General features: G+C 40.4%; 2 protein-coding genes across 2 annotated transcripts; one reads left to right on the top strand and one right to left on the bottom strand.

The window, feature by feature from the left end:
• Positions 1-25,559: 25,559 nt before the first annotated feature.
• LOC115361988 (band 4.1-like protein 1) lies at positions 25,560-48,164 on the top strand. Its single transcript, XM_030055734.1, has 25 exons — positions 25,560-25,631; positions 25,983-26,132; positions 30,318-30,422; positions 31,554-31,596; positions 31,726-31,801; positions 34,216-34,434; positions 34,595-34,682; positions 34,798-34,950; positions 36,091-36,188; positions 36,475-36,650; positions 36,890-37,152; positions 37,849-37,887; positions 39,048-39,077; positions 40,271-40,426; positions 40,917-41,028; positions 41,110-41,768; positions 41,826-42,149; positions 43,383-43,433; positions 43,709-44,110; positions 44,962-45,183; positions 45,291-45,350; positions 45,625-45,714; positions 45,886-45,966; positions 46,959-47,075; positions 47,188-48,164. The coding sequence occupies exons 1-25, from the start codon at positions 25,560-25,562 to the stop codon at positions 47,191-47,193; spliced, it is 3,792 nt and encodes a 1,263-aa protein (XP_029911594.1). The 3' UTR covers positions 47,194-48,164.
• A 3,200-nt stretch (positions 48,165-51,364) lies between these two features.
• cntn3a.1 (contactin 3a, tandem duplicate 1) lies at positions 51,365-130,580 on the bottom strand. The gene is made up of 23 exons (XM_030055735.1): positions 130,093-130,580; positions 120,664-120,807; positions 111,904-112,036; positions 108,539-108,714; positions 98,623-98,718; positions 87,749-87,952; positions 86,889-86,991; positions 86,451-86,635; positions 82,590-82,729; positions 75,896-76,025; positions 74,687-74,837; positions 67,295-67,422; positions 63,759-63,934; positions 60,422-60,539; positions 58,943-59,101; positions 58,593-58,742; positions 58,413-58,483; positions 57,282-57,516; positions 56,365-56,480; positions 55,836-56,022; positions 55,282-55,394; positions 54,242-54,410; positions 51,365-52,858 (listed from the first exon to the last, which is right to left on the bottom strand). Exons 2-23 carry the CDS (start codon positions 120,716-120,718, stop codon positions 52,767-52,769), a joined length of 3,087 nt encoding a protein of 1,028 aa, XP_029911595.1. The 5' UTR covers positions 120,719-120,807; positions 130,093-130,580; the 3' UTR covers positions 51,365-52,766.
• Positions 130,581-144,179: the final 13,599 nt, after the last annotated feature.

Genomic DNA, 144,179 nt, shown 5'->3' with positions numbered 1-144,179 from the left:
GAGGCTCCCGTGCTAGTATCGTTATTGGCCACATGTTCAAGTTCACATTAATTTGTGTCTATAGCATCTCAAAATAACCCGATACCTAAAATTAACTACTCAACAATCAGAGAAAACAGAAACACACACCTGCTACACAACAGCACAAACATAGACAGTGTGCCAGTTTGTGCAACCTTGTCAAAAAATGCTACTGTAGCAACAAAAAATGTCATATCCCCTGAATGCTTTATGCTGTTGTAACCAAATTTGGTGTACATGTGTAGATATGATGCATGAGTGACTGTGCCAAATTTGGTGCAAATTGGTTAATGAGTGGCTCTGTGGCTGCATCATTAATTTAAATAGCCCTAATTGACAATATTAACTTGTATGCTTCTTCAGTCTGTTTTCTAAACCCTATTCTCTTCTCTGCATCAGGTAAGAAGTATACATCTAAGTGCTCTCAAAAGCTATTTGGCTGATGGTTGCCATATTTTTGGAGATACCGTTAAACCATTGTACAATGAAGAAGCATACAAAATTTTAAATAAATAGGAATTATCCCCAGCCTAAAACCTGCTCCTAACTGAACATGATTCCAGCGACTGAAGGGCGGGAGGGCATGTAAAAATAAATATCAGCCTGCAGTTTCAGTGAAGATGTCCAAACTTGCAGCAAGTGTCAGCAAGAGAAGCGAGTGCCACTGATTTGGGTTAAAAAAAAAGAAAAAGAAAAAAAAAAAAGGTCACTTTGCCTTTATTTGAGCAACGTACTGCAGGTGAACCAGGCCTGTAAAGTTCTGCTGTTGACTGGAAACTGCACTGAATTTTATGAAATTTAGAATGACAAATAAAGCTTCTTCTTCTGAATGTCTGCGTTGTTCAAACTGGGGACAGCAGAGACAGACAAAGAGAGGCTTATCTTAGAAGCAGAGTGCAAAATAACTCCCACTCTGCAAGATGACCACTTTTGTCATCACTGACACTTTCCAGGGCAATATTGTTGTGTTATTGCTTGCTTGCTTCTAGTGCAGGACAGGCGATAGACTATCTACAGCAGGCGTCACTAAGTATCACACTCCAGTCCAGGTCCTCACCCCGTAATGGTTCTGCCTGCACTGCGAAATAGTTTGCAAACTTTTCATGGTGTTGTGCTTTGTTGTGGCTACTGTATCTCTGTGTCTTGTCCAACCCTGTGCGTTATTTAACCATCTCAGCCAATTAAAGTGATTGCACAGCAGGAAGCTCTTGTATTCAGTGCAAGAGAGAAACAGGAGAAAAAGAAAATGCCAAAGATGTGTTAAAGACAAATTTGTATTTGTTGAAAATAATCACATTGTTATTCATCCAGTAAAACTGCTTGTGTTTTTGTTATGTCTCATGTTACCTCAGTTTTGCAACAGGCACTTTGTGTTACTGGAAGATTATTGATAAATGCTCAGGATAAAGAGCCAGTCTTGTTCAGATGTCCAAATCCCAGGTCTTTATCCAATGTTCTGATCATATGATATGGTTGGCTATTTACTATAAGTACCACCTTCCAACTTGCAAATAGCATTCATGCCACCATCCAACTAATAAGTACAAAAAAGAGTCTTATTTCTCTCAAAGCCTCAGTGTGTCCAACTTGGTGGTCAGTGGTGTGGAAGCATCTGGAAAATGCGAAATATCATGTCAGTTGCACCCGTACCACAAAGGTAAATCTCAAATGAATGCTGCTTTTATTATGGCTGGTTTTTAGCTTTTTGTCTGTTTCCTTTTGATACAGACTTGAGGAAGTCAATTTTACAGCTAGTTGAGACTCTAATGAGACGCTGATGTTTGAAATGTAAGTGTATTTTGTGGGGTTTCTTTTTTGTGCATGACAGCCTGGCACAGGTGTGACCTAAGAAGGCGAGGCCAGCTAACTTATGCTCTTGACCCACATGGTATTTTAGAATAACTCGACCAATAAGATTGTCTCTACCCCCTGAGAAGCTCGAGCTTCAGGAGGCATTTATGAAACTAAAAATTCCATCTACATTGTTTCGCAGGAGCTCTTGCTTACAACTTATTTGAGAAGCAATCATGATTGTTATGTAACACACTAACAGTGTCGGAGACAAGAATTTTGTTTTTGCCTCTCTGTTTGTCTGGGCTTGTGAATAGCAGCAGAATATTAGTTAAGGGTACACTCGGGCATTTTAATTTTTCCTTGTTTGGGGTAAGTAGTTCAGTGAGGTCTGGGCCTCAAAGCCACAATTCACTCACTTCATTCTCCCCTGAAAGTAGGTATGCAGTAACCAGACGAGGTTAAGTGTAGGTGTACAGTTTGACGTGGTTACATTTAGGCATAGACTGGGGAGGTTAGACAACCATTTGGTGTGGTTAAGGTTAGAGTAACAATGAAGGCGTGTTCATGAAGTGGGAATTCCCTGGATTTTTGAGGCCATCAGTCTGCCACTAGGCCTTTCTGCCATCGTGCTGTCCTTTGTTTATGACCGATTGTACTGAATTGGTGCAACTCGTAGTCTCTGATACACTAATTAGATAGTAAGAACGTAAATACACACAACATCATTGTGTTTAGATATGTTGAGACATGTGTATGGGGCCATTTTGAGGGAAATCGAATATGAGTTTCAAAAAATGTCTAACCTCCAGTTGTATGTGGAATTGCCCAATGCAGTGTCTCATAAAAGGTACTATTGAAGGTTAAAAGACTGAGCTAAGACGAGGTAGGGCAAAGAAAGGAGCAAAAAAAAACCCTATTTTTGTTGAACATTTAAAAACAGTTGCATATAATACACAGAATCACATCATGCCACAACAAGTGAAAGCCAGTTAGCAAAAAAAAAAAAGAAAAAAAGTGACTGTGACAAAATATTGCTTGACATTTATGATCTATCATCCGTAGTGTCTTCCAAGAGAGTACTTGTCATTTGAAAAATGGACCTCATAGATAACACAGAAACTGAAGTTAACTGACAAATTAGGACATTCTGCTTAGACAAATTCTTCTTATAATATGAAACGTCTTTTCTGGGCTGTGCTGCTTGCATCTGCATTCACTTTCATCCCAAACGATTAAATCAGATTCCCCACACATTTCAGCCGTGAAATTGTGGTTCATCAAAGTTTGACAAGCAGCTCACTGGTCATATTTCATTCATCACATTAATGTACAATGCCAAAAAAATGTCAAACCTCTGCTTTTTATCAGACTTGCTCTTATTGCCTCAACATGCTGGGCCAAAACGTACTACCTTAAAGCGCTGATGAGTCCCAGGGTTACACCAAGCAGTTGAATTTCCTCAGTTTCCATCTAGATTACAGCACACTTCATATTCTCAGTAGGCTTGCGAACACAGAAGCCCAGCTCTCTTCCAGTCCACACTATGCTCAATATGCAGACACATCTAGCTTTTGGTCAGCACTGTGTCATCATGTTCAGCCTGAGCAGAACACTCTGTCTCCTTACCACATCTCCATAACCACAGAGGCTTCATTTACTTTCTTTGAATTCAACACCTGATTCATTAAGATTTCATATAGACACAGTTTTCACTTTATTTTCAGTGGTTGCATTGTGGCATATCCTGATGAATTTAGCACACTCAATCCGACATTACTGCCACGTCTGGAGTAAGTCCACAGATGAATTCATCTTCCATAATGGTGAGCACCAACACAAGACATCAGCAATAACTGAGTTTATTAATTGTCAATATTTTTAAAACCTCTTTTTGCTGTTTCTGGTAGCACCACTGGCATGCTGGCAATGCCAGTGACCTTTTCTGCAATCCACACAAATAAACTGAAGTTCTCTAGAAGTGGATGTGAGAGGTGGGAGGTGGACTACATAGCTAATCTGATGACAATAAACTAACAAAGTGCTGCATTGCCTTGCTAGAAGAATGGGAAAATGCACTCGATTACCAGTTGTTGCCTCAAACTAGTGTACATCTTACGCCAACACTGATTACTTTGTGTAATATCTTTAGATTTAGTGTGGATGTTTTTATTCAATATCATGGTTTGGAACAGGTTTGAAAAGCAAAAAAAAAAGAAAAAAAAAATCAAAAAACCACAAGCATTAATCTATTATTTAAGCAGCTGACTTTGATTTTACTGTCTGGACATGTTTCTTGTGGACATTAGGATTACTTAGTCATTTTCACCGCATTCTGTCAAACTGTGGTCTTCACTGGTGATTCTTAGGTAACTATAAAAGGCGTGTTTACAGTAAAAAGCTTTTAGTTGAGTTTAAAGTTGTATTAGACTATGCTGAACACGGATTTAGTCTGGGTAACCTTCTTTGTGTCTTTGTATGAATGCCATTTCATGCCGGTGGCAGTTTATCATGTGCAGCTACTGTTTTTTCGTTGTAATCCTTGCTTTATACTGGGTAACAAAAGTTCTCAGTCATTCTGGATGTGTTTTTGCTCACACTGAAATGAAAGTACCTATTACAGTAAATCGAACCCAGTCAGCCCAAGAGGTCATCAGAAATACTTGCTACCCTCATCCTATCAGCACAGTTTGGAGTTTGGATGGAACCCATGAAAATCCGCATCTTTCACTTTCATAAGCCACAAGCGCTAGAGAGGCACAAGTGGTGACATTTCAAAAAGCACTTTACCACATGCATCTCTGGAGGATGAGAAAAATTAGACATCCAGATGTTATATGCATCTGAATGTAAAGCAATGGCACGTAGCCAATAATTCTCTCTGCGGGTTTGGCTTGGATAAACTTTGGTGAAGCCTTGATGGAGATAAGATGGCAACATTCAGGATCAGTAGAGAGGTCAACGCTGCTGATGAAGACATAATGTGCTGTTCCACAATACTGAGGCTTTCAGTGCGGTCATGAAGAGCAGCACAGAATGCGGGAGAGGACATGCCTATGGGCCAAAATCTCATAGACACACATGGGAGTGGAGCAGGGAGGGTCTATTTCACTAAAATTTTTAAACTGCTAATTGGATCATTGTTTCTGGTTTGAATTTAGGAGCACATTTTTTAAAACGACATGCCAAATGCCAAATTAAAGTGAAAATGCTTATTCGATTTCAGCAGCGTTTTATTGGAATGCTTGAAGGGCATTCTCAGATTTTTTGAACATTGCCTCTTACGGACAAAGTAGAGAAAACTATGGATAAGAGTGGACGTTGCAATTTTTCTGCATACCAGCACATAGCCATTTTGTATAAGCCAAGTGACATAACAGAAATACTAATACCAATAGTGGCTGGGCAGTTTTTAAAAAAAATCTTGTATGGAAACACTTTTTCTTTCATTCTTGCAATGCAATGGAAACTTTCTTGCTACACATAAACAGTTTTGGTCAGGCCCTATTTGATACTGCAAAGTTCAATTTCATATTGCAATTCATTTTATACCTGTAGTTCTTTGGATTACAGATTTGCCTTGGGGAGAGGTTAGAAATTCAAGTATATTGCATTTTATCCCGTGAAAGCATTTATATATGCCCCAGTGCCAATTACTGTTAAAAAGCAGATTTTCAAAACCGTCTCCCAGGCAGTAATGGACCCTGGACCGCTGGACCCTGCAAGCATTTCTGAGGAAATGGCCTTTTAAACATTGTTATTATGCATTATTATAGCTCTCAGTGAAGACAGACAGAAAAAGATGGGGGAGAGGACATACAACAAGCGGCAAAGGTTTCACGCCAATATTGAATAGTGCCTTTACAGCTGAACCACACGACACGGCTATCCACAAGTTGCCCTTATTTGAGAATGTTGCCCCTTCCTCCCTCAGAATGTCTGCATATTTGTTTACACAGGTGCAGTATGGATAATGAGACAGTCTTACAGATAGATGTCTAGAGACCCCACTCCACACGCACGCATGCACGCACGCACGCACGCACGCACGCACGCACGCACGCACGCACGCACGCACGCACGCACGCACGCGCACACACACACACAGCGAGAGAGACTCACTGCATCTCACTTATTCCCCCATCCGACACAGGCATTAGCATTATCTAGATGCCACCTTGTCCACACAACCCAGTGATGACCTTTTTTATGACAGTCCCAATTTATGTCGGTTTTGATAATAGTTACCTTCAGCTTAGCAACATCAGCTTCTTTCCATTTCCTCAGAGTATAAAATACAATGTTCAACCCAAACCAGATGTGCAAGATCATCACTCTGCACTGCTTACAACATTGGTCTTTTGACATTACAGCTCAAGTTCAAGTCTACAATATCCCATCAGGGTATATTTGGTGGCAGTCAGAAGTAATAATGTCACACGAACAAAAACATTAAGCTACATCACATAAAAAAACACAATGGGTCACAACCATGGCTGTATAAGAGATCACCACAAATATATAGGACTAGTCATGTGTGAAAATTCAGCTTATCACTCTGCAGGTCAAGATCAGCTTTATGGTCATGTGTTTTACAAATACATGGAATTGCTCGGTTCAAGGCCTAAGACCTCAGCACCCCCCTGCAGGTTCTGATCAGGACACTTCAGGATGTCAAGAGCCTCTCTCAGCCCATGCCTGTTAGGCTCTTAAATGGGAATAACAATGTGTCTTTGGTTACCCCAGGGGTGTCAAACTCGTGCCATGGAGGGCCGAGACGCTGCAGGGTTTCATTCCAACCGAAAACTCCACCAGGTGATTTCACTGATTAGTCCCTCCTCTCTGCTTGGAGGTGGGGTGATCAGTGAAATCACCTGGTGGAGTTTTCGGTTGGAATGAAAACCTGCAGCCTCTCGGCCCTCCATGGCACGAGTTTGACACCCCTGGGTTACCCTGTCATCTCCTCCTGTGACCTTCACCCTGTTGTGCTGACCTTTGACCCCTCCTTTATCTGTAACTGTCACGTTCTCTGTGGTCCCTGACCTTCCTGTTAATGTGTCTCCTCGGATTTCTGTTGTTGCTTTACTGACCTGTCGACAAAGATGAAACATTTCCAGGCAAGGTGTTGTCTTCTGGGTTTCATGTATAGGGTATACGCAGGCATACAGGGAGTAATCCGTGTTCTGGTTTCACCATAAGTGTTTTCCCATCTGTAGAAATTCATCACTGAAAGGTGTAGTGACAGACAAGTCAAAAGGCAAGACTGACCTTCAGTATACATTTCACCTCTGTGTGAACTTTCTCATGGTGAGAAACTCAGCCAAAGAATAGCACTGCGGTGGTGTGGGGAAATCTGTAGCAAAACATAACAAAGGGTTTTTAGGGCTCATACGTCCAGAACAGCTGTTTGTGCCTGCTGGTCTGCAATCAACAGCCATTGCTTTAAAAAGTGAAAAGTGGTCAGTTGCTATGCAAATACTTTGTACTTACACAAAGCTTTTTATATAAAAAGAAATGTGATATCAAATACAGTGGCATTTACAAAATATGTAAAATTGCATAAGAAAAACACAGGATAGGTCAACAGGGTAAGGCACTAAAATCACATGGCACAAACATGAGCAAACAATTCAAGTGGCAGCCAAAGAGAAAAACTGCAAAACAAAAATGCATCCAACTTTAAAATTTCAAGTTACGCCTGTTCCTGGCTTCAAAAACGCCAAAGCGGTGGTGTCACATTTTCTCCCAGAATGGAGCGAGCATAAATAATTTGTGATGGATCGGAACAAATTATTTCATCTATAATTATATTCCTTGTGTGAGAAACATTTTGTTCTGTGTCAGCCTCTAGGGAGTATGACAACACAACTGTGTAAATGGTATGTAGGCAAAGTACAGTTAAAAGATTTATGACGCTGCTCAATCTCAGTGCATACAGATAATAACTGCACAATTTACAATGCTTTATTTATGTAAGATAGTACTTGGAGCTGGCTGTGCTTTTTATATATAAAAAATACACTGAACGCTGCTAGTTGTGTCTCATATTGCACTGAAGCTGCAAGTTATATCATGTAATTACATTTAAATGGAGTTACAAAGCAAATGACTTTCAGGGGACTGACTGTGCAGCAAAACCTCATGAGAGAAGGGTTTCTATGCTTAAAAACAAATATTGTTTTACTCTTAAGTGTCAAAAGAAGACAAGTTGTGCACTGTCTTCAGGGTAGGGATGAGAATGATGATGGTATACGACTGCCACCATGTGGAGAAATATTTTCACGACTTGGTGATGTTACCTGAGCGTTGGCTTGTTCACAGGGAGAGGATGTCGTAACAGGAAGTCATATTTATTTATTTTTTGGCTTTATGTGGGTGTGAGGTCACTCGCGTCTTCAATAAAGTCTCCATTTATCAAGGGGGACGCTGTGAAACTCAAAGATCCATTACCACACAACTTAACAGAGCCTTTGGAATTAGTTTACAGTCAGCAAGCTATCATCCCTATATTACAATCGTCATTCTGCTGCTCAGTTTTGCATATTCTGTAAGCAACTGAAGGAGACCAACTCAAGCATGACAGGAATTGATTAGCCTGTATGCATATTTGCATTTGTACAGAACACTTGTGCATAAAAGCCAAAGAGGGTGTTCAGTACACACAGTTCCTCTGAGTCACCAATGCAATACATCACCCACTTAGTTTTTCTACCATTCAACACTATGCTTGCTATGCAGAGCACAGTATGACACATTTTTCTAAATGATGTACTGTATAGTGAGGATGTACTCTGTAAATCATTTGAATGTAAAATGGTCAACAACTTTAATCTCCGTCGAATATGACTAAATGAAAGAAGAAGATCTCTTTTTAACATAAAGGGAACATTTCCTGTGAAATAAGCCAACTGACCTCAAGTGCTCCGATATGTCTCCATTCAACTGTATATATTTGCCTTTACAGTCAAAGAAAGATGAATAAAATAAGTCTCACGATCCATCAGCTTGTTACCAGGCTTAAAAGACATTAATCCACATATTGGTTCTCTCTGAGGCCCAGTAAATTCATTTGTCAACAATTATCAATAACATTAGCCATTAGTTTTATGCAAGGCGAAGAGCATTGATTTGCCATTAATGATGCCAAATGCCTATACGCATCAGAACTGAATATGAACTTCCACTATCTGACAGGTGTACAAATTAGGTGTGAGAGGGCATTTGGCAGAGACAGGCTGCGGTATTGGTCTTTATTGCATTGCGGAGAGGTCTGGGATCAGGTTTAAATCACTGGTGGCAAAGTGATTAGGTAGTCCGGCAGCTCAGCACACTGGAAAATTGTGTGTTGCTGGCTTGACTGCTTATTACTGGGTCCTCTGTTCTCTTCAGGGAAGTGTAACTCTTGAATTGGAACTTTGAGTGGCTAATGCAACCTTGGATCCTACTATGCAATACAGAGAAAAAAAAAAAAAAAAAAAAAAAAAAAAACATTGAAAGGGTGATCAACTTATTTGTGGGGTTCATTAAATTTCCCCTCCTATTACATTTAGAGACAGTGAATGTTTGGAACTCAAATTCTACCTTTACAGTTTATAATTAGATCCCTAATTATAGAACAAGCGGGCTTTTATAGCCTAAATATAGCTGCTTCTGAACTCTGAGCATCAATAGAGCCTCATTTTTGATTCAGTCACGATGCTAAACGTGTGGCAGGGTATGTTGGGAGAGATGACCCCAAAATCAGTTTGGCAAGCGCTGTGCAGGAGATGCTGTGTGTCATAAGCGGAGCTGTCCTCGCATCACGCACGACGTTAGGAGTTCCCTTGCACCGTGAAAACGCCCCTCTACTCTCCTCCGCGCCCTTCCCGACTGCAAGCCTTCCCTGCCGGTTGTGCTTGTCTGCTATATACCCAGCCTATAGGGCTTCATCTCCCGTGGCAGAGGAAAGACGCTGCGGGGCGGTGGCGGCGTCCGTCTTCCGTTGCCTGTAATCTCAATGGTCAGAAACCGGACTGAAGCCTGACACCCGGACGTGACAGGACAGGTAGAGCTGCAATTTGTTCTGCATTTTTCCCCCTGCTAGAGCGCTGGTGACAGCGGCACAGGTGCATGCTGCATTTACTGCTTGTTACATCGCGCTTGAATAAAATAGGTATGACATTGGAGGAGACACATTTCCTCCGGATGGGAAGCATCTTAACGCCGGTGTCAAGCCTTTCACAAAACCGTGCTCTGACATGCTCCGTTAAGACGCCGCTTTGTGCCTCAAGTGTCATGGACGGATGGAGAGGGTGTTGCCATAGCTTTAATCCGACCAATATGGTTGGTATGCCGCTTTAATAAACTGCACAGAATGAGGGCATCTCTTTTTTTTCCAGGCAGATCAAGGCCCAGTAGGCTGATACAGAGAGCAGGTGCACCTTTATCATTATCTTACATAATCAAATTGGGGCTTTCAGTGTACATGCACAAACCAACTCAAATTGTGTCGACCCATTCCTGGACAAGAAAGCCTGTGTAAAGATTGTAATTTCCCTGTGTGGAGCTAAAGGCTAACAGCTGATGCTCAAGATAATGAGCTAATTGAGGACGGAGTGTATTGTCGCGGGTGTGGCAGAGGGGGCAGGCGTGGGCGCGTCGGGAGGGCTCCCCAATGTGTGAATTGTGAGGGCTGCTGTGTGAAGTGAGCTGCTAAAATGGGAATTTGACTGAAATTGACTTTGATGCTTTTATGCAGGACAAAAGGTGTCTTTTTTTCTCTCTTTAAAAAAAATTACATTTTTACAGTAAAGTATGAACTTTGTCATTCATTGGTTACCTTTTGCCATTTGAGAATCCTGACCTAATTGTTTACTGGAGTTGTAATGCCATACCAACTTTTTCTTCAGCTTAATGCTGTAGAATTTGATTTAATTAATTTGACTTAATTCAAAATGATTAGGATCGAAGTATAGAAACCTTTAAACACCTCATGAGATTACATTTTCTGTGATATAGTCTTTTAATGCATAACTCAAAAATGAAATAAACAAATAAATTTATAAAAAGAAAAATGCATACTATACATGGTAGGATGCAGTCTGGCAATAATAATCTAAGAGTCAGTTTCAGAGGAATATTTCTTCACTTGGACTTCACTTTCAAAATGCAACGTGTTTCTTCTGTGCCATTTGATCTTGCCCAACAGTTTATTCCTAATATTGCTTTTTGTGTTCACTTTCAAGAGATTTTTTTTTTTTTCTTTTTTTTTTTTTTTAGGAAAAAAGGGTTAGTTGGTGTTAGTGTGGTGTGGAAACTATTAATTAGGATGATTGATAGATGATATTTTAACATTTTTGATGATTGTCAGTTTGTCTTGAAGCAGATAATAATCCATGTTATGATGTGGTAGCAGATGGATGTGCAGGTCTAACCTATAAGCGACACAAGTCTGACTCAGTTTTTAGTTTTCAGCATTAATGGAAGACATATTTTGATGCTATACAAACAATTTGTTGAGGTAGAGTAAAATAATGCAACTAATACAGTTTTGGCAAGGTATGAGGTAAAGCAGATTGCCACAAAAAAAAGATAAGAAAATGCTGTGGCTATAAGAGTGCAGAGTATTTTAAGTACCCCATTCACATCACATTTACAAAATCTACATAATTACGCCATTCAGCAACTTTTATTTCAACACCTCCAGACAAGCGAGACTATAAAAGTCACCATTAGCAGCATTACATCCTGCTCACCGGCCTCTGTCTCGCACTCACAGACCAGCACACTTCTTGTCCTCTGGCTCCTTCGCAGCCACACCATGTCAGCATCCTAGTAGCAGCAGCTGCCTTGTGTTTGTATGTGTGACTGAAACAATACTTACACACACACACACACACACAGACACAGACACACACACACACACACACACACACATATTTTTTTCTCTCTCACAAACATGCAAATATGCACACGCACACGCACATGAATCCAAGGTGCAGGGTTTCCTTGTGATTTCCTTACACCCTTGTTACCCACAGTTCTGGTCTGCTTTGTGTCGGGTTCGAGCCTGGATGTAGGGGGCTGTTGCTCCAGTTTCAGCCTCCCTGCTGTGCCTTGTAATGATGCAACTCTAAACAGTCTGGTGCTCCTCTGTTACGCCCCGATACTTGCTATCATTAAAGGGCAAAGCCTCTTTGTGTGGCCACATCTCATGCTAAACACCTACAAGTGAAATTATTCAATACCTGTTTTCTAGGCTGTTGTCAAGGTGGTTCAAGGTTTCAAGCGTTGGATATATAGTAATGGAATGACATGCTGCATTTCCCACAAAGCAATTTCCCCTTATCTGTGACACGTACGATGTAACAGACATTGAAGCAACTCTTCCGTTGAAACAGGGAGAGCCTGGCAGAATTACATGGTGGATGTTGACATGGTGTTCCAAGTGCCAGCTCCATTACTTTCCAGTGGATATGTAACCTGTGCAGTCTGTCACTTGCATACATGCCAGTGGAGTAAAGGTTAGGTCACATGTTATACAACTACAGGATGCACCAGATGTGTTGGTGAAAGTGTGTGTGTGTGTGCATGTGAATTTTGCGTGCAAGCTTCTGTGAGGGAACACGCTTCGGCACAATGTCTCCTTTGAGCCCTATTTTAAGTTATCCTGTGATCGATTTGTAATAGTTGGTTGTACCTGGGCCTGTTGTCTGCTCACCGCCAAATTGGATTCTCCACCAGATAAACTCACATCGCTTAGAAGTGAGAGGAGCTTTCAAAGACGTATTAAAGATAATGGCATGTAATAACCTGTCACTTTTGTATTATCATCGCATAATGTGTTGCAGCGAGTGTACAGTGTCCAACTCAGCAAAGCGCTCCATTTTCTGGCAAGCCCTCCTCAAAGATCACATAAAAGTATAGGACTGATAAAGCGTTTTGCCACAGGTACATACCACTGACACTGCTAAATGTCCAACCATAAATCACATCTTGAAAAGGGCAAGCCCGACAATAATATGGGATTGATGACTTTTATGTTCGTTACGTTCATAACACTTACAGTATCTGGAACCTGCACATATTTTTAAAATGCAGTTCAAAACTGTAAAATTTTTACTCACATTTGATTTTGTACAAACAGACAAGGAGAAATAATGATATGAGAGTGAGATGAGCAGTGTTGTGCAAGTACTTCTCTTAAAAGTAACTGAATTACACCACCGATTACAGCATGAAAAGGTTAGTTATAAGGGAAAGTAACTTTTGAAAAAGTTATAAGGGAAAGTAACTTTTGCATTACTTTTAAATGTCTGTCTCAGTTCTCTTATTCATGCTCAAATAGCTACTTTATTTTGGTGTATGTCTTTGACTACTTACCTGGCCATCAGTCTGTTTAGTTCTGCCAGGCTTACAGACTGTGCAGACAAATTCCTGGGGTTAAAATCAAACCTCGGCTGTTTGGATGGAGTGGCTTCACCTTGGTCAGAAGAGCCAACACTGGAGTCTTTTGTGATTAGCTCTGTAGTGGAGTGTTGTTTTACCAGGAGCTTCAGAGGATTAGAATAACTATTCTTTGATGTGGATATAATTCTCTCAGCTGCACATTGACTACAACTCATCACTGTATTTTTGTCCTTGATCTTGGAGAGGGAAAAATAATGTACATATTTTCAGCACAGAAAGCTCCCATTGCCTGAACTGTTGGCTATTGTGTGCAGCCTAATGCTGATTGATTGATTCACTCATGCATTTGCTGCCATAATGTCAAGTGATGTTAGATCAAAACTGGAAAAACCAGGGAAGATGCTGTGTTTGTCTGCTGTCACGACAAAAGTAGCGAGTAATGAGCCCATTTAAATGTCAGTAATTGTAAAAGTATTACTTAATTTGAAGAAGTCATTAGACACATTTCTGCTTACTGCCAAAAGTAGTGTAATTACAGCAATGCCTTACTTCCAGCACCTATTATGATGGATGCATGTTTCCTATCTATAAGCCCTATATTGTATCAAGATTCTTACCGTTTAGTCCTGTAACATTTCCTGTGTTGGTGCTTTCATGCCTATATCGCAATCTCTTTGAGTGTGGTTTAAATCTGTCATTAGAAAACGTGAGATGCTGTCAGACCCTCCCGTGAGACTGCTGAAAGTGTCACGCAGCACACCACCATTTTTAGTCTAACACTTGAACATAATGTGTTGAATTTTTCATTTATTTTGAATAGTCCAGCCAACCTCTGAGAGTATGTAGTCATCTCTTCCAACTGATTCTTCCTAATTTTTACAATAATGTTACACTTGCCCAAAGAAACATAACATAGATCTAGATCTCAGTGACTTTTTTTTAAGCATATATGCTTGATGCAAAGCAGAGAAAGTGACATCACTTTTTTAAATGTTGGCATCTCTTCCACCCACTGCTATTGTGTCCGCTATGTTACTGTTCTCTCATATGTTTTTTTTGTTTTGTTTTTGTTTTTGTTAAATATTCTTTGTTTTGTGTTTTGTTGTGCTTGACAGATGATGTTAGACTGGGGTTCCCATGGTAACTGCATCTTAAAAAGGCACGCCTGATGTCTTTGTGTTAACTCTCGTTAGTGGCGACACCTCTCTCCTCAGACAAAAAAAAAAAAAAAAAAAAGAGAGAGAAGTGTGCTGCAGGCACTGTGTGGCATCTGTCATTTTCTTATCATTGTGGCTGAGGTTAAAACTATACTTTTTGTCCGTGTGTTTCTGCAGGTTGTGGTCTGCAATTATTTAGTTTTACAAAAGAAAAAAATGGTGCTTAGAGAGAGGGGCACGGGAACAATGGCTATGTGGAGGCAAAGAAAATGACAAGGTACTAAGGTGCAGAGGGAGAAAATGCTGCATAGGCAGGGTGCTGCTGGGAAGGAGAGCGATTACTTGTCATCAAGTTAATGAAGTGTGACTGTCATCATTGTGATAAGGTCTGATGCAATCTGGGAGTTGTAGGATTATGATTCTCTCATAAATTGTACTTTGCTTAAACCTCCAGACTGATAATTAAAAATAAATAAATAATGAGTTACCGGTACACTTAAAAGCATAAATGATGCTTAGGAGATTGCTTTATTTTTTAATGTTCACTTTATTCTATTCTTTATAACGTCCTCACAGAGCATTAAACCAGTGTGGTACCAGGCACTCACCATATGTCCCTCCACAGCTGCAGTTACGCTGCTCACTAAGCTGTTTAAACAGTTACACACTACAGAATGGTGTATATATACAGTATGTCAAGTGATGTAAAAATGTTATTATATAAAAAACAAATGTCACCCAGAAAAATTCCTGTGCTTTGTGATTGCAGTGGTTTTTGTTTTCTCATACAAAGCTCGTCCTCCGAATGGTGGGTGTTGCAATTGTGTCCTTGGTGCTTAAAAGGCTTTCGACTATCCGTATCATAATTCATTGCTTTGTTACACATCCTAACTTGACCTGTTGCCACAACTGGGTCATTATTGATGAGGATATTTGTCTCATAAATCATTCTGACAGCTCATTCGCAGAGATTCCACCCCTTGGATTTGTTTTAATCAACAGTGATTAGCTTTACATTGACCTTACCCTAATAATTTTGATATGCACATTTGCCACCTTTGACTCCCAGTGATAATGAAGCAGAATGAATAAGTATGCAATCACATAACGTGTCTTTTCACATCAGCGCAAAAAAGGGAAACTGTGGAGCGAAATGTCATCAAGGACTTCATGTATTCCAGTGTACCATGCAGGTTTACCTAGCACTCTAATTTCCTCCACTATAATGCCGAGCCCTCCCATGAGAGTGCTTATACAGTATGTCAGCTCATGTAGTCCTGCACAAGCCCCTTTGGGCTCACTTTCTTTTGCTGGAGGGGGGATGAACTTACAGCCTCATTGGCCAAGAAGTCATATAATTTATGTTGTGGTGACATGAGTTGAAGCAGACTTAACAGTCGTGCTCCGTGGTCTGCGTCCAGGACTGCTGAATGCTGAAGGTTTGCAGAATGTGTATATGTGGGTTTCCTTCAACAAGGACATCTCGCTATTTCCTCCTCCCCAGCCCCCACTGTCCTGCCATGTTTACCAGAGCCAACCTCTGCGCCGCATGGATTGATGGACTGGCTGTAAACTCCATTAGAATGAAAGTGCTGATTAATACAGCTGTGGTATGGATGGAGCTGCATGATAAAAAGGCAGGGCACATTGAGGAAGGTTCACTGATTGGCTACTCTGGGAAGAAGCTATGCATGTGAATTAAATGCAGTAATTCAGCACATATGATACACTTTATGTGAAAGTGGGGCACAGTCTGCCTTATAACATCCAGCTGTAAGGTAGATAAAGTGAGCTGAATCCATTGTGCTAGTCGTAGCAGCAGTCAAAGATTTTAACATACTGTGTTTAAAGTGTTGGATAAAAAGTGTTAGTAGTTATAATGTTGGAGGCAGGGCTGTTGCCAGACAAAAATGTTTAGTAAGGTCCATAAAAATCAAACCCTCAGTGGGGGGGTCTCCTCAAAAAAGCAAATTCTTGCAATTTAATAGTGAATTTGCATAATTTATGCACATCTGAAACCGCAAAAATTACTTGGTGTACTGCAACTCCAATGATCACAGCACTCTATTTGCTGTATTAAAATTAGATCTGGAGATTTGCCAGGACATCCACCTCCTGAAGAGCTACTGGATGCAGAGTATTTTTGAGCCCTTTTCATTGCAACTGTGGTGAAATTTGAAGACCCAACGGTTTATAAATGAACATAAAGAAGAAAGAAAGAAGCTTATCATAACTCACTGTACCAACTTATCACTCCAGTTACTTGCAGCTGGTTTGTAAAAACCTGAACTCTGAAACATTTGGCTAAATGCTGTACTTGAAATTAATGTCAAATTTGCTTGGTAACTCTCTGTAGGCCCAGAGCTTAAGATCAAAACCCTTTCTGCATTTCTGAGACTGTACTGGCAGAAGATTTGGCCTGATTTTTGGAGCAAAATTGCAGCAACAAGTGACAGACACACCAGCCACTGATCTACAATATTATAGATTAGTGTCACAACACTGGGGGGAATATCCCATTTCCATTCTGCCTCATAGAAAGACCACAAATAATATACAGCCATGTTTTCTATTAAGTCATGTTTGATATCATATTTAGCTATGGTAGCTTGTCATACCTGTAACGTTTAAATAGCCTAGTAGGAGGCTAAAGGTTGAAATATGCTGGTCAACACTGTGTTGGTTTCCCAGCAGACTGAGTGACATTATGCACATTGCTCAGGTCTGGACCTCTGTGTTTTTATACTTGTCTACAGGCTATACAGTTGGTTGGGGGTGTCACTAAAGTAGAGACCTGCAGAGAGTATCAGTTTAATATCTCTCAACATATGTCTCAGATGTAACTGTGCTTTGTTTCTTTCAAAGTACTAAGGGCTATGGTTATTCTTTTCACAGAGAGCTTGTGTTATCAGACACTGATGTCTTACTGAGGCAGATTAAAAGTCCTTCTGCACTCACCCACTGTGAAATGATAAACACTGAGATTGTGGTGTCTGGTTGTCAAAGGCACCACAGAGATAGATTAACCTGCAAAAAGTGCCAGAAAGCCATTAGGGTGCCCACTCTGTCCAGTGTGCTCACTGGAAGAGAAAAAGAGACCCTAACATCAAGGATAGTTTTACACTTGGGCAAACAAGAAGCAACAAGACACTGCTATCACTTATGCATAGTGTCCACAATTCCAATCGATTGAAATCACGTCTCAAAGCATCCTGACAACAGAGAGAGAGCTTGCCGGCGAGCAAGCTCTCTCTGTGAGTTAAAATATCATTTTAAATCTCAGCATTTCAATCTCTTTTAAGTGGAAACACTTAACAGTAATGTCTATATTAATGTTAATGATATGATTTGTTAATGAATGTTAATAATAATGCATTAGCTACTGTTGAACTAACACTTAACTAAGTCACTGATCAATTATTAATGTTTTCTTAGCTATTACACTTAGGTACTTAGTGTTGCTGCATCATGACACAGTACTCCATAGAAAGGCATTAATTGTAGAATAGAATAATCCACTTGTGCATTGTAAATAGCCTACACACATTCCTGATTTCTAAGCTTGGTCACAACTTAAAGAATAGTGAAAACCTTTCTGTTTGAACAAAATGAAATAAACAGATTCACAAAATCATGAATAATTGGACTAATTAACCGTTCAGGGCATGCTTTGTGAATGTGTTAGTAAACAGATTAGTCACAAAAATGGTCTGACAAAGGGAGACTTTTGTAATAATGATAATGTATTTGTAGCATTAACAATAACATTAGTCAATATCCCTGTGAACATTAATCAGTCTCCTCATGCCTTAGTTAAAGGTTCAGCATCAGTACATGCACCAGCATTAGTGAGGACAACCTTATCATTAATTGTCACTGTTCTGAAATGCCAAATGCTCAAATGCCAAGACCTCACAATAAGCACATTGTCTGCAGTGTGTCTCTGTGCTGCACAATGTTGGCTTCTACCTCTGCTACAGCTGCTGCTACTAAAACGTTTTGTTGCAAAGGGATCCACGGATAGTAAAACTAAGAATGTCTACAGGGCAAGAAATAAAATACCAGCCACAAATAAAGCAGGCAGAGTATAAAGGTGTGTCTGTAAAATGTGTTTAAATATATCATTTAAACATTTTACATATTTTTCCATTGTAAGCTTACAGGCAGGACCTTCAAATCCCTGATGTTCACCAATAGCCAGAAACACGGAATAGCGTGGGCCTTTTCAAAGGATAGTAACTTGAAATCTAACCATTCAACAAAACCAGATTTTGTTGAGTTTTTACACGGTCACATATTCCCATATTTGTCACCCAGTTTCCCACCAGGGATTAGTGAAGTTTTTCTGATTCTGAGTCTGATATATGCATGAATTCAGGAAATGTATAATTTCTTTACTAGGACATTTCAAAGATGGTATGGAGACACGCAGCTGGGTGTGACAATGGATTGCAAATGAGCTGACCGATAATAAAATGTGGTATAGGAGCTATAATTTGTGAGGAATGAAAACTATAACATATGTTTGTGATGATGATGAAAATTTTCTGCAAAAACAGAAAAGTGTTTTTCAAAGAGGTCTGATAACAGCAGCAGTTTTTCCTTTTTAGGCTTTCAGACAGAACGGTATGGTCTCCAATTGAAGCAGTCTAAAATGCTTCAGTTGGATCTAAAAGGATTAAAAGAGAGATATTATGGACATCAACAGTGTGGGGGAAATTGTTCTGTTGTGGAGTGCTGTAAAATCTGCCACAAATTTGATTCTTACTAGATTAAGGAAAGGTCAGAACAAGGATTTCCTATGAGACGTCATTTTGTCTAAAATCACAAGAAAAACAGATTCAAAACATCTCACCACAGTATAATTTTCTGAGCTGTTACAAATGCTCTTGATTGTCTTGAATGTATATGCATAGAACTTGTAGGTAAGGGGCAAGATTTTGGCTGGTTTCTGGTTTCTGTTTCCATTATAGTCCCAGTAGCTGCTATTTGTAGTGTGAGTGGTTGTATGCAGGCTAACAGTCTGTGTGGGGAGCGAAAGAGGTGGAAAGCTTTGGCCGAAATGTCATCTGGATCTAGGACACCGACAAAAATTATCGCGTTGTGTGGAGAAATGTTCGACTTGTGTAATGAAGGAAACGGAACCGGAAATCGAAACATAACGGAAGCGAGCAGCCAGCAGCTACCCCAGAAAAAACGAAAAACTGGCCCTCAGCCCCATCGTCAGACGATTTGGGTTCCCAAATTGCTCTCACACAGCTTACCAGACCTTTTTGTTTGTAACACTTGATGCTGTTAGCACATGCATATTCGTCAAACACAGTGTGTTTGACGAACAGAATCTACAAGCTGTCTTCCCTGTGTTTTCCCCGCTCTACTGTGGCATGTTTTTGAGATGCTGTATTTGATGGATTCCTCCTGCCCACCTGTCGGCCTGATGAAGGATAGGCCTGTAGGCAACTGAGGCCTGCCTGAACATGCATCAGTTTTGGGGCCAGTAAATTGACAGAGACTGTGTTTGGAGGATGGCATGAAGACAAATTGGCACAGTCGGGCCATGTTGAATGGTGCCTTATATCAAATCATTCTGCCCAACATGATCCCTCATAATTTCTGTTATAATCTAGCGATTTATCTAAACTGCCCTGCCGAAGCCGATGAGCATTTTGCACCATCACGTTTGGATTCTGCCTCCTTTTGTTGGAGAGGATTTAGTTTTCTGTAGTTTGGGTTTGACTTCATTCCACTTCACTGAGCACGGTTCCAAAGTCTTGCTGTTGATCTGAGCGTACATCTGGCCAGCCATATCTCTTGAGGCTCAGACGCTCGGTAATGATTATATCTGGTCCGACTTTGAAACAAAGAGCGGAGTCGAGGTCATCTCCAGAGATAGACTGACATGGCGAGGCTGATACAGTCATGAGTGTGTGTGACTGCAGAGCACCCACTGATAGACATGTCTGGGTGCTTGCGTATGTGCAGATGCATGCCTGTGGGGGTGCGTGTGTCATGTGTAGCTTTGTGCTTCGCTTATCAGCTCTGTCTTAAAAGATTTTCAATAACTGTGACTGTGATCAGCTAAACACGGACTTATCTTATTGATGTGCACAGTGTTTTGTCACACACTTCAATAGGCATTGCTTCCATGGAAACAAAGTACATCCATTTGCTTTGAAGATACCATCTATTCTTATGACACTTGGAGATACTGTACAACATGGAAGTTTGACTTATCGGTTTTACTTTTTACCGGAAAAGCCAGTAAATATTGTGCAGTATGCAAGGATGTACTGCACAATAAAACATTTTTGAAACTCAAAAAGCCAGGACATTGTCGTAGGATAAGACAAGTTTCCAATGCTCTCCTACTTTAACACATTGTTGAATGTCTGTTTCTGTATCTGGCAGTCAGCCACTCACAATTTAGGAGGTGTGAATGAGTCACAGTCTGCTTCCTCTCTGAATGAATAGTGTCTGCTGGTCAATTTTGGAGAACAAAGCAAATGTAAAAATGTGTGCAGTGTAAGTGGTAAAATCACCCTGCTCCTGTTGTTGGCAGGGTCAAAGTGCTTAGCTGACCAATGCACATGTGAGACACCTCCCAGCTGCTTAACATACCCTAACGGGAATCCCATTGAATCAGCATCATGCACTTAGCAGTGTGAGTAAACAATGAAATGTGGCCGCAAAGCTTCGCCCGCTTTCCTATCAATATCACATTGACTTTCATTTCAGGTGTCTGATGCAGTTAGAGTCATTGTTACTTTAGGATCGATGTGACCTTTACGTTTTGTTTAATTTTAGGTGCTAATATTAGTCATCAAGCTGGAAACACATTCATAAAACACAACTACAAATACATTGTCATACTCACACACACACACTTTGATCTAGCTGACTGAGTCAACATTCATAAACTCACTGACATAAAATGCTAAAAAGCTTCAAATTAAGAGACAGCAGTGTAAATGCAGTGTAGTGTCAAGCAGTCCGGGATCATTTCGGTCATCAATGATTCAAGCAGATATTGGAATTGCCACACAGTAACAGTGTCAGTGTGATGTCTGAATATAATGAGATACATCTCACTGCTGCAGATGACCATCCTACGTATGAACAACTATCCTCTTCACAAACCAAGAATATACATGCATTGTGAGCTATCCAATTTATTGCAGTTTCTTATCCAATTAAGGCTTATTTTTGCTTGAGCTGAAATCTTCATCTTGTGTTGCAAAATACGGATATGTTAAGCATAGGAAACAGTACTTGGGTAAACGGTACAGCACTTTGTTTTTGCAATGCAATGCAATGATATAGACATGTGTTTTGCTAAATTAAATCTGAAAGTGTGCTGAGTTGTTCCACAGGCCTCTGAAATTTTAATAAAACGCATTTGTTTTCTTACATTAGTAAACAATTTATGTCATGTAGTTCTCTCCTTGAAGGCTTTCCGCAGCGTCACCTGCACCCATTCTGTCATGCCGCTCAGACATTTTTCTTAAAGCAGACTCTTTGAAGTCAGCGTAAGGGTCACAGAAATTTTTGTGAAGAAAGACTTTTAATGTGAGCCCCTTTGAAGACAAAGGCTGCTGAAATTTTTAGATAAAAAATTTTTTCAACGTATACAACTGCAGCACCTAAGACATTTCTCTCTCCCGTCATCTCCCTCACACAGATGATTAAGTGTGCGGTGACCAGAACAGATGCGAAGCTGGAGTGATTGAATCGCAGAGCGACCCAAATGAAAGAATTGATTGGCCTCGCGGTCCTGACGTGTGTGAAATGAGCGCCTAAAGTCTCTGACACTGATATCCACGCTGGTATTAGGATTCTCCCCAAGTTTGCTTGTGATCCACTGATGCATGTTCAGACAGATGCTGCCTGGGGTTGACATTCACACTGAGGAGGGATATTACTGTGGTCGGATCTGATTGGCTGTTATGAGTGACTGTTCATTGGGCATGATACCTATCAGCAGGATGAGATAGGATTATAGATGGATGACAGAGGAAGAGAATGGATTTGGAATTTGAAGCGTCTCCTCCGTACTGTGTTTTTCAATATTGGACATTGACGCTTAATTAAATTGTGTCTCATTCCAACACAAACACTAGAGCTCGTGTACCTCCACTTTGCCTTTGAGATTTCCCTGGAGATAGCCGATGGATGTTAGTGAGATGTTATTGACGCACACACACACACACACACACACACACACACACACACACACACACACACACACACACACACACACACACACACAAAGACAAGCAGACACTCTGATCAGTATGCAAACGTCATGTGGTGGTACAGTTTTGTCTGACAGTAGCACTACGTTTTCCTAGGATGTATATGCATGCATGTAAATTAGCTGCTTCCCTTGTCAGAATTTGACATTTTCTCATTGCATAAACATGAGTCAAATTAGGGAAATGTAGGATTTAGACGTAGGGCTCAGGATGAGTTGGCAAATTAATAAATGTCACTTTCTATTGTCTACTATAACCTGAAGAAAAGATTGGTCAGTGTGGAAAGAGAGTACCTTTTAAAAGCCACTCTATTATTATTCATTGATGATAAAAACAACCTTCACCCCCTTTAAAGTTTCAAGGGGCTCTGCAAGGCTGCTGTGTGTGTGTGTGACATCTGCAGCCTTCCCCGAGCCAGTCTGTATTCCTCTTTGATCCTGCTTGATTATGCTGAGCGAGGTTCACCTATCATAAAAGTCGAGACGTGCTGTGTCCCAGCCTCCTGAGCTGGAAATACAGAGATGAACTCAGACAGCTGGTTGAGGAGGAAAATGCTAATTTGGGCTCCGTCTTCGATGACTACTAAAGTAGCCATCACAGGTTTACAAATACATCGCCTGCGATTATTAGACCAAATTAAGATACTGCTTTGCTCCTCCGTAACGACAGCTTTCCCCGAAAGCGTTTTACTTTTTATCTGAGCTTTCCAAGTCTCCTCTTCGCTAATCCCCTCCTTTTATTAGCTTCATCACATATTTTATGGCATTTCATGTTTCATTTTAGGTTAATGGTTTATTAACTGGAAAAGTTCACAAAGCAAATATTTAGAGTCAGTGACAAAATTAACCACTTTTGTGTCTAAGCAATTTCAGACGTGCGGATTTACAGGGATTTTTTAATGAAGTAGTGGGAGCTAGTTCTTAAAAAATATCACACCTTCCTTTGGCTGATGTTTTTTGAAGTCACAATGAAATGGCATTTTGAAACCATCTTGCTCACTTAATTCACACATTTTCTGTTCAAACAGCTTGTCGGGACAGGGCTTAACAATGTAAACCAATGTGTTATCAGTTGGGGAGAGAAAGCTGGTTTTATTTGACAGGAGGTATGTGATTTCTCATAAATGTGATATCTTTACAGGTTGAAAATTGTGCTCACACCCACTAGTTCCTCATGATGTTACGATTGAAGATGCACTGATTTCCAAGAAGAAGGAGTAGGTGGATTTTTATATGAAAAATACATACATACATATGACAGAAAAGCAAATTTGAATTCTGAAACTGCAAATTCTTTTGAAACTAGTGAATATTCTGGCATGGCAAAGTAGCTAAAGCTCATTGTATTTCGTCGTGACTTTAAACAAGAGATTGTGATGGTATGCAGTCGTATCTTGCACACAGCTTTCCCCAGACACTGCCAAATGGTATACAGCAGCATCCAGGTATCTGTCAGTTATTATAGCATATTTTTGCCAAACTAGGCACTCGATGTGCCTCATTAATACTCATCAGATTTAGCAAAACACCAAGCTGGGAAACACCACTTGAATCAAACACCATCCAATATGTTGATTTGCAACATTAAGTTGCGGTGCATTGGTTACCAGTCTTAATGGTTGTATCTTTTACAGTGACCAGTCATTTATTTCTGGTCCAGTAAAAAAAAGTATTGGGACATTAGGGATTAACCACAATGCACCATTACCATTCCATTATGAACTCTATCTCGAAAAAGGGTTATGTTAACAATTTGGGACAGCCTGAGGACTGGAAGAAAAATCCCCAAGTTATCTCAGGAAATACAACAGCTGACACATACAGAATCTTCAGCCTGTGACCTTATGTTCCCTTTTCATAACACAGCTACAGAATGACTTCAGCCTTTATCTTGGACTAAGGGAATTCATTTCTCTTAGCTGTAACGCCTAATCTGAATATCAGCTATTCTACTATAAGTGCCCGGGAGACGAAGAACTGTGCACGAGTCCAAGTAGGATTGCAGTGGTCACCTTCAAATGACAAGCCTCATTTATCTTCTCTCACGCTCCTGTTTGTGGTTTGTGTGTGTGTACATATATATATATATACACACACACACACACAAACACATATATATGTATTGTTGTATGTTCTCTCTTCCCTCCAGCGCCCCTCTTTTCTCCTTTTTCCCTGCTCCTTCATGTGTCGCTCTCCTCCTAACCTCTGTCTTATAGTCTGTGGCACTCTGTCCTTCCTCCTGTCTCATCCTGAGATTGTTGTCACGTTCGCTCTCCTCTTCTTGCCCTTTCTTTCTTCATCTTCGTTCCCCCTCTCGCTCTCTCTCTCCCTCTCTTTTTCTCTGTCTCTTTCGTTCTCTCTATCTCTGTGTCTGCTGTCTTGCAGTGCTGCAGGCTTCTCTGGCTGATGTAATTTATGCTATCTCCTTTGCTAGTGTGAGAGGAGAGCGTCCTGAAGCCAGCACTCTTCATGCAGAGTGCTCCTCGGGGAGGCTGTGAGCCAGGACTGACTGACTGAGCTAGTCTCTTTCTCTAGTCTCTGTCTCTCTCTCTCTCTCTGTCAATTTCTGTTTCGCTTCATCCCCCTATGCACAAAGCCCTGGCCGCACAGTGAAAAAACACTAAATATGCACCGAGATATTGGGGTAATTGAAGGCACCACATAATTGCTGTCAGCTCCAAAGGTAATTGGAGGTAGTGTCACAGGTATTCGTTCAGCGGTCAGCCGTTATGCCAAAATGTCAGGCTTGCATTCAGGTCATATTCATTCCACTTAGTGTAAGGGAACTTGTGTGACTCTGAAGTGTACGCGAAAGGAGAATCTGTTAGAAGTTCATTGGCAGATTGGATTTTTAGCTGTGGTAAACATTTCATGGTGAGTCTTGGAACAGAAGATGATTTGATGTTGACTGAATATGTTTATGTATGGTTGCAGGATTGTGAGCCATTTCTATGACAACAGAGAAGGCTTTGGCTGGGGAAATGAAGAGCGCAATGGAGGGTGACGCCAGGAGAACCAATCAGGTGGGAGTGCTGCGGAACTCACAGCAGCTGTAGATCATTTTACTCTGGCCTTTCAATCACTCAGGGGCCTTCTGGCTCTCTGTTTGATATGCAAGGCAGCTAGCCCCTCTGCCTATGCCAGCAACTTAACATCTTAACATCTCAGAGCAGCTCACACCACATTGTGCATTTGATGACTGCTTCAAATGATCAAAGATGTTCTCTCTGGCTTTAATTCACTTCCCAAGACAATTATGCATGCCACTTGGACTCAGATTTAAAGCATTTTCATTAAAAACAAAGGAATGGCGATACTGCTGGTGATGTAACTTCTGAAGCTGACTCACTTAGAAGAAGGAGTATATCTCACAGGTTCCAGAGGACCATGGAGAAATGGATGATAGCTCAGAGAAGACCCCCAGCAAGGCCTCCAAATCTCCCCAGAAAAGCAGCAAAAGGCCCAAGACTGTCCCTGTCAAAGTCACTCTACTTGACGGCTCAGACTATGAGACTGCAGTTGAGGTATGATTTTTAATTGTCATTGCTTGGCTGTACAAAGAAGATGAAAAAAATCCTCATCAGTCCATACAATAAAACTTTACCAGACTAATAGGGTTAAAGAGACAATTAGCTTCTAATATGCATTCAATTAATGTCACAAGCTGCACAATGTTCGCATTACAAAGAGTTATCCTTGGGGATTTTTTTCCTCATTAGAAATACTGTGGATAAAATGGCAAGTGTGGATAAAAGAACTAGGGAAAAAAAAAGAAGTCAAAGGATATTTTTTGCAGCGCTATCAAAACAGTGCTTGGCTGGAAATGTACACATCCTTGAAATTCATATCTCGCTCTGCAGGGTGACAAGAGAGAAAGCATTTTAAGAAGCTCATGTACATCTGCCCCCCGTTTGAACAGAGCCCTTGACTCAGCACAGCACACCACAGTATACTCCTCAGTGGGATTTAGCTTGCCTCGCGCTGTGGTGGTAACACACACTACTGACTCAGGGAATGCAGCTCTGTTGCTATTTTCTCTGAGAGTGGGAGTGACAGGGGGTAGCGAGGATGAGACAAGCTCGGCATTGTGGGGGATGGAAGGCACAAATGAGCATTCCTGTGTTTCCGTGCAGCCTGCGCCTTTAACCTTTGTGTTTGTAAACAGAGCGGCATGGCTTGATGAATTCAGACCGCCGCTGGGTTTATTTTACTCTGGCCCACCTGCTCCACATGATCACTTATGACAGAAAATTGACGGGCATGAGGGAGATTCTGGGCGGGGCTTCCAGGGCTTCCATGAATCACATTAAAGCCAGAACTGTAAACCCCTCGGTTTCTGCCTGTGATGGAGTGTGATGTGTGACTGGAATGATCGTGTTGGCTGCTCGGCCTCATTCAAGACAAACGTATTCCCTTTATGGCGACCTGTCAGCCACGTGACCTCACAGATATTAGTTACAACAGTCAGGGAGCAAAGAAATATGTTGGCCGTCCTGACTGAGGTACCCTCTCCACCCCCTAAAACACACACACACACACACACACACACACACACACACACAGCTTCCCCCGTCAATCCAGCATTCTATCATGCTTTCTGTCTTTTTCTTACTGGTGTGCACATGTGCACGTGTTCTCATGCACGTACTCACACACTTCTTCACACCACCTAGGCAGTGGCATCGGAGATATTGGGCTTTGACAGGAAATCCATACAGTTGACAGATGAGCGCTCTTATGTTCGACCGGGGAGAAAATAGAATGGAGGAGGGAAAGACGAGGAGGAAGAGATAGAGCAGGTGGGGGGATGGAAAGAGAGGAAGAGCCAGTCAGGTACTAACTGGGTAGTTAGGTACCATGAGGAGGGAGTACTGGAGCGCTTGCCTGTGTCTGTATGCAGATGTGTACAGTGGAAAAGGAAGGACATGCTGATGAATTTGGTTGATCCCCAGGTGTCGCTACAGTAATTACAGCCATGATGTCCAACGGGCAACTGAGCCGTGATGATATAAACCCAGAGAAGCAGTCCACACTTCACTCCTATTGATCTTTGGCACACAACATTATAGATATTGATTTGGCACAGTGCATTTACATTGTCCAATCCTTAACCTCAAGCTATACTGTTGATGCAAGAACTCCCACATGTGCTTATTCGCCTGCTTTCACCCCCATGTCTATCAACACAAACACACAAATATAGGGAAACTACCTATTATTAATTTCCAAAACATATTAAATGAAAACATCTGACTTTTCACATAATATCCGGAGACCACTGTGCCCACATTTTAACTAATTAAACTTTGGCTGAACTAAAGTTTTTCTGTGCGGTCCCACTCCATCAAATCCTTCTATTAATTTTCACGGTTCATTCATTTTTGCTGGTTAACCACATGGCCATCTGAGTTTCACAAATCATGGGGCTGGCACTGTTTTCTTTGGGTCTGCTTTTCTCAATTCATTATATTCTGTGCCGCTGATATTTCAGTGCTCAGCTGTTATTCCTAGCCAGCCAAAATATTTAAGATGTGCGTCACTCGTGCAAACAGTGGTAGCAACTGTATTGTCCCCATTCTTGCATTTCTCCTTCATCTATTCCACAATATCTCTATAGATAGTTCTGTTTTCTATAGGGTGGCACTACTTTAGTAGCTTATATTGTCATGCCAAACAAAACATTCTTGCAACTTTCTATTGCTGACTTCTCCAAACACTTCGTCTCGGAGAGAGAGACAAGCGTGCAGTAAAAAGTAGGACGATGTACAATAGCTACAGCTGTACATAAACACGGGCTAATAGCATTCAGGCTGCACACTCAAATTGCCTCCTCAGAGAAAACTACCAGTCCCATGAAATGTGAAATTCATAGGTTGATGTGGTTAACAAGTTAAATCAAAATGAATGATTCATTGGGCTGAGACTAGGCTCTGTTTGCCCTCAAGTAGATTAAAGGATGATAAAATCAGCATTTATTTGTAGATTTTGTATTCTTACTTTGGATGGTTATTCATTAATATCACAATGTAATAACTTTTGCCTGCGGCCCCCTTTGGCTTGCGCACATCGAGATATCTAGGGAGGTCAGAGTACACGTCAGCTCCGGACCAGTATATCAGGATTTTAGGGAATTCAGCAGGATGGATGGATGGATTTTCTCTGGACAACAGAAAACAAATCTGAGATATCTTATCATCCAATTGCCCCTGGTCTCTTAAATATTTGATATCACTGGAAACTTGGGAGTCTTTACTTCACTTAAGATTGAGTGCTGTAGCTATGAACAAACCCAGGCTATCTAAATTTCATTGCAGTGCAAGACCTACTCCTGCACAAAGTAAGTTTAATACATCTTTCTCTAGTACTCGATTCCACAGCACTATCCCTCCATTTATGTTTCTTAAAGTAGAGAAGTTCCAATAGGTTTGCTAGCTTATTGGCTAGCTATTAACCCATCCATTCACATACTGTCTCTCTTCATCTTGTTTGCATGGGTGAGGCGATCAGCAAAATGGATTTCTAGGATTACGGCAAATGGCTGCTAACACAATCAGCCCATAGAACTAGTGGCAGAAATGTGATTGGAGCCAATTGGAGCGACGACGAAATCTCATCAGCTGCTCCTGAATTGGTTGCCATGCTTGGGGGATCACCTGAAATGTGTGTTGCAATTTCATTTTGTTGGAAAATCGAATATATGCTCCCCCCAAAAAATCTCAGGCTACAGCCTCTGCCTGTTAATCAACACTGCACTCTGTCTTCTTTGCCCATAGCAGCTTCATAACATTACAGCGCAATCTAGATTGCAGTTTATTTAATCAAGAGACAGGTTATGTTTAATGACTAATTAATTAACCTCTCATAGATGCGTGGTATGGCATCTATATTACTTGCTCGCTTCTCTGACAAGAGCTGAACAAAGCTGCATGGCCCTGTAGTAACGAGAGATGCAGAAAGTGGGAGAGGGCACACGCACACACAGAAGGGACCTATTACTTCTGTTTCCATGGTAACAGCTGCTTGGTTGCTTTGTCGCCATAGGAGCCAGGTTTCCCTGGGAGATGAATATGGCGTGTGTGTGTATGTGTGTATGTGTTTGCGCGTGTGCGTGTGCGTGGGTGTGCATGTGTGTGTGGAAACAGCATTTGCCAAGGCCGCCTGTGCAACCCACAGAGCCCTTGTTTTCAGCCCTGAAGGGCTAGATAGAAAATAGGTGTGGTCTTGTGAAACACCAGGGACGTGAAATGCAATTCCTCCCCTCATATAAGCATAGTCTATATTCTATGTACTGTAGCTAGTCTCATGCAGCAGGGGTGAGGACATAATGAATACTGAAATTGCCTTTCAGCTCACAAAGGCTGAGCTTTTATGCTGGCATTTTTCTATGCTTTCACCTTATAAAATCTGAATGAAGAGTAAATAAAGAATAAAATAAAAGTAACAGTGGATTAAATTATCAAACAAACACCCAATTCTAGACTAAATGCAATATTTTACACTACACTGTGGCATCAGCGGGGTCCCATTACAAATTCTCATGATATATCTTTATGACCTTCTGCTGTCTCTCTGTTGCACCGTTCGCTGTTTCACTGTTTCACTGTTTCTCTGTTGCACTGGTACACCTGCACCGTGTCACCTGTCTACATGCTGTGTGTGCATGTGTGTGCGTGGGAGCTTTCACATGTTTGTGTGTGTGTATGTGACAGAAATTTGCCAAGGGCCAGACCCTGCTGGACATGGTGTGTGGCCATCTGAACCTGCTGGAGAGGGACTACTTTGGCCTCACTTTCCAGGATGCGGATAACACCAAGGTCAGTGACGCAGTCTGGATTTTTATTACCTGTCTATGTTTATGTTCTTTCATAAATGTTCATTACAAAAATTCTTAAAGTTGTAATAATGTCACCTAGCCTGCACTTAATTTATTGATCAGTTTTATTTCTATTGTAGTGCAGTAATTGCAATATGTGTAACTGCTGAAATTGCAGTGTAAAAGATTATCCTGCTGTATTTTATTGCTGTGGGGTGAAAACCATGCATATCCTAAATGTCAGCTGTTCAGTAACTCTAACTCTTTTTGACACTATCCAATTTTGAGAGGATTTCATCAGCGCAAGAGGTGAGAGAACTTCCTCCACCCATGGAATACGTGACGTGTAATCCTCATATTGAAGTAAAACAGGACAGTGACCAAAATTGGTGTCACAAGGTTTTCAAATGAAAATAAATGACAAGTGTCTTGTAATTGCTATTCACAATCCAAGTCCTGAAGAGGAACTGCTGCTTTTGATATGTAACTCTTTTCCACATCCCACTTCAGGGAACAACTTTTGTATAGTCCAAGGCCAAATACTGATGATATATTTAGCAGAAATGTGAGAAGAAAGAAATCCCTTTACACACATCTTTGAATAACTTATCTTGGTTGTACTTTATCACGGATTTTCAAGCTAACGGCAAAATATAGTTGTCGTGAGAGACTTGGCGAGCCTGATTGTCCTTTTTACGTGTGATAACGCAATAAGGCCCTGATTGCCCCTTTACCTGTGATTGGCGGTGGGGTCCACTTGCAGAATGAGAGTGGCACAGATAGCCTTTAACCTTCAAAATGTGGTTTGAAGCAGTTGGCCTTTTAAAATGGCGTACAGGGTCTACAGCATGCCACGAAGGCCTCTCTCAGAAAACTCCAGTGACATTAAGCCAAGCGAGCTGGATTCAACTGCCATTTATCCCCCAAATATTAAGCCACTCAGCGTTTATGGAACCCTCCTTCCCTTTCCCTGAAGTGCGAATATATTTGGCTTTCAGCTAAAGAAATAGATGTGGAAAAGAAGAGCACAGCAAGGGAGCCATAGTGCAGAAAAGGTCTCGTAGAAAAGGGACTATAGATGATTTTGCTGAGGTGGATTTTCTCAAGAGGATTTTTGTCTTCTGTTTATCAGAATTGGTTGGATCCTTCAAAAGAGATTAAGAAGCAAATTCGGGGTAAGTGCAGTAGCCACATACTCACACATACACACACTGTCCAACAAACCGGGCACTTTTTATTTTAATGAACAGGGACTCCCTCACAAAAAGAGCATTAAGTGTTTGTTGTCGGTGATTTGTCCACAGTTGGATCCTGGAGCTTTGGGTTTTCTGTGAAGTTCTATCCCCCAGATCCCTCCATCCTTATTGAAGACATCACAAGGTAGGTCTGGATCCAACAACAGACTTTTTCACTTAGCATTCAGAGAAAGATGATGGACCTCTTTCCATCCCTATTACATTTGTACAAAGTGTCTGTGACTACACTATAAGTTTACTAATGAAAAAAGCTTATGCCTGCCTACATAGAGACACACCCAAAACCACTGATTTAACCTGATGAAGGTCTGAGGACCAACAGTGTCCAACAACAGAACAACAGACAACAGTGTGTGGGAGCTTTCTGTTTCCGCTACATTATAAGTTTGTCTGTATTACGCCCATAATGATTACAAGACTGCTGAAATGCATACAATATATGCTGAATATATACCCTATATACATAATGTTTTAAGGTTTGTTTGTACTGATATAAGCACAGTGATGTCCAAATCAAGCTCCAAGATCAGGTCCAGTTGAATTTGAGTCAAAAGGGTGACCCCCAAAGACAAAGTCAGCACTGAGGCTGGTGTAAATTTAATCTTATCCAAGCCCAAGCCCAAAGCAAGCAGTAACTTGAACATAATTTTACTGCATATAATGATGTGTTATAACTGTATTACAAAAAACCACAGCACTACCAGGATCCCTCTTGCCTTCAATGGAATTAACCCACTCAACCCATTCAACTAAGATTCGAAAAGTACAGTTCAGTGTTTTGTTTTGTTTTGTGTGTTTGTTTTAATTCCAGTCATAAAACCCAAATATAAAAACTAGATAATGTGTTTAAATATTTAAGGCACTTTTTAATGAGCAGTCTTGACTGTGTTACTGATACATAGGCACCAGACTCCCGGTGATAATCTAAACTAAGGCTCTGCAAGACAAGACAATACAGAGAGAAACATATCTTTATCTTTATCTCCAGCCGTACTCCTGCAGCTTTGGAGCCATCCTGTCAGAGACAAGATGCCTCAGGTCCTTTTGAATCTGTTTTAGTTTTCGCTTTCTCCTTGGCATTCTTAACCACAGGGTAGCTCAATACTAAACCCACTCTCAAATTAAGTGGAAAAGCAATTCACACCAAACCTCAAAGTCCTATAGGCTTTTTTTGCAGATTACTCTAATTACTCATTTCCTTTAAGACAGTGTGCTATATTGCCTCCCTCTCCAAGGTCCCACACTGTAGCAGGATGCCAAGTTACAGCTCAGACTGCGTGAGCCCCTCTGACATCTGAACATTGGAAAGGGGCTGTGGCTAAAACTGAAAGCCCACTGTGCATTCAGAAAGTATTCAGACCCCCTTCACTTTTTTCAGCTTGAGAGGATTTGCAAAGAAGAATGGCAGAAAATCCCCCAATCCAGGTGTGCAAAGCTTGTTGCGTCATACCCAAAAAGACTCAAAGCTGTAATTGCTGCTTAAGGTGCTTCATCTAAGTACTGAGTAAAGGGTCTGAATACTTATGTAAATGTGATATTTCATTTTTTTCTTTCTAATAGATTTACAAACATTTCTACAATTCTGTTTTCACTTTGTCCTTATGGGGTACTGAGTGTAGATTAATGAGAGAGAAAAATGAATTTAAATGATTGTAGCATCAGGCTGCAAAAGTGAAAAAAATGAAGGGGGTCTGAAAACTTTCTGAATGCACTGTACATAGGTGGAATGGATGGAAGTTTTAACAACTAACCTAAAGGGTTCTGTGAAAATTAAAACAACAGGAACAGTGCAGATTACATCAAAATGCCAGCAAGATATTAGCCTAACTTACTGGTCCTTTGCAAAGTATTTGGTGGCAGCCCTAGCCTGCTGTCCCAGCCTCACTTTGGGAAAGCCGGCCCTGCAGGACACCTTGAATGGGAGACTGTAGAGCACTGCATCTGTTTTTTTTTCCACCGGTATTTTTTTTCTCTCCAATGTAAGGACACTTCATGGTGTTTTCTCACTTGGAGGGGCATCTAAGAGGGCACCTTATGATGGGCACCTAGCCAACCTCACATTTATCCCATTGTAAGGGCACCTGTCCTCTTGCACCACATTACATTCTTTCCACTGGAGTTTCATCCATTAAGAAACTACCCGCATTTTGTCACATGTAGGGACTCCCTTTACAGCACTGAATCACATTTTATCGACTGGAGGGGCACTTCTCCATTAGAGGAGCACCTAATTCATTATAATTTATTATTATCATTATTTATTGCATTAAAGGGCACCCTAGGGGGCATTCAATCTATTTTTCCCTTGTGAAGGGCAGACAATGGGGCACTTCCTCTCTGTTTGGGTGCTCTAGAGGGCTCTTCAGCAATGCTTTTTCAAATATGGGGGCATGGGGGCTGGTAAGTGGACCAAGTGCATGTCCAAAACATTGAAAAAGTGGTCTCAAGGCTGCAGTCGATGCCCAGAGTAGACTCATGTACCTCTGTCTTGGCTACCACATTAATATCTGTTTGCTTCCATCCCCTGTGTTTCTCCAGGTACTACCTGTGCCTCCAACTGAGGGATGACATTCTGTCAGGCCGTCTGCCCTGCTCCTTCGTCACTCACGCCCTGCTGGGCTCCTACACTGTCCAGGCTGAGCTGGGGGACTACGAGGCTGAAGAGCACGGCCCCGACTATGTCAGTGACTTCCGCTTTGCTCCCAATCAGACACGAGAGCTAGAGGAAAGGGTGATGGAGTTACACCGCACCTACAGGTTAGGGGAGCTAATATTTCAAATGATGTATGACTTTTATGGTTTTACTGATTAAATTGCGTATCAAGATCATAATCATAATGGTAAACATAAGCTTTGTTGGTTTGTGTGATGAATCTTAAGGTGATGAATGAGATCACGTGTGACATTTGTACCACAGGGGAATGAGTCCTGCAGAGGCAGAGGTGAATTTTCTGGAAAATGCCAAGAAGCTCTCAATGTACGGTGTGGACCTACATCATGCCAAGGTATAAAGATGCCACCAAGGCCAAGAGTGCTCCCAAACCTTTCATCTGTTAACACAGTGCTGTTCGAAGTACATGTTTTTAAGTGCTTTTGATGCTCTTTGCCTGTGCCCACCAGGATTCAGAGGGCATTGACATCATGCTGGGTGTGAGTGCCAATGGACTGCTTATCTACCGAGACCGTCTAAGGATTAACCGGTTTGCCTGGCCCAAAATCCTCAAGATTTCCTACAAGAGGAGTAACTTCTATATCAAGATCCGTCCAGGAGAGGTAAATACACACTATCATTGTCTTGTCTTTTGCATCTTGCTTGACTTAGTAGCACTTCACTGCACAATTATTGCAAGCACAGCCCCAGCACAACAACTCGCAGCAGTCATTCCTGCAAAGCTGAGACAAGTTGGATAAAGCATGATATGGTGAGGAGCCAACTTCACATTTCTATTTCATGGTTTCAGAGTTGTTGAAATTACATCATTGTCTCTTTGACTCATTCCAAGAAGCATAAATAGTCATTTCATGGTTCAATGAAAGTGTTACTTCTGAGATCCTTCTGTAGTAAACAATGTGATATCTGACAAGGAGTGTGTTTTCAAACACTATTTATAGGGGTTTGAGATACCATTCTTAAAGATAAGGCTGATAGTTCATGTTTTGTGCTTCTGAAAAAGATTGTCTTCTGCTTTGCTGACTTCAAAGCATGTTTGGCCAGTTGAGGATTTGCTTTCATCAAGGATTTTGCTTGTGAGTGTTAGTGTTGCATTATGGTTCCTCTGGTTTTAAGCTCCTAAAAAGATTATAAATTGCTGTTTTTCCTTCATTCTCTGGCCTTCAGGGTGTCTTCAGTGTGTTTTGTACTCACTGTTAAACTGACATTGACATCTTCATAGTGAACAGTGCAGAAACTCTGCGCCTACAGTTTGTTCCACAGATCTATTCTCTTAAGCCTGCTGTCACTTCTAATTTGCATAGAGTGTCACCACTGTGTTTTATTCTAACATGTCCCCAGACAATTTTTTTTTTATCTGAAACAAAAGTTACTTTTAACTCATGAATGGAATATGCCTTTCTTTTAAAGTTGCCTGACTCGCTAGTTTGATAACAACCTATTGATTAGAGAGGGTCTTCTTCTATTCAGGCCATTGAACTTCTGATGGACTGAGTGCATGGATTGCTCATTTGTGGAACAGTCAGAGATGGAAAATCTACCTGACATGGCAGTGGAGAACATGAGAATATATTTCTGCAAGTAAACAGAAAAACAAAATTGATTTTTCCATTGCTGCAGAGTAAACACAATTCACCCCACCACCGTCGCTCCATCTTTCTCTCGACTCTCCCTTCACTCTTCTTTTCTTTCTCCCTCCGCCCCACTCCCACCGCCTTCACTCATTTCCTTCACTCCTCAAGTATGAACAGTTTGAGAGCACCATAGGTTTCAAGCTGCCCAACCATCGGGCGTCTAAGCGTCTGTGGAAGGTCTGCATTGAGCACCACACTTTTTTCAGGTATGACATAGCACTCACAGACACACAGACAGGCTGTTTTTTTTGCACTGCGAGACACTGCATGCACTGTAACACTTCAGCACAGTAGAGATGCCCTTCAAATGACACTCATTATACAATGGCCTCATGAGTGGAATCTATAATAACTCTCCGAGTACAAAATCTTCATCGGGATGTATCCCTACCTACACAGTCTAATGAAATGTACTTCACTATAGTAGGGAGTTGTAGAATATCTAACTATGAATAGTTGTGGTAATTTTACACCAGCTGAACCTTCCTCTAGGTTGGTTTCCCCTGAGCCGCCTCCCAAGGGCTTTCTGGTGATTGGCTCCAAGTTCCGCTACAGTGGGCGGACCCAAGCCCAGACCAGACAGGCCAGCGCTCTGATTGACAGGCCTGCCCCACAGTTTGACCGCTCCGTAAGCAAGCGGTACCTGCTGCCTCGAAGCATGGATGGAGGTGAGAACACTGCTGACTCCACTCTTTTCAGGTTACAGGATGATACCTCAGCAGCACCAAATAACATTCACAGTTCATAGGTTCGCTCATTTTTTCCTGTTTACGTTGCATCATTGGTATGTTTATGTGTGTCTTACTTGAGATATGTGGTCCCGTTAAATGCATCAATCCTCTTCATCTAAAAATTTGATTTTGCAATCAAGGTGGTTGACTATTTCCCTCCCCTCCTTCTTCGACAGCTTCAGCCCTAGGCGACAGCATGGACCAGCTGTCCCAGAGAAGCTCCAGCGAGCGCACTCAGTTCACGTCCAGAGACGACCTGGACCAAGAGGGCAGCCTGGATCTAGACCACGATCAGTACCACTATCAGGACCAGGACCAGGACCAGGACCAGTACCTAGACCAGGAGCTGGACCAGCATCTAGGGCAGTACCAAAATCAAGATCAGGAGCAGACTCGAAGGGCCCCTGTCTCCACATCTGGCAAGACATTGGAGCTTAAGGTACAAGGCGAGAGGATACAACACTGTCACAACTACCACATAAACTGTGAACTTGCTTTCATCTCATCTCTCACCTTTTCTTGTTACTGGAGTTTATGGTTGAAAAGCCAAAAGCCTGGAAGCTGTACTCTACTGTGCACATAGTATGCATACATTATTTGCTATTATTCATGGAGGTGCTCATGAAATATATTAAGCCATAGCCCCATCAATAATCTCCATAATCATCTGATTCCCTTGTGCTAAATACAATATATGAATGAAATGTTGCAGTCACAGTGTGAAAATGATTTCATCTTTTGAGGTGAGCCGAGGGGCTATATGGAAAAAGCAACTGTACACAGCACTTGCAGTGTGCTGAGTCTAAAAAATCCCATATGAACTTTTGACTAACACATCTAATCCCTTTCTCCTGCATTCTTTTTTATTTTAGAATGTAATCCCTATCCCCATTCTGTCTTCCCTTGGCCTGATTTCTTCCCGTCTCTGCTCCCCTCTCCATTCTCTTCTCCGTTTTTTCAATCTCCTCCTAAAATCTAACTTGACCTCTTTCTTTGAGCTTATTTTTTTTACCCAGTGTCCTCTTCTATTCTAACAGTACTTCTCTATTCTCCCCTGCTGTAATGTTAACACGCCTTGCTAACTGCTCTCTTTTTTTCTGTCCCGCTCTCTCTACCACCCCCTCCTTGCTTGCAGGGTGAGGAGGCAGGCTCGCCAGTAGACTCAAAGCCAGAGGTATTTTGGCCATGGACACTAGTGTCTGTCTGTGTGGTTGTGGTTGCAGTTGGTCATGCATCATACTGTGTGTTTGTTCAGCATGGCCTGCCCCCTTTTTGATTGTTTATTATGCCCCTGCAGGGAATGTTATTTTGAATTGTGTATATCACATTTTTCAAGATTCCATTGTGTATAATCCATGGGAATCGTGTGGATCACTGTTGAGATAAACAGACATAGCACATTCGATAAACATATATTCAGGCTGTTTAGTATTTGGTCAGGCAGTTTTTTTTTTTTCAGAGTTAGCCCACCGAGAATCAATTTAGTTAGAAACTGTGTTACATTTACATTTTAAGCATTTAGCTGATGCTCTTATCCAAAGCAGCAGGACAAGCGCTCTTCAGTTGTGAGCACATGTTCAGTGGTGTCTGTCTATTACAGCAACCCTGTGTACACTGAAATTAGAGGGATTAAATGCTATTAATGGGATAAAGTGATGGTGCAGAAGTACTGTGGACAATTTAGTGAAATCAGCTGTTCTCTAGTTGATAGATCTCCTGGCATTTGGAATATCTAAAAGGCTAATTGGATGATTGTAATGTCATACTGGCATCAAATTAGCTCTGCATCGTTGTTTATGTCTTCTAAATATCCACAAATTTGTTTTAGACTAGGTGTTATCTATTTATATGGTATTGCTGTTGCTGTATGTTTGGCTGTGTATGTAATACTGGACCCAGTGGGAAGTAATGACCGTGCCTTTGTGGCAATCCATTAAAGACACTGAGAGATCTGGTCATTCATAATTCCGTAATACCTCCACACTAAATGTTTGGAGAAAGAAGTATGGGAAACAAATCTCTTTCTCCAAACATTTATGTTCATCAGTCTGCCGATGCCTTCATTGATTGTCAGATGTCTGACACTGGAATGGACTCTCCCTTGTGTTCTTGGCAGAACATTAAAAGGCTAGACTGCCCAATGTCTCGAGGGTGTGAAATGTTTCTGCTTGTCTGTCCGTATGGCTGCCTGCCTTTTTGACTCACCTGCAGCACTTTACCCCTTTGTCTCTGCACACATCTGTTTCCCACCCCAACGCTCAATCTCCTGCATTGCTTACTGCGCCCACTTCATCTCAATTGTCCCACCTTGGGCTCTCCCATCTGTTGGACAAGGATCTGGCCATCCCTCGGCCCAAACAGGAGGTACTGCTTGTCCTCTCTCTTTGCCGTGTGCTGTATGTCACCCTTACTAGGTGTGCTGTGCGGTCCTATCTATCATTGTGCCTGTGACTTATTGTTAGAAAAACAGCGATAGAGTTGGTACTTACTCAAGTCCATTCAGTCATTCAGTTCTTTTTACCCACAGCTCACACTGTTCTGTTCACCATCCTCTTCAAAGTATTGTGCACGTTCCTCTCATATTTTATTTGAACATTACGACCATCTGAATTTGAGGTTTTGATCAGTTAAAAGAATACAAATCCAAGAAGCCTTGTGGTTCATCTTTCAAAGGCTATAACGTGCTCACCAGGGCACAGGGCAAACTAGGGGTGTTGCGATATACTGGTTTTGACGATAACCGTGATATCATGTTAATAATATGCATATGATAATATTGTGTAAATAACCCAGCACCTGTTAAATTATTTCCACTTTTTTCAATTCTTGCTTTGTCCCCCTCCCCAAATGCCACACACACGTACACACACACACACACACACACACACACACGAGTGCACAACCTGATGTGGTTACAGACTCACTCAAAATACAAGTGAAGGCTCACTTGCATTTTGAGTATAATTCGTTTGCCAAAAAAGAGACAAAATGCACAAAAACAAAGTTAAAGATGAATTTGACTGATTTTTATTATTGTTAGGCTATTTTTGTTAAATTGTCTATAGATATGGTGACAATATTGTTATTGCTTTTGGCCCCAATGCTCGTGTTGTGAAAATCTGATATCATGACAGCCCTAGTACAGACCTTAAAACGCTAAGCTTTATTTTAGAACACAGGTATTTTATTAAAACAGTGAACTAACATCAAAGTGCTTAGAGAAAATGTCAAGATCTCGATAAGATTTCATCACTGGCTTCAATCGTTAACTTATCTTACCTCTATAGACTAGGGTCTTTGTCAACTGTAAAGATTGACTGATGCAAACATTCATGCAACATGGTTTCAGTGGATATAAAGAGGTCTACATCTGTAATTGGACATTTGTACCTGGACATTTGTTGTGACATTCCTGCACCACATCCTTTCCAGAGTTTAACATGGAATTTCAATTCCATTCCATGTTTAGTTTAATTCTGAAAATGCCTGAAAAAAAAAAAAAAAATTGGATTTTAACCTATTGTAATTTGTCGATGTGACCTCCTCTGTGTGAGCAGCAGTTCTTGGATAAACCAGAGGATGTTCTACAAAAGCACCAAGCCAGCATCAATGAGCTGAAGAGAGCTCTAAGGCAGCCCAACAGCAAACTGGCCCAGAGGGAGAAACGTCTTTCCTCAGCTACACCTCCTGGAGGAACCCCAGAGAGGAAACCGGTAAGACTGAGCCCCTATTCCCTACCTACACTGTAGAGCTAATGGTGCCTATTTGCTTTTACTCTTGTCTTATTTAATCATCATTTTTAATTTATTTCTTTTTTTATTATTATTATTTTACTTTTCTTTTTTTTTTTTTTTTTTTTTTTTTTATAAATGCATTGGAATGGAAAATGCCTCCTCTCAGTCTTTGCTGTTTTCCTATTTTTTTTTCCCCAGTCTTCCCATTTTCTGTAAAAACTGTGACTCCTTTAGCCAAAAAAAGGGAGAACAATTCTTGAATATTAAAAAAGTCTGGTATGCAAACACATGTCACAGCTTTGTGTAATCATAGGTCCCCAAAATATTGCTTTCACTTTTTCAGTCTCTGTGATTTAAATTTGAAATGAGCATTTCTTCATGTGGTGGTAAGAGTGATATCAGTGATATCAGATGGAAGAGTAGTGTATCTAGCTAGGCTAATGAAACTGTCTACTCTATGTCAACATAGGCAACTGGTGATGCCAAATTGATTGACAAGCAAGATGTTAATGAAGGCACAGTGGATACTTACTCTAAAGTGGAAAAGAATAAGACTCCCCCATATAAACAGCACCTTGGAGGTGATCCTTCTATGGTTAGAGACATGTTTGTGGTTCCACCTTGGAATGATACACAGCCTATGGATAGTGATATTGGACAAGAAGCAAATATGAACAATAGGGATTCTTTGAGAAGTAGGACAGGAGGAACCATACCCCCAAAGCAGGAAATAGAACTGACAACAACTAATGTATTGGACATGAACCCGAGGGATAAAGCTGTAGCCAGTAATGGACATCCACATGGAGCTGTATTCACAAGAAATGCTATTCAAGAGAATGGATATGGCTCTCCACCTGCAAATAAGCCTTATGTCAAACAAAGGACTGAAATGAAAAATAGTGAGCTGTGGCATTCTCAGTATCAGCATAACTTTCATCAAGAGAGAGCAAAGAACTTTGAGGCTCCAGTGGCACTGGATTCTTTCCCAGAGGGCAATGGGAGCAGAACTGAAACTGAAACGAGGCATTGTGAAGCTTGGAAAACAAAAGAACCAAACCCTGTGAGAGCCAAAGATTGCAGCAAAACTGGGAACTCGCACTCAGAAGTCACCAGAATAGTTCCTCTCAAGCCACAGAGATCAAAGAAGTCTTTGAATAAAGGGAACAAAGGTGTTGTACATCCTCAAACAGAAAACCAGGTCGATGAAGGCATCATTGGCGCAATTGGGGATACACAGATGACGAAATCACTAGAGGGACCCAGTGAAACTGAAAAGAGAGTGGATGATATGGCTATAATGCAGTCTGCCACAGACAGTGTCAAGCAACATTCGACAGCCAACAAGTATCATACTGAAGCTACAATGTCATGTCAGCAGCAAGCTCAGTTGCATCAACAGCTTAAGAATGAGTTGTTAGCCCAACAGGAGCTCAGGGATCTGAGGGATATCACCGGACTAAGTCAGTGGACAAGTGAGGGCTTGCTACATGAAGACCATCTTCAAAACTATCCAGAATTTAAAGAGAATCTCTTATCTAGCACCAAGTTATCGGGCAACCAGACAGCTCCCCCTCAAACTCTTCCTCTGAAAACACAGTGGTCCAGAGAGACGGGGATTTGCAACATGCAGAGCAACATGGACACCAGCTACATCCACTACAGGAACTCCAGCCAAGAAACAGCCAAGAGGAAGCAAGCGGTAAACCACCTGCCCCCTAACCTTTTTGTCAATCATCGGAAAGTAAAGCATTGCATGAGCTTCAGGCGATACCGTGCAAACCTTGTTTTTACCATCCAAAAAAGTTACACACATGTACACACAGAACTCATGTGGCTGTGTATAAGAAGGTAAAAGCTCACGATCCTTCGCATCGCATCATTGACCGACTTAATTCACGCCCATGGTCAAGGGGGCTCATTGCTCTCTCGTGTTCCCCTTCGCAAAGCTTAACATCTGCTTGGCCATTTCAGAACCCTACAGGCCTTTTTAAGCAAGGTTTCCATTGCTTAAGCTCCAGGCGTTCCTCTTACTCCACCTCTACTTGTCACGTTAACATCTGGTCTCTCCTTCCAACATCATCCTCTTTTCTCCCAGACTAAAGGTGGTTGCTGTTGCAAGGAGTTCAAGACCCTCCCACCATCTTTTTTGAAGCTTTTTTTTTTTTTTTTTTTTTTTTTTTTTTGTAAATGTAAATGTTTTTGTAAATGGCTGAGAAGGGCATTTGTATCAAATGTTCAGCCTTGGCACCTCTGTAGCAATAGCAGTCAATGGAAAGTCGATTAGGTGTAATTACTGGCTGCAGAGTTGCCAAGATTTTTCAGGGCTTAGGTATCTATATGCTGTATTTGTCAATATGAATACCTGTTTCCTGAAAAATAATTATCTAATCAAACCTTTCAGTGCATGGCATTACCATTGCACTTGCAGTCATTTTTAATGATGTCAGCCTGGGGAGTACAGCTTATGTGCATGCAAGTAGCAGTAGCCTCAAGCTATTGAGTCTGTGGGATTCATAAATGTATGTTTATTTTACAAGTTTGTCATAAGCCCAGTAGTCGACTGATGTTTTTTTTTTTTTTTTTTTCATTTTATAGATAAGAAGAATGCAACACAGTCTGATAATCATATAAAAATCAGTGAGATTAAAACCTTTCTGAAGAGAAGATAGCAAATGAGGTTCCAGTCAATATGAAAATGAAATCTTTTTATCAGCCATGTTTTGTGCTCCACACAGTGCACCCCAACACATTTGTAATAGAGTAACAGTGAATACTACTAAATTCTCTTTTTCTCTATTCAGTGTTACTAATATATTCAACAACAACATAGCTATGCTCAGGTATTATTGTTCGTGGCTGTGGTGCAGTTCTATCAACTGTAACAGGCTTTCATCGTTCATTATTTTTGCCCGCTGTTTGTTTTCTTCTTTAGGAGACACCTCCTACACCTGCCATTCACGAGGAGCCTCTCAATGAAGCCTCAGTGAGTCAGCTCTCAGTCTTTTTTCCTAGTCTTTTTTCCCTTTCCCCTGTTAATTGCTCCCCTTTTTCAGCTACTTCTTTAGAAATGAGTAAACATACCTCTTTCACTTAAACCACCTGCAGGTTTTTTCCTCACAGTTCTCTCATTGGTTTTATTTCTGTTTTTGTGGATTATTTTTGATTTGTAAAACTTGTTTGAATGTATGATTTCACTAATCTGGTTTCACTGAGTGTTTTAATGTAAAAGCATTAATTCGTCTGCCACATCTTCCACAGAGGGAACCATGGGAGAGACGTCTGGGCTCTGTATCGGAGGATGACCAGGACCATGAGACCCTGTACTTGAAGGAAACCCATCTGGGAATTGAGCGCAAATGCTCCAGCATCACAGTCAGCTCTACATCCAGCCTGGAGGCTGAAGTAGACTTCACCGTTCTCATGGACCTCCACACAGGCATGGAGGAGTTCTCCAGGGGCATGACGGAGCTGGGCGAGAGAGATCTATCGCCAGATGGGGGTCTTTGCCTGGGTATCGACCTGCTCCAGCAGCAGGGCCCCTCTGAGCCACCTCCTCCCTTGATGTCAGCTCCTGTTTCCCGAGGGGCTAGCAGCAGCCCACCCGCTAAACACATCCAAGCTGAAGAGGTTCGGCCGGAGGTCAAACGCCACGATGTGCAGGTAGTCTGAAGTTATCTAAAATTCTGAGGGTATACTGTTCACACTAAGCATGTTTGGTGTGGCTTATTTGAATTCTGGAGCATTTATTCCTGTATACTGGGTTTGTTTGAGGAGGCAGAACAATACCATTTGATCTTTACTGCGCACAAAATAACTGCACTGAGACTGCAGGTCTCAGTCCTCTTCCAAACAAGCTGCATTGCGGTTCATTAGAAGTGTGAATGCAATTTGAAGCAAATACAGGAAGCAACCCCATTGGTATTCTGATTTTAAGGAGCTGCTAATACACCGTTAAACTATTTCTTTCTGTCTTCTTAACTGGTGTGGAGACCAGAGAAGGTAAATTATAGCACAGCGTGCAGACAGGTATGCTTAGCTGAAATCAACCTCCACCTTCACCCGACTCTCCCAATCCACTGATACTCTAACCCTGCGGGATACCAGGTTACCAAAACAAGGTCCTGGTGAGTCCATGTGACCTTCAGTTACAAGCTCTGGTTTGCTTGTGGCAGAGCAGTGTGAAACTAAACAAACCAAATGAAAAAAAAACTGCAACAAAGTAAGCCTTCCCACTGTGGTTCAGAAACCACAAACTACATTTTGTTTTGTTCAAAAAACAGAACAAACTGTAGGTGTGATCACACCCTAAGTGTTTCTCACAGTCTTTCATGTGTCTGTTCAGTGTCTGTTGTTAGTTTTTATGTCGAAGTTCATCCCTTGAGTTATCCTTTTTTTCTTGTGCATTTAGAGCTTGTGTGAATGTTTGTAAAGGACTAGTGTTGCGAGAGTAACAGTGCTTTAAACTATTCTAGCTTGTTAATGCTAAATCTTGGCTTTTTCTTCATCTCAAGCCTGTTGTACCCAAAAAACCAAAGAGGTCTGTGCCAGTGTCGTCATCAGTGGACCGAGACCACTTACACAGAGACGGCAGTCGTGTCACCACCATCACAGCACTGAGCCGAGAGGCCAGTGATGTGATGGTCACACCAACAGTGAGGAAAACAGATGTCAGGACTGAGACACAACCCAACGGTTCAGAGGTCACCACCACCATTGTGGAGTTCACAGATCAGGTGAAGCATTTTAGTACTGTCGATGAAAAGACTTTACTCCCCTGTTGTGGGCTTGTGTGGCTGCTGTTCTGAGTAAGACGCGTCACAAATTCATGTTTCTGTTTCAGGATCACGGTATCGGCGGCTTAAGCCAGGTTTCTTATTCTACTAGAGAGAGTGTATCCCCTGTGAGTACATTCTGGCTGACCTTTCCAATTTTAACTCAACCTGCAGCATGCTCACTCTACTGTAGCTCCCCAGGGTTTAAACCTACTTCTCCTGCAAAGTGAGTGAGTCTGTGAACCAAAGACCTGCATTTTTGAATGTGTGCCTGACAGGAGGTCCTAGAAAATCTGAAAGGAGAAAAGACAATTATTGTTGTTTTATGACCTGTAATGGTTTGTATTTTTCTGTGTGTCTGTGTTTATTTGCTTAATACTATAAGTTGTTCTACTCTGCCAGGTGCATATGAGCAGTCTGGGAAGAGAGGCTTCAGGGTCGCCCATCCTTGTCACTGAAAATGTTACATCGGCAACCACTCATGTCACCAAGGTAGTGAAGCCTATATAAAACTTGAAAAATGTAACATCTTATGTATAGAAATACCATATTTTTGTTTTTGCGACAAGGGTATTTGCTGTGTCTGAATGCTCCAGTCGTGGCAGACAAGCTTGCCGTCTGCTGCTGGAACTTATTAAAAGGAAACGCTGCTGTGTGTTGCAGACGGTGAAAGGAGGTTATTCAGAGACCAGGATTGAGAAGAGGATCATAATTACAGGAGATGATGATGTGGACCAGGAACAGGTGAGTTCAGATGGGGAACTGGCTAGAATGCAGAAATGTCACATCATCCATGCTGTGAGTTTTGGACAGCCTATACTGATATCCACACCTTTTAACTGAACCTACTTATTGCCAGTTTTTTGTGTTAATATGTAATATGAACATTTTCATACTGCAACAACATTGAGTCTTTGAACCAGAATTACAGTTTCGATGATGGACAGAAGTGTCTGAAATGGCATTTAGGCCCATCATGAGAAACTACAACTCTCCTCTGAAACCTATACTTATTACATTTACATTTCTTTAGTGTTGCCAGCTCTTTTAAACACGGCGACTGAGTGACATCTCTTAAGTGTTACCAGCTCCACATATTCAATGGTGGGGGAAATCTAGCATCCATTACTGCTTTCAAATCAAAATCAGAATCAAATTTATTTGCCAAGTGCATTGCATGCATTAGAAATTTGTTTGGTGAGTTTGGCGAGTCAACCCACTGAAACACTCACAATTATACCTCTAAAAGCAAGGCTAGATAGAACTAAATAGATCAAAGACAAATGGAAAAAAATAAGGCAGAAATTGGCAATATTAATAAGTTGTGACTAGTGCGAGACTGCATGGTTAATTCGAAACTGATTTTTAATGGTATAATTGCTCAATTAAAAACATCAATGCACAATTAAATGAATGAATAAAATGTCCCAATAATATGCAGGTCCCTTGCCAGTTTTGTAGTCTTTTTTATGTAACTGCGGTCAGAGGGAAACCTCCATAATATTGGCAGGGGATGACACGCCTGTCCAATATTGAATTTTAAATAAATAGCCAGTATTAACCTCATATGTGGGAAAACGTATGTCTTGCTGAGCTCAGATGCAGAATCTAGACTCATAGAACATCCATAGAGGTCAATGGAAATTTATAGAAAAGTTGTAGAAACTGCTTCCTCTAGTATTTGTCTCTGTGCTCCATATTGTATGATAAGCAAAGCATTCATCCTTCCCTTGCAGGCACTGGCTATTGCAATACAGGAAGCCAAGCAGCAGCATCCAGACATGCAGGTCACCAAGGCAGTTGTTGTCAGGGAAACAGAATCTTCCACTGAGGATCCATATGGAACATCTGAGGTACAGGTGCCATCCTGACTTCAAACGGTAATATCTGGCCAAGATTTAGCCCGACCGCCCCCCTTTGAATTTCAAGGGTTTAAGGTTGCCTTTCTCTTCTTTTTATCTGCAGTCCTGATTTCCTGAGTCAAGAGTGCCCCCCTTAGGACGAGACGTGTCAGTGCCCAACCTGAATTGCCGCCCACCACCCCAACAGACAGACTACTGCCAGTGGTGCTCTAATGGAGACTGATGTATACCCACATGCACGCACGCACGCATACACACACACACACACACACACACACACACACACACACACATTCACTTGTAATCCTTCCCAACTGTCCACCGCTGTAACAGGACTCCTTCAAAACCACCCTTTTACTTACCAACATTTATCACTTTATATTTTTATTGACACATCACTCCATCAATGAGCTCACTGAATACTCACTAGAATGAAAATGATAGACATGCTGCAATGGAAAATATTACAGTAAAGTAAACAACATTTCATGAGCCTTGATTTGTCAACAGCATGGCACCAGATTTCCAAACATCTGGAACAATTAAAGAGATAATCCGACTAAATTCCCTGCAAACCTCTCAGGGTCTCTACATTCAAACCATTTGCTTCAGCGCAATTATTCTGCAAAGGTCAAAGGAAAGTAATGGAAAAGGGTTTTTTTTAGATCTTCTGTGCACTTGTCACTCACTGTAGAATACTCCAATGCCACGTGCGTGCTCATCCCATGTTGCCAGTATCGATTGATGAGGAAAAAAAACAAACAAACAAAAAAACAACAAAAAACAAAACAAAACTGGGGATGAAGGAACATCTTTCCCATGTCTTGTTGCACTGGAGAAAATGGACGATGCCCTCCTCCACCACAAAGAACTGTTCAGGCTCCTGCTGTGTGCTGGAAAGAATTTAACCTAATGTGTGTGCTTATGTACATACCAACTTTGTAAAGAAGTGACAGTATTCATTACATTGTACCTCCAGTAATGTTAAAAGCATGCGGTGAAGCAGGGTTTAGTAAGGGCAGAACGAAACCTACCCTTAGTTTTCATATTTGCATATCAGGCCAAATCTATACACATGCTTTGCCCCACTCCTGAAACAGATTGATGAAAACGTTATTGGGTATGACACACAAACTACAGGAAATTTGAAAAAGCATAATGCTGTGCCAGTGAGCTCTGTGTTCTGCTCTGTTGTGGCACTGACTTAAGTGTGCATTATGGAGCAGAGTCAAGATGGAGAAGCAGAGTCATTCTGATTGCCATCTTTCCCTCCGTCTGAGTGAACTTAATCCAGTTATTTAACATAATGTGATGGGTGAATAGTGATAATCCTTTGAGGTCGTGTGAGATGATTACAGCTGACGCATCATGATGGACTTTGTTTGGACTTTTTGAATTGCCATAAAGATTTCTAAATATGGCGTGTGATCACCAAGAACGACTGGTGCACTCGGTGTGCGTGTTATATTTATTCAAATGGTGACAGTGTAGACTCTGAGCATGTTGCTGTGACAGAATGAAATTAATTTACCTCCTTTTCCCAACCTTTTGATATGCTTTCACATTCAGCTGCATATAATACCACTTTGGTCATTTTGTTTAGTAAGTACATAGAGCTGGCTCGCAGCCGAATGTGCTGCTGCCACTGTAACACTAGTATTTGAGATAATGTTTGCATGACAATGACTTGCATTATTAGATTAAATTGAGCAATATGAATATTAAGTCATAAAAATGATGGATCATGATATCAGAATTTCCAGACCTATGTGGTAGATCTCATGGGGAAAAAAAAAAACAAAAAAAAAAAAAAACAAAGTAAGGGCCAAATTATTCATACTCTAAACTCAAAACTAAGCTCTGACTTGCGTATAGGAAATTAATCTTCCTGACAGGAAATTAAAACTTTTAGCACAGAGTATTCATCATAAAAAGTGGGAAATGTTAAGCACACGGTATATTCAGTTTTGTTAATCCCTAACTGTAAGAGCAGCATAGCGGCTTCAATCTCTTCCTTCATTTACAGGCTTTTATCTGTTTCATCTTACACTGAGGCATCTGTGCTGCTCATAACATCTTTTCTAGCTTGCTGTAGTAGCAAAAATTTCAATTTAGACTTGAAAGATCATAGGTAAGGCTCTCATGGTGTCTGCATCTGGCTGTGACTACTGATATTCATTCAGTGATGTTTATTATACATTGAATTCTATGACAACTTTAAACTCTGGGCAAAAAAAAAGGATGTTCATTTTACAAGATGTCCTGCACTGCTGAAATGCTGAAAAGGCATTATTAATAAGAGCCCTTTCAATACTCTTTCAGACAAAGTATTAAAAATTATACCTAGGAGCAGAATCTTTTACTTTGTTCAGTTTTGGTGTGTTTTGGTACATGGGTGTTAGAGGGATGCCATAGACCTTGTAGTGTGCCAATGTAAGGTAGCAGTCAAGCTGTACAAACTCTGATTTTGTATGAACTACTTACAGTAACTTTATATGAAGAAGACACTTTTCATGACTTAAGTGCCAGAAAGTCAACTACATAAACATGACATGGTTTTCCCTTTAATTCAGGGTGTCCTGACATAACATTGCTTGCCAAATTTCTCCTTAAGGAAACAACATATTTTATATAACAATCAATGCACTTGCCAGTTAAGATAAAAGGAAATATGGTTGAAAAATGTGGCTATCATGTCAGGTTTATGAAAGTATTACTTTGACTTTCAGACACATGACCCAGCGTTTACTGGGTCAAAACATAACTGTGTGGTGTAACTCCTGCTGTGTTTAATATTTTGGTTCAAGATCCTTTTACAGTGATGGTTAAATCATGGATGTAGGTGTCAAAGTGGAGGGTGGAAAACAGATTCACAGCCATCCATACCTTGTTCTGTATATTTGGTGCCATTTGGTGCATTGTGAAGATGTAAAGCAGTCAATGGCAATGGACTGGATGTACACTAGGGGGCACCAGTTACCTAAAAGGAGAGAGCTTTGCTACAGGTTTCAACATCAAGCATACCCAACCAAATCCTTATCATCATCCATCACTAAGGGGCAAAATTCTCCAAATCATCCCTGGATCAACATGTAAGGGCAAACTTACCTCCCTTTACCCAGAAAGAGCCTACTCTTGGACGTCTGACAAGTAATCAACCAGGCTGTGATTAATCACAGAGACTTGGCTGTGGCGAAGACACCCAGTGCCAAAGCCTGATTGGATGACCTCTGGCTGACCCTTAAAACGTAGCCCACTCCTTTCTGTACAGAGCCCTTGCAGTTACATCTCTTTTGCTCTGCGCTGCTCTCCATTGCTTGGTGCTGTGTCTTTGCTGTACATTGTACTTGCATTCCTTCTAAATGAATAAACAACAGAGAAAAGAACAAAGTGAGAGGAGGATCCCTCTGTTTTATGTCTCCAACATATCTTTGCTTGTCGGCATATTATGAAGTGCTATCCACTGTATATTATACAGTACATAGCACTATTTGTCTTCTGGTGTATTTAGTGCTGTATCTTTTAAATCATGATAAAAAAAAAAAAAAAATACACACATACTCACACATTGACATGCAGTGTAGTATGAGGTGTTAGGTTTTTACATACTGAAAATCAATAATTTACCGTTCCAAGTGTAGTTGTTATGCATCTGATTTTAGGCTTAAGGACAGAGATTGAATATAAACACATGATGAGGAAGAGTTATAATTATATATAATTACTTGCTTGTGCTAATGTGAATATTTGAATATTCACCTGATATTCACCTAATTTGGGTTTATGACAAGGGTATTCACCTAATATTGCTGTTAACTTATTTTAGCGGCAGTCAGGGTTAGGATGCACCGATTGTGCAGATCAGTCTTACGTCAGGATAATATTGTGTAGCTGTACAGGTTCTTTCTGAGAATTAAGCATTGAGCAGAGTTAAAAAAAAAAACAAAAAAAAACAAAAAAAAAAAAAACTTGAAATTGTGGTATGTGACTGACCATACTCTTTCCGCTGCATGCACAAACATCTCTACAATGGTGCACAATTTCACATAACCTTTTGTATCGTGTAAGTTTGGTATCAAAGAAAGTAATTCACATTTTTAAATCCACTAACTCCTCTTTGGATTGTCGAAATGATTGAGTTTTGATAAACCTGTATGGAAATGTCACGTCTGAAAGACCTTAAGTGTGGGCTACATTACATGGCGTAATGAGAAAAGAGCACTTTAATTTCAAATACATGGACTATTGGTCCTCTCTTAATGTCAAAGAAGATAATGAGGAAAATGACATTATGTTTATTAAAAGCAGGTTGATCCATTCAGACATCCTAAGCAACGTAGGTACACTGACCATTCTCATGCCAAACAACAGATGACAGTAAAATGCCACCCCTACTTTGTATTTAAGCTATGTTAGAAAAGTCAATAATCACTGCCACTTGTACTGTATTACAATGCTGATCATGAAAGACAGGAAAAAGGCATGTCGTTTTTGAGCCGAAAAGGCCCAATAATATAACCCTTGAAGGACCAAAAATGAAAAATGATCCAAACATACTGTACGGTCTATTATTGTTAAATTATAGGAGGATGAGCCATAATATGATGTGGACAAATGAAGGAGGAAAATAAATAAAATATCACTTGAATAATAACATGGACAATAATCAAAGACTTAAGGCTCATTTGGGACCTGAGGATTTCATACATACAGTGTACAACAATGCGGCTCACACTGCTCAGCGTGCCTTTGTTATGCACTTATAATGGAAGGATGAGGGAAGAAGGTGAGACATCGATTAATCAACACAACTCTGCTGCTCACAATGGAAGCCAGTTTGGATGCGTACACTCTGTAGTTTCTTGTAATGGGTGGAAGAGAACCTTGTTGGCTCAAAACCTTTGGTTCGAGTCAATTTCATGACAAATTGAGGTTTCTATGTGATGCGGTGTCACATAAAAGCAAGAATAAAATCCAGGCAAAGGTACAAAGGTCCCAAAGTACTGTTTGTCGTAAAGCAATGAGGCTTGTGAGAGTTCCCTGTTTTCAGCAGAGATTACTAACAAAGTTGGTTTTACTTCTTAGTCACTGTGGTAAGCTTCCCAAAGACATTCCAAGGACTGGAAAGGAATGACTTAATGCCATTGCTTTATGTGTGCACATCGTGAATCAAGCTCAAATATAACTTTGCTCACATATACGCATATATGAGCTACATAAGTGCCTCATATCTTATCCAAAATTTGCCACAGTTACAATTCCGTCATCCAAGAAATATCCAAAGGTACATATCCGTTCACACAATTCACATGAACCCCCCTTGGAAACATATACACATCCTATTGTGCGCCTTGTATCACCTTGGCTGAAAGGTGCAAACCTTACAAGAATATCCACGGGCAGGAAGGAGGAGAAGAAAAGAAAGGCTGCAGACGAGCCACGAGGTCCTTCCAGCTCCATAAAAGCAGTCTCTGAAAGAGACAGTTCCTTTCAATAACTCCTTTAGAAAGGTGAGGGAAAAGAAAAGATCTTCTCCACAAAGAGATCTTTGTCAAAAGAAGAGGAAAGAGAATGTGGGCTTGGGGAGCAGGTGGAGAGATGGCTGTCAGCCTCTTTTTTCCTTTGTCCTGCAGTTTCTCCTTTTAGTAAGCAGCTGTAGAGGCCAGTTCTCCGAGATGTTTGTCATAGTACTGTCCTGGCTGTGAGTATAAGGGCTGCAAGGTTGACCAAGGGAAAGGTTGAGAGTTCTGGGGCTGCTCCCACAGCTAAGGAACCTGAAAAAATACATTGAGAAAAGAAATCAAAATCTAACCTAACCTTTTGTTGCATTAATATCTGCTGCTGTACTTTGACAGCCAGCATAGGCCAATATAAAAAAGGTTTGTAGACATGGGTTTGAGTATAGACTCTCATATAAATAATATTAAAAGACATAAAGAAGCATAGCACAATAAATAAACCAACTGTAACTTGGGTGCAGTAAAGGGTATATCAGTATACTGTAGTGTAGGTATGTGGATATGTCAATAGATGGCACTGGCACACTGCTCTATTTTGGGGCTACCATAATTTCAAAAAGCTGAAGAGCTTGTCATCGGGCCACTGCAATGGACATAGTTTTAAAAAGTCCACGTCCTAACATTTACATTCAGTCTTTACATTTTAGGCATTTTGTTTGACACCATTGTCCAGATTAACTGAACAAAAATGTAAATACTTTGAAGGAAAACTCTTTAGCACTATTAACGTAGGGCTGCTTATTTATGGCAAAAATCATAATCACAATTAGTCTGGTCAATACTGAGATCATGATGATTTTACACAATCACTGACTGAAACATCATGCAATTATTGAACTTCACAAAAAAAGGTCTTTTTAACAGTGGATTTCTTTGCATACAAACATGCCAGAACCTGGCTGAGAGTGAATTTGGGCTTTCAGGGAGGAGAGAAATAGCTCTGCTGCAAAGGAAAGAGGTACACTGGATTTACAACACAAGACTAAACAAGCATCACTGCAAAACGGAATACGGCACAATAATTGTTTTATCTTGATTATTTTCATAATGGTCGGAGGCCAAAATTGTAATTGAAGATAAAATTGAATTAAACACCCAGGTGTATGTTAAAGACAACAGCTACTGGCAATACATTCTGTGTTTCCGGGTCCATCTTGTTGTTTTGTAGAGTGGTTTACTTATTGCCATGGAATACTGGGCAAATGCATTTCATAGTAGAAAATATGTCAGCTATCTAAAACACTATCAGAACATCAGGTTTTTATATCAGTCCCACAGAATCACCAAGCAAGACTTCTTTCTATTGACAATTTTGCACCAGCATTCAACAGTCATAGAAATCCACTATAGAGGAGGCAGAGATACCATACAATTTCTCCAATGGCAGTAGCTTCAGCAGACCATAATGCAATGCAGCCATAAGAAATGTTGCATTCTGAGTAAATAACAACTGAATGGAAACGGGAAATGGGTGATATATAATAGCGTATGAGTGTAAGTGTAAGAGTATCCAAGATTAGATTTCTCCTTTAAGACTCAATACTACATCTAACTGCTCAGACTTGTTGAGAAGGATGTTTTTTTCAGTGAGGTCTCACAACCCGGGACAAAATGTTTCACGGTCCAAGACGGTCCCACCTGCTATCCTGGGGATCGTGATCTGGCGGCTGCTGCTGCCCTCCCCTCCCTCACTGAAGGGCTTAATCTGGATGACGTAGTCCTGGTTGACTGGCAGTGACAGCTCCAGGGAGGTGGTGTTGGTCTCCACGACACTGGGACGGCTGTGTTTATCCTGGCTGTACATCACCTATGGGAGGCAGAGGGGGACAGATGATGATAACGTAGTGGTGCGTAGTGGGGAATCACTGCAAATTCAGCGTGAGGTATGAGTGGAATCAATGCACTCTTGTTGAGTTCCAACTCATGTCTCCTTCAGACAGCTCTGTGAAACGTGATGTGCACTTGGTATGCTGTGCTGCTTCTGCCACTGGCTAGGCTGAATGTTGGGTATCTTCACATGATTGTGGTAAATCTCAAGAGGACAGGAAGAAGGAGAGATAAGGGGGATATAGAGATGCATCAGACCAGCTTTTCCAGCTGCATCTTGACTTGAGGCTGTGGATGCACTTTGCCCTACCTTTTGTTAACATGCGGCAAGGCCTACTTTAATAGGACTGCCATCATGTGGAGACCAGAAAATAACACTTCTGTGCTAGCGTAAGATGTATTCGAGATGTGCTAACCTTTGACTGTATCTGACTCAGACTCAGATTTGACAGTTGCATTGTAATTACTGGGATATAAATGTTAGGAAAGGTTATTAAGGGAAACTAAATTAAATCAAGGGCACATTGGCTATGCATGCCATGGTGTGCTTCAAAATGCAATAACTAATTGTCAGATGGTTCAGATGCATGCTTACTCAAATTGCAAAAACAGTGTGTTCATACAAATCGTGCAGGCACAACTGGCAAAAACGTTCAGCATATTCTTGCAAAGTAAGTGGACAAGCTGACAGTCTCTCAAGGCTGTAAGTCTCTATACAGTCATTCCCTGTTACATTGCAATCTATAAAACCACTTACTTATCATAAATATGCAGGCAGATTCCCCAGTGCAGCCCATGCAATCCTCTAGAGGGATGTAATACTCTCCAAAAGTGCACGCTTTTCTCCTCACCTTATATCCCGTAACCTCTGACTCGTTCTCCAGGGCATGAACTTGGTCCCACCTCAGGATAACCTTGGAGTTCGAAGTGTTCCACATGATTTTGACTGGGGCTTGACTAGGGGCTGGGGGAGTGTGAGAAGGAGGGGAAGAGGAGAGAGGAAAACAACAACCCGTCCGATCAATATACAGTAAGTCCAGAGTCAACTCAGCGTGAAGGAGCTTTCTCATTATCAGTTTATCATCCCACCGTTAGGTGTTAGCCGTGACTCTTGGAATATGCGTGTGGGAGTGAGAAGTGAGTGATGTGTCTGTGAAGGAGAGGAGAGATGGGGAGAGTGAGGGAGAGACATGTGTAACAGATGAAGACATAAGCTATGTTTTCATTGTGATAGCAATTTGTATCACTAGCCTATTACTACTGGAACCTCCTATTGGTTATAAAATGGCTGTTAACTGGACATTGCGCCTAAAGCCAGATATTAAAGAAACATTAAAAAAAACAAAAGAAAAAATGAAAAAGAGAGAGTCTATAAAAATCGCTCTCCAATACGCAGAGCCCTTACGTGGTTTCTTGGTGGTGACATTGACGATGGCACTCTGCGGCCCCAGCCCAGCACTGTTATAGGCCCGGAGGGACATGAAGTAGGTACTGCTGCCCTCCAGATCCTTAATGAGCACTGATGTTCTGTTTCCCACAGTTCTGATCACGCTGGCTGTTTCCTGCTTGTCCCTCTCTCCCCAGTACCGCAACTAATAACACACAACACATACACAGATTTTACCTTAGCATACATCTCAGCATACATCTAATTACCGAAACACACAACTGTAATACTGCACTTGTGGGCATGATTCCTGTGGGACTTCAAGATGGTCATACAGATTATTTCCTCAGTGCATAATCACACACTAGACAATACAAGAAAAAGGTCAATGCAATGCTGCTGCAAAAAGAAACAAAGATAGAAATTGTGTGTGTGTGTGTGTGTGTGTGTGTGAGAGAGAGAGAGTGTGTGTGTGTGTGCCACAAGCTGATGGTCCTTTCTATTCTGTTTGTACAGTTTCCAAAGTGTGGGTATGTGTTGGCTTGACCTCGTAGCCCAGGATGCGTCTACGATTGTTGCTCCAGGCCAGGGGCTTCCAGGTGACCTCCACCTCAGACGCCGACACACTTCTCGCCCTTAGCCGCCCCGGAGCTCTGCTGGGCTCTGAAAAATACACAGGGAAGCCAGGATCGAGAATGAAGAAACTGAATCACTACGCCCACATCTACAGTATAACTGAGTGCAGCATCAACCAGGTTCTTTCTGTTAACGGTCACAGCACATGTACTATGTGAAGAGTCCTCCAACGCAAAGTCTTTCAATAGGGGAAAAACGGTCACCCTGCCATCAGGACTGACTTTTTAAGCTTGTACACAATTAACACTACATGGAAATTACAAATAGGAAGGCACTCCAGACACTCCAAAAGTAAAAAAAAAAAAAAAAAAAAAAAAAAAAAGGTATACTGAGAAAAGGAAAGACAGGAAATCTTATTGTTTAATAGCCAATAAACTGATATCAGCTTACACAGGCATGTATGTAGGGCTATATCGACGTATTAGCTATTTAAATAACCTTTTTCCCCCTTTGTGATATAAATATGCATTTCTTTTATGGGTTATCTCAACTCTTGTCTCTTTGTGGTTTTCATATTTGTTTCTCTGACTTGGTTGTAATTACATTTTCTCTTGGTCATGTAACAGCCTCCCAGTAATTGCTCTCCATTTTGCTACTACATGAACATTTTTCTAGAGGTAATAGATGATGATTTTTCAGCAACAATTATTTGTCACTGCAAAACTGACAAGTGTTGGAGAGCTGAGGAGATTGGAGAGCTGCTTATCCATTCAGAGCTATTATGGCTCTGGGCCAGTGGGTGTTCAAAACCACCTGTAGTGTTAAATTAACTCTTCCTGGTGTGGAATAATCTAATATCTACTGGTGTGAAGATGCTACAGTGCATACCTTCCTCAGCTGAATAGATGGTAGTCACTGGACCAAAAGGGCCTTCTCCCTTGTTGTTGTAGACCCCTACTTTGACTTGGTAGGGGGAGAAGGGAGGGATGCTCTCATTCTTGAAGACATATCTCGAGGCGTCAGGAGATGTCACAGCAGCCTGCATCCAGCCCTGTGCCCCATGTGGGCGGAAAGCCACCACATAGCCAAAGCCTGGACCGCTCTGCAGCTCCTCAGGCACCGGCTAAGGAGGTATGAGATGGCTCAGAGATATGACTCAGACACTAGGGCATGACTAATCTTAAAGATATTAATACCTACAAGAATTACATCTATGTATGGCTTGGGGCAATTAGAATAGTGCTGAGGGTGGTACTTTAGAGTCAGCTAACATGTCCTTATCGCTGTGGTTGATTAAGTGTTCTCATACTTTGGAGGATGAGGAGAGTGCGATTCAGAAAAGGGCTGGAGAGTTAAATTCTTGAAATGTTCACATTTTGCATTAAAGCGGTGGTCTTCAAAGTAGGGTGTGGGGGACCCCCCAGGGGTCTTTAAGGCACTCCTTCAGCAAAATGAGAAATAGTTTAATTTCACTTTAATTTATTTGGCTAATATTTGTTATAATCGCAGAAAGGTCTAGATGATTACTTTAACATTTTGTTTTAAAAAGTGCAATGTGCAGAATCGCCAATGGTCAATTTACATGAAGCTGTTTAAACTAAACTGACAAAAAATGCGGAATATGCACATAATTTGATGGTTGACTCTGGGTTGGTTCCATTAACTTACTAATACGTTAACATGCTTATTTCACATATTTTGCCTGTTGAGTCTAAGGGGTCCTCACTTAAATCAAACTTTGGCAAATTTTACATAGCGTGCCTTTAATCACACCTCTTTCAATGTATTTGTCAGTGTTGAATTATGACATCAAAATAATTTAACACTCTATAATAACTTTTCATAACACGTACGTGTGGCTTAATGTGGCTTAATTACAGTTAACTTGTGGGTCCAGCATGTTGGAGACCCACTGCATTAAAGGGTTTCAGAAATTAAAATCATATTAAGTACTAGACAATTCAAAAATCTTCCAAAGCACAAGACAAAGACAACTTAATAATCCAAATGCATGTTTACCTCCCATGTGATGACGAGCTCTGAACGACCTCCACCACCACCATTCACTCTGGCTGGAGTTACCCTGGGAGCTGTCAGATCAATCATGGTTATAGATGTGTGTATATACAGTAGGTCATTTCAAGGTCACTTATATCAATGTTAGAACTAGAGAGACTGTCAGGAAGTTTTGAGACGTACGCATTTCTTTGGTGCGGGCTTTTTTGGAGGGTTTGCTGGGCTCTCCTGTCCCTATGCTGTTGGTTGCCAGGACTCTGAACTCGTACTCCACCCAGGGACTCAGGTCAATGACAGTGGCTGACAGCTGCTTCCCCCCCAGCAGCTCAGGAACTGGGAGACATCAGAGAAATAATCTTTCATCAAAGTCCTTTACGCTCTGCCACTGTAATTTAGCCAAGCTGGTGATGTGTTATTTAGTGTCATTTCATTTCATGTTGGACTTTTGGAAACGATTTTTTTCATCTGCCCCACACACTTCACATTCATGCACCCCTCATGCATACAGAGAAAGTGAAATGAAACCATCGTACCAGTGGTAACAGCCTGCCACCCCAGAGAAAAAGGTGTTCTGGCCTGGATGATGTAGCTGAGGATCGGGCTGTGGTTGTCCAGCCCTGGTCCCCAGGACAGAGAGGCGGTGGACTCTGTCATCTCGGACACCTTAAACTCCACAGGGGGGCCCGGGGGACCTGCAGGGATAATTAATCACTGTTCATTCCCACACGGTATACATATAGAATAGATTAATGAAGGCAGGAAGTAAGAGAAAGGCAGATACTGAGTGGGAGGAAAATTATTCATTTACTAGTTGAAGTCATAGATTGATTAGCAAAGTAGTGTCTCAGAGAGCTAACAGCTGCTGACAATTTTTCAGGCTAGTTTATCCTAGGCTTGGGTGATATCCAAAATTTAAAATCATGATATTGTCTCATCAAAATATCTCTCAATCATCCAACAAAACATCAGGCAACATTTAAAAAAAAAAAAAAAAAAAAAAATTCTCCTACAATCTCTAAAATGAAATGCTTTACATTCATTTGCTACACATTATTAAAAAAAATGGTTTAACAAAACCACCTAGACACGCTATTACTCTCACACAGCTGCTAAATAGCTAACTAACCACTAGCTGCAGCCCTAACAATTTAAGAAATGTAATTTTTTCCTAATCAAATGGAAATAAAACAAAACAGTGCATCTGCAACAAAAATCTATATTCAATCAAAGATGCACTTAGGTGCAAAGACTGCAAAAATAACATAGTTATACTGCTGTCACTGGTCATAGTAGAATTGCACCCACTGATGCAAATACTAAACTAAAGGTTCAGACATCGTTCAGAATAACACCATCAGCACAAAGACTTGTCTTACATTGTCATTCTGCTGTGGTCTGGCTGTACAGCCCAATGACTTTGGGTGAGGGAGGTAATATGAGATATCGGCCCAAGCCTAGTTTGTTGTATTGATAACGCAGCCAACTGCAGCTCAGATATGAAAAAATAAATAAATAAATAAATAAATAAATGTGAACTAAAATGAAGATCAATGTCTGCAGTTGGATTTATTACTTCAAATGTAACGTTGCTGATATCATTTCATTTTTTTTTTTTTTTTTTTAATGAAGCAGGTCTCAACCTGAGGTCTTGGGGCCCTTCAGGGGCTTCCAGAATACGTAGAGAATGGAGAATGCTTAAATTTCACTTGACTAGAAGTTAGCCCACTGTCAGAATGTAAAACAATGAATATTCTGTTCATATGTTCCATGCTCTTCACGGTTAATCTGCCAATCTGCAGTTTAGACAGTTATGGAATAACTACATTTTATCAGATTGAGACTATAGCCTATTAAATACGGGATGCGTATCAATTTGGGGGTCCTTGAGACCAAAAAGGATGAGAACCACTGGTTTGCTGTATGGTCAGGGAAATGAATGAGCATAACGTTCACTATGTGGGTTAAGATAATGGGCTGATATTTTGAGCCTGTGGTGCGAGGGACATCTATACCTCTGACTATCACATCAGTGGCGATAGACACACTGTCCACTTTGGTCTGAACGGCACATGTATATTTCCCAGCATGCCTCAACTGAATGTTCCGGATCATGATGTCCCCGGCCGAGCGCTGTCGTAGCACAGAATACAGAATAGAGAAGTTAGGAGGGGGGAAAAAAATCCCCAAAACAAAACAGGAAAATATAAGAATTCCAGAGCTGCAAAATGAAATAAAAGCACACCAAATATGAGTGCAATGTCAGAGAGATTTTTTTTGGCATTTGGTGTATTAAATAATGGAAGAGAGAGTTATGACACAGATCCAAGGACACAACATAACAAATGACTGAGTGCAGGTTGTCATGATGAATTATGAGGGCACCTCTTTGTGAAGAATTAAAAGGCTTCTTTCAGTTCCATCCCTTTTATTCAATCTTATTCCATTTAGTCTATAGATGCCTATTCAATGCCTAATGCATTATTAGCCTTGAACTTTAAAGTTACAGCTGATGCTAAGTTTATGTCTTATCTATGGAAATAAGGGACTGTGAAACAGAACAAGACTCAATAGTTACTTTGATATGTACCGAGGGACATTTTTAGAGAAATAAACATTCAGCTGCTACTTGCCATTTCCTCTTTGGAGACCCCTGACATCATTAAAATGTTTTAACTGGGGACGAGTTCAGCCACAGATGCCTCAGATTGGTAAATGTTATATACAGCAGAAGAAAGAACATTAAGTTTGCCTTATAAATTAAGCAAGACTTTAAAAAGTCCTCCAAAATGGAAATATTCAAAGTTTGTGTGTTTGGGATTGGAACTAAGAAGTCCCTGGCACTCTGTGTCCATACTGTTGTCATAGTGCATCATTTCTGTGCATATCTTACCCTGCTGCAAGAACTATGCAACACCATGGCTGTGTTTACAGTTTGTATTAAAATGCATTAGCTCAACGTTACAGCTGGTTTACTTTTGACATGATTTATTGACAGAGATTAGTTACAGTGAATCGTATTAAGCAAGATGTTAACTGCAATGTTGCATAACTCCACAACATGTGTAAAGTGAAAGTGTGGATTTGTGGCGAGTCACAAGCCAGGTACCCTGTTTATGAGCCAGGGTCTGTGGTGTTGAAACTGTGGTGATGGGCTTGGACATTGGATGTTTTAGGCATCCTGATGTAAACGGTTGTGACCTACAACACGGGGCTTTTCATTTCCCAGTCTGGAGTAATTTGGTGACCTGAAGCTGAAGAGGCTGAGTTTCCGGGTAAGTTGGACCTGAAATATTCGGCAGCCTGCTCTAGCTTATACTTGCTTTGCTCAGAATGGAGTACAGCACCTTTTTAGTGAAAACTCCAACTCACTTTAAAATGTCCTGTAGTTTCATGAAAATAGTTTTTCCAGATGGACACTAACACATGCTCTAACTGTTACATAAAACACCACCATTCACAGCTGTTACAGTAGCATGCCTGCAGCACCGGTGGTAACAATAAGCCCGATAACAAACCAAGGAGCATGCAGTCCAATATGCGATCCTCTTTTATACAGCTGCAAAAAGTTATAAACCTGATGTAGGGTAGAGATGTAGAAACTGTGAAGATTAGGAAATATTGGTTGCAGTCATTCAATAATGCCATCAAATAGGATGAATTCCTGGCATTCTCTTACCACATGGACACATGCAGTAGCAAAAATTGGAATGGGGCTTTCAATATTAGACTACCAGGCTTTTTCATGAAGCCAAGGGTACTGAACATTAACCTTAACACTTTGTGAGAGCTCAGTTTCCTGGGGTAGCCTGAAGAAAAGGCTGCTTCTGTGTTGCATCTCTTCCCTTTTGGCACACCACAGTGCAGTAAATATTGCCACAGGCATGTACAGTGGTATCCACATAGCGCAGTGCTTGTCTCCCATGCTCTCATATAGCAGATCTCAACGATGTTGCTGGAGGGTTTAAGTGGAGGGTTACAGTAATTCTGCCCTGTGCTATCGTTCTGCTGCTGAATTTGAAAATAACAGCAGCCAGACATGGTTTCTAATTGAACAAAATCATTCAAATGTACTTTTACCCCCCACTCAAACTGAGTAATAGCATAATGCTCGGTGAACTCGTTACTTCATAATAAGTTAAAATGTTTTATTATATTATTCCAATGTATATGTGATTCTGCCTCCCCAAAATGATGTGATTCGCTTCACAGAGTGTGCAGGATCAAGAGCCCATTTTCTTCAGTGGCTGATTTCTTTTGACATGTGCCGTTTCACCTGTATTTGTAACAAAGAAATAGAGTTGCACATTAAGAGAACATTTCTTTTTAACATTGTCTAAGAGTAAGACGGAGAATCAGACACTGGGATTGGCACACTTAGGAGGAGCAGTGGTTGGCTGGCAGCTGCATTATGATTATGTCTGCACCTTAAAAGCCAATGACTCAGTGCTATGGCATGTTACATTTAAGCCCCATTCTCTTTCAAACAGTTCACAGCAGAACTTCGCCTGCTTAGTCATTTATACTGAAAAGCATATCTGTTGCCATAGTTTCATCTAAAAGAAAGAAAAAAATCCCAACAAAATCTCAGCTTGAACACAAATTACTGGTACACTATTTTAGCCTCCACAAGATAATGAAAGTTGAATTAAACTACATAATGACTGATCACAATTAATATGTCACAAGTTTCCCTACCACAACATGTCAGCATCATGTCAAGTGTATGGTGCGGGGGAGTCAAGTGCTCAAATGAACTGTGGAGCTAAACACAATTAAAAAGCCCTCGTTGCTGTTCATGATCACAGCGAATGCAGAATCAACTGGAGGTGATAAAGAAACCAGGACCTTATAATTGCTTTTCCTAATTAAAAGAGAAATATATTCGGTGCTAGATGATCAAATGTAATGCATGGCTGAGCATTGAATCATGAATTCCTTGGGCGCTGCTTTTGTCAATGGAGGAGGTGTTATCAACAAGCAGAACAGGCAAACACAGAGCCCTCTTGTTAATTAAAAAAAAAAAAAAAAGACTCATTTGATATGATTCATAATGAATAAGGATTCACTACGCGGCTTCTTGGAAGATGCAGCTGAAAGTGAGCTGTAGTGAAATAAAAGGTAAATGTGTTGATTGTTATTTTAATGGTGCTCATTAGCCTCGCATTGTTAAAAATGCTACTTAAAGCTATTATTTTAAAATCATTAATAGTACAATATGATGTGAGTAAACTGCTGTTGATTGTACAAAGAATCCCTTCTGAGTATCGCAGAGGTTGTGACTTCAGAGGTACTCGCTAGAGAAATGTGGCTTTAATACAACACAGTGATGAAAGACAGGAAAACACTTACACTGCCAACTTTTTCGAAATAGCCCCCATGGGTTCCAAAGTGGATGAGCTGCTCATTGAAGAACCAGGTGAACTTGAGGTCCAGCGTGGGGTCATGAGATACCTGGCAGGGCAGCACAATGCTCTCACCCACTGTCACGTCCAGATGCCCCGCTGGGCTGGTGATCACGGTCGGCTCTGGGAACACAGAGCAGCAAGTTACAAAGGAGACCATAAAACCAGCAGAGAGCCTTTCCCCTTACACCAAAGATGAAGACTTCACCTCAGGCTTTCTGCTGTGGCATGAATAATTACCTACTTATTTCAGCTGCTTTAAAAAAACGCTCAGCCAACACTGAAAAATAGCTTTAAAAAAAGTGTCACTCTCACAAACAGCTTTTGTCAAATGTACTCCTCGATATTAACCAAGAATTAATAATAGGTTTCAGAATATATTACTTTTGATTCTGCAGGTGAGTTTATATCGCATCACTCTCTGCAGGTTCCATACAATGGGGCAAGATGTGATATATCGCTAAACAACCGCAGGGAAGAGGAGAAAAAGGAAAAAAAAAAAAAAAAAAAAAAAAAACTCTGCCATTTCCACAGGTCAGATTCAAGTCTATAATTTGGCTCTGTTTGTGCCGAGACAAAAAGCCATCCTATTTCAACCTCAGCGTGGGGCACATCAACATAATCTTTGGTCTGTCTCGGTTGGGTGTCTAATTCAACAGCAGTGCAGTGCAGAGAATATAGCACAGGCTGAGAGGCCCATACACCAGTCCACTGTGAATTATGCATGCATGTCATAAGCATCTAATGGACAAGCAAGCCAACACAGCATGTCAGGGAGAGTAAAGGTCTATATTCGGCTCTGTCAAAACAAGCAAGCTTGTTTATCTCACACCCCCTAAGGAGAACTGACTGGTCGTGGCAATGCATTCCAGGTGAGTCTTAGGAAAGTTTGGCACCAGATTGCAGAGAGAGAGAGAGAGGGGCAAAACTTTCCGCATCCTATTGCAAAGCTGTCACACTCATTTCCCGTTAAGAGGGAAAATCACAAACTGGCATCCTTACTCCCAGTGCAGTGCACTCTTTCTCAGTATTTCTCAGTATGGCAACTCACATTCATCTTTGGAATAAGCTGTTAAAGTACACTACTTTAGATGCACTGTGCACTTGAGAAGATGCCAATTGTATTTATGCCACTGTCTTGTTAAAAAAAAAAAAAAAAAAAAAAAAAAAAATATATATATATATATATATATATATATATATATATATATTACAGTGCAAAAAAAATTCCATCTCAACAAATCATTTAGTCTCGCATTCAGTTTTAAAATCTTGTATTGTGATATAATCTACCAGTGGGATGAAATATGTTTCCAGATCTTTTTTTTTTTTTTTTTTTTTTGAATCATCATTTTCTTTAATCCTGTGAGCTGATCTGAAATTCTGCCTTGTGTCAACATATTTAAATTTCTTCCTTGACAAAATTCCTGAAACAAGTGAAACTGCATTAGAAATAAGTTGGATCATCTCATCCCACTGGCCGACTGTTACACTTGTTTTAAGAAAAAACACTGAATTTGAGACTGAATGACTTATCAAAATGGCTATTTATTTTTTAAAAATTGCTGAATCAGTTTCTAGTTCAGTTCTATTCCTTTATGTTGCAAATGGCCATGCTGGCATTGATTTGTTGTGACGTTGTTAAAGTGATTTATTATTATCAATGTCCAACAACCTCATGGCACTGTGCATCCTGTATAGATCAGATCAAAGAGTGGATGCATTTTAAAGTTTCCACATGATTAGGAATAGCTTGGATGTTGAGATATGCGTGAGTGTCAGAAGTCTAAACTGCTGTGACTTAAAGAGTGCACTTTTCCAGGGTGCACTCTTCAGGAGGATATTTCAGTGGATGACTGGGGTGTGATATGTGCTGAAGCACATAGTCAAACCGCAAATACCAGGTTAAGATTGTTACAATATAATTGGCTGATTTATATAACACCAGTTAAATTACACAGGTTCAATGACAATATCTTGGATATTTGCATTAAATGTGAGCAATCTAAAGGCACACTTTTCCACTGTATGTGGGATTGCCCAGAAATTGCAGCATTTTGGAATGAGATTTTGCAAATCATTCATAAAATGCTAAATGTAAAGCTGCCTTTAGATCCAAAACTCTTTATTTTGGGCTTATATCCTAACACCCTAGTCATACCAAAAAGTAAAATAGCTCTTATAGATATGTGTCTACTCCAAGCAAAACGCTCAATTGCTTTATCATGGAAGAAAAATCAAAGACCATGGGTGGGTCAGTGGCTTAGAGAAATGAGCAGTTGTTGCGCTATAGAAAGGATAACCTATATTTTGAATAAGAAAATTGAAATGTATGATAAAGTTTGGGGACCTTTCACTAATTACTTAAGGGATGTTGATGTGTTGGACATGAATAGAGATGATGACAATGGAAGTACCTCAAACTGATGTGGCTCTCTATATAATGCTGGAGGATGTTGCATAGCTTTTTATTTTGTTTTTGTTTCTGTTTTTTTTTTTTTTCTTTTTTGTGTGTGTTTTCTTTCTGTATGTGTGTGATTTATTTTTTTGTTGTTGTAATTATTGTGTATAATTTGTTCTTTTTTTTTTTGCTTTTGCTATTGTCTGGTTTAATGTAAAATAATAAATATATTGTTTAAAAAAAAAAAAAAAGAGTGCACCTGAATCTCAGTTATCCCTGAATAAAACACCTGGGATAAACCGGTGGTGGGTATCAACTTCTTCAAAAAGGCACTGTTGGAATTTCATGAATATAACCTTCAAATATTAGCTTTAAATATACACATATGTGTGATAGGCCAACTGATATATGCAAAGAAGCTGTGGAGAAAAAATGGGCTTCTATACCAACGAATTTGCAATTCAAAAATTTCTGAAGAGGAATGACCAAAAGGCATTTTAATAGAGCGCTGCTGTTGACTCTGCTCTTTAGAAAGGCCTAGAAAATTCATTGCCTTGCAGAAGCATGTGATTTAAATGGATTGAAATCTTAAACAAACTGAGCATGGCTATTAGCCATCATACAAAAAGCATGAATTAAACATTGAGGCACAGGAATGCAGTGTGCCTGAAGTCCCGCTTCCTCCGGCTATGGCCAATCAACTAATTGCACTGTGTTGCAGTCAGGTAACAAGGATGCTTGTCTTTACAGTAGCAAATACACGGCTCTTCAGTCTGTTGACTTCACTGTGTGTTCATGCAGTGTACAGTAAGGTTTATGACGGCTAATCTGAGATCCAGCAGTGGTCAGTTGTCTCTCACAGCTCCCGTGATGCAGATGGATGTTAGTGTATTACAATGACTGAATAACAGAGCTTGCATGAAGCCTGCTTTTCCACTGGATTAACACCAAAGTTTTGACAAAAAACAACCCATCCCATTCCTGAAACCCATAACACACAGCGCATAGGCAATTTCCACCCTCTGTTGAAACCATCAGTGGCTGATGATTAAAGCCAAGCCAAGAAAAGAACGATGGCTTACCTTTAACCAAAAGACTGCCAGCACTGCTCGCTACTCCAAATTGGTTTCTGGCTACACACGTGTAGACTCCAGCATCCATTTTTGTAACATTGGCAATCCGTAGACTTCCATTATCCAACACAGTAACTCTGGAAGAGAAAAAAAAGGGAATTCATCATCACATTAGGTCAGTTGACAGTGCTTTACAATTAGGCTAATAATCCTGAACCGAAATACAGTTCTACTTGTGGAAGTCTGGGTGGCTGTCACTGAATATCTATTCTGAGTGTATAAGTGACTAAAAAGCCATTCTAAATGAGCAAATCCAACATCCAACATTAAAACTCGAGACTGAGGTTTATCTCAGGGAATTTTAATTGGCTGCATATACTTTGGTGAGACTGAACTAGAACCTTAGCTTGAAGAGCTACGATTTGATTTCTCAGCACTTTACCCGATAAGACCAGCGCAAGATGACTGTGCAGGGGCAAGGTCCCATCTTGATCAGTTTCTTCAACACTTTTTGAGGCTCATGTATAAATGCTACATATGCACAAAATGAAGGCACATACACCATTCTATGCAAAGTTTGGGATTTGTATTTAAAAAAAAAAAACAAACAGACAAAAAAACAAAACAAAACAAAACAAAAAAAAACTAGTTTGTATTAATACATTTTAAAAAATGAGGTATGTGTATCACTGCATATTCGCTTTACCATCTGCTTTCAAAGACATTTCAGTTTGGATACACTGGAGCACTGAATGTTACCATAGTTTCTCCAACGCACCTGTCCTTATTCAGAGATTTGATTGGTCATTGGCAGTTGGTAGTGTTACAAATAATGCACATAATCAGCACACCAGGGGTTAACCTATACCGATATAATTGAATTGTAGGGTGACTGATTATTTCCCCTGGCTGATGTTTAAGAAACTTGGGATTTTCACGCCTTACTCTTCAAAAGTATTGTTGAGAACTGCAGGAAAATGGAACATAAGCCCTAATATTTGTGGCAATATGAAAATCATCACATTTATTACATGTTGTATTCGTGCATAATGACACAAAATGATTGCTAAGCTCCACAGCTATTTATTTATGATCTGAATAAATGTGATTTATTCAGACTAAGCAATTAACTCTCAGATACATCTGAGAGTTAATGTGACATAATAATAATAATATAATAATAATGTCTCTTTTCTCTCCTCTCCTCTTTGATGAGCCATTGCCGGTTCTTCAATTTATTTTAATGGCTGATTGAGGCTCCTTTGAACCATGTAAGGAAATACTGTGGTCTGAAATGTTCTTTGTGGAACCAGAAAAGGTTCTCCTATGACATTACATTCCAGTTGGCACCTTTATTTTTCTGTGTATACGATAATAATCATCACAACAATATTCATGCATCACTCAACACTACTGGAATGTGTCTGTACATTGAGGTGAACCCAACAAGGCACTTCAAAGGTGAAGATCCAGTCCTACCAGTTCTTGAATTAAATGCAATGCCGTCTTGTAAATGTCAGCAACGTTTTCACCTCTCGAGAAACAAACTCCACCTATCTGCCTTGTTGCTGGGTACTAAAAATAGGTCGAACTTCTACAATACAATGCACAAGGGTTTCCAGCTCATTAAGATGCTATCACCATCATCATTCAAGCCCAACAAATTTTATCTGATACATACTGGTTCTTAACATTTTGTTAAAATGTACACATTTCAAACCCAAAGCAATACACAGTAATGCTTCAACCACTTACTAGAAATCATGAATTTGTCAGTCACCTATCATAAATACTTACAAATAACAAACTTCCCAGATGAAAAAATAAACATTAGAAATATTCATGTCACCTGCTCCAGGGATGTAATTTTTTCTTGTGGTTGAGATTTTAAACATATGCAGGCACAAAGCAGGCCGTGATTATAGAGTGTACAGGCAGTATTTGCACAAAAGATTCAGACTAATCACACTAAAGAAATCTGCATATAGCTTTCATTTTTTGTCCAGTTCTTTCATTCCATTTTGAGTGGAGTCAAGGATAGACAGTGAAAGGAAAAACACATTTAAATGGTTTGGTGAGATCCTCACAAACCGGGTACAGCCAAGTATTTTGTTAACTTGAAATGAATGACAGGGTCAAAACTGAATGGAGTATGCAAGAAAAAAAAGCTTTTTATTAAAAGATTTGATTCACATTATTTATCTTGGTGCCAATGAAACAGTCCTGGCCTCAGTGAAAAACTGGCCACAGGGTTTATTGAGAGACAAAATCTGCAGCATTGAGGTCTTCAATGAGCTGATAATGCAAAATAGCCATTAAGTTCAAAGGCTTTGTTTTGACAAGACATTATCAAATATCACTAAAGCCAGCGTGCATCACTGATTTATTTATTATTCATCCCCAGAGTTCATGTGTTTGATCATGATGGACATCTTGTCTTTCATTTTTTTATACATATCAAGGACTTCATTGTCCTTGTTCTCTCTCAGTAATAACACGAGGTAATCAATCTTGTCCCAAGGAGCCTTAAAGTGCATCCTTAATAAAAATATTTCCATTATCCAGCTGACACAATCATTGATTCCACTGGTACCATGACTGCAGTAGTGGTTGGCCTGACAACCCTCAACGAAGTGATAATGGAGAAATAGCAATGTAAGTCAATAAGGGTGAATCCCTGCTCTTGATCATCATGCAATCCCTTTTGTATATCTCTGGAGAATTGAAAAAAAAAATAAATAAATAATAAGGGAGGCAAGGTGGTCTAGTTGTTATAGAGCCCATCTTTCAAGCAAGAATCTGCTCTGCTGAAATGTCCTTGAGCAACACTAAATCCCTCCCAACTCCAACCTCCCTGGAGAAGAGCAAGCAAAAGAAGAATTTCCCTACGGGTTCAATTACATATCACATTATTAAAAATAAATACCCTAAAACCAACACGATTGTCATTGCTTGTTGAGCTATTAATTAATTTGGCCTGGCCTTATCAAAGTTTATTATAAACAAGCAGTGACCATTAAGATTCATGAGCACAGATGGTGTTTATGCCGTATAAAGCAATTGGCAGAATTATATTCTGATGCAATGGCATAATTGGTAGACAGTATGATAAATATACAAAGGAAGACTGATGATGCATGATCATTGCCACGTGTTGGAATTTCTCTCAACGTGAAGAGAAAACAGTTTCCTAAGGAATGATATGTGTAATACTGACCAAATCACCTATGGGCTAGTTTTAGGAGGAATTTTCTTGACATACTTGTGTCCTTGGAGATGAATTAGCCCGCTGAAAAATGTATATCCCTGTAAATCCTCATTTTAAGCTCCCCTCTCATCATCTAAACTCCACACATGGGTGTGAAAGGGTTGAGCCAAAGTTTCAAACACATTAACTGCTTTTAGAGAAGAACTTATACATTCCTTCCTAAAAAGATCACTTGGAGGCAGCCTGGACCTTCCAAGATGAGCAAAAATGACCCGTTAAGCCTACAAGGCTGGAAGAATTAAAATACATTAGCCCCTTCTAGAGTGTCCCTTCCCTGAGGAGCAGGAAGTATATTCTCCCAACGGAGCTGAAGGCCTCCTTTGTAATGGACCATAATAAAGAGTTATGGATATGAGATGTCACACGGATAAGACTTGGCATTAAACTGTGCAGTAGCCAATGTCAGATTTCCTCCTTATCAAAGGTAGGAGGAAATGGAACAAGATAAAGATGGAGAGAGGGGGCTTTTTCCTCACTAACATGCCTTCTCTTTGTTCTTTTTTCCCCTCATAGGGTTCTCCGGAGCAATTAAGGTGTTGGGGAAATTTGTGAGGTACATAAAAGCCTCGGGGTGAGATATATAGTAAACAAGCACTCTTCTTCGGCCTTATTGGCTGGTGTTAAAGTGAGCTACTGGCTGTAATCTAAAACCCCTGGCTTGTATCTCTGTGGTACAACAAAAAACTAAGTGACCGTAAATGAAAAACATTCTTCTAACCACTTAAAAAGGATTGCATAATAAACTCAGTGTATTTCTGTAGTATTCACGAGCACTTCAAAAAGAATACAGAATGAAACACAAAGGTCTGTTCATCTCACTTGTTGGCGGTGCACTTTCTGGACTGGCACTATGTCCAGAAAGCTCTTGACCATTTTTAGTGGCAGGAATATAAATGGATTTACTTGACAAGATGAAACAACACATACAGATTAGCATAACAATCTTACAAACAGTGGTTCAATTTAATGCCAATATTGTAAGAGCTATTTCCTATATCCATTTTACAGCTGTTGGCAGCGGTCAGCACTAAAATTAAATTATGGTAAGCACATTACGTTAACCTTACAGCTCCGTGTGTAAGAGCACCGCAATCCTGTTACGAGACTATCCTGTTATACATGCCTAGGATATGGACTGCTGAAGCTATCACCGCCACATGATTTCATTAACTAATCAGATCCCGCCTTGTTCTTAGTTGATTTGTTCTCCTCTGCTCCAGATTCTTGAAAACATTATCCCTGGAAGATTAGAAGGAATTACGGGTATTTTAGTAGAGCCAGTGGGATGGATTAGTGCTGTGCCACTCCTGTAATAGCACTGGTAGCAGCCCCATCTCGATATGGAGGAATGTAAATGCTAAAGAGCCTGGAACAGGGGAATTGGTTTGCATGAGATGATTCAATAATTTTAAACCCCAACATCTCATATGCAGCTCTCCCACTACAGGGCAGGGCTGTAACATCAAACCCCAAATGGGGAACTCCTTTTTTAATGTGCATCATTTATGCTGTACATTACTGTAAGCGAAATCGGAAAAAAGTCCAAATCACAGACTTGGAATGATTTAAGCATGTGTACGTTGTGGGATGCACTTCTCTTTTAGTGCTTAAGCGGATGGTAAATCTGCAAGTCAGGGCTAACATTCAGCAGGCAGCACATAATCTGGTGCTGATACTGCTGCTCCTCCCTCAACAAAATGTTAACCAAGATGTCTCAGCCTTGCATTGGCATCAGGAAATCAGTTTTGCTCCACCCTGTTCTCACCTTTATAGTTTCCCTAACATATTGTATGGGCTGGGGGAGGCGAGACACAGCGAAACCTTCTGCACCCCCACTGTGGCGAAGATAGATATCCCGGAGGGAGGGTGTGGAAAAGCTGCTGAGCCCGTTGAACAATTAATCCCAGATCAAATGAGAAATTTGGACTCCCACTATCTCGCCGCATGTAGCAGCAGGTGTGCCTTGCCTCCTGCTGGCGCATGGCTGCACAAATAAAGATGTTATCAAACGGAAAGTGGAAACTGTTGCACCAAGGAGAGTCCTGTATAGAGTGCACATTGTTGTGTACAATTAGATGTTGATGTAAAGCATACTTGAATAAGGGCAATGTCAAACATATTGTTCGCTTGCTTTGGTCGGAGTCAGGTGTGAAGATGGTACTTTGTTGCATTATTCATTACTTTTGGTTGCTGTTCAGAGGACCCAGTTTTAAGCCAACCAAAATTTCTTCACATATTCCATGTGGTCCAACAGGTTGTTCATCTATTGGACAGCAATTGTATGAGGGAAGGTGCAGTTGCAGACCACAGTGTATTCCACCAACAGAACAATACCAGAACAATGGAACCTTTTCACGTTTTCACAAGCAAACATAAATTATTGTCTTCGGCCCATATTTCTAGAAAAGTTCTCACCTCAGGGTTACCCCACATTTGTCCCTGACTCATTTTGGTGGCACTATCTCTGGCTCTAGTTCTAGCTCTAGCTCTGTGTAGCAAGTAGCTTTATGTGTCAAAATACATTTTATATTGATTTGCCCCAGATCATTAGGTCAGACTGCATTCTCACTTGTAACAAACTGTGCTGTTGTTCACTTGGAACCAGAATGAGTCTTTTCAGACAGACACACAGTTCGCCTGTTTGTTCAAATGTGTGTTCAACCTTCTCCAAACAAACAGAGTGAAAACACCATGCGGTCCAATTAAAATCGGCCAAACACGAGAGGTGTGAATGTACCATTCGTCTGCTAATGTTCTCACCTGTAATTTTCAAAACTTGCCTAGGTATGCTTGTGCAAAATGCACTTGTGGTGACTCTTGAAAAGAGAACAAGGGTCAAGCTGCAGATGGTCCTGCATTATGAAGGCCATCCATTACATGGTGTTTTGTAATGGTCTTAGAAGTTCATTAAATGAAGGACTAATGATGCCTCACTGTTCTGCTGCACAATTAAAAAGGTCTTTTGTCCAAGCAGCTGTCAAATTTGTATTGAACACCTTTAGGTGACTCATAGGCTTACAGCTGTTAATCATGTTAAACTGGCTTTTTATACTGATGCAATTTATTTGTTTTACTGTGAATGTAATGTTTGGATTTTATCTTTCAATCTATCTATCTATCCACAATACAGTAGATCATGATTACTGATCATGATTCCTACTGCCCAATATCAGCTTGCTGAGTTTTCCATTTCCCAATGAGAGAGGTGAATATAATCAATAATTTAAAGTTCAGAATCAGGAAATCGAAAAGCACAATGGTACTTCTCATAATGTGCCTCATGTATGCATGTGTTTGAAAAAGAAATATTGCATGCCCATTTCACATGTTACAGGTATAAATACGGAAAAGGTCATGTAGTTCATGGTGTTTACCGTATCTGTCTGCCAGTTGCCATGTGAGCGTGCAAATAACACGATTTGATCATTTTTTTCACTGTTCAACCCACAGCTACTTTGACCGGCATCACCTCTGCCAAGACGAATGTGCCTTTCCTGTCTGATTAACTTTATTTTTTTCTCCTAGCCAGCACACAGAGGCACTGCGCTGCTCCACAACTGACATTTCTACTAAAACAAGGTGTTCAGGTAGTTTTTCTAGTGAAACCACTGTTGTCGTGGACGAAGACAGAAAATGGTCATTGGCTACCGATTGATTATTCCTTTTGGGGATTGCGTTTGCCTCTTCCATGTCTCGATAGCAGCCTGGATCATAGTCAGAATTGTGCCCTAACAACCCTCTGGCCCTTACATGGTGCTAATGAGCTGATGGATCAGTGCATTGATCCATGTGCTGCAGTCTAGGAATAGCCAATTACCTTAAATAAACAGTGGAGAAACAAGCTCTGAGCATGACCAAGAGAGCAAAGAACAACAGAGTTGGGGAAAGAAAGGCAGATAGCTAGAGAAAGTGTTGGGCTGCAGAGGATTTTATGCAATTCAAATTGTATTGTGTCACACTGTGGCTCTGTCCCCCTTCAGTTTGTCACTATGAATAACAAGTAGAGAATACTAGCTGGTGGAAAAGCAGATTGCAATTAAAGTTTTGGACCTAAACAATCTCTGCTTTTTAACTCATTGCAGTGTCATGCCAGACATAATCCACACAGGAAACACACAAGAAAAAACTAGTACCTGTGGCTCTCTCTCAGGGCCTCCTTCCCCTTCCTCCAGGAAATCATGCCGCGTGGAGACATCTTGGGTTTGCATTCAATCAGCACGTCGCCACCCTGTCGGGCCAGGGTTTGTGCCTTCAACAGGTTCTGGGAAAAGTCTGGAGCAATGGCTGTTAGCCGAGAGAGAGAGGAGACAGGTATACAGTGTTCAGTGTGAGGGAGAGGGGAAGAATAAAGAGTGAGAGAGAGAGAGAGAGACAGACTGAGAGTGAGAGATGAGGTTCAATTTACAGGCAGAGAGAGCAGAGAAAAAGAGAGAGATGAGGGGGTAGCGCTATTGAGGGAAGATAGAGCAGAGGAGCATCCTAAAAACATGCAGGTCACTACATCCATTAGGTAGGTCGGCTTTCACATCCTTGTCTATGAACACAAACACAAATACATTTGTACACACACATGCGCGCACGCACACAGAAATTCACGTACAAACACACACATAGTCCACACACTGAGAGAGCAGACATGGTTCATCATCAAAATTTTCACTGAAGGAGTGTGGATTTTCCAATGCCATGCACTTCTTCTTGACAGGCATTATGCATCAAGAATTAAGCTGTGGGTCTCCCAAACAAAAATGAGAGGATGTAAAATGAGAGGGCGGCTTTGTTGCTGCTCCTTTAGGCCTTAATTACAAAGATACCGTCGTCTGGAGCTCCTTTGTATGCACACCGACTCAGCAGAATGCTCTTCAAAGCCAGCACGCATCCTGGCACCAGTGACAAGGCTGAGCACCTGCTGAGGCGTGCATGTGCACATGCGCACACAACCGCACACGTGCACACACATGTATGCACACACAAACACTTAATGCCTCACAATAATTCCTTGACACTGAATGCAAAACGCCACCATTTCTTCTGATCCTAACAGGACGACAGATACTGCCGTTGCCGTAACTTTCCAAGATGCTGGTTTGAGTAAGTCCCTGTTTTGCTGGGTCACAGTAAAACACCTTGAATTGCCAAAGTTCTGACGAATATATTATTTTGTTGGTGTGATGATTCAAAACATGCAGTTCAGAATAAGGTGTTCTTTTATAGTCATGACACAGGCCATGTGGTGTTCCTGAATACAAAAAATAAAGAGGGCTACAACGAATACTAATACCAACACCTTCACTTCCACATGATAAAGACTTGAGAGCAGCTCCGTCTATTATATTTCTTACCTATCACTCTGAGCTCAGTGTTGGTGAAAATTCGGCCGTGCTTGTTCTCTGCCACACACTGGTACATGCCGATGTCAGCCAGCTTCAAGCTACTGATGGTCAGCACTCCATTATTCACCTGAACTCTGTCCTGCAAAATAGACACACACACACATACAAACACATACACAAACATTTTAGACCACCCAGTCAAAAAGGAAGCTGCAATAACATCCTGACAAAATGTACTCTACAGGGTCAGACAATGTTAACCGTCAGCAGGAAGCAGTACAGCGGTCGCCTCAGGCAAAAAATATGCCTAAACACTGGTCAAGGTTCACACCACATCAAGATTTTCACTATTGTGTTTCTGCATGCTTCTCTAAGGACTACACAAACTTTTCGGGAGCTTGACTGTTGGTAACTTTACCCAATATCTGACAAGAGAATTGGTACCAATCAATTCTGTCTGTGAAGTTATTTCCAGTGCGTATGCCAACACTAAGTAAAAAAAACTGAACTTTAAAAAAAACCTTTGAAAGTGTGCAACTCTGTGTGTGAAAGCTTGAAATCTAATAAAAAGCTTTTTCAAGATTGAAACGACGTTTTGAATGTTTGATAGGCTGAGAAAATTTAAATTTCAGCAAACATGATTTTGCACTTGAGTTTTCATTCCTCACAACTGCAGCATTCTTTTTACAATGTTTTTCCGAGACATATTCAGAGTTTCAAATTTGTCACTGTTCCCCCAGAGCATTAGTTTGTTCTCCAGGTTTGTAGGTGGTATGTAGATGGATACAGCAAACTTGCAGCAGTGAGTTGGCAATCTCCCGTCAGATAAGGACATTTTGCAGAATGACTAAAGTAGCATAATGGAAAATTATAACCAGATACACATGATGGTTCCAGGAGAGCAGTGACAAATTTGAAACTCTGTAAAGTAATTAGCATTTTCCAAAGTAAGTAGGTTGTGTAGGCAGTGTTCATCACTGGTGAAGTCAATATCAATTAACAGTGCAAAAAACTTCAGATGTGTGTTAACTTTGCTCATTTCCTTTTTAAATCTAAGAGTGACCTTCCAGTCATTTAAAATGCCTTTTGTAAAAAAAAAATATATCTATCCAACATACTCCCTCAACAAACCTGGTGGTTAAGACAATCTGCTAATACAACTAATCATCAAGACAATTTTGGTGTGAATACTCTTGTCATGCATTGGGTGCAAATAAAAGAAACAAAGTCATTAAACGTTGCAGCAGACATTTATGCTCTGCATTGCTTCAGCATTCTGCTTAACAAGGCAGGGATTATGCAGTGTTGTCCTCCTTGGTGTTTATGTTTCAGGGCCCACATACATTAATAAACATGAAACTCCAAACTTTCCTAACTTTCTTACATTCAAAATTTTTTTCCGCATAATATTGGAGGGCAAACAGCAGAAGTTAAATCCAAAATGAAAAAGGACCAAGAAAAAAAGCAAGAGAAACAATAGTCTGAATGTATTCAGGTTAAAGTGCTGATCAATAGAGATAGATGATAGAATTAAACTAACGACCTAGTTAACAAACCAACAAATAAACAATCTTTAGTCTGGATTTGCAGATCATACGGTAAAAGTTTCAATATTACTTGAAAGACATGGGCGACACACAACGAGGCACAATTCCAGTAAAGAAAACAACAGTTTTGGGTGGTAACTCTCGTTCTCGGATCACAGATGGAGCCTCTGATGGCCTCTGCCCTCTGCCTTCAGCACCCTCTGCTTCAGCCACATGTTACGCTGACAACTTGCCATGCAGGGACCTGATTGACTATCATAACGCACACACCATCAGTCAGGGTCAGAGCCCCTCTCATCTATTACCACTGCAAAGGGAGCTAACCTCATGCTGCATCCCATCTCAGTGCTTATCACTCGTGTCCAGCTGACCAACTCAATGAAGAGTCCTCTCACAACGTCCTCAAGCCACGTCCTGTGCCCCAGAAGTGAGCACAGACCCACAGAAACACCCAGACCAGAGACACTTCAGAAGCAAAGCGCCAACTCCGAGTCATTTCCTGTACTGTCCAGTAATTTCAACACTGCTGACTCCCGACCTTAGGAGTGTATTCAGTCCAATGGAAGAAGACATACCCGAGTGCAGATTATGGCTGATACTAATATCCCATAGCCACTGAAGTAAACACTGAACTAACTTTTCAGCACTCTGGTGCTAAATTAGTATTTCTCAGACACACGATTGAGGATTGAGCTGGATTGAGATCTGCTCTGTTTCAGCCAAAAAAAAAAAAAAAATCAATGCTGAACACACCCACACCCACCTTGCTACACTCTGTAGGATGCATGTGTACAGCTGCTAGAGGGTCTCTGCCCCCCGATACACAAGCTTCTGAAACGCCTTCAGAAGCCAGTGAGTGAACCTCTGTTTTGACAGGGGTTTGCCGGCTGGTCTGTCCCTATAGCACAAAATCAACTGCTATGTGAATCCCACTGTAGCTGTGCGCTGCGTATCGCCTGTCAGTGCACACAACTGGACACAACCATTACAGTCTCTCCTCCCTGACAGTTTCCGCCAAACCTGAAGAATTGTCCATGGTGGTGCTGACAACAGCTGCATCATTTCCGCTTACCGTGGAGCCGTCATGTGGTCAGATCATCTGTCTCTGCCGTCCCTGTCTTGTCAGCGGAGGAGGGATGACATCGAGGCGAGGGAAAGTATATAGCAACCCTCTTGGCCATGATGCATGGCTGAGTTCACCCACCCTCAGAGGAAGACGGCCCTGGGGCATTATCGTCTTCCTACAATATTTTTCCACAGGTCAGTACACAGGTTAATAGACTGGAATAGGGCCACTGTAAATTAGATTGTTTCCAAGGTATTAGATCAGCCTTTTTATTCCAATGGTGTTTTCACACCTGCCTAATTTGGAGGAGCTGAGTCCATCTGGAGCATTTAGATTAATTTAGAGTGTTTGTAGGGGTGAAAATGTGCTAAGTGACCTTAGCTACACAAAAACTAACTTATCCTTGATCAAAATTTTACTGTAGTCGTGACACCTCAGCAGATGTTTTGTGTTGTTTGCGTGTTTGTGTTTGTTTCTTGTGTTTTTTTTTTCTTGTTTTTTTTTTTTTTTTTTTTTGTATAGATTTTCTTTATCTAGTGATTTGAACAAAAAATTGAGCCAGTAATACGTGGCAACAAATCAGACACTCTAGGTTTGGTTTCTTTCATCTGGTTGGCCACTACGCCTTATGTAAAAGATATGTATGTGCGCTTTTTCTTAGAAAGATGTACAAACAGCCTAATTACTGTTTTAGCAATGCTAAATAAGTTATAATCTGAGATGCTGGACTAAAACTGCTTTGAGGTAGGTAATTAGGGCTATATATGGACATTTTAAGTACTACTATGTCAACTGTGTTGGTTCTGATGAATGGCCTGATCTAATTCAAGCTTTAGCCACACTTTTCGTCTCCTCAGGGGCGTTGATAATTGAAACACTGCTAATTTTCTGCGGTCTTAATAGGCCCGTGGTGAGTAGATGTAACCCCCCTCTGCTTAACATAGCACTGAGACATTATAAAACGGTGGTTGAAATCAAGTCTCTGTAGAATTAATCAGGAATAAGCCAGACATGCTATCTTAGTGCTCTTCCAAATATGGTACAGTGTAATGTATTAAAGCAAACGCAGTTTAGTATGTGCAGTCTTTTGTTCAAAAAATGCATGTAATCTTGAATATGCCTATGCACAGCACAATAATAACACAGTCTGAGCGAAGTTTCTCTTCTCCCAGTGCTCCTTTTGACCTTTACGAGGATTGGCACTGCTTTCTGTTCCCTTTTTATAGTAGTGTCAATTTATGTGTGGCATCACTCATTGTTCACGTCCTTGATCTTTCCCATTGAGTGCAGCCGGCCCTTTTAATGTCATTGACAGAGCAGTCCAGAGGGTCCCGCCGCCAGTCTGTCTGTTGTCTGAAATCATTACAGCAGTGCCACTTGAAAAGACAAGGACTGTCCCTTAACATCAGTCAGTGACCCTACTGAAGAACTTCAAATAGGGCACTTTCTAAGGCCCAGTCATCATCGGGCAAACATCTGACCTGGTGCTACAGCCACTGCCAGAGGGGGTCCTGGGTGTGGATGTATGCAGCACTTTCCAAAAGGAACACAACAACTCCCTAGGTTGGAACTGGATGCTTATATGTGTGTTCAAGGGAGAGGGAGAGAGAGCGAGAGAGAGAGACAGACAGAGATAGAAAGAGCGAGAGAGAAAAACTGTGAATAGAAGATAGATGGTCCTTTTTAGGTTATGCAGTGCATGGGCCCAAGGGGATGCAAGAGATGAAAGAGATCTGTATAAGTGCATGGGTTGGTGCCACACTACACTATTCTGTACCCACTGCCCAGTTATAAAACCCTCAGAGACTCAGTGGGGGCTCTATCATAATCTCTTTAGCACCGGAGACAAATGGTGGCATTCGACTGCTTTATGGCTGCCATTAATTACACTTGACTCTCCTCTGATATCTACACTGTTTCAAGTTGAGATGTGCAAAGGCAAGTCGCGCACCCTCTGTGGTTTCCCGGTGATGTAATGATCCTACTTCTGATGCTAATAGGTGCGTCGATTGTGTGCTGAAACAACAGCTACTCCTGAAAAGTCATGTCCCTGACTTTGGAGGTCAAGTGTAAAAAAAAATCTCAAAAACACACTCATGTATATAACTGAAGGGGGGGGGGTTGGCGGTGGAGTGGAAAAATACAAGCGTGAGTGGGTCCTTGTTTCACTGGGGTGACATTTTGAAGTGACAGGCCTCCTCGACGCCATTTAATTCCCTTGGAGGGAGCCCAAAATGAGGGCGGGAACAGGGGAAGGAAGAAAAGAGTGCAGAAGAAAGAGAAAGAGTGTGAGACAGAGAAGAAGAGAGAGCGAGAGCGAGACAGAAAGAGAGAGAGAGGGGAGTAGGAGGAGGGCTGATCCATTCTAATGAGGAATAACAAATGGCCCCCTTGGCCTTCCTCTCCTTCTCTCTCTCTCTCTCTACATCGCTGACCTTTGGGTTTGGAAATTGATTTACTGTTGCCGCGGTTGACGGTGGCATTTTGAAAATGGTAACACCCCACCTCATTAATATAGCCACATGTACGGAGAATATGTTACCTTGGCCACCCGCCAAAGGAATTTTTAAAATGTTATTTACAAATCAATAGTGGAGATGCACAGGTGGAGTGATAAGGGTTTCACTCGATTAAGGCTGTGTGGCAAATAGAGGATGTGACCTTTCATCGGCCCTTCAAAATTAACTAAGTAACCGACACTGACGATGGACTGAAAATTGAAATCTTCGCGACAATGATGCCTTTTTTTAACAAGAGAAATTTGTCTCGCTGCTCATACAGAATTTGTGCGTACCTTTTTCTGTGTCATCACGCCATACAGTATTGAGTGCAGTTCTTTAATCTTCTACACTGGGTGTGCATTTTGATTCAACTCTAATTAAAGTGCCCCAGATTCTGTATCTTATCTCAGCCCTCAATCCAAGTTACAGAAAACTAACACCACCTGCCCCATTTAACGCAATGTCCAACAACAACAGCAACAACCCAGTTTAGGCCTCATTACCCAATCCCAACACTGACACTATCAGTGGCTGTGATTCACTGGAGCCATTTCCTTAAGGCAAAGAGCACACTCACTCGCGCAACATAGTAACACAAAACAAGCAAAACTGCATAAATGTGAAATGCATTTTAGATGATAAGGCATGTTTCACCCTCCCCAGAGAGAAGAGACTTAATGGTAAAATTGAGAGCAGGATAGGATAGATTGAGCACGAGATTATCAACACAGTCCCTAGTTGATGACAGGCAGAAAATGGCATCACTTTGGCTCTGTTGCAAAACACACACAAACACCCTCCCACAACACACACACACACACACACACACACACACACACACACACACACACACACACACACACAAACACACACTTTTTGATGCCAAATTTAGTCCCAGGCAAATGCAGCAATTTCAAAGTGTCATGTTCTTGCCAAGCACGAGCCTCTGAATTGTAACCATTATTTGTTTCTAAGCAAAATGAAACCAGCAAACAGTGCAGTTACACAAAGTGCATTCTTTACGTGAACTGGAACTGACGACCCGGGAATGTAAACATTAAATCCAAACCACCACTTACACTTCTCACACATGAAACACTGTTCACTGTTCTGGGCCCATTTTGAAATGCAGACCAAGAGGTATGGCACCCTCGGTTATATTTAAATGCACAACATTTTGCAACTTTCCGCAGTCCTCATGTAATGGTGGCCATGGTCATGACATCCTTTATCAGACTGAGTGTGATAAAAGTTTAAAGACTAATGCCTTGGTCTTACACAAATAAATGGAAGGATTATTGTTTATAAGCTGCTGCAGGAGGCCTCTTCCTACCAATAATGACTTTAAGGAAGTCTCTCCTGTAAAGTTTTTAATGGGGTAGTGTACCCAAAAACAGCAGTATTTTCCCCTTATCCCTATAGGGTAACCTATCCATTGAGATTCTATGTTTCTGTGTGATTTGGTGAAGTTTAAATCCTGCACAATCTTCCCCGTCTCCCTTCACCCCAATACAGCTGGTCTGGATGGGTGTTGTTTTTTTGTGCCCAAACCACCAAAAATTAGTTTACAGGTGTCAAACTTGTCTTACCTCCATGGGATCCAGGGGGTCTCCGTTCTTCAGCCAGCGGTACGAAGGCTTGGGCTTGGCGTTGGCCTTGCACTCCCACACCAGGGTGTCATCAATGGGCTTCTGGGCATCCTGAGGCTTCTCGATCAGATGGGGAGGAGCTGTGAGGTCACATGCCGTGTAAATTAACACCTCAACATCACACCGGTGGTTAAGGATTAGCGGTAAGTTACAGAAATAGTACAAATCAATGAAATCAACCGAGCGGGCAAGTTGTTCATTAATGAAGTATCCAAGCACATAAATCATCAATCCATTTCCCATTAACCCAAAGTTGACCTCTGTGTGAAAAATGTACAAATGAAAACAACTGTTGACGGTTAATATGAGGTAGGTTCAATAGCCATCTGTTGAAAGCGTTTCCTTTCAAATTAAAAGCTGACAGATAAGTTAGTGAAATATCTAGAGATCATAATACATACACAAGTATTTCACAAGAACATGATTTACGGAGCGTAACATGTCTTTCAAAATGCTCAGAATCAAAGGTCTGTATTTCTTTACAATGCAGGCATGCTCCTTGTTTGTCTTTTGAAACATCCAAAATCCAGATAGAAAATGTGTATTTATGACAGTGGTACTGGTGTCACATAAATGACAAGTGCCTTATCTGTGGCGACAGAGTGAGGAGATTTATGGCATTTTTGAGACACCCACATAAATATTGTACAGTATGTCCTGCTAGGGTCAAGGGGAATAGGGTGGGCGAGTGGTTCTGTCTTACTGCCTGTATCATTATAATAATGTAATAATAAAACTGTGATTTATTTTTCTTGATTGAAATTCTCTTTTCACCTGACCCTCCTCCAAGGAGGTCAGAGTGCAGGTTAAAGAGGAGCATCCGTGTAGGCGGTAGCAACTGGGAATTGAACCCACGTTTTCCTCTCCAACTACAATGGTCTCTCCCTCGACTAGGCCACCATGCCAACTAAATCACAGTATTATGAGTGGACCTGCATGTTTCAGTCACTTATGATATGCTCCCATCATCCCAGAATGAACTCAAAATTGTTTTATGGTATGTTTTCATTTGTGTTTCTTAAGGATTTCATATACTGTCTTGTCCTGCTCTGAACATGCTGTCTTTTTTAAAAAACAGTTTTTTTTTGTATGTGTACTGAACTTAAAAGGCCAAATAATGAAACCACTAGATGATATAAAAATATTGAAGTGTAAAGACAACAACAGTGTTTTCAAAAAGACCTTAGGTATTTCCTGTTGATTATTTCTCTTTTTATTTTCTTATCTTCTGTAAAAGTGTCTTGCTCAATACACTGCCTAAAGTGTATGTGTCTTGGCAAAGACAAATTCTGACTCATTCAATTAACATTTAAAAGCCTATAATGAGAAAAACTCTGCTCTGCAGGCCCCTATGAGCATTGGGATAATATTATATTATTGAAAAACAAGCCCTCTTCCTTCCATCCTTTCTACATTTTGTTTAGAGGAGGAAATGGTATGACAAATGTATTGGGAAGTGAACAAGCAATACTGAATTGAAAATATTTCACTAAACAAATACCAGATGACATCCAGCCAGCAATATTACAAATGAGACCTCCAGAGATAAGATAATGGAAGGGAAAGCATGATGCAAGTAGCATCTTTACCGAGTCAATCTGATCTTCCACAAGCGCATTCAAATGCATTCAACTGCTAAAACATGATCTAATTTCATAAATCCCTTGGGACCAAGCAAGGGCAATTAAGTGGGAAATCGAAAGAGAGGCCACCCCTTATTGTTCCTGTGCTAGCATTGGTTGGGTGTCGCAAACACCACATCCCCATATTGATTCTCCTATTCCTCCATAGTCTTGATGGATGTCGCACAAGCTGCCGTCTATGGGACTTTAAAATGAGATTACAGATTTTTATCACCTGGCGTCCAGCCAGTCGACTGGGCTTTGAGAAGAGACAGGACTTAAAGCTTACAAGGAGAAACATAACTCCCACACGACTACAGTGAAGGGGAAGTGTAGAGGCCATGTGACTCAGTACCAAGGCTGATAGCTACAGTGCTGCTTGTTTGAAATGGAAAGGTTGAAAAGTCATGATCTTGTTTATAAAATGACTATATCACACCTTCTTCTGTTTTACAGCTTGTAGGTCGTCAAGCTCCGTTACTGTTGATGCTGTACTGCTCTTTGGACAGGCACTTATCTTTATACTGAGGCATGTTTAGTCCTCAGCCTATCTATAGGTACTGGGAGCGTTCATCCTACCCACAGTTAGTGGGAAAAAAAACAAACAACAGAAAAAACTTTATTATCATATCAAAGGCATCCTCCTTCTGAGGAGAAAAGAATCTGTATTTGATGATTTCGATCACGCCCATCCCTACAGGGCCTTGTGGGCAGACATCATCAATGCATAAACAGTCAAATAATGGGGAGAGAAACCATAAAAATTCTTCATCAAGGGCCATTAAAAGCTTTCGCAGAAAATGGGCCGTGAGTCCAGTATTGGTAGAGGGGAAAAAAAAAAATCACTTCTATCTGAAGGGCAGTATAAATCTGTGTGCACTATAGCCCCATGTTAGCCTCTGGCACAATAAAGAGCTTGTCACGAATGAACTATTGGTAATAGTTTAATTTACTACCACATCCCACGATATGATGCGGTTATATATGGGTCCTAATAAAAGCTACAGAATGCATGACAACAAATATAGCTTCTGTCAGGAGGGAAGAACCACCCCTCCCCACCCCCCCTCAAAAAAATACACTTTTATAAGGTAAGATTTTTAGTTTATACCTGGTCAGAGTGACCCTTAGAGGGTTTTTTTTTTTCTAAAATAAATCTGAAAGCGGATTTGGTAAAGCTCTCTGGCCTGTATTCATAAAAGGCACCGTCAGTTTTAACACTGCATAAGTGCACACTGCCGTAGCAGTAGCCATTCCCCTCATTCATAATAAAAGGGGTTTACCACCTGAGTGTTACTGCTTCCGCTATTTTGGCATGACCACCTGCTTCTCTCATATGAATATCACGTAAACAATTCATAAAAGCACGTGTTCAGTTCATTATTGGAGATTACTTCAAGAGATTAATTGAAGCTGGGCATTACTCCAGTTAATAAGTAATACATTAAAACTATATCCACTGATAAAAGACAGACCTAAACTGATACCAGGGTCTAAAGCTGTCGTTGGAAACGTGGATTTATACAGAATACTACTACTACTACTACTACTAATAATAATAATAATAACAATAACAGTAACAGTAACGATGGCATGGTAATGGACAAATTTATATTATTATTAATGGTTCATTAGTTGGCCTTTTTATTAAATGTCACTCCCCAAATCACTTTGACTTGACCATGGTGAACACTGCAATTGCAGTGGGAATGAATGAGGAAGATGGTGATTTACTTGAGGAAGAAAATCCCAGATTGTGTGACAAAACCACCTCTCTTACATGAACTTCTACTGGCAAAAATTTCTTCTTTTTTACTCTTTCTGACAGTTTGCTTTCCAAGCACAACTGATTATGGTAGGCGTTAAATATGTATAAGCTCATTAACATGTTCACTCTCATTGGCTTTTGCCTGGGACACACCTGACATTAACGTCATGGTAATGTGATTCCGCTGCACTAATCACCACCACAGTAAATTTATGAATAAACCTCAAATTACCATGCCGTTAAATTTGCGTGGCACAAAGCTGTCACGGCTGGGTTTTTATGAATACGGTCCTATGAATCTACAAGAAGGCTGACAGGTTGAAGCCATGTGATATTTTTCCATCCAAGACAAAATGATGTGAAGTACAGTATGTGTGAGATCAAAGTCACTGAAACGGTCTTCCTACCCACCATAGAATGACAGCTTTCCTTTGACCGAGTTTCTTCCTCTGGTGTTTTCCGCCACACATTCGTATATCCCCGCATCCTCCTGCTGGAAGTAGGGAATCTCTAAAACCCCACTTGCTTTATTTACGTCCACCTTCCTGCCAAAAGACGCTCCATCCACTCTTCTCCAGCTGATTGTTGGCACTGGGCTACAGACACGCAGATGAAAATTGATGAAGCATGTTAATCTATGATTAGAATCTGCACGGTTAATTGCTGAGAGTGTTTCTTCACTTTAGACACCATAAAGAGCAGTACCAAAATGACTCATTAGAATGTGAAGTGTTCTGTCTTTGAAATCACTTCACAGAGTCTTCAAGCATTACCATGCAACTTAAATTAACAGCAGACAACTAATGGCAAAGTTAGGACTATGGCATAGTAATACACAGCGGGACTTACTTTCCAAGTGCAAAACATTCCAGCTTGACAGTGGAGCTTTTAGCAACAGGAACAATGTCAGGAAACTGCACTTCAATCTTTGGCTCGTATTCGCCCATCACGCCTGGAGTTACAGTACCAAACACATAATTAATGCTATGCATGCTTGGAGGGACCTTTTTCAGCTCAAGGCATGAAAAGGTCACTGAAAAGCAAACACCAAAACAGGTTCAGGCCATGAATGTGTTAGCGAGAGATTTAGTGACTATCTCTGGATCTGCCCTCAATACTTTTTAACTCTTGAATATCTATGCCTATGTCTACTGTTTCTTCATTTTTGTCCATTGTTACTGACATGGGTACTTTTCAGCCAGATGGCTTTGGATAAACAATATATATATATATATATATATATATATATATATATATATATATATATATTTTAGCTTTGTTGCCTATAACTTGTTATCCAGAAAATAGGACAAGTCAAAGTAGTCCAACTTAAACTAAGTCTAACTATTCAATGATAGGTCCATGGTAAGAGCTATGGAAATACTGAAACAAAAGATAATCAACCAGCATAGATGACAACACACAAAAAACAGTCACACTGGGCAAACACAAATTTCAAGAGATGTGGATGAAAGAAAATGACAGAGGATGTAAACAACTAGAAATGATTCAAAGACCAAGATATACTATAGTACCAACCTCATACAACATAAAATACACATCCAATACAATAGCACAATGCCAAGTGCAAACCACAAAACCATAGCCATAAGCAATAGCATCATCTTGGCACTAATCGAAGCCCCTATCTCCAGGTGCAGGTCTATGAATGTGCATGTCCACTAAAAAGGGGGCTTTTACAAGCCTACCATCAATCCGCAGCACTAGAGGTGTCGGCGGTCCTTGAACGCTGGTTTTGGTGACCGTGTTGGTGACCACGCAGGTGTAGTTGCCCACATCAGAAGGTTCCACTTTGGCAATGTAGAGGTTGCCTGTCTTCTGGGACACGAATCGTCGCGTGTCCTGGATGACAAACGATGGGTACTGATTGAAGATCCATGTGAAGGTTAGCTCTGTGAACAGACAGAGGGATACTGGATGTAGGCTACACAGGGTACAAGTCAAAGGCCCATACTGTAGTTATCCCCTATCTATGACACCTGTAGAGATAATGTGCCCTTCATCAGCAGTTTCATTACTCCACTTTAAATGGATGCCCTCAGGGATAAAGCAATTAGTGGATCAGACTATGCCCCAATCTTCAAAGAATAATTAATGCCCTCAAGATGGTAGAAGTTTCACCGGCTTACTGTGTTTAAGTGATGGTGCAGTGAGTTTGTCAGGGAAGGTGTCTGCATGCTGTTGAGGCTGAGGAGTTTCTATAATCTGGACATCTGTGTTTACATCTGCGGTGTGAATCCTGCTCTGTCTCTGCATTTTGTGACTGTTCTGAAGTTCTGCTGAGCTGATTGTGTTTCTTTTTTATTATATATTGTTTTATTTTCATTTCTTATTTTTATTTTACTTTTTTTTATTGTTGAAGTTTATTACTTTATATGAATTTCTTTTAAAATACAGAGAGAGAGGTTGTATATAAACAAAACACCAACCAGCATAATGCTGTTCATCTCTCTTTGTGGTTGTCATATTGTAGCACAGGGCCCTAAATCAACCCTAAGCTGCAGTTCTGGCATAAAAACTGTATAATGCCCAATAAAACCAATGTATTCTGGATCATGCTATTCAGTAGGGTACCACCCAGGCTACTATTCATCATCCATGAAAACAAGCTTCCTGAAAAGACTCCCAGTACTGTATCAACCAAATGGACTGCAGTCAGTGGCTTTGCGCTAACTATCAGCAACATTATAAAAAGGAATGATGGTGTTTTGACATATTGACACAAGGATAGATTGCTCTGGACCATATTGCATCCCGGTCCCAAAAGCAATCTTGGCCGTTGGTAAAAACTTGTCTAAGCGATGACTCGGCACTACAGTACAGGGAATAATTGAGACGTGAGTTGTACGCTCATCTACTGACTCAGTATTCTTCACGGCCAGTCTTTGGGGGGCAAGAGGATGTGTGGGCTTTGACATATTCCTGCAAACCTTGCAAATCATGATGTAGCGTACTATCTTGCAAACCTGTGGTGGGTACATGGGGAAGCTCTTTTTTTTCTCCAAGTACAAGGTAAGAGGTTTTACGAGGTTTTGTAACTAGTCAAGTTGAGCACAATCCCAACCTGCCGCTACAACACGACACTAAGTAGGATCCAAACTTGCAGTCATACCCGTCTCTCTGCTCCCTGCAAACCATGTCCCTGTGCTCCCATTTACCACATGCAACCATTTTAAATTCATCATTGTAAATAAACATTACGACATATGGAATCTTGTGTAAACACCCGCCTGCTGGTTTCATACATCTGCTAACAACCTGCAGTTACTGACACATGTGCACTGGCATTAATGACTCTCATAGACTGCTTTGGAGGAACAGCAAGATGAATTTCATTGTCGGCCTACATCTCTTGTGGTTACCCCTGCTACGAACTCCATCCTGGCATCCGTGACTTGTAGCAACCAGAACTTTTTGGCTTGATCCACCCAACATACAAAGGGAAACACAGATGTAATAACCCCCCCTCCCATAAATAATACATCCCAGCTCTCATCCTGACATTGTTATGTATATTTAATGTCTGTTTTTGAAACAATATCTTCCAAAGGTGCAGGGCACGCCAAACGGGAACAACAGCAACTAAGAGGTTACTAATTGGCTAGTTAAAGTTTCATGGTGAGAAACAGGAAGCAGGAAATAGGAAGTGGAAAGCACCATTGGCAGTATTTGATAATCTGACTTGAGAGCCTTCTGCGGATGGGCTGTAATGGAATAATGAGATCATGAATGACAGTGAGTGGCAGATTTTCATTGTGGTTCCATTTAGCCATTGTATAATGAACAGGCAGCATCAATTCGCCTTTAATGATTTGAGAGTACCAGTGAGAAATAGAACATGACAGGCCAAGGACATGCTGAATCAAGAGCAGGTTTATGCACAAGTGTGTATTGCCTCAAAGAAAAAAAAGAGTACGCACAACTTGTGTCAAAGTTGGTACTCGCTGCTCGCTGGACGGTAAAGCCATTAACCAGGCCTACCTATCTGTATTCATAACACAAAACCAGTTCACTCAGGTTCACATGGGTCACGCACATGGGGAGAAATCCCTGCAAGCTATGTGTGTTGTTACTAGCAAGCAAGCAACCTCTGTTTGGGGTAGATGCTCTGTATAGAAAGAACAAGCGATTTCAGCCTTGAGTAAATCTAAAAGGCCTGCTTCCATTAGTGAAAGGAGGTCAGATGCATTAGGTCCTGGTCTAACCACAGTCATTCAGAGCCTCTCAGAACAGAGGATGACACAGACAGGCACCTAATGCACATACAGCACAGTGCTGTGGAAGAACACCAGAGTGACTCATTTTGGACGCTTGACAACATTTTGGTCATACTCTAAGTGCAGCTTCAACTGCTGTCTAGAAGTTTTAGAGCATCCTGGCTGCACCAAACTACTTCCTGCAGCGGTCTTTGAGGGCTCTGAGCCGTCGTTAAAATGAAATAATGGCTTCTTGAATCATGCATGGGATATTGACATCCTTTAAGGGGGTGATGAGGCAGATCCTTGTGTAAGGTATTGTGCTGATCGTGAATAATGTCCTGTCACCCTTTACGGCGGTATATGTTTTTCATTTTTCCAATGTGGTGAGTCTCTGTTCAAATGCCAGTCAGGATTTTCCTCCCCAATACAATACAATCATAGTAAATATAGTAGAGCATGTCTCAATTTATGGGAGTCCCATATTCACACCCTTGTTACACATCTAATACATCCTGTGATTGCCAAGACCGTTTTCCAGTGTTTGTCAGCAAAGCATTTCCTTTAACTGCTTTGCTGACAGCATTCAGCAGTAGTTCTCAGCTAAAGCTAATCCAGTCAAACAATTCCAAGAAATGTGTGATTTTATGTGAGGCTGCTTGGCTAAAGTCAAGGATTGGATGCATTAAAACCATCTTCATCTAAATTCAGCAGTCCTTGGCCCTAAAATTGTCTCCAAACAAATTCAGCTGTCTCATGATCCTTGAACATCACTGAGCTTAGATTTTATTTTCTACTTCCATGTTCTGCTTTCTCAGACGCAATTTTTTATAATTACATGTTTTTGTTGCATTTGCCTGTTTTCCTCCTCTGCTTTCCTTTCTTTAATTCATGTCAGGCGTTTTTGCTGTTTATCGTGTTGGCTTATTTTTGTGCACTTTTGGCAAATGTTATGTAAATTACCCATTACTATAATTATTAACATTCCTGTTGTTAAAATTTATTTATTTACTTTTTTATTATCACTGTGGTTCATTTTTTCGCTCCATACAAATCCAAGAAATATTCTGCTGCAAGAGAGCAGGTCAATGTGGTAAATCGGTTTAGCTTTGTATTCTGCAATAGCCTAAAGGGCACTGAATGGGGACAGAGAATGCGAATATAATAGGACCACAAAAGTGTGTGTATGTGGGTGCGTGTGTCTGTGTGTGTGTGTGTGTGTGTGTGTGTGTGTGTGAATGTGTGAGCGTGTAACTGAAACTAGAATGGGGTACATCATTACCATAGCAGATATGGTCAGACCTGCCTTTGAGCAAAGATGCCAGAAAATGGGAGATGATTCATCCTAAAGCACATATCAGCATCCTCAACATCCCCATCAATTGCCATAATCTATGATGACAGCTGCCGAAAACCTGAGCAGAAAATGGATCATTCCAGGCCCTGTGCTGAGTCCCAAGAGAGCAGCTATGATCCATCACAACAAGAAGGGATGAATGGGTTGTTTGTATAAATAAAAGCAGTCCGTATATTACCGGTCGCGTGGCCAAAAACAACCTCTAGTTGTATTTGTGGACAGAAATTTTTATGAGAGGAAAACAGGAAACTGAACTTCAGCCATATTCAGACGAATGTGACCAAGGTCAGCCATCAGTCATCCTGTCACCCAAGTAAGTATTTAAAGTTATTATGAGCATTTCTGACAAAAACTGGATTTGGAGGACTCTCATATTCTCAGACATCCATTACTTGAGTTTCAAGCATAGAAAAAGTCTTTATTTGATCATCTGTGTCTATATTTTATTCATGTCCTGTTTTGCATTTTGTTCACGTTAGCGTGCCAGTTTCCCGTCTGCTTAATACACCTCCTTTGTGGTTCTGGGTGGCTACTTAACCTCAGAAAGGCCAAGCTGTCAATTTGTGGCTGTTTTGAATACAAGTGTTGAAATATCTTAGCTTTCAGAAGATGGGCAACATTGTTCTTGCTTTTCCGAAACCCATTTTCTGTACAAACCAGTTTTATTGTGGTTTCAAAATCATCTAAGGAAAAGGCAGTTGTAAGTATAATCACCCCCTTTAACCAAGGCAGCTGTCAATTGATGGTACACTTTTTGACAGATTGTTCCCATGGAAATGGATCCAGATGGGAACACAATGCATGTGACTCATACTTACAGCAACACCAAATTTATTTTGTCTAATGATGTAGACAACAAACAGCTATGTGGTTTTGAACACGCTAACAGGTAATTATGCACCCATTTTTTTTTTTTGGTTTATTTGTACATTTTATTTTCATTGCTGGGTGTATTTGTGTAGTATACTATTTAGTACTTCCGCCTTGCTATCCAAACCACTACTGAGCATCACCAATGAGCCATCATTATGGCACTTAGCCTTCTAACACTCACATAAATAAATCGGAGAGTGAGAAACAAACACATCAGGAGTGATGAAGCAAGCAGCGAAGAGTTGCCGATGAATGTGCAATAACATAAATCTGCACCACAGTAATGAAAATGGGGAATAATGCAAATCATCACAGCTCTGACAATGTGCAAGTGCACAGTGAGAGCTGTTAGCTGTGGTTGGAAATGGCATGTTGTCAATTGAGAAACTCGTTGACCTTATCTTAAAACTACAGACTCCATTATCTGCATTGTTCTTTCTAGTGTTAAATGGAGCTGACTGGCAAATCTCCGAAAGAGTAAGAATTTATTGTACGGTACAGTATTTCTTTGAGCATTTAAATAGTAATCAGCGACAATGCGAATTAAGTCAAACACCATACCAAGACCTTTCAGTGGCTAAGTGATTAATTTTTAACACTGTAATGTGATAAAGGAAAAACATGGCACAAAACAAATCAGGACAGAGGATTCTGCGTTGGGATGGCTGTAGTTGGCATCCCTTTTTTAAAAGCAGGAAAAGGCTTTGTTTCAGACTGGATCTGACAGATATGGGCCAGGTGCAATGTAACAGTGTAGGTTACTGACAACAATCCCTCCAGGAGTCTGGTCCCTAATGATCAGTGTCATGTCGGAGAGAATCCAATGGGATTTAAGACTCAAAACAAAAGGGACGAAGTTTTGGGAACAAATGAGAGACAAGATGAACATGAAGAGAATCATTTGGATGAATCTATTTGCATCTCCCTGAAGACAAAAAAATCAAGACCCAGATATCATATCTCCAGTGATTTAGTCAAATTCTTACCCAAACACACTGGAGCATACATCTTTGAAAACTTTGAAGTGTGACGTTGTCAAATATGCAAGATCTCAGTCACAACAAAGCAGTGTGAGTTCTTGAACAAAGTGCAACATCAACAGCTTGGGGAATAGTCTGAACGTTATGAAAATGAGTTTATAAAGTGCAATGTTCAATTTTTAATCCTCAAATTAAAAGAATGTTCTCCTCAAAGCCCATTATTGTGCTCAGGAGTAGCAATGACAAAAGACAAAAAATTTAGAGACCCCTGCTGGTTAACCATCTGTCAATTAAAAGCTGAGACAATACATCTCATCACCGATGCAAGAACAAAAGTAAGACGCTGTGCAAGCGGAAGAGGAACACACCGCAAGTGGGAGGAAAACAATAACGCAGATGGAAGTCTCAGGTTTATGGGAGGTGAACCTCAAAGGTTTCTTGATGACATATTTTCAGTAGCACAAATAAAGAGCACAGGCATACCGTGGGATGTTGTAACAGTCTAACACAGGGAAAGAAGTTTCCATATGCAGTTCTCGTAATTAAGATGTGATTCATCTACTGACACACTATGCTTTAAAAGTTTTGTTGAGCTGTTTGTAGTAGGAGCCATATTCATGAAGCTGGCAAGACCTCAGGGGAAGGTCACACAGCCCTCCCAGGTAGGCAGCCATTGTGGAGCCGTCCTGGATAATTCGTCAAGCTAGACTTCAAGCAAGACTGAATAATCCCAAAAAAGGTAAGTAAAGTAAGCAAAATGTTTTGGGGATTTGCTTCAGCTCTAATGTGCTACTGTATGTCATGTCGTGTGAATCTACACAGTGAAACAATGCAGATTGTATAGTTTACAGTGCACAATGTACAGTATGTATAGTTTACTATCTGCTGTATTATTTTCATTGACCAGCTGCACTGAATGTGAAGCCCTATTGTCCCTATATCATATGTTATTCTATGTCCTTATGCTACACAGTTAGTCATTTTTATGTCACACCAGTGCCATTGAGACAAAATCCTGCACTGCACTGGGAAAATAGTTTAAGATTGTGATTCTGTTTCTAAATTTTCTGTTTAGCAAAATCATGGATCTCTTGTTTTGTTTTGTTTTTTTATAAAAGCTGAAATCTATAATGTTTTTCAAATTACAGTATGTCATATACTATTATGATAGTTGTGTGTGGTGGAGTATGGTAAAAACTATTGACAGGCATATTTATAAGACACAGAGATACAGATCAGCTACCCAGAGCTACAAGGGAAAGAAATGATGGGCAACCTGAGTGAAACACAGTGCAACACTTTACTGTGAACCTCCTGTAACCCTCTGAGGCGGCGTGGCTCAGGAGGTAGAGCGGCTCTCTGCTAATCAGAGGGTTCCAGGTTTGATCCCCGGCTCCTCCAGGGAGTGCATCGAGGTGTCCTTGGCTCCTTACGTGGCAGCCTCTGCCATCAGTGTGTGTGGGTGAATGTGAGGTATACATGGTAAAGTGCTTTGAGTGGTCAGCAGAAAAAAGCACTATAGGAATACAGTCTATTTATCAAAATATGTATATCTCATCGCTTAGCTGTGTTGTTATTCATCGCAATCACAAAAAGTTACAGATTCCACTTTAAAAAGATTTAGTTACATCTGTTGCAAAGATTGAATGTTGTATAGTATAGAGTACCTGTGTTTTTTATTTCACGATTTTTTTACATGGCAGATTTACATTAAAATCACTTTTGTGATTTCAACAATTGTACTTGTCCGATACTCACCTCCGTCTCTTGCAGGCTAATCCTGATCTTACTTTTGGTTTTGAGTTGCATGGTCAGGTTTTGCAATTCAACTGTTTGTTCAACTTGTTTTGAAATATTCATCACACCACTCACAAGGTATGAAGTTTGGGTATGAACAAGAGGGCAGGCATAACCATGGGAAGAAGATGATGGACACAGAACAGCGATGCTGTGCTGTATCAGCTTACATGTCTACCAATTCAGCTCGCCAAGCTCGCGGGACCTCGGTGATATACAAAACATGTCTACAAGAAGGTGATGCTTGATAAAATACAGTTTAAACACCAGACTGCACTGCAGCTGCATAAATACAAACACAAAGGGCACAAAGAGGCTAAAAAAAAAACAGATGAGATGAGATGTTTTGGTTGAAGTAGCAGGCATTCCCATTGCAAGACAAATTTATTCAGAAATGCTTTAGCAAAGAAAATAATCCACTAAAACGGCTTCGTTAAATTACTTTTTTTTTTTTTTTTTTTTACTCAGTTTGGCACTAGCACTCTGTCAGGTGCAAGACCTGCTCAGGGTGCTTTGATCTCTGTGAGCACATTTTACCCTTCTCCACCAAAATAGGGGTATGCTAGAATTAAATGCTATTTGGGGTAAGCAAAAGTAAAAACACATTTTGTCTACTGCAGTTGTCATATTATGTTATTATGTGTTATTATAGCCTCTTTGCACAGTGGATTGGTGTGCTCCAGTCGTTTCCTTCCTCAAGTTTTTGTCCTTTGTCTGAGGCACCTGATCAAGCAGCACCCTGAGCCCTTTATCCACTCATTATTATCAATCAGACGATGCAAAGCTGTTGTCAGTCTCTCTAAGCCGAGCAGGAGCTTAACTATTTTCTTATGTACTTCCAGTGTTGTTTTTTGAAATACTTCTCAGCCTGACTCAGAATCAGAATCAGGAATTTTTTATTGATCCCCGAGGAGAGATTGGGTCTCTACCGTTAAGTCCCCAGTGTGACCAATTTGCCTGAAACAAAAACACAGTATTCTCATACCGTAAGTGCACACATTAAAATGAACATAATGACCACTTGCTTGCTCTGGGCTGAATGATGCGGTCCATGTACCACAGCTACACGTCCATCCATCCTTATTCTATGCTCATTTATTCCTAATCAGGGTCACAACGGTGCAGGAGCATATTTCAACATACACTGGGTGGAAGACAGGGTCAGGTGTGCATGAATAATCCTCGATCCAAATCCACAATGAAAAGTGAGATAATTTGTTCCTTTTCATTCAAACTGGCTAACTATGTCTTCTTTGTGACAAGAATGACAGAGCACAGTTGTTACTAATAAACTCCATGGGATATTATATCACATATTACGACAACAAGCACTGATTTACACGTTATAGCCCAATGGTTTTCGAAATGGGGTTTGGGGTACCCCAAGAGTCCTTTCGGGGTACCCCATCAAAATGAAGAATAGTTGAATTTCACAACTTCATCTACTATAAATTATTCAGTAGTCACTATACAAAAACAAAACAAAACAAAAATTATGAGTTATTATTTTAACATAATGTTCTAATCTTAACACTTCGAAACTATTTGTCAGTGTTAAAGTATGACAACCAAAGATTTTATACCTAACACAAAATGTCTTTTTACATCAGGGTCCCTCTGGCAATATCACTTCCAGTGGGTGTCTGTGGCTTCACGAAAGTAAACTTTGGGGTCCGAAATATGAAAAAAGTTTGAAAAGCCCTGCCAAGCCCTTCAAATAATGTAGATAGTGTTTGATTGAAAAAAAATTGACTCACTGAACCACATCAATAAGTTTTCAAGTGAATAAATGGTGTGTCTCTTCTCCTCTGTGACTGACTTCCTTACAGAGCGTGTTTGGGGGGAGGCATGCAGGTTACCCACAGGTGCTTGTAATCTATCCAAGGAGAAATCAGTCAATGCCGACTCATTTCTGCTCTCACTCACTGCTAAATAGACTGTCTTACCAGGGAGGTTGTCCAGGGAGCCGTATACTTCTTGTCAATGCACTCACATCAGCAATGAAAGTAATCTTCACCACTAATTAAAAATTGTAAATGTGAGCCTGGTGAATGCAGGATTGCCTTTGCACTAGACACTGTACCAAACTTTTAGGAAAAAAAATCAGGCAGAGTCGTGCATGATGAACAATGTCGTGACACTAATAACATAATATGAACATTGTTGTTATGACCATGCTGATATTTTGTTTTTAACAGCCAAGTGTGTGTTGAAATAAAAACATTTCCAGTAAAAACTATATCACTTCACATTAGCAGTAAATGATTTGGTGAGTAAATTTTTACTCGCTTATGACAGTATATGTTCACTATGCAGGCAGTATCATAGCTGAGGCTTGGTCACAATGAAATGAAAAATGACTTTTTCACTTTGTTAGCCAACTCTGACCATCATACCATTCAGTGATCTAACAACATTTAAGAAAAATAAATACTTTTTATTTTATTTATTCAATTTTCTTAGATTTCATACCTCACTAACATCAAATCCTTGTGATTTTAAATTTTATGAGCAGAGAACAATAACAGATATCAAATGAATGAATGAATGATATGTTTTTAAAACTAAAATCAGAGTAACAATAAACAGTAATGATTTGATGGCATCTAAAATAATCTGCCACTGAATCCACTGAAAAATAATAATAACCATGCACACCTTAAAATATCTTAATAACAGCCTGAAATTGCTGTCACCCCCTGCTTAGCATTTTAAATCCAAACATCTGGTCAAAGAGAAACAATTTGTGATTCCAGGAACATTGGTCTGAAACGCATATGCGCATCCACATAAATTCATTCAATTCCGGCAGTGGTGAATTACATTTAGCCCTGCTGGCTGCGTGAGCCAAAAGCCCATCTCCAGAGCGTGTGTGGGAGTTAATAGCACTGGATGCTAACTCCCATTGATAATGTCATGGATGCAAAGGGCTGATGTGAAAGCAAACAAAGCACCTTCAGAGAGGAGCTCCATTACTCAGCCTGGCACGGACCCAGCAAGAGACAGGCTCTCTGGTCTGCACGCCAGAGCCTTTCCTTGCCCCCATCGAAAATCAGGCTGACAGGTCAAAGCATCCGAACGTAAAAATGACTCACTCCACTGACCTCGACAACATAAACAAATAGCCAGAAGATGTGAGAGGGAGAGGACAAACATGAGTTCCACTTTGTCAGAGTAAACATGGGACAGATGAGAAATCGGGAGAGAAATACTACACTGTGTCTTAATGTTTGTCTATGGAAAACCACTCTTTACCCATCAGTGATACTGAGTATTTGCTGTATTAGTGCACATATGAATGACTGATAAGAATAAATAAGCTGTATAATGACAAAGAATTCATAAATGCACCATCTTACCTCCAGAGTGAGGCGGCGGGCCACACAATAAGACCACTCCTTGACCCTCACGAACCCTCACTGGACTCCTCCTCTGTGTCTTGAAGTTTTCCAGGTCTGTTTATCACAAAACAAAAGCAATAAAGGAAAACGATCAATTCAGTCTCCATGAAGCCATAAGCACACAAGACATGTATTTGTCAACAAAGCAGATATAAAAATAGACTAGAAGTCATATCTGGGGGTCAATCATTTAATATGTGATCTCTAGGACTATCCAGCAACAGATATGAGTTTCAGAGGGCAATATGATGTAGCATCTTTGCATAATTTCACCGATCATGCTATGCATAAATGCAGATGCACTGCTGTAAAGTCCTAAGCACTTCTGACTGGAGCAAAAAGCAATTCCTCAAGTATAAGTCACACATGAGTGAATTTAATTGGAACTACGTATTGTTATCACTTTCTGTGTTTCATCCACTGCACACGGACCAGCAACAATTAAATGACTCTGAGATTGAAACATCATTTGTATGGAGACCGATTACTTGTTGACAACCTGCTGGAAAGGAGAAAATACAGACAGCAATCCTTGAACACTTTGCCTTTTCTTGCCTGCTGTGGCTCTTGGAGATATCTGAGGCACTGCGGCCAAATACGCGACTGCCACAAAATGGTACAATCAAGAGTGAATTCAAATGCAGGGAGAGAGAAAAATGCAAAACTGACACCTCCTGTGTACACACAGCAGGCTGCGCTTCTGCATCATAAATATGTGATCTTTGCGCCTTCAGTAGGTAATGGGAGATTGCATCCAGCAGGACAATACATGATTACATTAACACAATTGAAAGCACTTTTTCACATCACAAATTATTCGCTGGAGAGCTCCTGTAAGATTTCTCAAATTCATTTGCTAGATCATTAACATCTTTTTAAATTTGATGCTAGCAGGTTGTGTGGATGCTTCGGGGGCCTGTGCTAAACCTATGATTGATTCAGGGGAAACAATCTAATAATACCATTCTCTGCAGGAATGGGCACAGATAGGGCCCCTCCGGAAACATGCCTTTCATTAGACAAAGTACCCCGTTAATGGTGATGATTTTTTTAAATCAATTTTTATGCCCGCCAGTATGGCAAGCATCTACAACTAGATTCCACTAAGTCTGCTGAAGTTCCTCTGTGACTACAAGATTTTTAATGGTCCCTTTTGAGCTGCAAATGCCCAAAAAGGCCTGTAATAGTAACCTTTGTAGACCAGCTAAAGCTCCTCACTGTGGTTGCAATTAAGACACAAGTGGTGAACAACATTGTAAAAAATAAAATATTACAATGGATACAGTATAATCTCTTGAGCTGACAAAATACTTCAACACTGAATCAAACCTTAACAAGTGCCATGTCTAAACTTATTTATGGCAACATTATATCCTGTTATTCTTAAATGTTGATTCTTGATTATTCTTGTATATTTCGGAAGATCAACACAGCAACTCAAAACCTACAACACATGTACAATATTAAGGCTACTGTACATTTAAATACATACAGGCTGTAATCAGGATGGTGGGGACTATGCTCTGTCTATTACATATACTATAAAAACAACTAACATTGGTATTATGGCATACAGCCAGTTTGCTTGTATGAATAACAGTTTACTGAGACAAATGTTTGAAACATCAAAATAATACATTACCTCAAAAAATACAAACAGCTAAAACATTAAAAAATAATACAATTATGCAGAATGTACACCATCACCTGTGCAATGTTACTGTATGCAAATCAAAACAATCTCAAGTACTCAAGCTTGTTACAATTTTAGCAAAATCTTCTCACGTCATATAATATATGCAACACTTCAAATTTAATGAAAACTGACCTATAATTACTCAAATGTCAACATTCAATTTCGTCTCATAAACTTCAGTCGTCTGGCTGCACAAATGTCACTCCTCTGCATCCATGACTGTCACAGAAAAACACTTTTCACTTGTACTACAGTGATTTGCTGGCAAGCATGTACTTGCTGTTAAGTTAGTATTCCCTCATTTAAAAGCGCTGGAACCTATACAGATTACTACCTCAGTCTCTGTAGGATGAGAAGAGAAACTACTGGAGATCTTCGACATGATCCAAATAGAGCTGCCTCATCTTTTTTTTTTTTTTTTTTTACCCAAATCTAGTTTTACCATGGCCTCCAGGAATGTCACTGACAGACTACAACAGAATTATTTCAGTAGGAATACCTCAAGGTAAAAGAAAATCATATCCTCATGCGTATCATTGTATTGTGATCATGAGACGTTAGTTTTACATACTGTGATTGCCACAACTCATTCTCATGTTTCAGAGTGTTTTGCCAAGCATTAAGTCAAAGTGTAAAAAAGGGTTGCAGAAAAAATTTAAAACTCAGTTTGCACATTACTGTTAATTTGGCATACACCCCTCCCACAATCAAAGGTGTTACTAAGCAGAACAAAGACAATGTGACTCTATGCAGTTCTCAGCACTTACACTGCACTGTAGTACAATCTAAAGAGTAAGGAATGTAAATAGAAAATATGTGGTCAGATCAATCCAAGTGATAAACATGTCATTGAATGAATATGCATGAATGGGTGCATACCATGCCAATACAAGTGCAGTATTTACTGTATATGTTCAGGTAAGGCATGGCTAAACTCTACTTTGATCCCTGCCATTAATTGATATCAATAACACTGATAACTTCAAATTTAATCATGATGCACTTTCCTATATTGAATCATTGATAATTCCTCATTGATTTTAAATTGGATGTTACATATTCTATTTTGTCATGCAAATCAACTTCAAAATCCACACTCAAAAAAACATTAGGCTGCCTTCAAAACTCAAAATCGTAACAACAAGGTCATTTTTTCATGCAGATGTCATTAGCATTTCCATTATGTACCGAGTAAAAAGGAGGTGAGACCTGATGTGCTGCTCACAATATTTTACTACCAGTTATGTGTTTTGTCTCTCATGTCCTTGTCCCAGTCACACGCGATGCCCTGTCATTTTTTATTCAGCATTTTACAAAATAATGCCGTATTTCTCCTAAAAGCATGAGACAAGATCTTGGAAGACTTCCATCAGGAACATCATTATCCGTAAGGTGAAAAGATTTGGTCCATTTGGTGTCTTCAGAATTTTAATACCCACTACCCACTGTCTGTGTGTGTGTGTGTGTGTGTGTGTGTGTGTGTGTGTGTGTGTGTGTGTGTCTGTGTGTGTCTGTGTGTGCGTGCGTGCATGCATGTGCGTGTGGTGTGTGATTAGAGAAAAAGTGGCTTCAGGAGGTCCTTCTTTGTGTAGCTTTTAGTTTCTCTAACATCTTCTATGTGATTAGCTCTGCTTCAGGAGGCTGCTTAAATGGGAAATTATGGAGCTCTCTGATTTATGGTCTTCCAAGCAATTGGATAACTCCATTGAAAAGGATTGGCTTTGATTATTCCTAGCACAGGAAACTATTTTTTCTAACAGAAAACGTTTTGGGAGGCTGATGTCTACCTAATTTCGTTAGAGTGGGGCAGACAAAGATCCCTCCCCATGGATTTTTTTCCCCCCTACTCTCACATTATAGAAAAAAACTAAAAGGTAGATTATATTTGAGTCAAATAATTAAACTAGAAATGAATGAACACTGTCTTGCAGCCTTTTTCCATTTTTTGAGTAAAAGATACGCCGTGCCCCAGCTAAAGGGAAAAATGCTCGTGGTCTCAAGTACAATGCCCCTCAGGGGGATTTTACCCAAATTAATGCACGGCTAGAGTCATTTTCATGGTTTGTTCTACGCTACATACCTTACAAGATCTAAGAATGTGAATGTTTTTACAACTTTTTTTTTTTTTTTTTTAATTGTTTTAATGCAATTTCAATAACAGCTGCAACAGTAGCCTTCTCATCCCTAGATTTTATACAGTAGCACAAAATTGTGAAATAATTGTCTCCGGAAAAGTAATTTCATATTAAAAAGCATTACATTTTATATTGAAAAGGTGCAGAAGCACAGTGTTTGTACTTGCTTTCTTTCCCAAATCATCTAAACGGAACAAAACATTCCTATCACATTAAATTTACTGCCGGTTTAAAAGTTGCACAGGTGAACATGAGAGTTGTCAGCTTTGAAAACAGAACAGTGAATTTAGATTGTTGACACATTTACAGATGAAACTGTCACCTTTGAATAAGTCGTTGTCAGCACAATCTTCATGAGCCCACTTGTGACAGCTTTCACTTCTTATCTCCTCTCTACTACTAAGTGAAGCGGCTCAGGTAGAGAGTGAGGTACAGAGTGTCTTCCCTCAACCCCTCAACAACAGTGTGTGCATGTGTGTGTTGTGTGTGTGTGTGTGAGTGTGTGTGTTGCAGGGTTTTTAATCAAAATGCATAAGGTAACAACGTATATCAGTTGTAGACGATTTGCAGAAAATATTCAGTTGTTTGCTTTATTGTAAAAGTTAATGCTTATTTGCATGGTCTAAATATATGAAGATCTTCCCCAAAACATCATCAGTCCCCGCACGAATTTCAGTTTGAAATGAGTAGGTTCACTTTGAAACATGCTCAAATTAAATATTTTACCATAATGAGGAATATTATGCCATTATGAGGGGCAGGCATCTTCCCCACAGGGGCATATTCGCCCACCACACACAAAGTGTTTGTAGGCTCTGTGAACAAGATGCAGTATCAAAGCTATCTTTATCTGTAGCTGGTTTTACAAACTGGAAGATATCAGAGTTGCTCAACTCACACTGATAGTGAAGGTCTCCTGATCAATATTCCTTTGGAGTATGGTGGGGTGCAAATGAGCTAGACACAGTAAAAGCCAGCAATGCCTGACAACCCAAGCTGTTCTGTGCCCTGTGGATCATCTTATCAAGCCTATCACGGCTCTGCACCTCCATGTGCCTCTCTATGGCAGGGTTCAGGCTATTTTGAGTGCTTTCAGATCCATGAAATTGGATGTGAATTAGCATTTTTGGGCTAGCTACTCCAATGTGACCCACTGTAATGAATGAGAGGCGATTCTAGAGAAGAAAAAATGGAGTCATTCTGTTGCAGTGTGAGCACGAGGCAATTTGTGATATGGCTGCATTTGTCACATAGCTAACCATTGCACAAAAAGCATTAAAAGTTCAAAAAGATGCCTAAAGGGCTTGTGTTTGAAGTTCGCTAGTTATGGTATCATTTGCCCCCATTACGTGCCATTCTATTAATGAAATAAGGGTCATCCTGAAACCACAATCCAGTGTGAGCTGTCCCACTCCGGAGAGTTTAGACGAATAATGAATAATTTGAGTGGGTTTGGATTAGTTGCAGGGGTGGAAAGAATACCAACTGGTCTTGTTCATGCAGAGGTACTGTTACTTTGATTTAATCTAACTTGAGCAGATATAAAAGTACTGATGTAAAATTCTACCTAAAGATAAAGATAAAGTGGTTTTACTTTTCAAGCCACCTCACGTAATAGTAAGTAAAGTGGCGCATTTAAAGTAAATGTTTCTCGGTTCCTTATAAAGATATTTTCAGTGTGGTTCAACCTCGCCTCAAGGCTCAAAATCTATGCTTAAACTAGGCCAGAAACCTCACAAAACTAAAGTGTATAAACAAAGTAAAATATGAATCAATACAACAATTTAGTGAGATGTTTCCAACATTTTTATATCTCAACCATCCCTCTTTTCTCGCCCAACATACTCCAAGCTGCAGAGTCTGCAAAGTCTAACGGCCATGGGCGAGTAGCCCAACGACTGGGACCTCCCATCCAGCTGTAACCAAATGGCAAACGGACGAGGCCTGGCTGCTGATTTGAATCTAATAACATTCACTGACTAACTTTTTCTCACTGACACTCGCACATCTGTCCCTTACCCTACTTCAAGTAACCAGTCACTTGACCTTACTCACTGAAAATAGGCTGCTGTGAGCAAAGCTGTGAACGTACTGCAGTCTATGCAAAATGAAGTAGGCAAAATAAGAAATTAGATAGGCCACCTGATGTTATGGTGTTTAGTGGCATGGTTATTCACTATGCACACTCCTGCCAGAGCTATGTTACCAAATTACAAAATTACTTCTTAATCTATAATCACACTATTACTGTTATTATTCCTGTTGCTATTGCACAAGTTTGTCCAGACTGTGTTCAACATAAGTATTCTATACCATTTTGCAATTTATGCCATTATGTGATCTGTGCTTTAAGGCGCTATTTGCAGCATTTTACCATCAGTCAATTTTTTCCCACATTAACTCTGAGATCTCAACATAACTACCATAACAAATGGGACAATTTCAAAGAAGACTGCCATCTTCTAGCAGCACCTCCACTGTATTCAAAATCCGACATCAGGTCAGACTTTGCAGGAAATCTGCACTACTTTACAACACAAAAGGAGGTTGCTATAAAGCACAAAATAGAGATCAGTGTCTCTTGGTTGGATATACACAGCTTTATTCAGCTTCTATCTCTTCAAAAAAAAAAATATAAATAAGCATGAAGTGTCCTGTTTCTCATGCAATGCTATGGAGAACACAACCAATTTTCAGCAATGAATGTGATTTAAAATGGAGCCAAGCCCTAACCCCTGAGCCAAAACATTCAGTAATTCCATAAGAACAAACAACATTTTCCTGCCCAGTCTAGCAAAGCCATGAAGAATTGCTCTAGAAAAAAAAAAAAAAAAAAAAAAAAAAAAACTAATTTATGGGAAAGTAATGCATTAATTCCTAGACAGTACACAATTAAATCTGACCTAATGTTATTACAGACCACCAGCACTTACTAGATAGTTCCTGGAACTGATGGGTAATGGAAAAGTTGCTTCTAAGAAAGTGTTGTGTGATTCCCTGTAGGAATTATGTTATTAAACTCATAGTGCTCCCGTGCTAACATGAAATATGTAATTCCAGTACTTTTTTTACCTCATCTTTACCTTGTAAATACCTGGTACTCTGGGTGACTGTTATAGGAAAGGTTACCAGAAATACTTAAGTTATTGTAAAATTACTGATTTCATTCTCAATACCATAAAAAGTACTGTTAAGAAAAAAAAAAAAACAACAACAACAAAAAAAAAAAACTAATCAATCACTCACTGTAATGGCAGTAAGTTGTTACTTTCACCCTTCAGTAGCTGTCTCATCAGAATACATAACAGTTTTTTTTTTTTTTTTTTTTTCATAAACTAAAGTGGCAAGAAATTAACAATTTTTAAATACTGCTCTGTCTTTGTTTCTCTCTTCTCTCCTCTTCTCTTCTCTTCTCCTCTCCTCTCCTCTCTGTTCTATTCTCTGGCAAGCATCATGCACTGAGCCCTTATGAGTGAATGGCACATGGCATTTGAGGAGAGATAAACATCGAAAGGGCCTAATGCTTACAGAACGCTACAGCTGATGTCTCATGACAATTACAATACTTTTGGGAAGCGCTGCATTCAGAAAATGCCCGCTGCCTTCCTCCCTAAAAGATTATTTGAAATCCAGATTGAGCACTTAGCATCACACAACTGACAAGAAATGTTATTGTCCCTGCCTCAGATGCTCTCCAACTCAATATGGACTTAATTTTCACCCGAGGCAAAAAGCAATGAATAAAGAGTAGAGCTGATAGAAATGAGAACCTGCTTGTTAAAAAAAAAGGAGATAGAAATCATATTCTTGCAAGGTAATTACACAGATAAGGCATTTGTGTTAGACAGGAGCCAGTAAGAAAAAAATATGCAAATGATGTGCAATTACGGGACTGAATTTGAGAGGAGAAATCATAACAACCCCAGATACAAGGGAGTCGCATCCTGCATTGCTTTCATAAATACAGTTATTTCACCCTTCATTAAACACCGCGCTACCCTTGTGGCTTCATACCCTGCACAGCATCTAGGTTGTAGCATGTGCCTTCTTCAGGACATACATCTAATACATTATGCGTGTAATGCAGCCCTGGCAATCTGTTGTGAAATGTTGTATCTTGCATCATGGGAAATCCTTTCACTTACAACAAAAAATATCCCGGGGAGATTAGAGAACTCAATCTGGCCCTATAACCAACTAGATTATTCCTTCCAGCACTCACCACAGACAAACAGAACCTTTTAAACATTTAAGTCTGTATTGTCAACAGGATCAAGAACCTTTATACTTTTAGAGATTAAGCCTCAACCAGATGGTAACAGAGACTGTTATATCATCCATCTCTCAGGATGGCGGGGGATGAAAAATGTAGGCTATCTTAGTCTTATGCATGCGCCGCACATTCATGCGCTTCAATTTTGATGCTGAGAGACAGCAGTAACAGGCACAAGTGTGCAACACACTGATTGTTTACCATCATCAGGAAAGACTTTCATGGATAAAAATTTTAACTGCAGATTTTACTGTGAACCAATTAAGACTGGGGGCAAAAAACATTGCTTTGTAACAATCAGCACTGTAGAAGCATGCTTTTATATTCTTTTTCTGTGGTGACACATAGCGTTTAAGCTATCTGGCTCAATAACATAACATTCTACATCTTATTGGAAATCTTATATTCTCTTCGTTAATGGCCTTTACCGTCGTCTTTGTCTCTCACAGTTATTACAAGACTGAGCGAGGCGGGCTAAACCCCTTGGTGTTTGAAAGAGCATATTGAACTAGTCTGGTCAGAGTCTGTTACAAATGACACGATACAGACTCTCATAACTGGCTGCTCTTTCATGAATTATTCCCTTGACCTGAGACCTGCTCAATCACACAGCACACTTAATTAAGTTAAACCAAGAGCAATAAATAAGATGTATGACACATCAGCACTGATGCTTGTCCTCATCCGTTGACAGAAGCGGTAGGTCCCGGGTCATACGCAGGGAATGAATGAGACCAATCACCGTGACATACAGTTCAGGTCAGGCCTCAAAAATTGATAGGAAATGTGAGTATGATCCACTGCCTGCTGGCAACTCGTGACAGAGATTTGCACTATATGCCAGAGATTTAGTGCTGGTTTGTGACAAAGAAGCACCAAATAGTGGCTAGATGAATACCTCTGGTGCTCTCCCTGCCAAGGATCATCTCTGCGTCCACTATGGCAGCAAAACAGACATCAGACTTCAATCTGGATGCACCATCTGTTCACAGATATCAGGGCTGTCATTTGATATGGGCTGCCCATCAAGAGTGGAGGCCTCAAGTTCACCTTGCCGTCACAGATGCCTTAGACTTTGGTCTTATAAACTGTGATGGATGAAGGCTGTAAAGCGTCAACTATACAGGCTCTGTCAAGGCCCACCACACAATCACACAGTCTTCATCACAGACGTGCGATGAGACAGAACTCAAGAGCCACCAGACAGAGTAAACATCAACAAAAGCAGCTTCGGTCCAGGTTACAGGATAAACCCGCAGTGTGACATAAACATGGCCTATTAATTTTCATTTTCTCCTTAATGACTCTAACACTATCAACCCACTTTAAGAGTCTCCCATCGCTGGTTGTTTTCTGTTAGAGAAGATCAGGCCTGTCAAGAAACAACTTCCAGAGAATCCTACTGGGTCATTATACTTTCAATGAACCACAACTTGTGATGTTTACTGAAACTTTCCCTTTCTAAGGAAAACAAAGGCTGAACTAAACTCGAAAGAAATGAACCGAGATGAAGTGAAGTGAAGTAAACTGAACTGAAATGAACTGATATGAATTTAACACAAATTATTCCCGACAATAAAATGTCATGCTGAGTATGAAAACTTTGTAAACATGCCAGATTTTAAAATCGCACAAGCCATCCATTAAAATAGAATATATTTAACTTCCACAGCAGGCTTTCTTCTGAAGTAACAGACTCTTTGCTCTTTACACACACACATACACACACACACACACACACACACACACACATATACATTTCAAACTCACAGGCAATGTGCAGACTGGCTTCTCTGCTGACGATGGTGCCAAAAGAGTTCGATGCTAGGCACTGATATATGCCAACATCCTCTTCCTTGTTCAGATGGCTGATGTGTAAGTTGCCCCCCACAAGAGAATAGCGTGAGCCTGCTCTGAGCACGATGAAAGAGTCATTTAGCTTCCACCTGTGAAAGCAAACACACGAAACAGATGAGCCATAAAGCAGGAACTATTTCAGAGGCTGAAAAGGAGTTAGCTGCAATAAAACATCTCATCCTGAAAGGCTTTACATGTAAAACTAGACCTGAACATTCAAGAGGCAGCACAACCAATTTTAAAAAAAAATCAATATGCACTGATAGGCAAGGTTTATCCCTCCTATGTCATGTAATTTTTAACATGATCCCCAAGTCTGAATACAAAATTACAATTTCCGCAAGATGATAAACTGTATTAGACAGACTGATACTGATGCCAAAAACACATGGAGCTGAATTCATGTTCAACAGAAATCTGCCCAGTTTTGCTTTATTCCACATACAGTCCCTACTGTCAGACAGGGTAATCATATGCTTTCATCACTATCACCCTGCAACAAAAAAAATCCATGACCAAACTACCGTTATTTTGATCAAAGCAGAAATTAAAACAAACAGCACAGCCTTTTGTGTGCTGCAGCAAAATATCACTGGGCATAATTGAAGGGAGAGGTAATCAACAAGAGACAATATTCATTTCCACTGATTATTCGTTTCTTTTCAGGGTCTGGCCTATTTCAAACACAAGATGAGAGAAAATAAAGGGTTATAAAGGGTTTCTGCAGCATTGTCTTGCCTTTTTTACCCATCAAAAGCAATCCTGTGACATCTTGCAGGCAGCTAGCCAGGCCATGTTCAGCCGGAGCCCCAAGAGGGAGGCCCGAGCACCAGGAATCATAAGCTTCCCCCCCAATCATGGTGATTATCAGACAGGAGGGCTGAACACTAGGTCTGTTCAAATAAGATAGCTACATGCAAGGCGCACAATAAAAGTGGTTTTGATTGAAGGTCTTAGTTTTGAGAACATGAGATTCAGAGTGAGAGCAGCAAGACTTGGGTGCTTGCAATCAGCAACAAAATGTGTCTGTATGGTTTGATGAGGAAGCTTGATTTTTAGGGGATTAGATGTCTGGCTCTCTAGACAAAAAACAGTTCAGCATCCAGGAGAACCTGCCGAGTTGATGCAAGTGCATCCAAATATGTGACAATACCCTCCTAAATTAATATTTGAGCTCCAAGGCTGAAGACATTAAGAGGATTGCAGAAAACTTTCTGAATATGTTTAGATACATTTCAACAGTTTCTTGAAGTTGTCTGCAACATAATGCGATACTCATAGGCAAAGTTATTGAGCAAATGGCACTTTTCATTCTAAAACCAATTCACTGTCAAAGGACGAGAAAATTAATAAAAAAGAGGAGCGTAAACACAGAGTAACAAGAAAAGCCACCCTTGCAAAAGAAGGCACTCAAGAAATAGCTTTTCATCAAAGGGATACGGTGCAATTAGGTTTAATGTTAGCTCGATGATTTTGATTGGAATTGCACAAGTCTTTGAGATAAAGCAAGGTTGAGGTTTTCATTTCTGTCTATTTTCCTCTTTCTTAAAGGGAAGGCTTAGTGGGACAGTGAGAGAGAGAGAGGGGGAGGCAGGAAGAGGGGAGGTAAAGGGGAGCATATGCAGTGGAGCGGTGCTCAACAGCAGATTGGCTGATTAGATTGATTTAGTGATTTGGTGTTGCAGCTGGAGCAGGTCCAAGAGCTGCAGATGAGACAAATCAAGGGGCCATGGTGACAACTCAGAGAGGGGGCTCTCGGTGGCAGCGGTGGTTGGGTAGTCTTAGACAAATTAATTTGTCCTTGGTGCCCCTGAAATAGAGCTGCCTACACTCTCAGAGAGAAGAGCAACTCAGAATATGGTTCAGAGTGTCCTGCCACAGAGTCCTTCAAGGAACAAAAAACTTTTCAAAGACCAATATACCTTTGGTATATATATATATATATATATAAAAAAAAAAAATCATAATTAAGACAGATAAAAATATGATATTATAACAACTTGGAATCAGTCTAAAAATCTCTGAAAATCAGTTTTTAATGTGATATATAAGCTCCACAGTTGGTGGCACTGTAATTAAACAGCTAATTAAAACGAAATTTGATTCGATTCGGACATGCTCCCGGAGCTTGACCTCAGAGAGGCTAAAAATTGCAGATTTAAACTCATAAGTAGGTTCTCGTTGAAAAGAAGGGGGGTACCCAGACAGTGAAATAGCGACTGATTGCTTAATAAGTATTCTAACCGATCCAAGTGATAAGATCTTGTACATTCATTTCAATTTGTGCCCATTAGGCATAACACCAAGGATCTTCAAGCTACATTAACAGCCACACATGCTGATGTTATGAGGGATCGTTTCAACCTATTACACATTAAATGCTTGGCTTTGCAATTTGCATTTAATTACACTGACATGAGTACAACAGCTATGTGGCCCCATTTGATAGATTGTGAATTAATAGCTTACGCGCTAGATGCACTTTAAAGCAAATCATCGTTTGTCATTTGTTTTCATTTGTCATCACTTTAGCTGCGGAGGAACTGGGCATCAATTTGTTTGTAAAACAATTGTCGAGGGACCACTTACATAGGAAAGGCCACAGCGCTCAACACTAAACAAGGGCATCAACAAACAGTAAATGTTTTCCTCCAGCTCAATCCATGAAGTGATTTGAATCATGCTTATCAAGTACTGATAGGCTCTAAACCAGATTCCCTGTGGTGATGTGTGTGTGTATGTGTGTGCAGTGTTTGGCAGTGGTGCTAACATTTACTGTAGTAGCTTGAAATGGAGAAAGGGAAGGAAACTTTTATCACTTTGTTTTCAGCTAGTGAAGGGTACTGCGGGGTTTTTCCTGCATGGCCTGACCACTTGATCTGTCTCATCGGATTGCAGCCCAGCTTCTGTGCATCACTCTGTTAGATTGCTTAATCTCTTAACTGGTCAGCGACGCTGCTGACAGGGAGATCTCCAGATGCATCCTACAGCAGATCAATGTCCACCTGCCAATGTAAATATACAGTAGACCGGGAAATGAGGCCAATTAAGTCATCATTCTCAAGTTAACCGTGAGTGACAGGGAAGCTAAGCGCTGCGGGCAGTGAGCAGCGGCGAGCCGCAAGGTCCACAAACCCCAAGTTCTCCCAGGGCAATAAATCCAGTCTCAGTTGGTTTTCAGAATAAATGTTACACTTGACAGCTTTGGGATATTACCTCAAGGTTTTCAGTAGCAAGAACCAAAACTGTGCACACAAAGCCATGCCTGCGGGTGTTACCTGTAGAAGGGCGCTGGGTGTCCCTGGGCCTCACAGCTGAACACCACCTCTCTGCGGTTCTCGCTGGGGTGAAGGGGAAACACCACGCTGCCAGGCTGTTTGGTGAACACGGGCTTCAGCATGACTCCACTTCCTGGGAAGGAAACCAATACAAATACATGAGCTTTGATGTGCTGGAGAGGATTCAGCTCCCACCAAAAAGTTAAAAAAAAAAAAAAAGAAAGAAAAAGAAACTCAAAAAAACAGTCAGGCGCTTTCACACTTTTTGAGTGACTGGTAGCAAAATTCACTTCCTGGTAGATACTGAAGGCTGTGTGAAGGAATGAGGTTGAGAATAGGGGATTACACGTATCGCTGCACAAGAGTAGGCTGAATCACTATAAAATCTCAGTTTGGCATGGATCCGTAGGCCATGCGAACACAACCCGAGAGTATTTTTCATATTTTCACATTATTCATAAAAGTTGTTAGATCCCTGAAGTACTGCATAATCAGTTGGTAACCTTCATAAAACTTTAATGCAACCATCTGAAAGTACAGAGTTGTCAAAGGCACGCTGCACCGCCACCATCACGCTTCGGCACTATTTCATCTAAAGCCCTTCAAAGTTACCACCGCCTTCCCAGGGGATGTCATCCAATAAGAAGTCTGAAATAAAATGCCAAAACAAATTCTGAGAGTAATATGATCTCGTTTGACACAGGCCCCTCTTATTTGAGCCATCAAAATGGTGCCCTTTGTGTGTAAGATGAAGAAAAAAAGGCTATAATTTCCAAAGTTCAAGGAAAAACTCTAGGGAGAAGGGTTTTTGTTTTCTTTTTTCGAATCCAAGTTTGGAGCAAACTCTAAAAAGAATATGCTTCTTACTAAATTCCTAGACTTGACGGGAAAATAAGCACACTCTATTAAGCAAAAAGATTCATTAAACATTCCCGAGTCGCGGTCCCTAAAACACACAATCCAAGCTTACAAGCTTAAATAACTAACAAAAAACGACAACAAACGAAATAAATAAATAAACCATAAATAAACAACAATTCTGCCAGCAAACCTTTTTTCTTCCTTGAAGTATATTTTCACTTGCTATCATTCTCATCACAGAGCAAACATTCAGTGGTGTATTGTAATAAAGGGATACAAACAGATGTATACAACATTGTGCATAAATTAGTACAATAAATCTCAAGGCCACCACTGATAATACAGCACTGTTGATTTATTGTCTCCACATGAAAAAAAAAACACTCCCAAAAAGTGAGAAAAGACAAACAACAACGATAGCAGCATGTCAGCAGTGACACTGCTTTTCTGGTTAATTACAAAGGTACAGTAGCTGGTAAATGCATGCTGTGCAGGGAAGACCCACAATAATGCTGCAACAAACGAGTGACCCTCGGGGCAGTCAAGACTGCTTTGGAATAAACATTTCGTTCTATGGCAAAATAGGAATTCATTTGGTTTTCTGAGGATGCATTTGCATTTCTGTAACGGCAGAGAAGCTGGAAGATACCGCAGGTAGGGTAACTAATTTGTATGAGAGGGAGGTATCCTCCTCAAGTCTCCTGAGCCTTGGGAGTACAGGTTTATCCTCAGGACTCAGAATAACTCTCTAAGAGGGTGGAGATGTTTGACGAGGGACCTTGTGCACTGATTGTTCCTCTCCACAAGGATAAATCTCTGCAAAAAGTTACACAGAATGAAAGGCCGCCTAATTATAATCTTTGTTAGATGAAGCGTGTCCCCCGAAGCAGCACTGAGAGTTGATTGATTACCAGAGGACACTTCTCAGAGAGTACCTCTCATCCTCATTGTTCACAAATTCACCAGGATGTAAAGCCTCCAGTAAACATGAGATGAATCAGATTTTTTTTTTTTTTTTTTTTTTTTTAACTGAGTGACAGACAACTTTGCCTTGATGCATTGATTAATAACATGAGGTGTTCCACATGCATTTATATTCAAAGCAATGCTTTTAATACAACACTTTTAATAGGAAATAGGAACACTGACATGGCAGCGCCCGTGCCAAATCCAGCCCTTCAGTCATTAATTAGCCATTTGACTCTCGGCACTTCAACCCTCAATTTATCAGGTAAAAAAAAAATGTCAGGTAAAATATGAACACTGAACAATTTTACACAAATAGAAGAGTATTTTTCTACTTATTTCCCCTTGTATGTCTTTTCATGTCAGGAAATGTCAAGTTCTAACTGCACCACCCCCACGATTCACAGCCCAAAGGTGAACAAGAAAACAACAAGAACAAAACCTTATCCAAAAACTAATCTTTAGTTTTTACCATATGGTGTCAAGTTTATGTATTCCCATAAAAATCCAATCTTCTGTTAGTTTTTTAGTTAATATAAGCTGCAGTGCACCACATATGGTAATGGCAAAACCTGATGGTACCAGAAAAATCCTAGTTATGGAAGAAATTCACCATGACTCTAGTGATGTAGAGATGTCATATTTGAAAAGATATACATACAATCTAGGCTAAATTATATTTACCCCACAAGTGCCAATTATTTCAGCAAAAACCCATCTTATAGTATCTGTTACACTGAAACTCATGACACTCGCTGTAAACAATAAACATGAATGCATATGTTTGCATAAACTTAAAAACGTGATATAAAAAATGCATGGCCCTGGCTGTTGTTGAACTTACTTTCTACGACCTCATGATTTTGTTTTTTTCAACACAGTCATACTTTTGATTATCACTTGTGCCCACACTGTTGCTATCAGTTTATAGCACAAGCAAATGCTCCTCAGTATAATTGACGTTTCAAGCAAACACCAAAAAACCCCACACTGAACCATGTCTGTCAGAGCATCTTTGCATAACCTTGGTGCGTAGCACTGTTAATCAATCCCTAAGTGGCTTGCAGTATGCAAAGTTTACTCAATATTCATTTAGTGGGAAATCAATGTACACAGAAGATATTTGGTCCTAGCATGTATGTTACGGCAGAGCTGAATCGCCCTGATCTTTGGCAGCACCATGGCAACTGTTATTTTTATGGTGAATAAGTGTTAGAATAATGAGAAGGGATTGAGCTCCGGGGGCTGCGCCTGGGGGCTCAGTTCAAACTGATGCAAACTCTCTGAAACTCTTTCGTTGCCCTAACGGGAATGTATGTAAGATGCAGTAGGGAAGGGGCGGAATAATTTTCAAGCTTGCTTTTTGGTAATCACGAAACAGTAAAGTACTAGACACTGCTTCAGCACTGCTTAGCCCGAAATCCACAGGCTTTGCATAGAGGGATCTGGAGGAAAAGGATTGGGTTTTTTTGTTGTTTTATGTTGTTTTTCTTTGGTTACAGAGTCACTGGTGTGACCAGTTTCATGTGTGACCAGTCTCACGACTCCATATTGGAATTGCCTCTGGGCAAACCAGAAAAACAATAAAGCGAACATTAAGATTGACCTTCCAGTTGGCAGGGTGTTGCCCCCTTTAAGTGTCTGAAACAAGATCTGAGCAAGGAGTCAAGGAGTCATGTCGGATTCACAGTGGTGTTTGAGCTGACGCCCACACAGCCTGATGGCAGGCCCAGTCCTGAGCATCCCTGAGAACAGACAGACAGCCAGCTGATGAAAAAGCGCTCCATCAAAGAGGTGTACCGGTTCAGAATGCTAACAGGAAGTTGACTGCACAATGCCGCAGGACAGAGATGGAGGTCATTATGAAAAGGGCTTTGAGAAAAAAAGAAAAAGAAAAAAAAAAAAAAAAACACAGTGTCTCCAGTCATATCTGTCACCTGCTGCCAGATGATGATATGTGCGGCAGTTTTCGAAGGCTTCTCAGACAACACAAGACTCAGCATCATGGAGCAAGTGGAAGGCAGAGGGAGCTGTTTTGGAGGCTGAAATAAAAACTAATCTCAAATTCAATACTAGCTGACAGCAAATGAATTCCTCCAGCTTACCTCAGCATGAATAAACAGGCACATGGGGAGTCGACTGTGGGGGAGGTATCGGTCGTTTGTGAGGTCCCAAATCCATTCGCTTCAGCTCAGGGTTTTATGCATCAAATAAAAAAAGCCAATCTTGCTTTTTAAAGCATCTTTCCCCTCTGTCCAGGCCGATAAGGTACACCTTTAAGGTCTCTCATTCAGCCGCTTCAAATGTTACTCCAGAGCTAAAGGAAGGTTTGGGTTGTTTCGGGCAGCGTGTGTTTCGATCGTGGCTGGACTAAACGCTTGAAATATTCATGGGGGATATATTTCAAATCCCTTTGTAAAAACACTCACACTAATCCTTTTTAAAAATAAAAAACTGAATAATAAAATAATGACCACTAACTTGTTTGGTGCTTGTTTTACAAAGAAAAAAATAGGGGGAGATTTCTGCCACAAATGGTTCCAAGAGAAATAAGAGAAACACACACTTTGATCAGAACGAATAACCCAAAAGAGTCAAAATCAAAAAAGACAGGTGAAACCATACTTTACTGCTATAATGTTTGATCTTTCGGCATTTCAGGGCTTATTGACTAGCTAGTTAGGGTGTAATGTGACGCACTCATTAATTTAGTTAATGAATTTTTCACCGACATGGACTGTGGGGAGAGAGAGGAATGCGACCAACACATTCTCAACCAATATCCAATCAGGTCACACCATTCTGTCGTTAATCAAAGCTAGTACATCTAAAATACTACTCTACCATTCCCTGTATCCCACGTACTCAGTGCCATGTTCATTGGAGAAAGGCAAAATTGATTACATCTAAGCCCATATGTGGGAATGGCAAATTAAAGCTTTTCTCGTTGTTGTTCCTTCTATTGAACGTCTACATAAGCCGGAGAGCATATTGCTGCCGAGAACACCATTTGTCATCTAATTGGAGTAATATCCCTACCTTTTCCTCTTCAAGATTGCTTAGCAGGTTATTTGTCACTTACCAGCTGCTATGGTATACACACTAATGGCAACATTCATCATGGTTTACAACTGTACAGTAATGTGTCCAACCATACTAACTTACATAATACCCGATTTGGCTATGGGAGGATTTCATTTGGCTTGTTGACAGTGAAGAGTATAGTTTTATGGATTCCTTGACTGAACATTTCAAACATATTTCAAACAAAATGAACCAAATGGGAACTAAAAAAAAAAAAAGATGTCAAACTATTTCACAATACCACATTCATTATGCTGACATCAGAGGGTTCAACACACTCCACCACATTCTCAAACTACACTAAATGTGTGAGTAATTAATGTGATGCTGAAATGTGAATATTTTACAATTGTAATGGTAATAAATAAAAACCCTGGCAATGACTGACTAGGGTAATAATTACTGTCAATTATCCAGTGCTGTTTAAGGTAATACAAGTAGCTTTTCAACATTAATGTGATGTTTATGGAGTGGTAACATTAAAAGAGATAAGAAGAGGTGGGAAATGCAGTACGCCTGTAGAAAGTAGCTCACAGCACGACCTCGGGCTATAGAGGGTATGCTGTCTCACAAAATACAAAATATGTCACATTCATCACTATCTGGAGATATATCTGGGATATGTGGTACATATTAAATTTATAACAATCTATAAATAAAGCTACACTGTATATGCAAATACATAAAAATTTGATTTCCATTCCTAGCTGAAGCAAAAAATATGACCAGCTGTGCGAAGAAGCCTCACTGGGGAATATTGTACATCTTAACTATACAGTACTTCAAAGATACAATAAAGTCCTTGCTTAAGGATTCCTAAAAGGCTTTGCTATGTTCCGATGAATCATTGAGTTAAGTCAATATTCGTGCAGGCAATCATCCCTGGAATTCACAAACGGGGCTACAGAGGAGAGTAAAAGCAGTTCTAGGAGATTATAGTGCTCACCAAAACAAGCCCTTAATTTCCCATTGGCATCACAAGACTTGTGAGCCTCTTTTAATTCAATACTGGTGGTGGTAGTAAAATTGTAAAAGCCTAGTAAGTTCTTCTTTAGGGTGACTGGATGTGTGCTGAACTTAACATTCACCACGGTTTCCAGCACCAAAACCTCCTCCACAATTCAACAAGTCCATCACAAGGGCGCTATTCTGATTTTTTACAACGGGCATGCATCACGCTGCTGCTTCAAACCAATTCTGCTATGAAATCTGATCGTTTATTACATTATAGGGCCGGGCAATATGATTGAAATCCATCTCACAATACTCATATGATATTTTCTTCTTTTTTTTAATCAATATATATCACAATATGAGTCACAAATTCACATTTAAATTATTGACTTGATAATTGGGTTCAGTGTTGATCCTATTGAACTGAGTAGTAATATTTGGTGTAATTGCAAACAAAAATCTTAGCATTTTCAAATAAAATTCCTTCAAGTGTCTCATGCCTAATTTCGTTAGACTTTTAAGATAAAAATGTGCTTCTTATCATCAGTTTAGAAAATAGAAATGTGTCAAAATATCCCCAAAAAACACCACATCATGAGGGCATGAGTCTACTGAAAGACAGTGAGCAATAATATTGAATTATCGCCAAACCTCATTACATGGCTCTGTTGAACGACTACTAAATTGTGATTGGTCAATGAATGCATTCTAAAGTCTGTTATTTTTAGATACTAGACCACTGATTCACATCTAATCGCATCATTCACACTTTGTGCCAAAATGACATCACTCCTATGTTACTGCAGACAAACACTCAGTCAGTGATTAATGCCTTAGGTAAGTAGCCGTGTAATAAGCAGGATAATGTACAGCAAGCTTCACAGTAAGGATCCTGATTTCCCTTGTCAAGGCTAATTTTGGGATAATGACTGTCTCGCGGTGCATTGTCACTTATATATACTGTACAGTTTTTGTTTTTGTTTGTTTGTTTGTTTTTTTCATTTCTGTGGGGTGTTAATTGCAGTTTCCACATTTGGAGTACTGAGCTGTTTCTGTGCTGTTTTTGCTCAACCGATACTAATGTAAGACACACCAACTTCTATCATAGAGACTACTGACCCGGTGATAGAAGTAGTTTATTGTGTGAAGGTTAGCTGCATCCATGTGTAGCAACATACATCCAGCCCTGCCTCAATGCCCCTCTCTTTCTCCTTCTCTCTCTCTCTCTCTCTCTCTCTGTCTCACTCTTTCTCTCTCTCACACACACCCTTGCCTTGGGCCTTACAGATCCTTAGGGAAGGCTGAGGGGAAGCTAGTTAACTCCAGATGAACTCACTGTGGGAATGGCTTCCCTTGGCCCCTCTCCGCTACACAGCCCATGCATTGTAAAAAAAAAAAAAAAAAAAAAAAAAAGAAAGACAACAAATATAACATACACACATAGAGCCAGGATAAATAACCTACATAACAGTACCTATCTCACACCCTCACACTGTGCTCCCTCTACCCAGTATGGCTCGCCCGCATACTAAAATGCTTATCATGTCTTTCTCTGAACGCAGAGGCTTTGGAAGTCTATCGTTATGCTATTGCACCATGCTTGTCTTGCAAGCAGAGCATATGTAATATAACCCCATCCTGAATATTAATGCCTGGTTACTCCGAGTTACCAACTGTGAGCGTGAGCCTCGAAAGTGAGGCAAGGGCTGTGCAACACAATGCTTTTCAGAAATGACTTGCCCTCCACTCCTTTGTTAAGAACTAATGTGCTTTTAATGGTTAACTTTGAATATCTTATCTGCACCATGTAATTACAAGACTAAATTTTGTGGAGGTGACCTGGTGCGCATCCCTCCCACAGATTGCAGGCAAAGGATTGTCTCCTTGAAGCTGTTTGTCTGAGATCAAAACTCCATCAGGTTCGTGCAAAGATTGCTGCCAATGTTGAAGATGCTCTCTGTGTATTTAAACGAATGTCTAACTAGGGCATAATATGTGATCCAGACTAATGGTGAAGATACTAATCCCATTGTGAGTCACAGTTCCCCGAGGAAAGTCTCATTAGACAATCACTGATGTGTATTGGATTTAGTGATAAGTGGTGCTAATTGCCATGTAGGCAAATTTAGGCACTGCCGCGTACTGCTGTTCGCTTAAACAGAAGCGCGCATGCACAAACAAATACACACCGTCACAGGCATAGTCACATGCACACACACACACACACACACACACACTCGCACGCTAATTATTTTAGGTCCCAGCTGTGAGGTGGGGCTGCTGATTCGGAGCAAGGCAACATGAAAGATTACTAGTTCCTCAAGATACTGTGCTCCTGTGACAAAGCTCTTATTCATCTTGTTCTCAGCTGCAAATTCTGACATTCTAAAGAGACTTAGTATTTGACCCTGCACATTTTGTAAAGCAGGAAAATTAGGTCTCTCATTAAAAGCAAGATCAATGACAAGATTCCTGTTCTACCCGTGCAGTCTCAATTAGGGTGACAATGGAGGTGCTCTTTAAAATGAATGACTGCACACTCAGCTGCTAGATAAGGCTTGTCTTTAGGAGATGGAAACCATACTTATCCTTTCCTTGTGGGATTCACCTGCTGAGAAAAAAAGGCAATAGCTGCTATGCACATTTTAAAGACCACTGATGTGTTTTCTGGAGCAGCCAGTGCCAAAGACAATAACACCAACACTTTCTACCATTTGTTGAGAGCTTTGGGCAGCCTTTGCCCTAAAATAAAATAAAGCATCTAATTATACATTTCACTTTTGACTGCCATTTGTTCGGCATGTCAAGGCTCCATCATGAAAACCATCATCTATAAATAACAATTCATAGACCCAATGCTAACAAGATGAAACAGTGACTGTTTGAGATGCTTACCTGCCAGGCACTCCACCAATGACAGCAGCAGTATAAGTTTCCATAGCAACTCCATTTTAATGGTCTCAGGTCAATAGAAGCTCACATCCAATCACAGGTGCGCAGAATCCGGGCTTTATCCTTTCCAGCACTTTCACTGTTCTTCTGTCAAAATAAAAGAAAAGGAGAGGGAAAGAGAGCAAGAGAAGGCATTAGCTATTCAGAATGAGCAGCCACTGGTCACCGGTCTGGTCTGTCAGTCTCTTTCATTTCACAAGGACAGTAATTGTCCGTGTTTCCTTGGTAATGACTTGTAGGACATACAATAAAAAAGGAGGGTAAAAATGTTGAATGCTACCCTAAAAAAAAAAAAAAAAACACAACCTTGAGCCTTCGTAAACAACATTCCACGGGCCTTGCTGTCATTTAATTGCACTGCACTGCCGTTAGCGGTTCTTTTCAGAATTGCAGATTTCATTTAATTTCAGGTATTTAACGTGTAGAGCCGAGTATAATCAAGAAGCAAAAACACACTGTCTCTTGTGCAAACACACACACTGATTTGTCCTTGCAAAGCACTTACAAAACATTTGTGCTTTAGAGTTTGCTTAAGTGTGCTTAACATTGCATAATAGGGATCATGTCTGCAAGGGAAACATAAAGGGATTGCTTGCTTGTACTGAAACCTGCTGAGACAAAACAAAAAGCAGGCTGGTTGTCAGACACATCCCTAGCATGTAATAAAGCACTGTCCTGGCTCCTCCAATTCTTCTGAGCTGGAGGGATTATGTATTTCTGACATAAAGAGCTGACTGTACACGGCACAAAACCATTTTCGGTCCCCCGGGAGACTTACACAATTGATTTTCTCAAGGACTAAACCGTAATTCATCTCCGCTTAGACTCAAATGAAGTCCCAAAAAAGTTGTGATATGATAATGAGACACATTAGCCCTTTCTCTGATAAGCAGTGATGTATTTATTGTCTAAATATAATCTTATGTCCCAAATATGTTGATAGCGACGATCTTCTGTGGGGAAACAGCAGATAAATGGCTCCAGACGATACGCTGGTGAAGCTGACTGGTTTTTGAAGAAATTCAAATGTAGAGATGAAGGATGGAGAGGAGAAATCAAATTAGCATTTTTGGTCAAACTGACTCTCCCTGGTACATTTAACTAACAGCACAATTTCCTCTGACTGCATCCAATCAACAAGCTCAAATGAATGAGAGGGGAAAAAATTAATAAGATCATACAGTATATTCTATCAAGATGCAAGAGCCAAAAAAGCAGCAACAACATACATAAAGATTATACTTTCACAGTTTCTCAGTTATCTGCATGCTTCTTATCTTTGCACCAGTGAAAGGCATGACAGAGCATACTGATGCTTATGTGAATATATCAACTGCCTCCCTGACACGTTCGCCTACACTACTCTCCTTCTGCATGTTCGAAACCATTAAAGGCAACATTTTCCCCCTATAAATCTCATTATGGAGATTGGGTTTAGAGTGTCATCTTAGTTTCAACTTATCTTGCAGTTATTAGGATGCAAATGTCATGAGTAAATGTTGGCTTTTAATAATAAAACAGAGAGACTTCAAATCCCTTCTTGCACTCCAGTCGTTGGATATTTTTGGAGAGCTCCTCCTTTGAGGGAATAATTGTGAGAAATGCTCTGAATAAATTACTCCACACAATGCCTCCAACAGAAGAAGAGAGAGGCCCAGGAATTCAACAAAACCTAATTTCACATTCTACCTTCACATTTTTATGCATAGTTTGGAGTGGTATGTTTGGATAACATTTCACATTTACAGAGGTGGGAGTAACTAATTACATTCACTCATCTTACTGTAATTGAGGATGTATTTTTTTGCATTTTTCTTAAGTCAGTAATTGTACTTTTACTTAATTACATTTTTGCTTGAGTGGTTTACTTCACTGCATTTTAAATCATATCCATTACAGAGAATAAACAGATTGTGGAACCTCTCACAGTGAAGCATCAGTCAGCAAAGATGAGAAGAGGAACCCGCTTCTACTTTGTGGGTTTTACTTTTTGTCATTTCCAAATCCCCAATTAAAGGTGCATGATGAAAATTTGCAGATGGTGCAGATGCAGATGGAAGCGAGGACCATTCACACTCAGTTTGCAAAAATATGGAATAAGTGTGGAAAAAAGAGAGAAAAATGGCAGTGGACTCAACCATAATTATGTACTTATTTGTCAGCCCAGTCTACAGGGTCCTCTCTTCAAACAACTTGCGGCAATTTTGCAGAATGCACCTTTAAAAGAATGCAGTTTTGAAAAAGTAATACTTTTACTCCAAGTACATGTTAAATGACATACTTTCTACTTTTACTTAAGTATAATTTTACATAAGTACTTCTACTTCTGCTCAAGTGAAATATTAGCAAAGTAACAGTACTTCTACTTGAGAATCAATTTGTGGTACTATTTCCACTGCTGCATATTTATGCTTCACTGTAAATGAAATTAATATCTTAGTTTTTGGCTACCAGAGAAAGTAACGACGTTAGGCACCAAAGGCCACAGGGCGGGAAAGCTTCATCTTTTCCAAAATTGTTAAAGCAATTGTTTTGCCATATGTGTAAATGTTTGATGCTCTGTCTATACAAAATTAATTTATCCTGACTCATGCCGCCTCAACTGAAAATGGCAAGAACGTGCGAACTGTTCTTAAAAGCAAGTATCTGTACTGTGGGCCTCTAACAGCAATCTCTTGATCTCTATTACTCAGCAAGCCCTGAGACATGAGACATCAGACAGAGGGGTTAGAGAGGGGGATAAAAGACAGCCGTTTGATCCTAAGGAGCTCAGCACTCAGATGATGGCAGAGGGAACTGGGGAATGTCCACAGCACCATATTTGACTCGCTCTATAGTACAAATGAATTACCCTTGTGACCTTAAGTGGCGGTGACAAGACCTATAACTTACTTTCATCCCAAATTGATTCTCTCATTTGTTTGCTGTATGAGATGCAAGTTAATGATAGGAAGGGCTTTCAAAATTTTCGCCTTTCAAGTTCCACCCTCTTTCATGTCCCTGGAAAAAAAAGCCAGAGGTTGAAAAATGAAATATGATCAAGCCTGGAATGATAGTCTTGGCCTAAAACATTTCCTGACCCACTTTGTACAAACCAAACTGCAGTTAAATTTACCACGAATGGCAATAAACTCAACTTCTCAGTTTGCAAATGTAAATGAAGTCGTAGTGTAAAAAGTCACCATGCATTAAATCATACATAGTGACTTCCTTTTTCTCCCTGGGTAATGGTATGGCTAGTGCGTATTAAAAGTATGAATCATCACTGTCATACATTCATACTGTTGCTGTGGAATTTCAAGTATTTAGACATAAGTGCTGTTTTCAAACAAACAACCCCAGAAATACTATGTAAAGCACAATGACTCTATTAGAGTGAAAGAACGCCAAATAATATGAGTCAGATTAACAAGCTGTGGCATTGGTGCACCCACCCACAGTAGAAATTTTCAAATAGTCAACAACTGATGTCGGTCAACTAAAACTTTAATTAGAGTCAAGTCATGAAAAGAAGAGAGGCTTTGCAAAATGTCAGGTGTAGTTTAGAAATGTCCATTTTGTATTTTCATGTGTTGTGTGCAGGATTTGCAGAGCCACATTCTTTCTAAATAATAGGTCAGGGTAAAAAAAAAAAAAAAAAAAAAAAAAGCCCATTTTCACATGAGTTGTTTTCCTGGAGACATTTTTCAAGTTGATTTCCAAAAATATAAAAGACAAATTGATGCAGGATGAGGAGAGAATATTTTCTTCTCCAATATAATCAATTCCTTTACAACAGTTAGAGCCAGATTCACTCTTCCGCCTCATCCAACAATGCCATTTCCAGCTGCTAATCACAATTCTTCCAAACAAACATTGTTACCGTTCTGCTTCAGATTAACCGTGTGCATAGACTACAAAGGAGGCAGGGCCGTGACTCCTAAAAAGGGGTAACAGCTGGACGGTCTTGTGGTTCACTTGTAAACAAACCATCCTGGGTTAAGGGTCAGCCAGGAAACTTCAATACTTATTGCATCCTCTCTCTCCAATCTTTTCTGTCTGTTTTCACTGTGAACATACAGCATAAATCCAGTAAAATGAATCTTTAAAGGGGAATTTGTTCAGAAATGCTGGGTGATTCCAGTGTATTAAAGAAATAATAGAAAATCTGCTTTAAAAACTCATTCCTGCTTAGTTTTGTACGGCGGAATATAAATACAATTTCAAGGGAGAAAATGCAATATGCACTTTTCTACACTTTCAACAAGATTAATATGTAACATAACAAAAAAATACAGGTATGAATAAAATGCCGTGCATACAAAGTATTAAGTTGAACAACTTTGAAACATCAAATAGGGCCCCAGTAGTTTCTGGCAGTTTCTTTGCTAAGCCAGTTTCCTTTTCCATTTTTAGGACACTAGGAAAAAATATTTCCATTCACAACAAGAAAACATTCAGCTAGTATTAATATTTCTAAATTCCCTTTCCTGTTTTTTTCAAAATAGCAACTATTAGGATTCAGAAAATACAAATTTGTATTTTCACCCACATGTTGCTTTGTTATATCAATAAGAGTCAATGCTCAACTGCCTTTGCTCTTAATATTCCAGGTTAAACTGCAGTTGGCTGCTGAGACTGCAGAAATATTGCTATTTTGAAAAAAAAAAAGAAAAAAAAAGATCAGAGAATGCAGATCAGAAATAATCATACAGTTAACGGTGTAAAAAATTAGACAGCTGGAAAAGATGCCTGCCTGGGTTTAAAATTATGCGTTAGGGTCCGGACCTAACAGTTGGTTTTCGATTCAGCTTGTCATCTCTCACAATTTTGGCAGTTTTTCCATCTGAGGGAACATTTTATCTGCATACACCGGATAAGGCAGCGTATATCTTATGGCTGTACGGAGAGGCTGAAAACATTCATGTGGCCTCACTTTTGCTCAGTGTAAGCTTGTTGAAGAAAAGCAATGCCAGGATTGAATCAACCACCTCGAGTGAAGATAACTGCGGTATAACAGCCCGTCAGACTGCCTCTATGGCCCTTTGTTAATTCAGATGAGTGTCAGTAATGCTCTAATAATACTCTCTTGAGTTTTATTACAATTTGAGAAGACCACCTGGGACAAAAACACAGGGGCAATCACAACATCCTGACCCAACCCCCTGACCACCACTGCCACTCCCCCTGTGCACACCTGTGCTTTAGACAAAGTAAACATGATCACTTCTGTTTTATTCCTGACAGAGCACAGCAAATTACGACACCGCTATCTAGCATTTCGGGGATTTTTCACGCAGATCCCTAAAGCAGATTTAAGAATACTCACACCACCGTGGACACTGCAAGCTCGTCAATTCTTGAACGTGAAACTATGGCCTTGCTTTTAGTGATAAAGATGTCTAAGCCATTGTTGAGTCTGCAGTAACTATATTACTGAGAGTGCCTGTTCCTTCCTATCTGCTGTACAATCCCTACTAGGCTGCATGTTAGAGATGGCAGCCTGGTTCCTATCCCAGATGAAAGGAATAGATTCCAGGATCTGATCACTGACACATTACCAGTCATTACCATTCATTAGGTATTGTGGCTGTTCAGAATCTCTTGATACAATGTGGAGGAATAGCAGATGGATTAGACATAGGCCTGTGCACTTTGTTTTATTCAACTTTTGATGAACTGCAGCTACTTTGAACTAATCTTTAAACTTGTGCGGAGGAAGGGGGTGCAGATCTCTAAATTACACTGTTGTCAAAGTGACACCTCTTTTCCTCCTCTTCTTCGACAGCTGTAGCTGGAGCTGATAAACCACACACTGCGGTTCAGTCAGCCACAGAAGCCGCTGGTGATGGCTGTTGATTTGACCCCCTCCACTCCACCAGCCATCAATTTTTCAGGGCTAAAAAATGTATTAATAGAAGAGTACTCCAGGTCCCTTCTGTTGAGGAGTTCAGATGACGATAAAATTCACACTAAAATGCATGAGCGTCACCCCCCCTACCACCACCACCCCTACACCCCTCCTACCCTCCCCTCCCCTGAGCTCTGAATCATGAATGAGACCAGACTCCCACACTCCACAGGAACGACACAAGACCAGGAAAAATGGCGTACAATGCTGCATCTTTAATCGCCTGGGCTGTGACTTCACTTGATCTGCAGACACGAGCGCGACCGGTGTTTTCCTGCATGTGAAGCTCATCTCGCAGCTCTGAGTGCCTACAGTCATTTAAAATTCATTTTCTGGTGAGGCTCGAGTTGAGACTAGTAGTGGTAGGGAACGTGAAATTTCCCCCAATCCTCTGTACTTTGATTCAACTCACACACAAATCAAAGATTTGCTAAGCAGCTCTCTGCATGAGTGGGAGTAAGTCCCAATTAGATTGCAGAAATATACAGTAAGATTCACTACTTAAACCAAACAAAATGGTATCCACAGGACTGCAAGATTTTTTCCCACTCACTAATTGAGACTTATTCACACTAAAGATGCCACAAGAATCAATGTGTAGGTACCATGTCAATATTAAAAAAAAAAAAAAACAACAATACAAACACTAGTGGTTTTAGTATCAGTAGTATCAATAAAAGTTGATCCCTCATGCTGCAACTCAATGTTCCTATTATATTATAGCCTTGACCTGAATGTTTAAACTCTGAAACATTTAAAGTTGCAGTCATGCTTAGAGGATTGTAAATCAAAATTGTTACAGCGGGACATTTCACGCAGGTAAATCAATCTGAAATGAGCATTTTATTGGGCTGATTTGTTTTTTGGGGGGTTTTTTGTTTTGTTTTTTTTTTAACTTGAAGGCTACAGGCCAATGCTGCAGTCGTAACTCAGTTTTGTTATTCCAATATAGCCTATATGTTCACAAGCTTACAACACAAAGTTTCTGCTTACTTGTTAATGCTATACAAAGTTATAAAATAAAAGAGTGTACTGTATGCTGAAAGGGATTACTGCCTTTGCCATGGTATTGAATGGGGTGTCAAAAATTAACTAACAAAATTCTGGTAATGTGGCATCCCTAATTCACATAATGAATAATAGTATGATGCTGTGGGTTAAAATCTGTTTTTGTTGCTTGAACTGAAATAGGCATGGTTATGTGCTGATTGACTGGTAATTCCACAACCCATAAACCTTGTTAAAATGCCACAACATAATTTCAATCAATAAAAACAATATGACAGGAGGAAATGTTATTTGAAGTTGAGTAAAGAGCCATTATGTTCTGTTTGTATGGACTGCAAACATCCGAGATATGTATGAAGACAATTTCCGGGCAGCACACAGGGATGAGAAAGCCACCTTAATTTTGACTTCCCTCTGCCCATCTCGCTCCTCAAGAATCTGTGCACATACACGGATAACCGCCATGCTCAAAACATTCCTGTGTTGCAGCTTCTATGTGTGCCAGACTACTTTCTTCTTCCTCACGAATGGCACACCTCGGGAGCAGGGATCTGCCAACATAGTCCCTCGCCAAGAAGCTGCCTCAAATAGTGGCACAAGACAAAGAGACTAATGGTGTTTTGATCTAAGCACACAAGCCGCAGGCATGACACAACACACGCCAGCTTCTTCATTTTTCCAGACCTCACCAGGGGCGCTCTCCGAACACACTCGTCCCAAGCTCTGTGACAAGAGCAAATCATCTGAATATGTTGAACGACTTTCCCCACACAAATATTTCAGGACTGTCTGACGCCCAGGTTTATTAAAGCACCACTATGCATCATAATTGTAACAGTATAATGTGCAGTAGATCTCCTTTATAGATAGCTAATCTGTTTTGAGGGGAAAGGGGGTTGTTTTTTCTTTAAAACCAGTGGTGTGTCTCAACCAGCAAAACCGGTACATTGTCATGACAGAAATCAGGTCATATGCCTATGTGTAGTAACAGTGACAGCTGCATTCTGTTCAGATGCACTATTTACAATTCTACACAGCACTTTATATTGATGGTGAATGCAAGACACAGCTTGGCTTTTAAAGCAAAGGTATAGGTGGCAATCATTTCTATGCTGCACGATTTTTGTGGTTTTGAAATGGAAGGATGATATGGGCTGGTGAACAGCAGGGGACACAGGTTTGTGAAGATACCTCTCGTGTATCCTCCTATACACCTATGCTTACCTGAAACCAATTTTTCTAAAATGATCACACAGAAATATCAGCACTCTTCTCCGCTTCTATGCTTCATCAGCTTGCACCTAATTTCCCTGCATTAAGAGGCAAACTCCTGACTGCTGGGTACCACGTGGTGTTTTTCGAGCCTCCTTGCAGCAACATACACCAGGCAGCGGGGTAGTATGAACTTCATGTTCAGCCTACTCCTCTGTCAGAGCCACACTGACATCATCAGAGGCGTGTCCAGCCATAAGCACATTTCCCCAAGGAGAACTGTAGTAGCTTTATAATTCTGGTCACTTGGAACAAGTCACGGCAGTCAAAGTAGCAGAAAGGTCGATTTCAACTTAGCTTTGGGTTCTCTCAATGTCGGGGAGCATGCAGCTGCTAACATGTCAACATGATGATTTAATTGAACAAAGGCAGCACTTGCAAAAACTCAATATTTTCTTGCAAACAGAAGGCAAAACAGAAAGTGTGTGAAACTGTATAATGCTGTACGATTTAGCAACATCTCTAATTTGCATAATGGCAGATTAATGATGTGCACGGCGCAGCTCACCATCTCAAACATATGGGCACTTGATTTCAGAAGAACAACTATATCCAAGGCTATCGCACGCAAATGGACTTAGACAATCAGAAGCGCAATCAAGCTCGGAGCTCGGTGCAATCAAAGACAGGCAGAGATGATGAGACTGGACTCGGTCCAATCCCCTGTTGATCACCGACGGCAAATGAGTTCTACCAGAGGTTTAAATGAGGAAGAATTGATAGGTGGATTTGAGCCCTCTTTGAAGAAAGATCCATGGCAAAATACCGGCCGTGGCAATTAGAGAACATAATAGTGCAGGATATTAGGCTACAGTCCAACTGGGGATGGAAGAGAGCAATCTCTAACATGCTTCTTCCCCTTCTTTGTTCTTTCTTGCAAATGCTGTGACAGTGATAAATAATGCGACATGTACAGTCACAACAGCTGGGCACATACGGTGCCACTTATAGTCTGGAAGAGAAATCAACACGAGGCAAAACGGGCACAGTCCAAAAAGTCGAATTAACATCGCTTGCAAACAGTATGTCTGCAGCATTGGGGACTTAGAAAATTTATATATTTTATTATTGTAAGATAGAAGTTTGGATACACACGAGCAGTCACTGCACAGACCAAAACGATGTTTGTGATGAGCAAGCGGTGAATGCTGGCATTTTGCGGGGCAACGAATGAAGAAAAAAAATAAAACAATGAAGATTACCTGAGTGTATCCCGTGCAATTTTTACTGAGGTTCATCCCTTCTCGGATATCCATGTTACACCGCGCATCTCCTCACTCCTTCAGCCCAGCAGCATCCAACATCGAGTCGAAGCGGTAGTTGAGTTTGTCTCCTCTAAGTCTAAAAGTCGTTCGCTTAGAATGGCCGGAGACTATCCTCTTGTGGTGAACTAAATGTCGGTGGCCCCAAGTGTCTTCACTATGAGCGTCTTCCAGCGGTGAGGTCCTGTCCTCTCCACACTCCCGTCCTCCACACGTTCACTCAGGGCAGCGCAGCCCCGCTCACTCCGCCGCCACACTCCAGCAAACCAGACCCGCAGCGGTACTCTTTCAAAAACTCTGGGTTGTCCAGACTGTGAAAGTGGGGTTTGTTCCTATTATATAGCCGCACAAAGTGTTCACTGCCCGCCGCACATCGCTGTTCTGGCTGTGGTGTCCAGCTCGTCGACAAGCGTAGGTGTCTTGCCAGCGCGCACGGCGGCAGTGGCACATGGGACATTGGAGGTGGATATGTGTGTGTGTGTGTGTGTGTGTCTGTGTTTTTTTCCCCCCACGCTGCAGGTTCACACCAAATTCTCAAAACAGCAGCTGTCCCACCCCCAAACTGCCAAACTAAGCGCCTGCAAGACACAGCCAAGCAAAATTAGTTCAAAAAGATCTTCCTTATCCGCAGACGCCGGGAAATACAGTACACTTTGATGCCAGACAGAGCATCAAGGCACATGATGAAGCCCTTTCAGCGAAATTTCCTTGGCAATCACCGAGACAGGCTAATGCTTTCTAAAACTTTAATGAACACTTAGTCATGGTTTAATATTTAAAGCAATAGAATCACTATGGAGAATATAATAAAACACTAATTTAAGGAAACATGCACAGTACAGCAAGAAGAGTGCACACTGCAAACCCATGTGTTTGGTCTATTTGGCAAGAGGCCACCAGTGAGGAGTGGACATCAGCAGGAATTTGCTGATTGTGGCCAGCTTGTGAGGGGAAAATTAATGACTTGCACCTCTACGATGTTATTTTCAACACATTTCTGAGCCTAGCTTTGGACAACACACATTACTGTTACATTTCAACATGCAAATAATATCAAGTACTGACACAGTGATACGCTGTTAGAGACCAATTAGACCAAATTGATCAAAAACTTGGAATGAGCATGAAATTTATCAGTGGCTGGGGGATTTGAGTCATTTGAGTCCAAAGGTCATCACTCTGACTGCACCTTTAACATATTGAATAGTAACTCAGATGTTTGTGGTCCTACACAAGACACAAAGCCAACACATCATTTCTAAAATTGTACAAAATATCAGGGCCAACAGATGGATCATCATCCAATTCTCATGGGATTGCACCATGTTATTGTAAGACAATTGGACAAAATGCCCACTCTGAAGTTCAGACACTTAATAACTTGTTACACGCATGCTGCCTCTGGTCAATTATCCCCTCATAAGCATTAATTATAGTGAGTGGGATTTAAGAGAATCTACTTCTGTGAGAGCCAATGGGAAAAGTGATAATTACAGAAGAAGTTAATGAATGCCCTGCCGAGTCTTAGAGAGAAAAAAAAGACAGAAAAAAAGAATATTTGACTTAACCTACTGAATGAGCATAATATTCCTTAACCACCCATGTAACCACATAGCTAATAATGACACGTAAGGAGCTCCAAGGAACATTTAATAATGCAGCAGGTCTAAACACAAATATCTGCAATGTGGGTTGAATATTGCATGAATTCTTTAAGGCTCAAGAGTGGAGGGAACTTTTCTTATCATTTTAATGTGATGATTTCTTCTGCAGAAAAAGTAACTTTGTTTGAGTTTTACCTCATGCAGCTCACTCATTTCCCTCTGCTCTCCACGGGGACAGATACTGTATGAGACCATTCCTGTGTGACTGTAAGCTTTTCATTGTTGTTTGGAGAATGTCATTTTAACACCCATGCAGCTGTTTGTTATGAATTACTTTGTCCTGAGGCAGTAAATGAGATGCTAAAATGAGCAACTTGTCAAAACCGCCACAAGTCAGAGAGACAAGCATTGTCTTTCTGAAAGCCAGAGAATACAGATTATACCAAGCAGAGGTGCCACACATCTTATTCTTCAAGGGCTACAGAAAACAATAATGAAAATAAAATATTGTCTTTAATCACAGGAATTTCCATTATGAATATTAGGCTTATGGTGTTATGCATAACTAATATCTCTGTTGGGCCATTCAGCTATAGCTCAGCTTCATCAGCTTTGTTCTTTCTTTCACATCCATAGATCAGTTCACCTATTCATCTCATCAAAAACTATACGTCTAATGTGTCCATGTTTTCTTCACTGTCACCCAGTATGCCTTATCTGCTCTATATGCCAAGGGCATCATATTGTGTGCTGAATTCCCTGTGTACCCATTGTGGTTGAATCTTATTACTGTGATTCAGTTTCTCAAATCTGCATTTTAAAAGAAAGAGTATATAGAAAGGGATTCTAATTGTATCAAATGTCATTTTAGCTGATAAGGCACAATGAGGAGAAAAGAAAAGCCCATTTAATGTTGGGGGGGATTGTTATTACACTGCCTCATTTTCTCAGGCTTGAAAATGTCATTCATGATATTCAGCTCCTTTCAAAGACAATCTGACAGATTGATTGTAGATTAAGTTTGTTTTTATGTAAAAAACGTTGAATAAGTTCTGCACTTCTGCAGGCTCGCTGTCTTTCTGAGCCTGAAACAACACAATGTGTGCAACAATGGTGGTCCTTGTTTTTGTTTCAGGGTGTGTACAAGAATGGGGGGAAAAATTACAGAAACTCTTGTTACTGCAAGCTGGATATCCCCCTTATGTGGGTCGACTTGTACCTTTTTGAGTATGTGTGAAGTCAGTAATTTTATTTTCGAGTTTGAAAGTAAGCTTGAAGGTTCGTGTATAGTATACTCAAGCTCATTTCGACTTGTGCATTTCCTTTGCTAAAATTTAAATTGCATTCATTTCAAAGTAAAATTTCTGCTGCCTCTCCATATGTACTGCAGTAGCCTATTACTAGTTTGCATTTGCTTGGTTGTTGCCTTGCCCGTTGCTCTTGTTAATTAGTTGGAAGGAAAAAGAAACATGAATACACTATAAGCCTGTTATTGAAGGGGTGTATATGCAACCATGTTGTATGCACAGGCTGCATAACAAATTAATTTCTCTCTAATATCAGCTGTGAATTTATTGTATTGTTATTGTGCAATATTTTAGCTTAATGTTTTTGTCTTTGTCTTTGCTACTCCCTTCAACCTGAATTTTAGGTGAATCCCAACACAGTCAGTTGTGCAGGGTGATGGTGAGGAATACAGAGACTGTGGTGTGCAGGGATTGAGCCTTAGGAAAACCGGTTGAATTAGTTCTTGTGAAGACGCTGTTGAGGTGATGGGTGCACTTAATGGACCAGCGCTGTGTCCTACAGCCAAGTTTTTGGAAAAGATGGTGGCCTGGGTGCTCATGAAATAAGACAATCCCTTTTGCTCTTGTCTTCCTCTGATGTCATTTTTTTTCTGTTTCCTTCAATGAAGGACAGCTACCAGCCAATCACCTGCTCAGCGGTGCAGACAACACACTGGAGCTCATCCTCGGAACGGGAGGTGGTGGAGCAAAACTAGAGAGTGATGCATGATGTGAGGATGCTTTCAGTTGTTGGCCTGTAAAACTGGACCGGGATCGGTTGTGTGACAATTCGCTTCTCCAGCAACATATCCACCAGCGGGCCTCTTGGACTGACAAGAGACATTTTCATTATCATTTGATGCCAGACCGTACAACCTGAGTGACCAACTGATGTATTAGTTGAGACACTGACCACCTTTACATACATGATTGACCATATTATTGTCAAGGTCTTATTCAGGTTAAGCCGTTTGCTTTCACCTTTGACTTTCTGTGATTGAGAGTCTTTGTTTCCATGAATAAACCAGTTAATGGAATATTCCTGTCCCCAAGGTATCATCCGAGCACACAGAAAGCAGCAGCAAAAAAAAAAAAAAAAAAAGAAGAAGAAGAAGAAGAAGAAGAAGTATGAGCAGCTCTCTTTTGACAGAACAGTGTGTTCTTTCTCTGATGTCAGAGGAAGCAGCAATAATCCGAAAAACAACATTATATAGAATATGAATGCTGACATTTCTTTCTTGACATTACAATATACTGCTAACATTGTGCAACTCTGAGTGTGCGATAACATAGAAAACTAAAAGTGAAAGGATTAAGATGCTTACTTGCCACGGTAACCTTTGTAATATCAGAATAAAGCAGGCATCTTTACCAGCTTTCTCATAGCCAGAGTGTAAGGTTTACCTGAAGTTTATTTGCATAAACCCAAAATCAGCAGGCAATAAGAAGACAGGTACCTATGGAGGTGTTTTCCACAGCTCCACAGTTTTGAGAGCGCTCACCTCATGGTTATTGATGGCTCACCATGATGCAAGTTAGACCATCTTTCCCGTCCATTTGGACTCATCATTGTTGGTGCTGATGCCCACCAGGGTGGCTGTCATTCAGTTGCTTTAGCAGCTTGATGGACATGTTGTGGGGAGGAACAGTCACTGTGGGGCGGAGAGCAGAGGAGAAAGAACACCCACTCCCTGTGGTACACCTGTGCTTGCAGCCCGAGGTTTGACAGGTAGCTGCCTTTGATTTGTCAGGAAGTCTGGTATTCACCCGCTGATTGAGAGAGCAATGTTCAGCAGCGGCAGATCGCTGTGGAGCAGTTCCAGGATAATGATGTTGAAAGACGAAAGACAAAAGTCCATAAATAGGATCCTGGCATAGAAATGAGGCATGTGAAATTCTTAATATAATCTTTATTTAACCCAGCAGTATCCAATTTCCCCTCAGGGATCAATAACGTATCCCAGATTCTGATTCTGATAATGAGGTACCTCACATTGAGATCAAGATCTCATTTTCAAGAGAGACCTGAGTATGTCGATAATTAATAAACAAGAAATAAAAAATGTACAATATGTACGAGGATTATTGTTAACATAACATTTTAACATTTTAATTTCATTATACAACCTGTTGTATAATGACCAATAAACTTCCTTGTATCCTTGTATAATTATAACACAATAAGAATAGAAAAGTCATTAAAAAGACATAATTAGTCACAGCTGACATCAATCATAGTTTTGGCTAGATTTCTGAACTGACCCGTGAAGGCTGATGTGGACCGTGTTTCTATCACACTGTAGAACAAGATTTTCCATTATAATTGAGCTGAGTGCCACTAAGCTGAAGTTATTTATTTATTTAACGAGGAAACCTTGTCCTTAATGGATAGTGATATGGGAGACCTTGTGAAGCAATAGAAATTTTGTTTATGAAAAGGACATTCTCAAATTTACTAAAGGTGGATACAACTTGTTCACTGAATTTGCCACTTTATTATTTCTTAGTATCGGCCTCAAAAAATTTGACATTTTTCACTCTATTCCTGTACTGTTCCTGAGTGCAGCTCAGCTGACAAGAGCTTAATTGTCTGAAATAAGCAGGGATTTTATTTCGACACAGATTCTTGTTATCTAATGGCACATGTCTAATAAAGGTATACAGACAAGCTCTTAGCAATTCTTTCATGAGGGGGCACACATTTAGCCTAGTGTGCCAGTTACTCCAACTTCATGTCTTTTTCTAATTAATCATGCTAGTTTGAAGTACTTTGTAACACAAGGCTTTTGATATCGGCTTGTGACTCCTACCCCCATAGGCCCAATTGTCTGTGTGGGAGATATCTCACAGAAAATCAAGAGGTAGAGGTTTTCTCTCTTACCACCAGCCTTCACTCGCTGCACACTAATGACTGTCTTGCCAAAGCATTTAACCTTGAGCCAATCTGTCTTCTCACTTAGAAAAGCTGAGTTCTTGAACCATGAAATAGAGGTAGTTGTCCCCCTTAAAAGGAGGTTACAACCCAGACTCTTTCAAGATTAATCAATTATTGCCATTTCAAATGTCATGAAGTCATTGGCTGGAAACATTCTGAGAAAGTTGCTATCTCAATTTATTCTGTTGCTACAATTATAGTTATGTAATTATATTGTTGTAAATATAGTTTTTTTAAAACTGAGCACTGTATATAACTGTTATTTTGACAGGTTTATATAAGGGATTGTGTCCCTGTCCGAACACAGCAGACGATAACTCAGTGATACATAACTGGGATTAATTTGTCAAACCTCATCCTGATCCAAAGTGATTCTGCTGCCAGTCTTGGTAAGTTTATTGCAAAGGTGTGGGTAAGATCCTGGGCTTATTTACCCAGCTGTCTCAATGCAACCAGGGAGCAATGTGAGGGGGGATAAAGGAACGTGGCAAATCGCCCACTGAATGTAACACAATCAAAACAAAACCTGCATGCGGAAATTCCTTCAGAGTGTGGATTTGTTTGTATGTGTGCGTGCCTATCTGTCAGCAAATCCATGCAAATTAAATGTTTTTTGAAATACATCACACTTTTGAAAGAGAATTTGAAATACTCCAAAAAAAAAAAAAAAAAAAAAATTAGAAAAGCCCGATCCCCTTGAGTTTATAAGTTAAGAGTAGTTAGGAGGCATTCCTGGTTTGAAGCGACAGCCAACAGTACAAACTGACAGTGACAAAATGACAACTCCAACTTTTGCTGAAAATGGAAATCTGTAAAATTTGTGTGTGTGTGTGTGTTCGTATACCCCTGAGGTGCTTGAGCATTTTGAAGGTGAGATATGTGTTTGCTATTCTGTCTCATTTTGCGTAAGCATGCTACTCTTGGTGCATACAGTAGCAAGGCCACCCACTTGCGAGAATATTTTGTGTTGCAGGAACATGATTAATATGTATATTTAGCCTGCACTTAATGAGCTTAGGTAATTTGAAAATGAATGCCAACAGACTCTTCTACTGTTGTGATGATCAGTATTTAATTTGCTCCGCAGTTATGCTGCTTTTAATTAGATTTCTCTCTCTCATCTCTGGTTTCAAACTGAGCTTTAAAAGAAGTAATTGTGGATTCTCTAAATGGAATGACTGTCAGCCCTAATTGAAAAATTACCGTGATGACACCTGTAAAAGCGTACTTGCATTACTTAACATTTCAAATTCATTTGTTGTCAATTTCCAGTTTTTGCTCTTAATTCTGTAAGAGCAATCAATTCTGAAAAAAGTCCTTGCCTGCTATCCACTATTTGGTCATGTGGTAAAAGCAGCATACCAAATGTCAAGCTAATATCGCATTTTAAGATCAACCTTTTCCAGATGTTCCTTGGACATAGTTGGATGCCGAAGGCACTTCTTGTCTCTGGTACTCAGTTGTGTATTCACATTGAGGCCTTGGTCTGAACAGTCATACACTGACTGGCTGCCTTAGTTTCAGATGTATTCTTCTTACTGTATAACACTAGATACGACACTGAGTTACTCTCTTGCATGCACCATCCATTCACCATCAAATGCGTCTACCCATCCATCCTCACGAAAGACCACACAGTAAAGGCAGGCAACAGCGAAGCCTCTGCTTGCTGTTTCCATTTGAAATAGGTGTACAACATCTTCAGAAGTTGTGTTGTACCTGCCCCGGCACAGAGAGAGTGAGGGAAAGCTAAACTCCAAGAATTGCATTACTTCTGCTCTGAGATTTAGGGAGTGATATGGTTAAGCTTTCATATTCTTTGTCTCCAGTACACCTCAGCAGTGGCAGCAATAGCAACTGTGTCTCTCCTGTCTAATGAATAATGCACACTAAGACACCCTGAGTTATCCAAGACCAAGTCTCTCTCATCCCTGTTTGAGTGCATTGATTTCCTGGCTCTCGCCAGCATCTGCAGAAGCTCAAAGGCTGCTTGTGTGTATAGGCTAGGGGGATAAAACAACAACAACAAGGCAAGTATCAAGCTTAGAGTACATTCATACTCCAGAGTTCACTAACTAGTGCTCAGATGAAAGGCAGAGGTCACTTCATCACAGTTTAGATCATGGTGGTAATTGTGTCAACTGAGTTGCTGTCATCTTCAAAACTGATAATACTGGTGTGACATTTGTCCCAACTGAAACTTGCAGTAAATGTGGCACAAGGACAATGCTTTTATGATATGCACACACAGATAGTGAAAGAGCCTCTGTTGTACATTTGAAACCAGTTCTCATTTTTCACAATCAGTAACATCACTCACCCAAGAGAATTAATTATATGCAACATCTATTTTAATCACAGCAACACATTACAGAATTTAGAGAAAGGAACAATGTTTTATTAATTTGTGTAATATTAGAGAGAATCAGAGGAAAATATCCAGCAATGTATTTACTCAAATATGAATTTAAAATAAATGTTTTAATTCCCTGAATGGCAGGGTTTGGTTTACAATAATGTAACATTTTTAATGGCCATGACAACAGTGTAAAGTACAGATTTTGAAGTTCGACATATTTGTTGTTATGTTTGCAAGCGTTTATGTTGCATCAAATGACACAAATTGCAATTGCTTGTAATTTAAAGAGGCAAAGGTGTGTGTGAATTTGTCCGAGCCCTGCTCAGCTCGAGCCCTGGCACCACACTCTGTACAGGTCTGGACAATAAATTGTTTCTATATGCAGAAAAGAGGAAAAGCCAATAAAAGAACATTGCATATTATAGACGACAGTGTTTCAGAATTCAAGGTCTTTCTACAGCTGTCACCATCTAGCCCATATTTAACAGTTTCAGATTAAATCAATATTAATCCCGCGGTGACCAAAAGGGACTTCACTCCTATTCAAATAAACCAATCCAATTTGATAAGGAGCCAGGCTATTTGGATAAGCGTGGCGAGCAAATCAGCATGAGATACTCTCTTGGAGATTGTCTGTTTTCTCCTCATCCTTGATTGCTTTAACGACTTAGCACACTGGAAAAAGTAAGTTTAGTGCAGTTTCATCACTGCTAGGGACAGGTCATTTGAAAAAAAAAAAAAAAAAAAAAAAAAAAAAAAAGCTTGCTGAATACTCAAATAACTCAAATATTGGAAGGCCAAAAGAGCAGAGAACTGTATATGGTATAATCTCACCTCTTGTGTCAAATTGTAAGAATCAGAAAAATGATGAGTGGCCTCTAGCAACGCCCCATATAATCCAACTCAAGGGAACATTTTTCACTGTGTTCCAAAATGTATAGAAATCAATATTTAATCTGCACCAAATATTGAACAATGCACAAAAATGCCTGAGATACTAAATGCTGGACAGTTACAGGGGTTTGCTGTCAATGGATGACTAAGCATTTAGAAAATATTAGAAATAAACTGTGTGCCTGGAAAAGCATTACTATTACATTAAGTGTAATTTAGAATGCCACACCTACCGTATATCCCGGATCATCTCGGACCCAACAGCCTCAGCATAAGACAGAACAATAAGTTTACCCTTGACAGTCACAGGGCTCTTTGCTGTCAATTGATGAATAAGCATTTGCAAAGGATAAGAAATACATTTTGTGGGGAGGAGAAAAAAAAAAAAAAAGAAAAGCATCACGGTTGCAGACAGCATAAAGCCACACTTGCAATATTCCTCTTGACTTGCTGAAGGTGACCTTAGCATAAGACAGAGCAATAAGTTTACATGACATAGCTGCTACTGTGGGCATGATCAAGATGGTAATTCATGCATTGTACAGTGTCTTTTGTGTGTGTGTGTGTGTGTGTGTGTGCGTATTCATACTGTGTGCATTCCTGTGCATATTCAGTTCACAGTCTGAGGAGTATGTCTTGTGCTTGTTCTAATAGGCTGTGCTCCACTGGGTGCAGAGCTTACAGGTGTATTCCTTCCTGCCCCCCCACCCACCCACTACACACCCACCCACCCACACACACCCACACACACACACACACACACACACACACACACACACACACACACACACACAGAGTCACATTAAATTTCAGGAGTCATCTCAGCTTTCTACTTTGCATTCCTCTAAGTTTGCTTCAGTCTCTACGAGGAAGCCGTTTTCACATCAAAGTATTTTGTGAAATGCAATCGTGAATCATGAAGAAATGATTTTTGTCGATTCCATTGAGGTGAAGTTACATATTATATTTCTATCAGTTTTATTTACAATATCGGAATGATATATACTGTAGGATGCAATGCACTCAACTCTACAAAAGTTTAGTGCACAAGTGCAAGAACTTCAAAATGACATTGTCTGCACGCCTTGACTTGTATTCAGAATATAGACGCACACTAAACTATATCCTAGATTAAAGTCACGGTGTGCAGACTGTCATTCACAACAGGGAAAATTATAGGCAAAGTGGGATAAAAGAGAAAACACATGCGATGCATGGGGGACAGACATTTCTAACAACGGTTGAGTGATTACACTGAACTGGGTCATGTGATACACATCGGTCCTCATTGGTTACCATGTCTCTATGTGGCCCATTGAAAGAAAGCATTCAGATCTGCAGGGGGCACTTTAGATGCTTTAATGACCGCTTGAGCACTCGCCTGAAAATATGTGACATCTCAGCATAGGCACATGAAAGCCAACTGGGACAACTGGCAATCCACCTGTCAGAAATGTGTCACACACCTACTGGACAGGATAACAGAGTGGACACATGATCCCCGAGCACAGAGCTTGCCGTGCCCGGCAGGGGCTTCCATCTCTGACAACGAGTACATCTGTTCTTCATGATGCGGGTCTCACAAAGGACGGACGTGGCCGCATGCAGTGGCACAAACAAAATGTTGCACAGTCACCGGGAGCAACGTCACCGTTGACATAAGCAGATTATGTTCCCATGTAGTATGCGGTGTGCTGCAGTCTCATACTGTTGAGCCTTTTCAAACAGTTGGATTAAAACTGTTTCAAAATAAGCTTCTTGAAACAATTTGATAATGGGGGGGTGTTATCATGGTCACTTAATCACTACAATGTCTATCATTTTCTTGTGCACTTGATCAGAAGGAGGGGGAGGGGAGGGCTGGCAACATTTCCAAGCCTGTCACTTAGAGGAAAGGCCCCAGTGAGAGACGGACAGCCTGTCTCACAGTTGGTCTGGGCATCAGCTTGCCAAGGTTAGGAAAGGTCAAAGCCACCACATGCTTCCTAACCAGAGCCATGTCACTGATGTGCCTCCAAAAACCCACATTAGATGCACAAATAAAAATAACTAGTACATTATTCTGTTGTTTTTGTTATTGAGATCCAACATGACGCTTCTTTCCCAAATTTTAGAGACACAAATGGTAGAAACAGATTGTCGAGGTCGCATGAGGATAAGATGTGTGGCTAAATACTATGAATCATGTGCCTATATACACTTTTATTTCAGTTTAAAATGAATCATGTTAATTTTACAAATAAAACAAAGCATGCCCAGGGATATGGCTGACCCTCATTTGGGAGCTCAGTATTATGACAAATTCACAGAGGACCCAAAGCATTAGAAGTTGAAACAGTCTGCAGGAGACATTCTCCAAGCACAGCTTTGTCATAATGAACACTTAAGCCCCCAACAGACTCTGTGACAGCATGCCTCTAATAGTACAAAGATTAATATTTCATGCACATTAAGTTCCTTAAATTATAAACTGACTGTAATTTACATTAACAGAAAGACCAATGGATGACAAAAACATTTAGTGTGTTTTGTGACTATAATCACACAGCCTACCCAAAAAATCTGTAAATTTCCTTTGCCTGTGTATAAAAAATTATATTACCATATTCCCATAAGTTATTATTTGAAATATTAACCTTTTTGAAGTTTTATTGGGGAAAATGAAACACTGTGAATTGTTCATCCATTACTCAATACATTACAAAAGTGCTGAGACCAAATCGGCACAAGATGAATCTGCATTAGCTCCACAAGATGTTGTAAATCATGAAGACTGAACAAAACTTTGCTTTCTCTCTGCCTCACCGTTTTAGTGCCTCAGTTTTTCTGCCAGCACCAACTCTCCTCCGGACAAATTAACAAAGAATGTGCTGTGAGAGAAAAGAACAAAAAGCAACTGTGGGTTCTGTGCACAATAATAACAAATGCAATGTGTTGGGTGGCAAGATCTCTCATCCTAGTTATTTATTTATCAGTGAGTAGTGATCCTTATTTTTCACTTACAGAACATTGTTCTCCACTCAAGTGTACATCGGCTGTTCAAACTACCTTTTTGAATCAATGGTAAAAATCTGGAGAAGGTAAGAGGAAAACTGCAGTCCTTTCCCCATTCATCATGATTTATCTTACAGTCACTCTGGCCATAGCTCAATGCATCAGTGCAAATTATATTGTGTGTTAGCAAAATGCAACCCATTTCTCAGCTGGTGTACTGAATATTGGGTTAGCAAATTAGAGGTTATTATTGCTTAAGTAACTGTGGCAACAATACCTTTCACTGCGGGTAAAAGTCAAAATTCAATAATCTGGTACTTTATCGGGAGTATTTTTGAATGTGTAAATGTCATTTGTATCCATAGCAAAACTTAGAAGTTTTGCTGCTGTTTATTACAACAGCCATGCAGATACAGTCACCAGAACTTTACTAAGTTATAATGAAAAGGCTGTGTGATGTCAGTCCTCTTCCCCCAAAGGATCCCAGCTAATGCATAATGTTGTGGAAGGAGAGGACAGGGAGTGACTTGGGTGTCTGATTCACTGGAGTGGACAGTCAAACTGCGAGCAACAAACACGGGTCAGCACATAGATCTCACTCAAGAGAAGAGCCCCCCGCAGGCTACGCATGCAGCTAAAGGTGGAGTGCTCATTGAAGAACATTATAATGATGTTTGTCACTGCCAATGATTCTGCGTGAGTAGAGAAGAAGAGGGGCGCAAGTGCTCCATGCTCAATGGAGCAGAAGAATGGCTGAGAGACAGCGAGAGGGTGATTAGGCAGGTTGGTACACTGAACTGACCGAGACTGTAGTGTGGACATGGTGTGTGGTGGGGGGAAAAAAGAAAAACTGTGCTTTATTTATTTTATTTTATTTTATTTATTTATTAATGTGGATTAGTCACTACCAAGGTAGCAACTACTCTTCCTGGGGTGCACACAAAATAATGGCAATGTGATAATGGCCTTGCTGCAGTACATTTAATAACTTCATGCCATACACATACTGTATCAGCTTTATTTAATTAAACTGATGTTAGATGTCCATGTAGTGCATTGCAGTTGTGTGCATAGAGTACAGTTGATGCTGTGGTTATGTCAGTTGTTATTAGCATGGTTGACTGTTTGCTCACTCAAGGATATGCCAAATATGTGTCAAACAGCTGAGTTGCACCCAAAAATCACATAACAGCATGGGGAAAAAATGATTGCTTGGCTTTGGTTTGGTGTTTATCCCAATAACATCCCCATCTGACCCCATTCAGTCCTATCAGCTGTTAGCTAATCCAGACTTGGGGATGGCTTCGCCCCCCTAGGCACCGGCGTAGGCTCAGTGGTTCGACTTTACCCAATCAATCAGTGGATCAGGCACATTACTGGGCCTGATCCACTATTACACCCTCACATCACAACAGAATGCACAAGATCTACCCTTTCAAAGTGTGTTAGATGATAACAGTGCTTGATGAGGAAGGTATCTTCATGATTTCCTCAAGGTATCTCTGTGATTTCATCAAAAGAATCCTAAATATAGTGAGAACTGTACAGTGGGTATTTGCGTAAACAACGTTTCCATGGAGGATTTGATTAAAATATTCCCTCATCTAACAGATTAAACAATGGTTCAGGGGGAAAAAAAGATTCTGAGAGAGAGAAGAAGAAAAGTTCTTTTGTATGTCAGATGTATTGCTGTAGCTGGTCACATTTTTTTTTTTTTTAAAAAAAAAAGAAAAACAAGAAAGCTTATTTAATATTTTCAGTTGCAGGGTGTGGATGAAAGGCAGAATAATTTGTTGCATATGATTGTGGTGGTGGTGAGAACACAGTGATTGGAGGGCTGTTGTGCTAGCCACTCTGAAGAGGCTGCACCTGGCCACTTGAATTGGCATGGCTTGATGGTGGAAAGGCATACACATAGTGATGGAAATGAGGGTCAGCCTCAGCATCAAACACTG

Source organism: Myripristis murdjan, chromosome 7 (assembly GCF_902150065.1).
Source record: "Myripristis murdjan chromosome 7, fMyrMur1.1, whole genome shotgun sequence".
NCBI lineage: Eukaryota > Metazoa > Chordata > Actinopteri > Holocentriformes > Holocentridae > Myripristis > Myripristis murdjan.
Note: the sequence above shows the minus strand (reverse complement) of the source record. Positions and strands in the feature narration are given on the sequence as shown.

What these genes read in the sequence shown, in the direction of transcription:
- LOC115361988 (XM_030055734.1), top strand. Translation starts at nt 25,560, where the DNA reads ATGACAACAGAGAAGGCTTTGGCTGGGGAAATGAAGAGCGCAATGGAG. An exon ending in GCAAGACATTGGAGCTTAAG is followed by an intron (nt 37,153 to 37,848) that starts GTACAAGGCGAG and finishes CCTTGCTTGCAG; the next exon opens with GGTGAGGAGGCAGGCTCGCC. An exon ending in TTGTGGAGTTCACAGATCAG is followed by an intron (nt 45,184 to 45,290) that starts GTGAAGCATTTT and finishes TTTCTGTTTCAG; the next exon opens with GATCACGGTATCGGCGGCTT.
- cntn3a.1 (XM_030055735.1), bottom strand. Translation starts at nt 120,718, where the DNA reads ATGGAGTTGCTATGGAAACTTATACTGCTGCTGTCATTGGTGGAGTGC. An exon ending in AGCCAGTCTGCACATTGCCT is followed by an intron (nt 98,719 to 108,538) that starts GTGAGTTTGAAA and finishes TGTGATAAACAG; the next exon opens with ACCTGGAAAACTTCAAGACA. An exon ending in TGTCACCACCAAGAAACCAC is followed by an intron (nt 55,395 to 55,835) that starts GTAAGGGCTCTG and finishes ACACTCCCCCAG; the next exon opens with CCCCTAGTCAAGCCCCAGTC.